This window comes from Myiozetetes cayanensis, unplaced genomic scaffold, assembly GCF_022539395.1.
Source record: "Myiozetetes cayanensis isolate MyiCay16 unplaced genomic scaffold, myiCay2020 scf3, whole genome shotgun sequence".
Lineage (NCBI taxonomy): Eukaryota > Metazoa > Chordata > Aves > Passeriformes > Tyrannidae > Myiozetetes > Myiozetetes cayanensis.
This window is the reverse complement of record NW_026087521.1, coordinates 40,534,474-40,678,652: the sequence shown is the minus strand read 5'-3', so window position 1 is coordinate 40,678,652 and position 144,179 is coordinate 40,534,474. Positions and strand designations below refer to the sequence as shown.

The 144,179-nt window shown below is 37.8% G+C and overlaps 2 protein-coding genes across 6 annotated transcripts; one reads left to right on the top strand and one right to left on the bottom strand.

The window, feature by feature from the left end:
• Window positions 1–51,421: 51,421 nt before the first annotated feature.
• METTL25 (methyltransferase like 25) lies at window positions 51,422–131,999 on the bottom strand. Of its 5 annotated transcripts, none has more exons than XM_050324743.1 (12): window positions 131,821–131,999; window positions 93,811–93,975; window positions 89,381–89,481; window positions 82,996–83,628; window positions 80,584–80,728; window positions 71,902–71,996; window positions 69,415–69,444; window positions 68,270–68,343; window positions 65,792–65,885; window positions 54,645–54,719; window positions 53,956–54,027; window positions 51,422–52,419 (listed from the first exon to the last, which is right to left on the bottom strand). In XM_050324743.1, the coding sequence occupies exons 2-12, from the start codon at window positions 93,965–93,967 to the stop codon at window positions 52,321–52,323; spliced, it is 1,575 nt and encodes a 524-aa protein (XP_050180700.1). In that variant the 5' UTR covers window positions 93,968–93,975; window positions 131,821–131,999; the 3' UTR covers window positions 51,422–52,320. The 5 variants fall into 5 exon arrangements, with proteins under 5 accessions (XP_050180700.1, XP_050180696.1, XP_050180697.1 ...); XM_050324739.1 differs by lacking the exon at window positions 131,821–131,999 and adding an exon at window positions 100,054–100,306; XM_050324740.1 differs by lacking the exon at window positions 131,821–131,999 and adding an exon at window positions 99,379–99,928.
• On the top strand, window positions 100,362–106,796 carry CCDC59 (coiled-coil domain containing 59). The gene is made up of 4 exons (XM_050324747.1): window positions 100,362–100,497; window positions 101,652–101,877; window positions 103,178–103,277; window positions 105,328–106,796. Exons 1-4 carry the CDS (start codon window positions 100,377–100,379, stop codon window positions 105,487–105,489), a joined length of 609 nt encoding a protein of 202 aa, XP_050180704.1. The 5' UTR covers window positions 100,362–100,376; the 3' UTR covers window positions 105,490–106,796.
• Window positions 132,000–144,179: the final 12,180 nt, after the last annotated feature.

Genomic DNA, 144,179 nt, shown 5'->3' with positions numbered 1-144,179 from the left:
ATTGATTGCTCTTAGGTAAGTGCCAGATGCCTTCTTATTGTTCTCAAGCTTCAGTTCACCAAAACACATAAGTGCATGCATAAACACTTTTCTGAATAACAATGGTCTTTGCATATAATTAAAATTCAAAACACACTTAAATTCATTGCTGAATCAGGGCCTTCATGCTCAATATGAGTGATTAAAGGATCATAATCTAATCAATTTTTGCTGACAATGTGACATAATTTTTCACTGTACCTCTGTAAAATTGGGATATAAGCTCAAAATGAAATTAAGGAGTACCTTTAAACTAGCTAAACATTATGGTACTGAAAAAAAACCCTTGAAGTCCAGGTTCAGGTCTCTGCTGGAAGCAAGAGAATTTAATTACCCCATTAATCACACTTTTACACTTCATCACATTTAAGTGTAAAATATTGATCAGTGGTACTTTCCATGTTAGCTGGGGCATTTTACATATCTTCTGCAGATTTTGTGACCTCTCCACTGTGTCCAACTGTTAAGAAGCAGACAGTACTGGGCACTCTCATTTTGACTGGCATTTACGGGCTGTCAAGGCCATTTTCACAACCACCACTTAATTTATTTATTTAAAATATCTGAGTAGTGTAGTAGGGATGGTAGGGCAGCAAATCCTAGAAACAATACGACAATTAAGAAAAAGCTGCCCCTTGGTGGTCACTCCGTCCTTATCACTGCATAATGACACAGGACTGTGTACCAGTGCCTGTTTCCACCCCATTTCTTCAGCCAAATCCAGCCAGCTTCCATCACTTTTCAATGTCAGTCTCCTCTCTGACTTGCATACAAATTTTGCTTTGCCTCCATGGTGCTTTGGATACATTGTAGAGGTATGCGTGAAACACAAAAAGAGTCAAATCCTACCAAGCAGTTTGAGTATAACATCCATTCCTTTTCTCTTTGGCAAAATACCAAATGCTTCTGGTGCACATGTCTTCAGGCAACGCTAGGTTGCCAGTAGCAATGAAGAAAGGCAATGCTTTTCTGTAGGGATGTTCTAACAGATCCCACACTGCGGCCTTCCAGCCACTCAGCCCACTCAGTGAAGACAACTAGAAGGTATACCATTAGATTGCCTGCATGTACTGGGAACAGCAGGGTTACACGTTTCATGTTTTCCTATATTTTGCAGTATGTTAGGTTTTATCAAAAAAGCCTGTGACACTCATGCTGTAAGTTTATATTGTGCTAATCCACTTAGTGATCCTTCCATTCAGTCCTATGTTAGACCACTCCAGTCCACTGACATCTCAGTAAGGGTTACTTTTTCCTCAGGTAATAGGTTGTTAGGCTCCCCCTGTAGTCCTGTGCTGTTGGACCACTATAGCTTATGGCCAGTGTGACCCTTAGATTTCCTTATTCATCACTGGGTGAAGGTGCTCCAGGTGTGAGCATGTACAGACACCAATAAATTTCTGAAATAATCACAAGGAATTTTGTTTTCCTTAAATGACAGAATGCACTTCACCAGCTGCTCTCCTTCATAAGGTCATTTGCAGGACAAGTTGTTTTCAGCCTCCAGCTGATCTTACAGACCACTTTGTGTGATGTGATGGGCAGCTGTGGAATGGGTAATTTCTGTCTAGCTCCAACTTTCCTTCCTCCTTCTCTGGTTTTCCATCCCTGCATACACTCCCCCAGAGTCACTGCTTTCACTACTGGCATCTTTTCTGATCCATCCTTGAGCACACAGAGCCAGAGTCACCCACACAATTCCTGGTCCTATGTGAGGAAGTGTCTGGGTGCCTCCTGGACATTACTGGGCCATCACAGCGATTTTCCACTCTCAGGCACTTCTTCCTCTCTGCCAGCAAGCACACTTTGTGGTTTCCTGTATTTGGCCATCCGTCTGCATTACATGAACTCTTGCTATTGTTTTGTTGCCTGCTTTAAGACCTTCTGCTAGGATGCACTTTTACCACACCCAGATTTTGCTGACACTCTTTCAAGACTACTCATATGATCCTAAACCATAACAAATCGTCCCCCCAGGCTTTGTTCGTGGTTCTTACCTCATACCTCATGCTTCCTGCTCTTGTATTGCTCTCCCTCCATCAGGAAGCTAAAATGACCAGCCGTGAAACTCTTTAATTCTATTACTTGCATCCAGCTTTTTTACCCCCCAGCTCTGCACCAGCTAGAGGGTAGGCTGAGGGTACCACAGGCACGGACCAGACTGTCTCTGTGCGATAGCTATCCCAACTGACAGAATTTCTTTTTTCAGGTTAAAATTAATCTCACTGTTCCATGGTTTTCCCAAGCAGAACCATATGACTTGTGGTTCTTTCCAGCATAGTTCAGAGAATATTCGTAGTCTTAGCCAGTCCAGTGAAACTAGGTCCTTCCTAACTGACATGTCCTGTCTGACTTGCAGGCTAAATGGCTTCTTCAGCTACATTACACGGAGGTATCTTATCTTCTTGAAATCACTCTAAGAACTGATAGGCAGAGGTATTCCAGATTCCATTCTTCACGTTTGGGACGGGTTAATCATGCAGGCTTCTTACTCCTCGACCCTGTACAGTGGATTTTTCTCTGACACTCAGAGCATCACAGAAAACACACATATTAAAAAATATATTAAAACTCATAAAAATATGTATGAAAATATGTATTTTCTGATATTGTGACACCTCACCTGCCATTGCACACTGATCTTGTTCTACCCAGTTTGGGATGTCCTTTCACAGCAAGAACTATTCTCAGACCATTACACCAGTGCTATAAAATGGTTAGAGGAAGTACGGAAGCAAATGATGGTGATGTAGACAGAGAAAAATTGCATACTCCAGTGCCAAAGGTAAACTGTCACAGGTCAGTGCTTCCACTAGGATATGCCTAGGCATCCTTGCTGCTCAGAACAGTGCAGCATTGTTCCCTTTTATCTCCTTCCTTTAGCTGATTCATCAAAATATCAGTATCTTCCTAAGTGAGCTGGTCTTGTAAAGTTGTAGTCCCTCTAATATTAATCTAGTCACAGATGCTCACAAAAAAAGCATCTTTCCTGGACTGTATTCCCTAAACATTCTTCATTCCCTCATAAACGGTAATGCTGAAAAAGAAAATATGTATTTTTTAGAATGATTTTACTTGAGTTCAGCTTAAGGTGATTTTTTTATAGCAAAAAAAAGCAAACACCAGGTCCCAGGTCTGCTGCTCCTCAGGAAAGTCTGACAGACAGCAGCACTTTTGAGTTTTAGCCACCAAGTTCTTCAGCTGTCAGTTAGAGGAAAGAAGTTTGACATGGATCTGTTTCTCTCTATCTTCAGCTTTCAACTGCAGAAGTGTAAGTACAGGCACAATGGCTAAAGAAAAGTGGCTCTTGCAAGGTAATGGACATTATGAGGACTGGGCTCTCCTTTTTATTTTGGGAAGGGACATTAATTATTTTCTGATTATGGCACGTGCACATCCCCCTTACACCTAAAACACCACAGACATAATATCTGTGCATTTAATATGTGAGGATTGACAAAAAACAACCAAACCAACTGTCTTGGGTTGTGCTTTTCATGATGATTATCAAGGCAAGAACCAAGAAAGGAATTGAACATTGAAGTATGGGTTTAAGAAGCTTCATGGTTCTCTGGAGCATGGCAGAAGTATGTGACCAGTTCTGCATTGCCTGGGGTTAGTCTATATTACTTGATTACTATATAATCAAAACCTTACTGATAAGTGTCCAGCCTGGTAACTCACTTTCTCTGTTAAAAAGCAAATAACTGGAGTACCTTTTCTTGTACACCCAGATCTACTAGCAGTAAAGAAAGACACCATGTTTTCCAAGGATTGTTGTGTATTGCATTATTATTATTACTATTAGTTATTTTTAATTAACATGTAAGGTCCATATTATAGTTTATATATATTAGACATAATTACTTGTACTTACATATCAGTTTTCATCTACTATCTTCAAGCTTTTTATAACTCTAAGTCCATTTTATTGCATTGGTTCAAAGTCAGTTGTCAGTAATACGCTATTATATAGACTGACAAGCAGAGAAACAAAGTTAAATGACTTGTTCAAAAATTCTCAGAATTCCTCAGTCTCAGCTCTAATATTGATTTAACTTAATAGAACAAACCATACATTATGTAGTTTTAAAATCTTTTAAACTTTGTTGCACTGTAAGAGGGCAAGACATTTTCTAAAAGTATAAATCCTGCCTGGAGCCCCTGGTGGTCTAGTGGTTAGGGCCACTCCTGGGCAGATGGAGCTCGTTAGCCCTTAAAGGCAACCCAAGCTCGCTTGGCCCCGGCAGATGAACCTTAGGATTAAAGGGTGGGCTCAGTTCCGCGCACACTGTGTCTCACCTAAAAAATCCAATGCGCAGGCTGGAAGGTGGAAAGACCTTCCCCGGATCTTCACTCGCGAAGACTGGCCATTATATATATATATATATAAATCCTGCCTGTTTTGCACAACTTATTCCTATTAGAAAGATCAAATGCCTACATTTCCAAAGATAGTAAAATGCACATCATGGCCCTCTCTTCTGCATTTACCAGAAAATCCACAGCTTTATAATTTAGACAAAAATAAAACACACAGTTTATTAAGTTATAATATCTGTAGTATCATTTAAATTCATATATACTTTATCTCAATTGTTTTCTCATGGGGTACTTACACGGACAGAGAAAGTATAGCCTATTCTAACAGAAGATTGAATGTAACTCTTTGGACATCATTCTGAAAGTGATGAGGAAATGTAAGAATATGGTGATTTACCAAATTTATGTAACATAAATTCCAGATGCTTGTCATATGAACAGTCTTTTATGTCAAACACACACATATGACATTTTCCCTGATTCAAACAGATTCCACACTCTAGCTTGCATTTTTGGTTTTAAAACCAAAGGAACAATTTGATGTGACCACAAATATTTTGTATGATGGATCAAATTAATAATTATTAAGAGACCTTTTAAATGAGCAATTGTGTTAATAAATCTGCTGTACACAAACGCATGTAATTTTCTCAGATACTGTAAAAGTTATTTATGGTAAAATGAAAGACAATTCCTGCTAAAAGATTTGACAAGTTTAAGTGTGCACAAAAGTGCAGAAGCAGTTCTCTACTGTGTATTTCCCAATAGAAAAGTTAACTTTCCTTTGGACTTGTCTGTTAGTTATACTTTCCCACCAGTTTTGTTCTGTCCTAGGAAACTCATCTCCATCCACTGTACTAGGAACAACTCTATTCTTATGCTACAGAATCCCATTTTTATGATCATGGAGTCAAATTTTAACTTGGTGTTAATGGAAGTTTTGACTAAGCAGGATGTCAGTGAGGACAGGACTTTGGATATGGTTTGGATACAGTTTCTTTCAGTAATTAATAAGTACTATAGCTACAGTCCTTATTTACAAAAGTCAGCAGGCGTCAGGAGGCAGCTGTGTGGAAAAGAGGATGGGGGAGAATCAGTACTGGCAATGCTCATTTTCCATCTCTCTGGCCCTGATTCAGCAAAGCACTTAACCACATGTTTAATTTTAGGCACATGAGTAATCCCATCTCTGCCGAGCAAAGTGTGTGTTTCATTCTCATTGACTTTAATGGGGTTCCACACAGACCCGTCAAACCTTGCGTGCTGTGCGTGACACTTTCACCATAGCTTCCACCTCGCCCACCCTGCAGCATGGCCTCTGGTCTGAATCTTTGGGAAATGCCAGAGTCTCTTGTGCTCTGCAACCCCATGAGCCTTAGACCCTCTTCCACCTAATTGTGTCCTCGTAGCTGTATCTGGCCTCTGGGAAAAGGGATGGGGAGTAACTTTATTCAGAGCATTCCCAGACCAAAACCAACCAACCTCATTTTATTAGCCAGCTTGTGCAGTCATGCTCAAATACTCTGCTGAGTCATGCTCTATTGTCCTAATCGGCTGAGAAGATTTCTAGTAAGGATATTCCTTAATCTGTTACCTATTCCAAGGCTGGATAAATATCTACTGCTGATAGATAGTACACCCTCTACTCAGGACATATGAGTCGAGGAAAATATGTGAACAACTAAGGCCCAGATCCACAGTTCTGCAAGTCCTATTTAGGAGTCTAATTCCACAGTCATGGAAGTCAGTGGATGTTTCTAATAAAATGGTATCAAGGTAGTAGATCCTCATTCAACTAAATATTTAAGCAGATGCTTACTTTAAGGACAAGATCAAGTCTCTTCGAACTCACTGGGAATCAAATACATGCTTAAGTACTTCAGTGAACCAGGGACCTATTCCATCTTTGGATCCACAGCACTGGAAGGTATCAACAGAGGCAGTCCAGCAATTTCCTATTGCTGCCTACATCTCTGGCTGCAGCTATGCTCTGCTTATTTTGATAAATAAAGTATTCTTCTCACTTCAGTAATTTTTTTTCTTTAATATGCAGGATATAATAAGTATGTAATTGTTGCTGGACTAATCACTTTTGAAGTGATTGTATACATGGAACCTGACAATGTTTTATTCCACTGCAGCCTGTCTTTAGATTTTTGCTCTGGCCCATTGACTGAATCATGACAAATGATTTCCTGAGCATGCTGACTGCATTCAGCCCTGCTGGCATTTCCAAAAGCCAGCTTGAGATGGCTGATTTCATTTTCAAAACTTGCAGGTGTTATTTATGGGAAAACAAAAGCCCTTTGACAGATACCTAACAATGGATTTGGCTAGTTAGTTCATTTACTGAGCAAAAGGGGAAAACAGCAGATCTTTCTGTGTATGTTCTCTTATGAAATACTACATTTGGTTTTCAGTCATCAGCTTATCAATCTTTTGTGCCAAACTAGCTTTAGAGGTAAAGACTAAAATCTTTACCACAGCTATTATGCAGTGCCAGTCAGGAAAGAGCCAGCATGGGCTGCATAATTTGGCAGTCTGCTGCTATAGAAGGAAACTCTCTTCTCCCATTAGAATCAAAAATAGACTTTTTGACTAGAGATCCTGGGGGGCTCTTGAACTGTCCAGGATCAACAGACACAAAAGCCACTCTCTGTTGGATCACGCCCAGTGCGTATTATTCTACTGTCAGATGTATAGGAGTGCAAAACTGTACCACAGTACACTGAAAAACTTTTCCTTCACTTTAGCCCAGTTTGAGAATAGCTTGACACTGAAATTAGATCTTTTGATCAACATCAGAAACACTTAATATTTTGTTTGGAAGGCTATTGTATATGGACATATACAAGAGGCACTTCCTTAAAGTAAATAAAAGTGACTTAAAGTCAATACATGGCATTTTCAAGGCTGACAAGCCTCAAGTTTTATAAAAGTAAAGCTGTCTACTAAGCATAGAAAAGGCACTAAAAATTAGAGATGTATGAGATCATTCTGTTTCATTTCAAGCACTGCATTTTTGGTTTGAAAGCTCCAGCTTTCACAGGATTTCTTTTTCAGTTTATTAAAGTTTGTGGGTATAAAAGGAGCAGGGACTGGGAGAGATTAGGAAAATTACCAAAAAAAGTACATTGTATGCTGTATGTGAAGGCATACTCCCCTTCATGCCAGCCTAGTCAGGGTACATGGCCTCCTTTGAACAAAACAGAAGTACATTTTATATAAAGAAAGGGAGTTTTTTAGCAGAAGCTTCTTTTCCCTTCGAAGAATTTTTCAGCTATGAGAGAAAAGATTTATAAATGCAAAAAAATTCTGCAAGCCTAATAATCCCTCTGTGAGATTAGTTACACTGAGGGCAAACACAACTATTCAAAGTGCTTAAATATTTAAAAAAAAAAAACACCAACAAGCAGTGGACAATTTTTTGGTAAAGAGAGGGAGTCTATGAATAAAACTTTGCAATAAAACCACAAACCAAAGTTCTGTTTTCAGTGCTTTTCAGTCTTTATATGTATTTGAGACCTTATATATATATATTGCAAAGATATTTCTGTGCCTTATCTCTGATATTAAAGGAATATTAAAGGAAATTAGGCACCTGAATGCTTCTAAAATATTGTACAAGATTCAAAGAGGTATTAATATTTAAATGGCATTCAAATTATATGGACACTTCAAAATAAGAATTTCAGGTTCCTCTGTTATTGATTTAGTCACTTTTTAAAACAGTGTCTGATTAGTCATTTTTTCCAAGGCATGTATTCTGGTATGGATTTTATTCACATTAACTGACTCATATATTAAATGAAGAGAGATTATAGCCATTCTAAAGGTGCAAGAATGCCATATTTGTCCTTATCATGCTCAGGGCCAGCTTTGGGTGTTTCCTGCATTGAAACCCTTACTGTACCTTTACTAGAGGGCATGCATTGGCTGTTCCAGAGGCAAATGCAGCTCAAACCATCACCTCATGGAGAATAAATTTCTGCTTTTGCCTCCTCACCTCATTTCTCTGTGGCAGCCTGAAGAATAGGAAACCTTGCTGTCCAGGTGTTGTGTTTCAGTGCTTTATTTGGGGTCTGTGAAGGCTGATGGTCTGAGGGTGAAAATGCATTATTGAAATGAATGAAAATGAAGGTCCCGAAGGAAGTCTAGTGAGAGGTCCACAATTCTCCCCGAAGTGTCCTAGGATATCCCAAATTATCCTAACTGCCCCTCTCCCATTGGCATGTCCATGCCAATACACATCATGCATATACTGAGCTCATTCTCAACTCACAGGCTTTGTTTAGAGAAAGCAAGAAAGCTGGCAGGACTGGAAATATCTTATTTTAAATTGTCTTGTGGTGGAGGATGATATAGTGTGAATACCATAGGAGACAGCTTTCCAAAAGTGCACTGAGTCAAGAGACACAGACATTGTCAAATGCAAAGTTTTTTACTGTCTCCTCACAAAAAAAAAAAAAAAAAAAAAAAAAAGCTGTTGGCAATATGCAGGCTCTGAAAGCTTGACCAAAAATAACAATAATACATAGACCCTCTGGCCACAGAGTGAGTACTTTGTGAAATATAGAGGATATAAATACTAGCATTCCTTCTTGGGCTAGGCAAATTGCTGAAAGATGTACAGGGAACATAAAGACAGCCCCTTTCGTCTTACTCTTTACAGTAATACGACAAAAAAAAAAGTATGCTTTAAGTTCTAAGATTTGTTTGGAAACTAAACAAGACTTAGTAAGTGGCTTTCATCCACTGTGTCCTCTGGGGCAGGAATGAAGATTCAAGAACGAAGGTTGCATACCCTCTAAAATTTAACCTCCAAAATCCAATTTGAGATTTTCAAGCAATGGATACTTTGGCACTCTGTAACCATGGTGTGGCCTCCCTTTGTTTGGACACACTTGCAGCAGTGTGCTATGTAGGGCTGTTCACTTACAGTCTGTAGGTGAGGGATGGTGAGAATTTAGGGAGACAGCTGAGATGTACCACATCAGCACACGGAGGAAGTATTGCAGGCACTGTAGGAAGGACAGGAAAATGTGGTTGCAAAGACACAAACATTTTCACAGTTTTAGTTAATCATTAACCTCTTGTGCCAGGAACACCTAAACAAACTCAGTGAAATATACAGTACACCAAACTAGCACTTTTCATGACAAAGAGAGATGACGTGTCACTATGAAAGTTCTCAGATTCCTCCCTCATTGCAGAACCTGGTGTTTTCTATCACAGAGATAGGTACAGAGCAGACCTAAGAGGGAATCCCATGGGGAACAGATTCTGAGCAGAAAATAAATAACACAAGTCTACATTTGTAGACTCTTTGAACCTCCTTGTCGACATAGAATTTAGTCTGCTTAGTCATTTCCCTTAAAGTCCATTCTCTGGACAAGACCTGTGAACTGTTCTCCCTATTCTGAACACATTTATCCAGGAAGCAGCATCTGAAAGAACCATTTGATTTTCATGCTGATGTGTGCACATATTGACTGGACAACAAAAGGAGAGTGATCAGTTCAAATAAGACAGTGTATGGACTCGGATCACAGTGAATGACCTGCAGACTTCAGTGGCTCATCTGCGGAAGGTGGTGGTGCTGATTTGATGGAAGGGGGAGAACAAAGAAACCTTGGGCTTTGTGCATAAGAAGGAGACAGACAGGCTGTCTCTTTGACATGCTACTGCCTAGTTATGTCCTCCATCATACTTCTCTCTCTTCAGAGAGAGTGTGCAGCCAAACGGGGCTTCAGAAGACTTCTTAACTTGTAGTGCCAGAATGATTTTCCTGGTTTTCAAGACCAGGCTTGGTGTACCCTCCTCATTCACAGTGACGCTAATCTGGTATTTTATGCCCTCACTTCAGCTCCCATGATGTGAGAGCTGGCTGTGTTTTAATGAGCCTCAGCCTCATTAAAAGCTTTCAGAAATGTGCAGAAACTGCTGAAGTTCCTGCTACACGAAACATTTTCCTATATCACTGCCCAGGAGTGGGCGAACATCTGGAGAATGAGAGGCAGTCTGTTCAATTAGGGTGTTGGGCTCTTGGGTCCTGTAATGGAGGGTGGAGAAAAAGGACCTTTCCAGCTTTGGTTTGTAACAGTGATGGGAACTAACACTTCAGGGTATTTGTATACTCAATAAAGGCTCTCCATGTCTGTTTTAGAGAGCTCCTTGTCAGAACTTTGGCCTCAGCTGGGCTATGAGCTTCTCACAGGAGGTTCTAGACTCTGTATACCATGTCCCATGGGAACAACCTTCCTGTGCACTAAGAGACGTGGAAGAAGCCAGTTAAGGATAAGTTCTGTGAGGGAACTAAGAAGGCAGACAGGTATAAGAGTGTTCTGGGGCTTGAGGATGGACATCTGCAGGTCCAAATACTAGTTAGTACTGTTAGCACAGAACTGCTATCAATGTTGAGGGTTGCCAAACCCTCAACCAAATGGACCAAAAGTAGGTGAGCAGGTGCCTCAACACATCCCTTCTGCTTTGCCACTGCAGCCTTTCTGACTTGGCACCAATACAGACAAGGAAGGATGAACTAGAGCTTCGGAGAAAAAGACCCCAATGGGGGTTTGGTCAGAGATTTTTCTAAAACTATACTTTAAAATTAAATCTACAATAAATTAAAAACCTTACCAAGTATTCCCATACTGACAAGTCTGACTGTTGAGACAAGAGTGTTACTGGTTCTTCCAGTGGGATTCTCACAGAGCTGGGAAAGAGGATGAATCCGGTAGCCCTGACAGAGAGAATGGCTGTAGGTGATGATGGATAATGATCTAATGGGTCTGGGACCTTCCAGGTAAGTCTGAAAGTGATTACTAGGCAGATATTTTGCATCCAATAAATAAAAATGATTCTCAGAATGTGAATCCACCTCAGGGGCTTACAGAAAAAGGGGACGAGATTATGTGATTGAGCAAAAATTAGGCTAAGGCCTAATCACTGCAAGGCACTCTGGTTTGTGACCTTGCCTAAAGAGGTTCTAAACGAAGACTCCACAGTAGAAATCCCTGTAAAATTAATGGAGGGTATCAGGGGTAGGAGCAATGAATTAGTCAGAAGTATTTTATTGCCACATTAAGCCTTTATATGATGCCAACATGACAGTTGTTTATTAAATAACAATGTTATTAATTTATTATATTTCATTATATAATGCATTGGTTGTCATTAGTGTGACTTCAGAAAGCTGCAAGTACAAAAATGTAGGCTAAAGCCACTAATGTGCAAACAACGGTGTATAAAGGAATACATTCAAAATGCTAATCATAGGGCTTTGGGAACTGGGGACAAGGAAGAAAAGACAAATGGAAAAGAGTTAGGATAATCCTCTGCAATCTTATGGTGTGCCCTAGAGACCAGTTACAAGAAACAAAAATGCATCAGAGAGAGAGATGTACCAAGGCTAAGGTGTACGTGCCAGGTACAGAAACAGCAAAGTATTGCAAGTCATCTAGAAGAGAGCTATACAAAATTATCTACCCTCCTAGAGTGAAACTGGCTGAAACAGCTCCCCACTAACCTGCACAGGTCCTACAGTAGTCACAGGCGGTCATATAATGATTTTTGCCCAAGCTGATTTTGAGCCCATTTTGATGGCAGCGCCTTAGAAGTCAGCCTGAGGGCATGGTCAGAGTAGTATGTCTGGCACAGGCAGCTCTATTTGCAAGCTGCAGATTGAGATGCAGATTGAGCTCTGTGTGGGAGTCCAAGACAAGAGGCTGTGAACTGCCAACCCTTCGGATAAGAAAGCACACAATGGGAGTGGTGCCAGCCAGGTGCACCGGCACTGAGACACAGCAGGAGCAAGGGCATCCAGGAGGAAGAGTGAGACTGGTGCTCTGGTAGACATAAAGGGTATGAGAGCCCAGGGGTTCCTTTGTTGGGATCCCTCCTCGGAGGCACCAGCTTGGACTGTTTCTGTGCTACAATGCCACAAGTAAATAGCTCTAAGGAATGAGACACCTGAAACTCTGCTGTGGGAAACTTGGGGTCAAAGCAGTCAGGAAACCTGGTCTGACTGTGTGAGTAGGGTGTGCAGGGAGTCAAGTGGGGCTCCCATCAGGTTACTGGAACTACTGAGAAGGGGTTTCAGTCCTAGCAATGAAAGTCTTTGCGTTGGGATTGTGAGTGCCAGAGAGTCTCATGAATAGTCAGGCTGGAAAGTTTCCCTGAACAGGTCTACAAATTCCTGCTAATCTTTTAGCACCCAATTGCTTTCCTGATGATCATGCCCCTAGTTGGTCAAAGTCAGCAGATGCACAAAGACAGTGCTTAACAATAGTGCAGTGGGACACCTGTCCTCTCCTTCCTCAGCCCAAAGATATTCAAGTCAAAGGAAGGAGGACAGAAGTTCTACAAGAGCAAAAAGACTTTAACATGGAGCAGAAGCAGAGCTACAGCTACTAATATGGCTAGAAAATGTGCAGGTAATGGATCCTGATATGCTTAAATCCATTCTCAGATTCTGAGGTTTCAGTACAGATATAATTTTGGGCCTGTGTCCTTCCTGAATAACCTGGATAAGTACTCTGAGAGCAATAGGTATGTTTCCTCGCAGAGGTGTAACTGACTTTGCAAAACCTGGCTAATAGGGAGTTTTGCAATGCCTTTGTGCAGCACTGTCTTTCTGATGCTCTGATGTTACAGAGCTCTCCAATACCTCTCACTGTAAATCATTTCTCAATAGAATAGTATTATTCTGCACTGTGTAAATTGCCTGAGGCTATGCAGACTGAAAATACAAGAGTGCGCTCTGTGCAGAAAAAAACAGAAATGAAAGAAGAAATTTTTAAGACAGTTCTTTCACTGTGAATTCTTTTATAACAATTTCTTGACAAACCATAAGTGACCTAAATGTTGGAGATCTGAGATATATACATCTACACTGGCATCACAGATGAGACTGCAATATAGTGTTGAGATAGGTGAACTAACTTTAAATTAAATAGCTCAGATACTGAAGCAGCATTGAGAGTGAGGCATCACCAGCCTACAAACAAACCCTTAGTCAAGAACCACCAGACTCAGAGTAGGTTAGAATAACATTAGCAATGGACCAGTTTTGCATCTCAGTTGCTTTTCTTTATTATTTCTTCACGTTACAGCCTTATGTATATAAAACAACATACTCACTTTTCTTCAAAAACTCCAAATAAATTATAATACTAATTTGCATTCCTTGGAGATGCAACCTAGTTTTCTAACCTTTATATTTCAACAGTCAGAAGCTACTTCAGTGTAGCTGAAGGACTGAAGGGGGTTCAGTGGGGCTATCTTCCCTGTTGTTGTTCAAAATACCTGTACTGTGTTCTGCTCCTCAGCTGGAAAAGGCTTGTCTTAGGAAATGTCTGAATACAGCCAAATAGAAATAAAAATGGGGCTGGAAATCAGGTCTGTGTCAAGGAACTTTCCAATTATCTTTCCTGTAGCTCATCAGCCTAACAACCAAAAATTTAGAATAAGGACTCAGATAATTACAGAAACTTTGTAACATCTATTAAGAGAGCAGCTCTGTCCGGTGTTTTGATGTGAAACAGCTGAAAGTGCTGAAGCTGTTAATAAATGGACTCTTCTGATGAGATTTACAAGAACTCTTGATCTGTCATCGTCCTGTTTGTATCTGTCACTTGCACCTGGTATGAATATCTTAGTTAGATATCATATATCACTTTCATGTGGTCCAGCAAGACAGCTGGAATTACTTCACCTTTGTGTCAAGACCTTTAATAGTTAAATGTATTTTCTAAAAGTCATTTGTGCCATTGCTAGCATTTTTTAGGGCTGGACTCTCCTAAAATCACAGTAGGACTACAGTGGTCTCATCTATTGATGATGCTGCTGCTCAGCTCTCACAATTAGGATTGTAAAATTATCTGTGTTTCTTTTCTCTCTTTTACAGGCTGTCATGTACAGAGTTGCTTTGAGGAAAGGGGATCCTCTGGGGACCTATTTCAGCCATTATCTGAAGCTTGTATTTTGATTTAAGCACTTTATATGTGCCTCTTTGTGGACCAACTGCATTTCACAGAAGATTATTCCTTCCCAGATGTTAGAATAGATGAAAATATGACCTGAGCTTTCCATTTCCATTATATGTTATTTCTTTCTTTATTCTGATATTACTGTCAATACAAATACATGATTGCTAAGGTGCTTTTATTATCTATCAACACCCTTAAGCAATAAAACCTCTGTTTCAAAATCATAGCTCAGGCTTGGTCCCCCTTGTCAGCTTGGTCCCCTTCCTCAGTGACAGCTCTGTCTCCTAATGGTTCTCCATGTCCATGTGGAAGTCAGGACACTGATTAAGTGCCTCCACTTAGATATGAATCAGAGGAGAGCTGTACAGACAGCAGCAGTTGCATAACTTAATCAAGACTAGTAATTATCACTACGGAGGCAACTTTCTTCAAATGAAACAGAACACAATTGTCAACATGGCCCAAGATTTGGACTTCTCTGTTCCAGAGGTTCTCAACAGTCAAACTGCCCAGTTTATTATATGGAAAAATGCTGTGAACTGCCCACTTAAATTTAAGCAGATTTAAAATGAAAGAATTGTAGTTTTCACACCTAAAAATAATGGTATTCGCCTCTAAATCTAATTCCTTGCTGAAGTTATATTCTGCAAGATACGATACACCTGTTTTTAATACTCCATGCAGATCCTCAAAAAACAACTTTTACAAGTTTCTATCAAGTGTCTCAGTCTATGATTTTGGTAGAGTGTCATTACCGTGATTCATTCACTAGATTTATAGAGTTTAACATAAAAAAAATTTCCAGGCATGTCATTTACAATCAAGTAATCAATATCATTATCTATAAAGTACAAATGGTGGATGTAAGTCACCTGCACATTTTCCCACTTTCCTTTGGAAGTTATATTTCAGCTATAATATTTACATCCCTTCAAAAAATTGATTCAAAAAATTGAATCTCTTTATCTAGAAATAAGACAAATATTTTTTCTGTAATGTGTTACATACTAGGTCAGAGGCCAATAGCAAAAGATTAAAGACATAATTTTTCCAGGAAAATAATGATCTCATCACGTTCCCTTTTTCCCATATTCATAGGTCCTTAATAATATTCCTTTAAATTTATGTTTCTTCATAATCAGGAACATAAATTCCTGATTCAGTTCCTCCATGTAGTATTATAAACCAGGCTGTGACAATGAAGTGCTGAATTTTTCCACTCATATGAAGGTTTTTCTCCTATTGTTTCCCAGTTTGAATTATTTCCATGTTTCCTGTCTTCCTGCACACTAGCTTAGTGAAGTCAGACAAAGGATTTAGTGGGTACCCTTGCTTCTAGCAGGCCTTGTTCTAGCTTTACTTGTTCTTTACTTGTCTTTTTATCCTCTCACTGTCCCTCATGGACATGCATTCAGGTATAATTTTTATTCACACAGTGAATCCTTTATTTTGCCAGGGGAAAGAAGCGTTTGTGTCAATGAGAATGAAGTCTCGGGTGAAAAAAAAGTGCAGGGTGAACAGAATGAGAGGAAGGGGTAACTGAGGAAAGGCGCAGCTTGAAGCACAGGGTGAGCTGTGAAGGGCTCAGTGCTCCACAGAGGTGATGGTGCATGTGAGCCAAGGCACAGCGAACTTGACCAGAAGGGGCAAATACGAGTAAGGTTTCCCGGCTTCTGCTGCTCCAGAAAAAAAGTGGCAGTGGTTGAAAAGAGTTCAAGGAAAAAAGCAGGATAGCTGGAGGAGGTGGGGAGAGGGAAGAGTGATGACAGTGGGTGCGAAAATCTCTTAAAGCTCTTGGCTGTGGAAGGGCCTGACTAACCCCTTCCATCTTCCCACTCACATGGGCTGATCCTGGCTCTCTCTTCCAGCTGGCCTTTTGCATTGGCCAGAACTTATTACTGAGATGAGCAGTCTGCAGCTTAAGCGTTTTCAGGAGTAATTTAAATTTAATTTTCAAGATGTCTCTCCCTCATTTCTCTCCAAAGAACACCCGTGAAAGAGTGAAAACTCTTTGAAGTATGTTTCATTAGGAAATCTACTCACCTCACAGTCAACATCAAAGGGAAGCATCCATAAAAATACAAATTTCAGTGTAATGAGGCCCAACAGAAGTGCTCAAATAAGACAGCTTGGGCCACAGGTGAACTAAAGGAGGAAAAAGAGAGGGAGATGTGATAAAGAACTCAAGCATCCATAGAAAACATCCAGTTTGAGAACCTGCATGCAATAAGTCTTCAAAAACAGAATATTGTGCAGCTTTACTGAGTGCTTCCAAAGCATTTGGAAATGATACATGATGAAATACAAAGGAGGAAGAGGCATCCATGCACAGTATGGTTATAAAGCTGACAGATCACTACAGTGTTGAGAACAGGAAAAGAAGTCAAAGACAGAATAATTTTTTTCAAAGATATACTGACTTCTCTGAAACTGTCCATTCCTGGTTTGCAAAATGGGAAAAAAATATTGCATTAGGACTATTTTCATGTTCAGGATATTGTGGTAACCTTTAAGTTTATCTATTGATCAACACATGTAGTAGGAAAAGAGAAACCACATGATCCCAGAAGACCTACTGAAGAGATATTAAAAACTAAATGAAATTAGCATAACAACATGCTTCATTTGAATTAAATAAGAGATATTCACATACTGGACACACTAATGAAATATTACTAAAGAAAAAAAGAGCTGTGAGGCTATTCTTTCCAGTCACCTGTCCTTTTGACATGTCACACTGAACTTCTCCACAGTGTACATACAGGAACTTTTATATGTTTTTATTTAAAAAAAAAAAAAAAAAAAAGAAAAATTATTAGCAGGATCATTTTTAAAATGCAGCTATATGAGATAAGTTTGTGGGGATCAAACAAATGAAACAGAAGCCTAGTTACCGACAAACTGAAAATATTTTGCATAAGGCTGTATTTGAAAAATATGCAAAAACTGTTATTACATGAGCAAATTATCCCTTAAATTGTATCGACTGAGTAAAGTAGAGTGTTTCAGCCTCTTTTCCTTTGACCATTCTTGCATGTCACAACTCTTCTAGCTCTTCATCACTCAAGGTATTGTAGGTGTCTCAACTGACAGAAGTATTTCACACTATAAATCTCAATAGTGTAAAAGTCCTCTATGTAGCCACTATAAAAACAGTCACAACATGCAAGAGTAATAATAATAATTATTATTATTATTATAAATAATTAATCTTTTAAACTTGGATAGGATTTTGCATTTGTCAGAGAAGAGATAAATGGAGAAATAATAACTTTCTTTTTAACTGAGTTGAGTAGAAGTGTTCGCTTTTTAAAGCAATACGTTCAACAGCTCTTATTGAACAAGTAAGCCTGGCAATCTTTAAGAAAAAGTGTATTTTCCCAGTTACAAATTTGTTAAAATTGTTAAAAATTTTACAAAACTTACATTTCCTTATCGAAATTACTTCAAAGGAGTGCATTCTCCAGAGCTTTCCTCAATACCTAAGTAGAAAAATACTTATAGTCTAAGAGATTCCAACCCAAGCCCCTTTATCCATGATTTCAGCTAGAGCATAAGAGCTCTTCTGTATGCAGTTTTCCTGCCATAGAAACTCAGTCATGAAATGGGATGGCAGGGAAGATGTGTCTGTTGTGTCAGAAAAGATTAAAATGGAAAAGGCATAACTATCCTGAATTCTTTTGAAATCTGGGTCTCTCTTACATTTCTTTTATGCTATTTTGCTATTTCCAGGAGATTGCCTCACTGAGTAGCTGGTTTTGACATGGGATTCTTATGATACTTTGGCTTGTGCTTTTTAGGGCTCACACTAAATGCAGTGTACCTTCTCTTAGAGTGATACTAATGGGAATTAGTGTAAAAATATGACTTCTGGAAAGGATTGCATTCCAGCATTAGAACACTGCTAGCAGGTTCATTCACTGTCTACAAGGAAAATGTTTTTTACCAAATGCAGGCCCTTTGGATAGCCATGCTTCTTGTGGTGGAATCACTTTTTTCCAGCCATACCCATACGGGTTGCTAAAAGGGAGAAGGTACCTTCTGAGCCCAGTGAAGAGGTTTCTTCTATTTAATGGCCTGTCTCCAAAGTGCCATGAAGGGACTTGGATTCATAGGATTTCAGGTCAAAGGGGAAACTCCAGAAAAATATAGTCTAGAACAATATAGTCAAGTCTCCTTTGGATCTTACATTTCATGTGTTTATCCCTGGGTCAAATGAAGTAACTGATGTTTAACATAAGTCTAACACACCAATTTCTCTTGTGTTTACTACTTCCATTTTCCTTGGTTTATTTCAGACCAAAAGAACAAACAAGTAGGACTAGATTTCCATAGGACTCTTGCCTCCTTTTTCTAACTAGAAGAAAAACCATAGAGTGACAGCTGTATTTAAAACCACAGGTGAAGATATGATAATCTTTTCAGCATGCTTTTAAGGAAGTATCTCTCTTCTAATTCTTCTCACAGAATTGCCTAGCACTAAACCTACCCATGTGAATCTGAATTAAAACAGACTAACTCTAGGGACTTCATGGAGTTGTCCCATAATTCAAGGAATTTGTTTTTTATTTCATGTTTTATAGTACCAATCCAAAAGTACGTTCCATATAAATGAATATGGAAGAAATATCTAACAAAACCAAGACCAGTTGACAAGGGTGTAATTAAAAGACACAACCAAGAAGTACTTAAAAAAATAACCACTGTTTTTAAACAAGTGAACACATAGATAACTAAGTCCCATTCTTGTTTGATGCACATATTTAGTGTTGTCAAGATTCCAGATTATTTTTTTCCAATATCTAATGAACTGTAAGGGTTACAAGACTAGGTTATTCTGCTTGCTTTGAGTAGCTAGACACTACAGAGGCTTCTTTGGGATCTTTTCAGTGGGAAAAAAACCTCATGCTGGATTGAGATTTTTCTTTATAAGCGATAGCCACTAGCAAGGAATATGCTATCACCTAGTGTTGCTCAGAAGGTGTTTTTCTCTCATCTTCCAGTATTCCCTCTGAGCTCTGAATTTGAGGTTATTGCATCTTCAGATTTGACTTTTTAATGATTCTTTGGTATTTCTAATGCTTATTTCCTCCCTCTTTCCTCTCTCTCACCACCAAGACATGGGAAGACAAACATATGAGAAACATATATGCAAAGTTGTAGTGTTTTTCCTTTTTCTCCCTTGCCTTCCCACACTTCTTAAATTCAGGCTCTTCTGGACATGCCCTAAATAGTTTTCCATTGCTCCTTCTTTTATTAGAGCTGTTGGGCCTCTCATTTACTCAGAAGAGGATGTAGTTTTTTTTCTTGAAGGTCTCAGCACAGTAATGTGCTGCCCAGTACCCCTCAGTGCTAAATGCATTGTTTCACTTCTGCAAGTTAGCTGCAACTTCAGGAATCTTAACTGCACTGCAGATTTTGTCTAATGCTAATTTATTAACATTGTGAAGAAAATGGGTTATTAAAATAAGCCTTGCTATGGATTTGAAACAAATACATTTAATCTTACAGTAGAAGCTGGCTTAAGATAAAAATAATGTGATAATAGTAAGATGAAGGTATTTTAGTTAAAAAGAACCAGAAACCACCATGTCCTTATCTTATGTAAATGCTACATTTCAAAAAGCCTCTCAGGCTTAATGTGACTTAGCCTGTGTAACATTTCAGCTGTTAGATTTCAACTGTAACAACAAGCAAAATGTAATCTTAACAGATCTTATCAAATCACCACAATCCTTCCACAATTCAAGGACAAAATAACTTCTCATGCTATGCACTCTATATGTAGAGGTTCTTCTGGAGTTCGGGACTTCTGTCTTCCCTTTCCTTCCCTTTCTGAAGGAACAACAAAAGTATTTGCTAAGAAATAGCCCAGTCTATGCTCCTGGGAGCTTAAGAATGCTGTCTCCTTGTGGATTACAGCTGACAGCTGTAAGGTGTAAAGTGTTACAATTTAGAGTGCTGGAATTTCTTCTTCTTTTTAATCTCCACTACTCAAAAACCTTTCATTTTCTTGGCGAGCTGTGAAACCTTAGATTGCTCATTAAATAGAATGTTCTACCTGCAAATATTATAATGTATATATGGACTAGAGGGAATGTATAGTAAATGAATGCAGAATACATTAATATTGTCTAGTTTGGGGAGAAAGGGTGAAACTACAGGAAATTTTAAGCAGCTACAAGAACTGTCATAAAGACGAAGGATCATTTAAGATGTGAATTAATCTTTCTTCTCTACTTACAGAAAGATCTTGCTACAGTCAGTATAGAACTAGCATACACTTTTAACAGAATGGACATATTTCTCCATTAAGTTATGTAGATTGATTTTAGGTATCTTTAGAAATGAGTTCTATAATATTTTACAATACTATTTTTATCAGATAGAGTAATTTAATTTCTGTGGCATTCCACTGCATTTGTCCCATTAGATTCATCATCATTATGGTTTTGAATTATGGTCTACAACAGCTGGACCACATCATCCACTTCAGTGTTACAATCCTCAAAAGAGAGTTCTAGAAGAAGACTACTTGATGAGGACCTCTTTGGAGGGAGATGCAGGCTCTTCCACTGGAGAGCCTAGGTTTTCTTTAGACAAAAAAGGGCACTGTACTATTAATTTGTTCAAATTCTTAAGCAGATGATTATGTCTATTCCTGCTTGCTTCAGCCTCAGGCAAGCCTTCTGGCTTATTGCAACATTGCTGTATTTTACCTGCCCTGTAGGGGATTTCCTGTGGCTCAGCCTGACCCTAATAAAAACCCAAAGAGTTAGAGAAGAAATAATAATATCAGAACCCAAAAGCAATTGTGGCTAGAATGTATGCTTGCCTTTTCCCTAAGTCCCAACCCATTCACTTCTCCTTTAGCCTGTCCTGTCTTTCTTTAATCCCCATCTAGGAACTATGTCTCCTCCTGTCAGTCCTGTCAACAAATGGGTGTGGAGGACAAACTATCACTTAAGGAAGAAAACCTCTGTGTGGAGATCACATGTGCATACAGTAGGTATGCAGTCAGGGTTTTCTAGTGGAAAAACAGACACACGTGCATGTCCTTCTTATTTTAGGAGAGAGATCCCACCAGCTAATTTCTGCAAGTCTAAACTGATTGTTAACAGACTTTGTGCTGAACCCAGCCTTACCTTCATTTAAAGGAAAGTTTCAGGAATTATGCAACCTGGGGTCACTGAAATGGTCAAACAAAAGCCACTGAAAACAAGAGTTCAAAGAGGGTGGAACAAAACTGGTTACAAGTTATTAGGTTTTGCATCCTTCTGATCTCAGCCACAAAATAGCAGCCACTATATTTGACAAAATAGTTCTCTCACAAATAATTTTTAAAATAACTTTCATAAATTAACTGTGGTTATACATCTCAAATTTAATCTGTGTCTCTGCAACAATTCCCTCAGGGCTCCTCACTGACATGTACTTGGTCTCTCCCTCTTCTTCAGCCTCATTGCTGTGCCTCTGCTCCAGTCTCCAAACACAACATAACCTATGGACAGAATTTCAGCTGCAGTTGCAATTTCTTTATCTTTACGAGATGAAGCCACACCTTGACCGGTTTAAAACTTGTTCTTCTTTCATCTTATACTTATTTAAAAAACAAATGGAGAAGCATCTTCAATCAAAGAATCAGAAGAGACTACATACAAAATGCTTCAGTATTTTCAGAAAACATAACACTTATTTAGACAACTTTGTGTTAGCAATATTTTCATGGTTATTGCATTTAAATAATTGAGTTCCCCCCTTTAAAAAAAGCACAGTGAAAACAGTATATTGGACATTATACCTTGACAGCTGAATTGTTATGAAAATGAGAAATTTTAATGTAACATAAGACTAAACAAAATAAACCACAGCCATAGTGATTTAGCCTTCCTTTTCTACTCACTATTGCTTAAAATTGCCAAACTCATTACACCTAATTTTAGGGGTTAAACTTGCTCAATGTTGCTCAAAACTGCTGAGTGTGTATTTCAGTCCATTTTCATGGTACCACAAAAAATGTTCTGATGTTTAAGTAACAACTCTGAAAGAAAAATTAAATAAAGGTTTAATATAAACACATCACCCATACAAAGAATAAGGTTTAAATTGCAGTTCTGTTAAGTCCATGTAGATTCTCTTGACTTCAGAGGAGGTCAAGATGCCATCCTAATAATTTTATGAATAAACCTACATGCTTTTGCTATTGTTATGGATGTGACAGCATCAAAGCACAATTTGCAATGGAAAGCATGAGGGCATGAGTTTGCCCTATAATTTGTAGATATAATAAAGTCTTATGGTTATTGTTGTCCTTAGCCTGAGAACATTCTTCCTACAGACTATCCATGAAAATATCCAAATGCAGCTGAGTACATTGTGGTATGACCAAGAAGTTGTACACTGTTCAGAAGGCAAGCTACAATAAGAAAAGTCATCCATTTTCAACTCTGTAAGCATATGTGCTAGCAAACATAGCTCACTCTCTTCTTCACCAGTTGGACATCTGCAGTTAACATCATAGTAGTTCATACATTATTTGTAACGGTGCTCAGCATGGAGCTTGAGCTTTACTTCAGAGCTAAAATGAACACATTTGGATTTCACTTTATTATTAATGTACTTTAAAGGGCATGGATCAGTCATTTTGCAATTTCTTTCAGAGACACCGGACAAATACAGGGACTAGTATAGGATGATTAGTTAAGCAGGGTAGTTTGCAAAAAAGTTTCCAATCCATGGCAAGCATCTTGAAATGATTATTAATTACAGACACTTTAATGTTTGTATTCTTTTCCCAGAAGTCAATTATTGCTGCAGTATTTACAGTGTTCCTCCCACCATATGTGGCCATTTGCTGACTAGAACTCTCTCAGAGTTTCATATCAATTTGAGCCAATGTTATGTGAATTGGTGCCCAGCCCAGCTCTCAGCTGAAGTTTAGAGGCTGGTGGAGCTTGGTGCGTGGTGACCTCTGCTGCTTGTGCATTGCTATAGTCATAGAAGGCTCAACAAAAGCATAGCACTGCAACAATTGTAAGCATTTCATCGAGAAAACAGAGACAGAATATTTTTCCTGCCATGCTAGCTTGGACTTAGGGAAAATTTCAGATAGCCAGGTGCACAATAAGCCACTTGAGTCTGGGAAAAACAGGCGTAAATCAAAGGGAGTGTCTCTCTTTCACAGATTTATGATAGTATTGTAACATTGCAGCTGAAGTGCTGTGCAGTGTAACTCCAGGTGTTTGGCTGCATCTGTTGTTTAACAGGATGAAAAGTTATGCATATTGAATATACTATCTGTAATTTAATTTTGTGAAAAAAGTTAAACTTATTATTAATTTCTGAATTAATGCCAAGATTTAGCATGCAGTAAGATATAGAAGCATGCTAGAAAGTATTTTCTCTGTGCAAAATGCTATCAACACCTTAACAGCAACACACAGATCCTCCATACAACTCTCACTCTCACTTCACAGTATCATCATGTAAAGAAAACTGCATTAGTACGAAATTAGGACACCAAGGACTAATACAAGATCCATGAACTGCACTCACATATGTTTTGTTGCAACTTCTGGACTCTTTTTCTAAAACCTGAAAAGAGAGTGGGTTTAGAAGACGGGAGTACCTCAGTCAGTATAAACAGTGCTAACATTTTCACTCTCTTTCTGGAACAAAAGTTTTTCCACCTTTCTTTTTTTGTCTTATCCAGCCAGTAAGGTTATTTATATCCTTTCCCAGAAGATATGATACCACCCATTGTTGAGTGAGATTCAGTAGCTGCAACTGTGACATTTATCTAGAGCCCTTTGATAGATTAAAAATTAAGAACATCTTCTGACATGCTGCATGTCTTCCGGGTACATTTTATGTCATGCAAGGCCTGCACAATGTCATTTGGTGTTGGTAGAGCCCAAGGAATAAAAGGAATTTAATAAAATTTAGTTCAGATCAAAATACTTTAAAGATTTGATGTTGCCTTTAGATTAGTTTTTTGCAGCTTTATTCTTCTATGTTTTCCTTCCCCCTTTTTTAAGTGATAAAACCAAAAATCAAGGGAGCCAGAGAAAGAAGGGGGAAAACTCAAGATTGTTTCTAAATCCTGAAACTTCCAGCCTAAGAGATTGAGGTGCATGAATGATTCCACAACTTGATTGTAGGATAGCCTGTGCTTTAACTCTACCCTGTTTCATTCAGCACAAAATTATCCTCAAAGATTTAAAGGGCACCTCAAGATTCTTGTAAGACTCCAGAGGATATTTCAAATATCCAACACCTCTAAAGAGCTAATAAATGATGTCTGGAGTGAAACTGAATCCCACAGATGATTCCATGCTGCACCAGCTGAGAGACCCAGGGTTGAGAGAACATAAAGTTTCAAGGTATGGACTGTACTCAGAGTATGCTTGTGGATTCATCAGTTTATTTGGGTTTGGTTTTGTTTTCTTAAAAAAGTAAATGTTCAGAGTAGGGGAGAGACAAATAATATTTCCTTTAAAGAAACTGCAAGGAGGCTTTAGTTAAAAAAGGATTGGTTTTGTATCACTCCCTTCTGCCATCAGATTGGGCATGCACAGGGCATATCACATCGTGAGAGGTACAGGGGAAAAAGGCACAATTGAACTGATAGAGAGGTGTAACTGGGAAGTAACTGCCCAAATAAAGATACCCTCTGAGCAAAAACTGAAAATCAGAGGTGATCAAAAAAACTTGTTTTAGTCAAATCTACTTCAAACATGCAGTATCTTTACTAGAGGATAGATAGCTCAATCAGATATTAAGCAAAATTATGTATGATCCTTTTTGCCTCTCTCTTTCAGAATGTGAGTCAAAGTTCTTCAGGGCTTTACATGAAACATTGCATAAGTGAGTGCAGAAGCACTGCTATAAGACACTACAGTTACTTTTGATTAATAGTCTGCACTCAGGTCAAGAAAATTCCCAGTAATACCCAATAATAAAATACCCCATAACAGGTGTTCATAGTTAAAGTCATCGAAGAAATTTTTTGAAGAGAATTTTAAGTTACTTTTTAAATGAAATCACTTTAAAAATAATAAATAAATAAAGGAAGACTGTTCCTGTTAAGTTTCCCATTCAGACTTTCTCATGCCTGCTACTGTTTAGGCAATGAATATTCATGAATATAAACATGATTTGTAACATCTGTATACCAGTTAGAATGTCAGCAAGACATTTACACTCCTTTGTTTGGGATACATTGCTTTGTTTGGGATACATACATATATACAAAAAGAGAAACTTTCCCTTTCAATCTTCTCCAGAGATGATTTCACAGTCTAAAGTCTGGCCTTAAAAAATCCTAATGTCTATCATATGATTCTGCAGGAGCAGAAATGGAAGCAGAGAATTTCTCAGCCCACAGTCAAACCCTTCTACCTTGCCAGAAAACAAGAAATAAAAGTTTAGTTTGTGAAACTTTTCAAAGCCTTCACTTCTCTTACAAAAAACAAAAAGAAAGTAGACTGTATCTGGCTTTTTCAGTACATACAAAGTCCACCTTCTAAGTTAAAATTCCTCTTCTCCATGGCATTTCTTTATCACAGTTATCCCACCTAAGTCAGATAAGGTGACAGGGCTTGTCACATAAGAAAGTCCAACTAATCTACTCTACCATCCTGCCTTTAACAATCTCCTGCAAACCATGTGAAGTCTATTATTTCAGCTTCCCACTCTTTGTTTTTGTTCTTCTTAAATTAACTCAAAATTGTGAACTTAATTTACTGTTTTAAATGAACGCCTACCCTTTTGTGACAGATCCCACAGGTATAAACTTGTATGTTTAGTTAAACTTAACTAAATGGAAAGTTCCTCGAGGTATAAATCTAATCTAAACCAATTAGTTAACAACAGGTAGGAAGGGTGGTTTAACATTTCAGGGTGTGAGGTGTGCTCAGTGATGAACACTAATAAAGACTAAGAAAACAACCATCTATAACCTGTTGACACTATCTTTCTGAGCATCTGGGTCCCATCTAAACCTCTTTAAAAGTTTTATCAGCTAGATAATGTCAATACCAAGCATGGGTGTGCATGCACATATCTGAACATCTCATCTCCTGATGAATAATCTAAAGCTACCTGTCCACAACAGCAGAACAGAATCTTGCTCAGTAGCTTCAACAACTTTCTTACCTTCTGGTCACTTTGTTTCTCTGTTTGTGTGTAAGAGCATAAATAATTTTGATATTTTCCTCCAGCTAACCACTTCCAATTTTTCTGTTCTGGGTTATAATAGAAGGCAAAGAATTGCATATTTGTGCACCACCCAAGTTTCATAACTGGAAGTTAAACTGGTCCTGAGTGAATTGCATGTCCCAGGTTCCTAATTTGCCTATTGACTTTTAGCACTTCAATTGCCAATGTGAAGTGAGTCAGCAATTAAAGGTCAGCTCACCCAGCTGGCAGTCCTTCCTGACTCACAGGTGAAAGAGAACTCACAAATTTAGCATTTGTGGAAACTGAAACGAACAAAGTTCTAAAACACTGATGACAGCAGGCACAGGATTACAGAGAAGTGAACCCATTTTGATCATTTGCTGGCGTAGAATGAAATACAGTCTGTGATGCACCAAGAGGCTTCCATAAGATATTTGAAGTTTTACTGCAAATATATATGTCCGTAAAATGAAAAGCAGTCTTCCTGTAACTGTTTTGATTGATTTTTTTAAACCAAACTGAGCTCTGTGTTATTATGGGCCAATGTGATTCTGCAGTCAGCACATCCAACATTAAATCCAGTGCCTTTGGAAAGAGAATTCTTTAGTAAGTACTAATCTTCAATTAGATCTGAAGCATTCCTCTTCTGGGATGAGAGATGTTGCCAGGGTGCTGAAAAATGACATTAAAATTTTCATCCGTCATATTCCTAAATCTTAATCTGAATAACTGTCACATTCAGACTTCTCAATCAGCATGAAAACAGACCATCTCAGCCTTTGTATAGATAAGATATGAGGCTTGAGTGGAATATTACATATTTTTCTGGTCCTTAAGTGTTGCTACATACAGAATACAGATTCTTTGCTATAACTACATGGTATGAACAGTCAAATGGCTCCAGTTATCCTACTATGTCCACACTTCAAATTGACTCAAACCTTCTGGAAAGCCTGTAAAAGAAAGATTAATGGCAAATAGGAAGCTTTAGAAAACACAGACATCTGGAAGTAAAGATATCATAGTGGTGTAAGCCACAGTGGAATACAACATTTGTTTAATTCAACATTTAGTCTCTAAAGCCAGTCAATAGGAAAGCAAAGCCAACAACTTAATGGCACACAGTTGTTTACGTAAGGTCTGCTGCGCAAAAGAGTCATCCAATTTTTTGTAAAACCAGCAGGTGCTGGATGTGCTGAACTGTCAGAGCATCCAGTTGCTGGGCTTAAATACACAGCATCACTCACATAATCCCTGAACCTCTTATGGCTGGTTGACAACCTTTGTCACCTTCATGAGCCCCTTCCTGCTCAACCTCTTGCAGCAATGCAGGGTCAGAAAGGTACAGTGAAGAAACCAGTAGCACTGATTCCATAGAGATGGCCCACATCTACCCCCTACTCCTAGCAACACAAGTCCTAGGGCATGTCTCATATGTGCAGCTGGCACAAATTCAAGTGTGGATACGCAATAGTGTTATTATAAAAAGTTACTAGTTTGGAATATTATGAGCTATTTTCCTGGTGAAGTTTACATTGTCTTGATTTTAATTTCCCACTCAGCAGGTTGAAATATTTTCTTCTAGACTGTCTTTTTCCATAATCATATAAGTCTGTTTCTATTTGAAGCTGGCATTAAAATTAAGTGATTTTTTTTCCTTAATGTAATTTCATGCAGTGCATCAGTATTCTCAAACATCTTTTCTTGTACAGTAGCATTGTCAATAGGTAACAGAACAATATAACTACAGTATTTCTTAGCATCCTGTTTTGCAACCAGCATTGCATGATGAGAAAATCTCCAAAATCATTCGCACTATGTGATCCTTCAGTGAAGAACAGAGGTTCAGTTTAGTAATTTGTACTTTCTAAAAATGAAAAAGACTTTATCTAGTAGATTACTTGGTAATAGAAAGTACATTAGAAATCGGTAAATTACACTGATGAATCTTGTCAGCTACTGAATTTAACTTCTGCTAAAGTTGAATCCAATTTAACTGAGTATAGGCAAAGTTTGAAAGCTTAACTCTGAATTACCAAATCTTGGTCACAATTTGGTAATGCAGTGAGTCACCTCCATTGTATTCAAGTCAATATAAGTCAAGACTATTTACCTCTTTGCAGAATTAAATGATAAAATGAAGGATTATTCTATGAGGAAAGAAAATTAACTGTTCCATAAAAACCATCCAGAAGTTTTTAAGAAGACTCAAGACTACCTTGCATCTTCACTATAACCTCTTTGATTAGGGTAGATTCCTAGTAAAAAACCTATTTACTGTCAGGGAAATCAAAACATCCCTTTCCTAAATCCAAATCAAGGGTGAGGAACAGAAACTCTTTTAGCCATTGTTACTGAGTTCTATAAGATTACGGATCAAAAGACATTCTGACATCCTTATGTAAAGAAATAGACAAGCAACCGCAGAGCAACTATGGAGCATAGTGTAATAAATAAGCCAAAAAAACCTCTTTGCAAGGCATCTTTAGCATGTGAAAGGACTAGAGGAGGGTCTATTTCTTTTTTAGATGAAGACTGGAATTGTCCAAGCTTTCCTCTTGCAGAAGATGTCTGTCAGTTGGAGTACATCAGTCTCATAAAGCCAATTGCAAGCTTATGTTTAATTAAGCTAAACTGTAACATGAATATTCAGGTTGGAAAGGAGAAAGGGTACAAATCTGCAAAAAGAGGAAGGATGCACCAAAATTGCCTGGGAGAAATACTGGACAGGTAGCAATTTTCTAATCTGAAGTTTTGAAATAGAAGTTAGCAAATTCGCAATGCAAGCATAAGAGTGCAATGTAGACATACAAACTCATTTCCTTTGTTCAAAATCTTCCCAGCTGATTGGACACATTCCCTCTTATTAATTTAATTAGAAGGGGGAAAAATAGACTACCAGTAGCATAGTTCAGCATCTAATCAAGTTCTACTTGAGGTTTTGTGAGGTTTTTTTGAGAATAATATTTCATTCTGGGATAGAACAAAAGAAGCAATTGGGAAAAAAAAAAGCAAAAAACAAAACAAAACATAAAAACCTCCACCACCACTAAACACCAAAAACCCACGGTTCACAGTGCATTAGGACAGACTGTGAAAGACTTATTATTTTACATTGAGCAGTGACAGGTTTCTCAAAAGCAATGAGAAATTCCCGGCAAATGACACCCAGTTATCTTGCACACTGAAAGGAATGTATCGTAACTTAACACCTCTTGGTCACTATGTTTCAAACCATTCACGGACCCAATTTAGCAGGATTTCTGAAAGACCAATGCAGCTTCTTCCTAAGACTTCATGTACACTGCACATTTCTAGGGTAGACCATGTTTAAATTATAAAATGTCTTGGTGTTATCCATTGCTTTGAGAAACAGTGCTAGAAAGAATGTGATACATTTCCATTTTAAAGGCTCAAGAATCTTTTGGGTCCTTACTTCGAAGAAAGGACAGTCCTCACTCTAACAGAAAGTCTGTGAGACTCTCTTCTGGTGTTAAGCAGTGAAAAGTCCTCTCCTGGAAGGAAGTCAAAAGTGCAATTGATAAATCAGATAATTTCACGATATAAACAGCATCTCAGAAGGAATGTTATTGCCCGTCTTCTCTGCTGAGTAAAAAGTCCGGTTTTATCTCCTCAAACAGACATAGTAAGTAGATTCTCAGCCTAAAAAACACATTTCTCATAGAAGATCGGCTGAGACTGAGATTTTATTTTTAAACTTTCTCTTCCTTCATTCCCCTTCCCTTCCTTTCCGTAACGTTTCTATCTGCATGAAAGTCTTCCACAGCCTCTTGAGAGCTATTCTTGGGCTTTATCTTTCCAGAAGTGCTTATATCACATGCTAATTGGCTTAATTAACTACAAGTCATAGCTCCAACAAAAGCATTTCCTATCTAGTCAATGTGACCATTAAAAAGTGATTTGCATTACATTTGCAGCAGCAGACGCTTAGCTTGTGAAAGGGGCTAATGAAGCATGTGTTCGGGGCACACAAATCAGGTGCTAGACGTATAGAAAGCAGTACACAGTTCCTTTGCAGAAGCAATTTAAAAGATTTTAACTAGTGGTTTTCAATAAAGACTGACTTTTTTTTTTTTTCCTTGCAATGATAAAATAATTAAGGGAAACGAAGAACATCATCCTCAAGCAATTTGACAATTACAGGAAAAAAATGCAGTCTTTTTCTGTAGTCATTCATAGAAGTGATTCCATATGTACTAGGTCAGAAACTTATTTTCTGAGTTGTAATTTGAAAACAGAATTTCGAAGGGCAAGTGCAGCAATCAAGTGTTGCTCATGACCTGCAGACAAACCTGCATAAACACTGGGCTGTGCTCTTACATTCAGTAACAATGTGGCACTGCAGGCACCAGAAAAGGGCACTTTTTCAGGTGAAATTTAGGTCACATATACGTGCCAATATACAAAAATATGATCCTGTAAATCTCTGCAAAGCTGCTAACAGACCTTGGATTTACTTAAACTCTATTTTTACTTAAACTCTATTTTCAACACAGACTTTCCAGAGATATCTACAGCTCCAATTCTTGGCATATGCACACGTATTCCTTGTTGGCAGGGCTGAGCAGTGCTGTCTGCTTTAGGATTAGAGGGATGGGATTCGAAGCCCCTGCCGAGGGTGCTGCACTCGTCTGGGAAACATTCTTGGAGTACATTTGAAATGCCTGCACTCCACACAGCACACAGGTGAAGCAAGCAATCCCTTCAGAATACGACCAGGAGGAACAAGCCTTTAATTTTTTCCCTTTTCTCCTTTTGCCATTGCTTAGTAATCGACACAGCCCCAAAGATGTGAGGAAGACTTGAGTAAATCCCCACCAACTGCTGTGTTCTGGTCACTCAGGATAAATGGAGACTTCTCCTTCTTCTGGAGATTGCTGCATCTTCAACATAGCTTTTGTCTAACTTTAGAGTTAGTCCTGCTTTGGGGGCTGACCTCCAGAGGTCCTCTCCAGCTTAAGTTATTATGTACTTATAATACCTGCTACTCACATTTGAGAAGATGTCAGCAGTTCTTGTTAGTTTTCTGCATGAAAACCTGTAGACCTGTTATGAGGATTCCACAGTGAATAAGGGATAAGTATAAACAGAGAATAAAAAATCCCGTCTGAGGAGTTTTTTGCATTGGTGAGATGCAGATGGTTTACTTTGCATATGGATGCTTGATTCTGCCATCCTTTAACCTTCTCAGGTACTACTTAGGCACTCAGATCTCTTGAGTGCCTAAAATTTCAGTTCCTAAAATTCAGATGTGACACAAACAGGATTGCATGTGTGGAAAGGAAACTCCAATTCCAGCCATCCAGATACCAGCTAAAATGCAATTTGGTTTCTCACAGAGATCCTTTATTCAGCAAATCCTTTCTTGATTTTGCAGTGGAGGAGCCTGGTAGAAAACTATTTCACTCCTGCCCCATTTCAAGCTAAGAAGCAAGGCATGAACCAAGTCCTCGTGCTCAGAGGTTATGGCTCTGGTTATAAAAATGCTTCTTGAGCTTTTCATTCTTCACCACTCTTTTTCTCCAACTGAAATGTAAACTGAAAATCAACAACTGAAAATCATGTTAATGTAGCAGAAAATTTCAAAATATTGTCCTATTTGTCTGTAAGCTACCAGCAGAGCACAACTAGACTAGAGACCATGTCTCTATTCATAGGCAGAATTTAGAAGACACAGGTTCAAGCTAAACTCCTAATGAAGCAGTGCTAGAGTGGCACTGGACTGTGTCACCTGTCGTGGTTTTGGATGCTATTTGGGGTGCTGGGGTGCAGTGGGGGACCAGGACTCCTGGGTGTAGCAGGGAAGGGCCTGGGTCCATCTGTCTCCATCCCACTGTCCCAGCCAGGGACAGCCCAGCCCCGGGCACTGGGCACTCTCTGGGAATGGGGCTGAGGCTGAGACATGGGCCCACAGGTGGGCCCTGCTCAGTGGGATCCCATGGCTGGACAGGGCAGGGCTCTGGGGAGCTGGAGGCTGATGCTGCTGCAGTGTTGCTGAGGCAAAGGCTGATGGTTCTGGGGTCTGACATGGGGCCCTGTGTCCTGAACGTGGTGAGGGAAGCCCTGAGGGTCTGACAGTGCATCCTGGACTGTGGGCAAGTTGGGGACAGCCCTGGAGAGGGGATCAGGACCCTAAGAACCATGGTGCCATCAGGTCCCTGAGACAAGGCCATGGAACATCCCAAATGGGAAAGGATGGATGAGGCCATCTCTTTTGGAAAAGTAACCCTGTGGCTACGGGCTTTGCAAACCTTTTTTTTCCTCAGGCCTGAGCTCTCCCTTTTCACTAGAATGGACAATAAACAGACATAGTTTAAGATATCCTGTGGACATGTCCCATGACAGCAGCTGTTGCCCATTTTAAGTTTATCCTCTCATACATATGAATGAATGATCTTCTCCTAATCATCTATGTGCAATGCAAAAGATTTTGTCCTTAAGCTCATGACAGCTTAGACCTGGGTAAGTTTTTCTAACTCATTACTCAGCTGTGTCTCCTGCACAGCCACCTCAAACACCACACTTTTAATCTTTGCTGCTGTGCAATACCACACTTGCATTTGGCCATTGGGTGGTGGGGCGAAGTGGAACCCTCTGGCTGTGGCTCTGGGTGGCTGATAGGTATAGGCTCTTCCCTGATCCCCATGGACTGCTCTGATCTACACATTCCTCTTGGAATTAAAGGAGATGCTGCTTTGCAAGAAGCTACCTGTATGCTTTACCATGTTCATTCCTTGTTTCTGTTCCTTATACTCAATTCAAATAGTGAGGTTTTAGATCTCTACCTTTGTTACTGTCTGGAACAACACAAAGTTTCTGGTGTTGCTCACATGCTTATTTCTGCCAGCTAATATGTCTTGTGTGGATCCCTAACAGCGAGCAGAACTTTGCTGGAAGTGTGAACTGTCAGCTCTGTCAGACCTGGCATGTACTCCTTTGAGAAATATATTATCTACTGGAAAGCATCTTACTCATTATTTTGTTTCTTTTAACAATGCATCTTCTCAAGATGATAATTCACAAAAATTAATGCCTATGTTTCTTTGTTTTTCAGTAATTGTGAAGTTTCCAAGTTATTTTTCCCCACATAGTTTTCTTCCTTTCTTAATAGGTGAAAGATCACTCTGAATCTAACCATCTACCTTCTACTAACTGTGGCTTTTCTTTCAGAGATAATATCATGGGTTTCTGGCAGCTCAGAAACAGGTGCACCTGTGTCTAACTTAAAATGAATTAATGTTTCATTTGTTTTTGGACTGGTGGTTAATCATCTTCTGGTGCAATGATTTCCAAAAACTCCTGTTTCTTCCTTCAGACTCTCCTGGCACCAGTAAACTCTTATAATATGGTGTAATTACTTCCAGCATCTGCATTTTCTACTGAAGGCCAGGCACTGGCTGTTCATTGAGATGCACAGAACTGTTTCATGCATGCTGATTTTCATTTTCACATGTTTTATTTTGTCCCATATCATCTTTTGCATCTTCTGTGTCAAAATTGCTTTCAAAGTAAAAATCTAAGTAAATTTTTGAAGAGTTGAAACTACATGCCCTATTAATGACTGTCTTTTGTTTCAGATTTCCAATGTGATTTGCTATACAGAAACCTAGCCTCCAAAATTTGAGGTGTTTCAGCCCGCTGTAAGTCAGAAAGTCCTGTATCCTCCATTCTGTGATTAAGAACACCTCTCTCTCCTTTCGTAGACTTTTCTGTCGTGGTGTTCGTGAACAGTGAAGTTCTGCTCAATGTACTCTACATCCCTCTAAAATTTCATATATTTTAAAACTAAATATATTTATTATAAAAGTTTTTGTTTGTTTGTTTTCGTTTGTTTCCCTTTTGGCATTCTGCATCAATTAGGAAACTTAAGTATCAAAGTGCTTGATAAATGTCTGGTTTAGATTGTAATATCCCAATCATTAACTCTTGATTGATGCATTTCCAGATCCCCCAGTAATTTATTTTTGATCCAGATCAGGTGTGGTTATACAAACACCGGTTCATAACATTAAAAGTATGCAACATGGTATTAATGCTGTCTTTACTCTGTGTGATTTTTGATCTTACACTGTAGATTCCAAGCCTGACTCTAATGTGCAGTCAGACCATGACCTTAGTGCCCAAGTTGTAAGCTGACAGCACTGTGTAATGTGAGCCTCAACAGAGTACAGTGCATTCATTCCCTGCAGCTTTTGCAAGGGTATGTGAAATCTGTAACTCCCCACTAGTTTAAGGAACTTACACAAAGGAACCATGGTCAAAGCTGAAGATGTGTAACACTGTATTTTTCTTCATACAAAATGATATAGGACTTCTGCATGCTTAATATAAACTTTTACAGGTTTTTTTGCACTTCCTAATAAGTTTCTCCTTAATCTGTAAATCTTTTCCCTGCTTATGTATTTCAGAGTCCAGAATTGCATCATCACAATAGCTTTGTATTTGAATGCCAACTTAACTATACATTTAATGAATGTCAGTATATATTTAAATTGACTTTCAAACTCAAGTATTAAAATGCTCTTTAATATTATTGATTTTTTTCCTGTGAGGTATGCCTTTAACTTATATTGTAGTTTAATCTATAAATCTTCCTAGTTTAGACAGGAAGAAGTTGTGAGTTAACCAAGGAATATTTTACTTCAGGAATCTTGTCGTGAAAGGGGGGACACAATTGTCCTCAAAGAGAGCACGCTGGCATATAGGAGGAGAGCACCTATTTCCACACTGTCTCTTCTGCAGAACACAGTTTATTATATTTGTGTTCATTCTCTCATTTACAAAGCAGGTGTGGAAATGTATTTCAATATGCTTAGAGTCACAATTAGGAAGAAACACCCGCAAATGTATTCTTTATGTCACTCCAAGTGCCAATACTAACCTTATTTCATAATTTACAAAAGGTCTCAGTGGCTAACTAGAGGATTGGGAAGATTTGAAACCTGATGCTGTGTAAATTGCTGTTTCCAGCTTTGATAAGGAAAGTAAAACATTTGGAAGATGATACACTGGGATAAAGACAAAAAGATATGAGCCTAGAAAGGCTCTCAAGGGATCATGTAGCTCTTTTGATTCTAGTGGGTGAAGGTCACCTATTAGTTAGATTGGATATCAAGCTTCCCCAGAGTTGAGTTGGCTCTGTGCTGACTTATCACCTTCTGTGCCATCATTTTTGCATAAAAGCATCCTAATGCAGTGAAGCCTGAGTGCCCTTGGATGCATAAGCAATGGATCCAGTGAGAGATGAGGATGAAGAGGATGGGAGTCTCATGAGTGGAGGTGAAGTGGCAAGCAAGATACAGAGAAAATGCTGAACTGGAGTAGGCTGAAGCGAGCATTCATCCCATATTAATGCTCACCTTGCTGCCAGCTTTGTGCTCATTACTGTGTTCACTGAAAGGCTGTATGCTGTGAGTTACTGTGGACAGGGCTAGAAGATAACCTTAGAGAAGACGGGATGGGAGGTATGGAATCCTATGCCTTTGGGGCCAGACTGTATATAGAGACGTGGGAGGCCTGGGGTGATAGCATAGAAAAACCAATTATCTGCGACAGTCAATGATTTACTGCACACATCAGTATAAAAATCATTCTTTCCATCCCTTTTTAGATGGCCCTGTAGCATCTCCCTTCCCTACTCTCAGAGGAGAGTTCTGCAGATTTTCTCTGAACCTTCACAACAAGTATTCTGCCTAGATTTGGAGGAAAAATAATTGTGCATTTTGAATAGGAAACATTCAGTTGTGAACTAAATCCATGTGTGAATACTGAAATTTATATTCTGTGGGGAGCTAAATGGATTTCTGAGGTCTGCAAGCTTACAAGACTGGAGAATTGCCAGAAACCTGGCAAGGTGACATTGTCATCATTCTACAATTACTGTGGTATAAAATAACCTAAGTTTTCTTGAGAGGAAAACAGTCCATACTGAGCTTGTACAATAAGCCTCTGTCAAGCACTTCCATTTTCAGGAAGCTACAGTGTAGACAGTGCTTTGAACTGGAGTAAGCCATGAGGTTAACAGAGGGCTCCATGGAACCTGAGACCATACTTGAACAAATTCCAGTCAACCAAGAGCAACCTATAGTTCAACACTTTGAATTCACAGTTTTCTTTTCCAGTAAGACTTTAAAAATATGTAAGACTATATAAGAATATATATAATATATATATAAGAATATATATAACATATAGAAGAATATATAAGAATACCACACATATTTATGCGTACACGGACACAGACATGAAATCTGAAAGAAGGGAAACCTAGTAGACAGAATCTAAGCTTATTTTCTTGGCAAATGTAAGGATTTTACTTTTCAGTTAACTGTAACGTTCCCTAGTTTATGTGGGGTGGTGGCTTTAAAAGTTAATACCTTGAAGGCTTGATACTGACATTCAAAATTTGGTTTATATGGTGAAAAAGGTATTGTGCCAATTGGTTGACTTTCCCCCCCTGCTTATTACTACAATAAAAGGAGCATTTTTACTAAAACAAAATCCTTAATATAACTTCCTGGGAAAAAAAGATATGAGAACTAATCTAGACTGTTTTACTCACTTGTAACAGAAAATGTACTAGTGTCCTTGCTACATGGCATATATAAGGTATTAAGATAAGGAAAATTCCTTATGTTTTTCACTGACTAGAGGCAGTTTTGATTATAGGTCACACAGAGAAGAACTGTCATCATCAATTCACTTTTTCATTTTGCATAGACTGTACAAGAAATCCTGGACTGGTAGGAATAAAGGTAGGAATGCTGATTATTTGGCTGGTGATTAATACTAACAAGGAATATCTAAAAATATTTCTAGAAAAATCTAGTAAATTCTTAAAGAGCATACACATAGAACAGCATGGAATGAACATCTTTCATAAGGTTCAGAAAGTCTCATTTCAGTAGCTACATAAGAGCAGGAAGGATATGAACTGAGGAATTTAACTACTTATCTCTTACATCCCAAAAAATTACAAAAATCTTTGTAACTGATAAAAACTTATATCCTTCATTCACCCTTGGTAGAAGTCATTATAAAATATTACCACAACCATCCTTGTCTACAACTTGCTAACATGGAACACTTCATATATCAGAAAGGTAAGGTTGATTTTCCTGGTACATGGAAGTTGCTTTAACACAGGACAAGATCAAGCCATAGACCTTGTGAACTCCAACCCTTTCTTCCTCTTTGTCAGTATTTTCTGCATTAAGGTACAGCACTACGAAATCACATTGGGCAGTTTTCCTTGAACTGATTGGACTCAAGTGGCTACAAGAGAATCTCCAATTTAACAAGTATTACCCTACTCAAACAGTGATGGAGGTGAACCATGCAGTTAAGAAAGAAGGAAATACATTAAAATAAACAAATAAGTAAATAACACCTTTTGTTCTCACCATTAATAATATTGACTACTGATTGAATGCCTGATAGAGAGGATAAGGTACAGCAGTCTTTGCTTGGATTTGAGTGGGGACAGCTCCTCCTTAGGTATTTTACACTGTTAGTGGAGGAGAGCAATGGAAAAGGACTGACTCATGCCTAATAAATACAAAAAAGCATGCTCAGGTACGAACCCTGGATTTGTCACAGGAATGATTAGGAAAAAAGCAGGCAGAAAATACATTCTAAGAAAAGCCAACAAGGATTTTCATCACTACTTCTTTTCTGAGAACTCCAACATTAAAATAGGCTTGCATAAGGAAATGGGAAATGGGAAAAAAAGGCTCCTGGGGTTACTAGGTAATGTTTAGTTTGACATAAGAGATTGAGATTTAGTAGATATTCCTTGTATGGCAGTATTACCTCATCTCATATTTGACAGAGAGCAGTGGGAATATTTACTAAAACTGCAAAAAGGCAAGGTGACTTTCTTGTCCAGAACTGAAAAAATGAAATTGAAAATGAAAATAGAGAAACAAGATAAAACTTAATGGAAGCATCATTATGGCTTTGTCTAAATTGCAACTTCCATCAAATCCTGACATATTTGTAAAAACTTTGAAATATAAATCCAGACACAGTAGAATCAATAACAATAACAGAAATTCATCACTCTGTGCTGTTCAAAGTACCGTGCTGCAAGGTGTGTATTTATACACTGTGACAGTAGACACACAATAATTTTTGTAAATCAAATAGTTATATTCAAGCATATTTGATTCAAACACGTCATCTCATATCTTTAATGCTCACCAAGTTGACTTAAGAGTTTTGCTGTTAGAGAAAATGATTTATAAAACCACGTGTGTGTTGAGCATACAATGTGTAAAAATAGATACAATAACTGGAAACAATTCTAATTTACATTCTGTTCAATTATTTTGGTTTACATTTATTGTGTTCCAAATGGTCAACATTTTTTTCATTAATTAATTCGATCGGTCTTGCTTTTGTTTTCTGTTTTAGCTAAACAAAGGCTAAAATGTTTCCATTGTTGCTGTTGCTGTGTTTCCAAAACATCCCGTGGTATGTCCGATTCACTACATATTTGGCTATTTTTCATGTGCTTTCTTTCAATGTTCAGTCTGCATATCATGCAATGTTCTTTCTGGCATCAACTCTCTGAATTTCCTTCCTAGTCTCCTTGTTATTGGTTCATGGCATACTTAATTTGATCATGATACAAATATAAATATTAAATGTGTATATTACGCATACCAGATTAATCTTGCAGAAAAGTCTGGGGTAAATATGTTTCAGAAATGTTTACTTTCTTCAGCTGATTGATTTAAAAACATGTTTCTTTGGTTTTGTTTGTGCCTATTTGGTGTACATGTTCCATAAATAGTTTTGTAAATGCTCTTCATTAGGTGAGTAGTTACAACTGCTAATTTTTATCATATGCTCTTATAGTTGCCAGAAATATAAGTCATAATTCATATTCCATCAGTAATCCTGCCCTTCATTATGCCATTCTTGCTGTTCTAGTCCATGATCCCCTAAGACACCACTCACTTATTTGTACTACAAGGAAATGCCTTGTAGACCTAGACAGGACTAAAGTAGTGAGGCTAAGCAAATGAACCAATGTCTGCAGAAATAGATCTTGCTTTACTGCAAAAGTTATCCAGTCAGAAAACAAAGCAGTGGAAAATGTAAATAAGCATTCCACACCATTTGTGAACCATCTGCAGGCCAATTTCTTCAGTTATTTACTGAAGAAATTAATATATCCTTCTAGGACCACAATTCACATAAACTAAGTAAAAAGTTAAATTAATTAATCAGTCTGTTGCAATGTTTTCCCATTCTTCTATGTAGGACATTGACACTCGATGAAAAATAATCCTTTTACAAGGAAAGATGATATTAAGTTCAGAAAATGAAAATGCTTTGTGGTGTTCTTCTGATAGTGTTTACTGAAGCATCTGCGTTTTGGATGGTAAGTAATTTATTACCTGTCTGGTTTTTTAGGGCAACTTAGCAACAAAGTGCAGATATAAAAAAACCTGGCCAACAAACAAATACACAATTTTTCAGGAACTACATGTAAACACTTGTAAGGTCACTTTCAACAGAAGATACATTGATTAGACACAAAAAAGGAATGATAAAGAACTTTCAAATATTAAGAGGTCTGTAGCTAGCTTTCATAACAAACATTAGGCATTTCAGGGTTCCATTGTTATATAAAACTGCCTGCCTAGAATAATTTACCTATGTTTTTGGGAGAGCAGACTGCTGGAATTCCTGTTGCTCAGTACATCATTGTTTTGTTTTCCAAAAATCATACAAACCAAAAGAAATAACTGCATATATTGACATTAGAACATTTTAAGTTTAAAACTCAGCATCTACAAACCAAAAGAGATTTCTTGTCTACATGAAAGCTTATTGAAATTATGCAAAAACATATGTTGTAAACTTTTACTTCAACTGGAAAATGATACTTCTCTCCAACACTCCATTATCCCACAACTGAAGAAAATAAACCAAAAAAAAAAAAAAAAACAGGTGAAAAGTCCATGGATATTAAATATTAAAGACAAAAATACATTTCTAATACAAAAATATAGTTGCCCTGAGGAGATGTTTCAAGAGTGAAAGTCAGTTTTTGAAAAGCACTTTGAAGAACATTATGTTGTGAAGAGGGTTGTCAGAATGCAAATGTAGTGATAATTCAGGTAGTCTACTTGCTCTTCTGCCAACAAAGGGGGATATTTATGATTTATCACACATAAAAATACCTGTCTGAAAGAAATTGGGGTTTTTTTGTTGTTGTTGTCTCTTTTTAATAATGTCCTCTAGGCAACCTGGGAATGATAACGTATTGCAATGTTCAATGGCAAGCCTGTGATTTCACTGTTCAAGGGTAGCACTCTGGTTCAATAAAAATTGCTTAGAACAACCTGGGACATCACACCCCACTGTACTGCAAAGCACACTGTCACTTCTCCTAGAAGAGAAAGTAAATCCTGCAACAGTTTCCTGTAGAAAAGAACAGTTCCCTAAATGACCACAACATTGCATTAATAAGGCTACTCGCTGCGAGGGCTGCACATAACAGGTACTAATCAGGCTGACTTCCACAAAGGGAATTATCCAGCACTTCATGGCAGCACATCCCAGGCACCAATTACATGAAAGAGATATGCAGGAGCAATGCTTGACCCTCAAGCACTGTGCGAGCTGTTCACTGCTACCCTTATACAGTAAGAGAAAACTCAGCCCAAAGTGCTTGAAGGCTTAACACAAGTGGTGGGTGGGAGAACAGAAGCGATAAGGTTCTTTCTTCTTCCTCCTTTATCCTGTCTCAACCACTCCGACTTGATGCTCAGAGCATACACCTGCTCCTCCCCTGGACTGTACAGGAGTGGAGACATCAGGGTAGCACTTCACTACAGTCAGCTAGTGATGCTGCAGAGCATAGAGTTAATTTGGGGTAATCCTATACTAACAGCTTATATGGCCTCTGGGACCCGAAGTAATAATAATGCAGTTTTATATGGTGTAAAGTGGATCTATCTTTGCTCTCCTGAGACGGAGAACCAGAATGTAAAACCAGTCTCAAACCTTAGAACTGACTAAAAAGCAGCTAATTAGGTTGACATTAACTTCTGATGACAAACCAGTAAAGAAATTAAGTGCCTACTGTGAACTGTAATCATCTCTTGCATGTATTCAGATTTGTTATGGCAACTTTTTAATTTTAGAAACACTGCATTTTTCACCATATCATACACTTATATTTCCTTCAGTAGAACTGTAAAATATTAATGTGTAAAAAAAAAGAACATTCCTAGATTTGTTCTTCCAAAATGTTAGGTGCAATTTGCCATGGAAAAGTAAATTAGCAACATATGAAGTTGCAATATTTCAATAATAAACTAGAAGTGAATGAATAATTGTGATACATTTTACATTTAATTGATTTGTATTGTCTTAAAAGCTAAATGCTAAATCATAAACAGGAAATTTAAAAAAAATTATCCCCACTGACAACTTGAAATGTTCTTTTAATTCTTCACTGAGATCCTATCTGCAGTTACATAATTTTCAAGTCCGGTTGTAAAACATTTTCAACAAAATCACATTTAAAAATATTTTCTATAGAAATCCATTCTTAAAATACATCTTAGATGGAATTATAAAAATCAATCAAAATTTTTGTCTCACAGTCTACATTTACAGGTTCTATATTGAATTAATGGTCTGTGCAGAAAGAGTTATTAATTAACTTCCCTTTCTTTAACGCATATCTCATGAATAAGGGATGTGCTGCCTACAAAGTGCTGATAGAGGTGGCTAATTGGGGAAACATACCACTTACATAAATTCAATTCTTTGTTTTAAAATGTTCTATAAAATTTCTGTACAGAGGAAAGGAAGGAAGTGAAATACAAGTGGAAATTATAAGTTAATACAAATACAAAGTGAAATCTTGCTATGAAAATATTCTTTTAAAATACTGTAACAAGTGTTGCTTTTTTTAAGAATTAGGGCTAAATCTTACTTTACTTATTCATAAAATCAGTTATAATGGTGTTCATGGGAATTCAACCATTGGATTCAATGAAAGTACAGGCTGTGACACTTCTGTTATTCTTAGGAACAAAAGTGCCATTTAACTCTGCACTACTGTAGTCAGTGCCCTCATTGTTAAAGGACTAGTGAGAGGAGAAGAGAAAATCCTGAGAGTTTTGATGCATTAAAAACATATTATCTGAAACAAAAAAAAATGAACAAAAAGCCATCTGAACCTTCTCCTACTATATGTCAGGAAGATTTGAATGATGAACCACTGTTCACAGTAATTTCTATACTTTTCAACTTCAATATGTATAGATAAAGGAAGTGTACACAATCTCTTTCCCCCCAGAAATGTAAATTTGGAACTGTCCTTGTACAAAGGATATTTGATCATCCACACTGTTTGTCTTCAGCAGATGCTTTTGTACCCAAGCCTGCTCCCATAGAAATCAACAGAAATTAGGCAGTGACTCAAATGAACATGACATGGGTCTTCACTACATTGTTGGACAGACACTTTTTAATTAAATCAAGAATCTGTCTAGGGTAATCTTAGTGATATGCATTTTTATTACATGACTTTACCAATATTCCTATTCTGAAAGTAAAACTAAAATTTCTGTGAAAGGGAGGGTTTGCATTTTTTTTTTGCTTTTGTGTACAATTTTTAATCATTAACAGCACAGCAACAATTTTGCTAAAATCAACCTTATAACCCCTACTAGCTAATTATAGTCTGCCAATAAATGCCAGTGTCCCCAGTAAATAAATACTGAAGAGCTTAAAACAGATGAAACTTGGTTTATATGCTGCTCATTGAGTATTTTGTGAGTTGTGTTCTTTGAATGGATACCCACACCTTAAGGTATAAAAAGGTTAACAAATGGCACATTAGTCATGTAGAGGTCTTTCTGCACTTTTTAACATTTGTGTGTCCTCTTGATGACTTCAGCCTTTTTAAGACTAACAAGTGAATTCAGGATTTATAGTTGAGAAACAGCATGGTTGCTTCTGCTGTCAGTCTTTATTCATTACTCTAATAATAGGAGGTGTAATAAACAACATAGATTTACAACTGTACATTTTAATTATTGTTTCTGAAGGTTTGTGTATCAGGAGAGGTGATCACTGCTCCTTTCTGATTTGGAATTTTCTCCTTCAGTGCCAGACACTACCAAGTTATTCAGTAAGCAGACAGCTTTGCTCTTTTCATCAGTGATTCATGAAAGAGTTGACAGTGTGTTAAGGCCATCTGAGCTTCAGTCTAACAGTCTGATTTGTTGGTTCAGTAGATTTACTGCATCTTGATTTTCTTGATAAATTCCATGTGAAACCCAATACCAGCTGCCCTGACAACATCTTTATCTACACAAAAAAGTTCATATTGGTCCAGGTGCAAAGAGAAAAAGACTTATATAGACCTGAGAATTTTGTAATGAAAACTTAAAAGTTTCACAGGTTTCACATATAGAATTTTTTAATCCACAGATTAACTGTAGTTACATTTAGAAGTGATATTTTGCTTTTGGATAGTCTTTGTTAATATTACACAAAGATATGAAATAATTGTATCTTGTTAGCACGTGTTACATACAAGAAGAAATGGAAACTCCCTGCTTATTATACATAACCACTATGACTGTAATTGCAAAAGACTGAAAAGAGATAATTTAATGATAAACTAGTAAAAAATAAAAAGCATGCACAGACTTGGATTATACAACAGGTACAAAATAAATGTTGTGTAGAAAACAGCTTGATTTCCTGAAGTGAACAGTGTATTCAGATTGTTGCCCTAAAAAAATTTATTACTTTTGCTGCTAATTACTAAATTTAAAATGTGAATCTCCTGTTTGTTTACTGAAAGTTCATGCTTTCCTGTACTCTGATTGAATACAGGATTATAATTGCATTTCTTTCTACACTTTATAAAGAACAATAATATACTGTACAGTAGCTGCAAATCTTTGAGATATTTTGTCCATATAATCTTGTCTACGTTTTGTATTTATGATTTTACCAAATCCTGGACAACAACATGCCTCATGATGCGTACATATACTGTACTTTCCTACACAGGAACATATGCAGCACAATTTTACATTTAATTGGGAATCTAGGAACCATTTTCTGATTTACTTCAAAAGCACATTTCTGAGGAAATTATGGTACATAGCAAGATTTCACTTGGATAAATGTCGTGGTTTTGCCCAACCGGCCAGCCCCTGGAGCTGAGGATGGTTTTGTCCAGGTGGATTTCCGGACAAAAAGCCAATCAAAACTCTCAGTAACGCCTTTGCTAATTACGTATTTAAGAAAACAGAAGAGAAGGTGGGTGGAGCAGTTGAAATTACGAGTAACAGCCATGTAGGAGAGGTGGCGGCAGGCCCTAAGAAGGGCCAGGCCCCCTCCTCCCCTGGCTTGGGCCGGGGGTAGGTGTGGCACAGAAGCCCCCCTTCTCTCTTGTAAGAGAGTGAAAGAAAAAAAACTTTAAAGAACTGACTGCTTGGACGAAGAACCACTGCAGAAGAATTCTGGCAAAGAGATAAGGGACCTCCAAGGTCAAAGCTGGCAGCTGTAGGAGAGAGAAGAAAAGTTTGAAGGAGGGGTGTTGTTTCTCCCCCCTTTCGCTCTCCTCCTTCAGCAGGGAAAAGACTGAAAAAATAAATCCCTGTTACCTTTGGAAGATTGTTGGAGTGAAGAGACCTCCATGAGGCTCACAGAGGAGCTTGTGGATGTACCAGGAAGCCGAGACTTCATGAAAGGGACTGAAATGAGGCAGAGTCCTGTTGAAGATTTATGACCCTGAGAGCTTAAGCCGGAGCAAAAACGGCTCGGATAAGCTTGGGATCTCAGTGAGAGATCCATGCTGCTGGTGCTGAAGATTTGTGACCCTGCGAGAACAAAATGCTGGAGCAAAAAATGGCTCGGGTAGGGATGTTGGGATCCATGTGTGGGATCCATGCTAGACCCACGTCGGAGAGGTCTATCAAGGACTGTTCTCCCATGAGGAGGGACCTCCACAGGAAAACAGGGTGGACTCATAAGCCATTATCCCCTCTAACCCTGTGGAAGAAGATCCATGGTAGGCAAGTGTCTCCTTGCAAGCCCATGGAAGAAAAAACCTTCAGGGCCTGGGTAACCCCCCAGACTCTGGTCTTAGCCCCAAGAGGGGAGTAGGCCCAGCCCTGGAGGCCAACACAGAGCAAGAGAGAAAGAGAAAGAGAGCAATGAGAGTGCTGTAGAGTTATTGAAGAGACCTGGAGCTCCGAGAATGGAGAAAGAAACTGATTCTCCTCCTTGGACAGATATAAAGGGGGGAGAAATATTTCTGTAAATACATAGTACTTTTACTTAAGTAAAATTGTTGTAGATATAGTTCTTTAGTTTTAGCTTGTTAGCAATAAATGTTAATACTATTTTCCCAAATTCAAGTCTCTTTTGTCTGCATAAACCTTCTCTCGACTTAGAGTAATTCTGTGGGGGGTGTGAGAGCAAATTGACCCAGAGCAAAACCATGACAATAAAACAACATAAACTTACTGTAAAATCAATCAATCAATCAATAAATAGAAAGTAGTTACCACTCCCAGCAATTAGTTTAAGTCATTTGCTGTTTGGATGAGTGTATCAAGGGAAGGGTCCACCTGTGGAATATAAACCACAGGACAAAATTTTGTAGATAGACCTATTAATGGTAACCAGAAGTGACTGAGGTAACTAATAGACTGAACTGACTGAAGAAATCTGCTAAATGGATTTCAATAATGATATCAGAAGAAATCTTCGAATGCTGGGCATACCCATTCTAAGAATTCTGTTGCCTTGCAACATATAGCAGAGAGTGGAATGTCATTGCTGATTTCATGAACAGCATTGCTGTGATGGTGAGACAAATGTCTCTTTCTTTCCAGTTTCATACAAACATTGCAGACATCCTTGAAGAGGATGCAGGTTTATACTGGGAAGATTGGTGTACAACTTTGAGGCCAATCTTCACTATATTGGTGGGTTTTCTTGGATGTATAAGTTTAATGATAAGGTGCTCTGGAACTCCTGTGAAGAAAATGCCTCAGAGCTCTTGAATTGAAAAAGACTCATGAAGAGAAGATATTGTACATAGTAATTTTTAATAACCTATGCCTCTCAGGATGTCTGATGCTTGCTAATCTTTTTTGATCATCAGGAATTAATTTCAAGGCTTTCAGGGAGAAAGTAGCAAGAAGTGATATAACTTCTCTGAGGCATCCTAAATCTCAGAAGGATTTTACTCTTTTTCTTATAGTACACTGAAATACAACATTGACAGAGATAACAAGCGGGGATAAGCAAATTCAAAGAAACCAATTTATTCAACAGTTGTCTGGTGATACAGAATACAGACCGACCAATCTGAGTTGGTTATTTCAGATGGTGAGGAAACTGCAGCTGGATTCCCAGAAAATTAGGCCACGTTCCCATACGGCAGGAAGTATGGGAATTTTGGAAACTGTTAAATTTGAACAGATTTCAGAAACTAAGGGAGTTAAAGTCACAGTTCTAAGGGTCAGATGGCCAGTTTAAATGGGCAACTATGCCTCAGTTCTGATTTGGTTATAAACACTGAAATTTTTCATGGCCCCAGCCTAGCATGGATTAGCCTCCTTTTTAGAGCTCTAGAATATGTATCAGTAAGAAGGACATATATCAGTAAGAATGATAAGATGCATGGGATAAAGAGATTTAAAGATGCTAACAAAGACGGTATTCAGTTATTTCCTAGGGAAAAGGAAGTTTGAAGCACCATGCTACAACAGTTGGCTACTTCACACGTAAGCAGGGAAGATTTTCTTGGTGCTGGTCCTATCTTACCACCTGCCCTCAGTATCAGTGATCTCTGAACAATATAATAAAGACCATATAATTCCAAGCCCCCTGCCACAGGCAGGGACACCTGTAAGACCTCAAGTCTTGAGCTATGAGTCCACCAAGGGAGTTTTACTTGTCCTTTAAAAATATACAAGGTTCCAAAAATTTGCCTGCTGAATTATTAGAAGAGCCTTTGGTTCTTTTAACATCTTAAGAGAGAGTGCAAAGGAGAAGACGCAGCACACGTTTTCTCAGGAGGTACTTTACTGCAGAAAAAATAAGAGTACTTGGCAAAAGTTTAAAGGGTAGCATACAACCAAAACAAAGCATTCCACAAAGCATTGACTTAGCACATGCTAACACATACAACTTAGCAAAACCCAACCCATCTGGTATCCAGCTACCCAAAATATTAAGAAAGGAGATTGGCAGAAGAAAAAGAAGGAAAGAAAGAGAGATAAAAGGAGATATATAGTTACCATTCCTAGATCCAGTGTAGGTCCAGCTACAGGAGTCTAGTAAACAGTGGGTTCAAACATGTGGAGATCACATGTCTTTGGTTTTATCTTCTTTGGCTCCTGTGGCCACCCCTTCCAGGTGGGACTTCTGGCTCACTGGCCACTCTGGGGCTCCAGGATGAGGGATGGTGCTCCTGCTGTGCCAGACAATCCAAGGTTGGGCCAGAGGCTCCCAAGGCTGCTATAGGATGTGCTCCTGGGACACCTTTGGCTGACAGCTGCTCCAGGTTGCCCCATGGGTCTCTCAGGGGCTGTTGTGTGTGTTGGACACCAGGTCAGTAATTATTGGGTCAGAACCACCTGTGTGTGTGTGTGGAGAGGGAAGAGATGGGTTGAACCTCATGGGGGTGAGGTGATGTCATATCCCTGGAGCCCACATGGGGAAGTCCTGGAGTGACTGTCAGTCACAAGCAGCCTAGGAAAACTGCAACACATGACACCTCCTGCAGCCCCTCACCCAGCTCAGATTGGCAGGGACAGTGAGGACACTGCCCTTCACACCAACCTGGAACCCCAGAGTGGCTGGTGGGTCAAAGACCCTGCCAGGAGGGGTTGGCCATAGGGACCAGAGCAGATAAAAACAAGGGCATGTGTTTGCCTCGTATCACAGCCTGCCACTGGACTTCTGAAAGCCAGTCTTCTATAAGGCTTCAGTGGTAGCTATCTCTCCCTCTTTCTCCTTCTCTCTTCTTGCTCCCTCTGCCTCTCTTTCTTTGCTCCTTTCTTAATGCTTAGAGTGGTTTGGAGCTGGAGGGATTGAATCTTGATTTAAGTGTTGTAGAATTGATTGGATTTTGACTTAAGTGTTGTGGGTTAATAAGTGTTGTATGCTGAGGCAGTAATGTGGTGGAACATTTTTGACTAGCTTGTGTGGTGTCCTTTTGAACTTTGGCCAAGTTCCCTTATTTGCTCCCCTAAATTAATAAAGAAATTCCTTGGGAACAAGCCTGTGACTTTATTCTCTTGACACCATCCTGAGGTATTAAAGAACCCTATATTTATATACTAAAGTAAAATTCCCAGCCAAGCTGGTGAGCTAGCAGCTCCTGGAGTGTGGGACAAGGCATGACCTCACCTCCGTGAGATTCACCTTGTCCCTTCCCCCCCTCACACAAACACACACACACGCACTTGAGTTGCTCCGAGCCAATATAATAATCCAGTGTGTCACATCACCTTTCACTAGACCAGATTACTCAGATCCTCATCCAGCCTGGCCTTGACCACCCCTGGGATGGAGAGTACACAACTTTTCTGGGCAACCTGTTCCAGTGTCTTACTGTTTCTTCCCAATAGCTAATCTAAACCTACCCTTCTTCAGCTTAAGACCATTCCTCTTTGTCCTTCTCCCCAGTGTTCTTCTTGTTCCATTCTCTGCTTAGACTGTAGATGAGCTTGGGATTGCCACAAAACAGGCAAAGGACCTTGAACTTGCCTTGTTGAGTTTCATGAGGATTGTACAGGCCCACTTCTCAAGCCTGTCCAGGTCCCTCTGGATGGCATCCCTTCCCTCCAATGTGCTGACTGCACCACACAGCTTGGTGTCATCAACAAACTTGCTGAGGGTGCACTCCACCCCACTGTCCATGTCACTGACAAAGATGTTAAACAGTGCCAGTCTCAATACTGACCCCTGAGGAACACCACTAGACCTGCAGAATAAAGTTTGTTGTCAAAAAAGCAGGCTTGGAGATCTTGAACACACACCTTGCATATACTCTTGTTCCTCCATCTAAGAACAGGTTTCAGACCTAAGAAAAATAAATAAAATATTCCAAATCTGCTACAGAATGCATAGGTGTGCCACAAACAGAATCAGGCAAACACCTGATGGGAATCAGGTATATCCTCTGTTCCTTGGGCAGTGTATCACCACAGATTACCCTGAAAGAAAAGGGAGATTCTTTCCTACCAAAAGACGTCATCATATTTAGGATACAGTTTAAATTATGGAAGAACTTCTGGCAATAACCATGAAGAAAAATGTTTTTATTCATCCTGATTACTGTCAGGGATTTTTCCATTGTGTAAACAATAACCCATAGGTATTCAGGCATCCAAAGCTTTGAAACAGCTTTGAGAGCAGACAGCAACTGACTGCTTGAATGCAAACTCATCATATAAACCTCTTGATAGTTATTATTCTAAGAAGCACATTGCCTCTGCCTGCATAGACTACAAAGTGCATGAAAAGTACTGAAAGAGCCTGAGAAGTTGATGGGGGAGGGAATGCAAATTTATTCAGAACTTTTTGAATCAGCAGAAAAGCACTTGCGCTAATCCTAGAGATGTGCTTGTTTTTCTAAACTGTTGCAAATTTCCTCTTAAGATAGGAATAAAAATTTAACTTTGATTTTATCTACCATTACACACAAAATTAGCAATAGTCTGTATACCCTTTGCAATTTTGACTGTGTTCAGATTAAACCAGATGGGGCTTGCTGAAATGAATATATTTGGGCCATAATAGGGTACTTTTTAAGCCCTTGCTTTCAGTGAGAAACTGTGCTTTCTTTGTTTGGACATCATATATGCCCAGTTTTTGTATTTGGTCTGAAAAAGCAGAAGAACCAATTCATTCAGAAAAAAGGCAATGTCTTCCCCAAGTACGTTTTTCCAACAGCACATAAGACAGGGATGGCAACACTAACATTTCACTAATAATTAGTCATCATGTTTTAGCAGAACATAATGTAATAAACCCTATTTTTCTAAGATTTTTGTTCATCTTTTTTCTTTTTACCATCATGTACTTTAGATTGCCCTTTTATTTCCAATATTCTTTTCAGATATTTTATTTCAGATATTCTTTTCCTTCCAGATGCCTAGAGGTTAGGAAAGGATTTTCTTTCTTTTGATTCCTCTCCCAGGAAAAGAATTCAGCAGCTTGTTAGTTTCCTCAGTACTCTCTATATAACAAGAGGTGGCATATATGGAAGGCCTCATTTTTCTATTAGCTCTACTCCAAAAGTGCTGGGAGCACCTGCAACTTCTGCTAATTTCCTTGGGTACTGAAGGTGTTCAGTAGCTCTAAGGATTGAATGTATTGGGACAAAACAAATGTGAGAAGCTCATACTGGAACCATGGAACTGATAAGGACTGGGAGTTAGAAAATAGATAACAGAGAACTTACACACACAAAAAAGAAGCGTTTCTTCCAAGTGAATACATCAATAAAGATGTGACTTGTTAGAAAAATACCTTACATCTCTTTTCTTCAATGGCCATGTTCACAAAGTTCTCATTATATTTTGCAAACTGCAACACAGAAAGATTCATTCCTACTCACATCTCTATCTCATTCTGACTCCCGTGACTATTACTGTTGCTAAACAATTAATAAAAAAATATTTTCTGTTATTCTCATCTTCTAGGTGTATTCTCCCCTTTTCTTCTTCAATGCTGTATTTTATTATTTACTTGTCCTTTTTTTTTCTTCTGTGCACTAGTAGTTAATTATATTTTATATATGCTGGAATATTCTAATAAAAGCACTAGGACTTAAAATAGAAACTTTTCTCTTTTTTATTTGATGGAAAATCTGCAAGTTTAATTAGGCAACCCATTGAGATAAACACATCAACAGATAAATTTCCCACTCATGAATGCAGCACAGACAACAAGAAACTAGGAAGTTTCAATTCACCTGGGTACCAAAGTATTTATACCCAACAGATTTTGGCTAAATAATACCTTTGCAATAGAACCCAGGATTACAGAGTGAACCCCAGCAGGACAGCTGATTCTTTAGCACTGGGAAATCTCCCACTGGATTAGAGCACACACATTTTTTCTTCAGAGTGGCAGGGAAACAAGTGCATGCCAGGAAAATGCCTAAAGGAGGAAAGGATTAATACAAAACTGTCCTTTGCAGGTAGTCACTATCTAGGCTCTTTTACACTGGTCCTGATAACCTGCAGAACAGGAAGTACAAAGATTCTATTTAGTCTACAAGTTTTTGTTTACAGTGCAGGTTATTTTTCTGTTTATATTCTGCAGCATCTGAACCCAGAAAAGCAAAAAGGGTGAGCCTTGTCTGAGACTGCTGATACAAGCCACTGGTAAAAATTGAGAAGGTATAATTTTGAGATTAGAAATATCAAGAGAAGGGGTATTGATACATAAGCATAGTACCTTAAAAAGAAGAAATATAAAAACTATTTTAAATAGTAATCACACAGTATAGGTCATAACTTTTTCAGTAAAGTCAGATGTTCAACATTGTTTAATAAATGACATAAGGAAGCCATCATATTTATAAAGGAGATATTTATTTCTGAAGATTCAGAGACATTGCAGTTTTTTCTTTTGCAGCTGAAAAGCAAACAGTGTACTTGAGGAATCAATTAAAAATAACAGATTAAAAGAGAGGAAACAACAGTATCAGCTCAGAATTTTCAACCTCTCTGAAATTTGCTTCCACTTAAGAACATGAGTCTTCCTTCAGAGCAATAACTGCATAGCATCTGGGGGATTTCACAGGATCAAATAACTTCACAAGTCCAGACCAGGCAATGTTTTCCTGTAAAATGATGTATGATTGAAGTACTAAAAATGTGTTCAACTTAAAAGCTAAGATATGATAATAGGTCCACATTTTGAAATACAACATTGAAAATAAAAATAATTATCCTTAATGCAAAGCAGGAAAACCACTTATCTAACAAGAAAATCAGACAAAGTTTGTTGTGAAAAAAACAGACACCCATAACAGGATGCATTTTCAAGTCATTTAGTTATTTCTGGCACTATCTTCTTCAATAAGGATTTGTTCTTTGATTGAACTAGAACAAAGAAATTAAGGATCAAGACATACTCATTTTAGGTAGCACATTCTACTCCTGAAGCTAATTAACTGACTTTTCAAATGAATCAGGCCAGCTGGATCTGGTCATCATGTTGCATATGGCTTTTATAATTTCTATTTTAAATCCTAAACACATTTTATGAATCAAACAGTACAAGATTAAATTAATGCATATATTATATTTAGAAAAGGTAAATTAGTGCTAAATGCAGCAAGTTTTGATCTCCCATTTTGGAAATCATAGAGATCTCTATGCAAATTTTTACTGGTTGGCACTTGGGAAAATACATCGTTATTGAAATATTTCAAATTGCCTCTCTGTAAAAATACCAGTTAGAACAAAAGCATACATTTACTACGACTCAGAAGTTGGCAGAGAATAAAGTGAGTTTTCACTTATTATAAAATGGAGCTGTTAAAATGTAAAGTTTACAGTGGGAAAACATAGCTATTCATATGAATGAGATTAAATTTCATTAAAAAAATTTATTTTGACCATGGCTCAGAGCAGAAGCTGGAAGATTCTACCATTTTCTCCTAGCAAATTATTATTTGTGTGAAAATTGTTTATTGGTGCAGAAAAAGTATTACTGCTGCTTCTGAGTTAATCAGGCCAAACTCAAAATTAGTGTTAGAAGAAACAGTGTAATATAAATCATCGTGGAGTAAATGTAGTAGCATTTGCTTGTTATATCCCAGGTCTGTACTTGTAAAATATATTCAGGTTGTGTGTTAGACAAATGTACCTCAGTTGAGCCATACAGTTGGAAAAAGTGCACCTTCTCTCATCATTGATCTTAATTAAGAAACAGTAAAAGGAAATAACAAACATTTTGCATTTAATTCAAAATTTCTTGAATTGTATGTTCTAAAGTATACTAATTGGAAGTTCTAGCATGAACAGCAAAATGTTTGTTAAGCATTTCTAACGCTATTTTTAATTAATAAATATCTCAATGTTGTATGAGATTTGTTGCATATTTAATTAATTTATTTTTTACTGCCTATTGACTAGTAATTACCATACAATTAAAAGAGCATAAACTTTACTGTTGCTGCTTTGCTGAAAATAAAAACATCTGCTGGGCATATGTTTATACTAAATGGAATGAATGCTTATACTTTTGCAAATATGATGAGAATAATAATTCTGCAACAGAGACTTTTGGTCTGCACCATAATAAATAGACTGAAATAGCCTCATTTCACTGATGTAGCCTTTAGGTACCATAAAACATAATGCAAAAATACCTGCTCCTTGAGATAGCAAAGACGATCCAGAAGTATCAAAACTTCTATGCAAGGAGCCAGAACAACCTTCAACTGAAAGAAAGATTAGATATTATAATCCCTTTGGGAAAGACAGGCAATACACTTCCAAATGGCTACACTTCCTCAGAACAAGTCTAGGAAGGTCAATCATTTTTTAGGGGTTCTGTTGTACAAATGTCAGTTTGCTAATTTTCTTTATGGGATGGACATCTTCAAAACAGATTATATTAAAGACAAAAATACATGGAATGCCCTAAAGTCAGGGAACTATGTTATTTAGTTGGTTTTCAGACACTGTCCAATAAGAAAATTATACTATATGTAGCAGAACATTTTTAAAGAGGGAAATAATGAATTTTAATAAAAAGAATTTTTATGAAATAACTTCATGGAGACCAGTCTAGGTTCAAAAGGAGACTGACATTCCATTTTCCAGTGTAATAGTCCCTCTTGAAAAAGAATCTTCCACGTATTCGCTTTATTATTTTACTTACACCTAATATAGTTTTGGAATAGGATATGTTCCAAAGTTTGGAAGGGCGGGCTGCTTTGTTTTTTGAGATTGCATACCAATGTAAGACAGTCCACCTCCACATAAAACTTAACAGGGCTTTGTTCCAGACTAGCACATATATACAAGGTAATAGTATTAATCCTATAACTTTTACCATATTAAATGCTTCTAGCTCATTCATTCTGTGCTTGTATTTTTCATAGTAATCCATTATACAGCTGTCTGGGAGCTGGAAGAGATTTAAGAAAAAAGATAACAGAGTTATTCTAGTTACTTTTTTTGAGAGAGAACTTTCCAATTAAATATTTTTTCCTGATTGAAACTCACACTACAAAATGAAATCCGTGTTTTGTTTTTAAAATTAGCCCTTTTCTAAGGTTTATAATTACTTTCCAATAGCAGTTTCTCAGTTCTAATTTACAATAACTGTTCTTCAGACAGCATTTTGCACTGACATGAAATACTGAGATACATTCAATATTCAGAAAGCTCCAGTCATTCCTAAATGACAATTACACAGTAACTGGAGATAATATTCTCATTTCCTTTCCCACATATCTTATCCCCTCCTCAACAGCAGTATATCTATTCTTTTGTGGCTATGGAATGAGCTAGACCACAACTGAGCAGAAAAGTAACGGCACTAACAGACATGTAGGGACGAGGGACAAGGTTCACTGACGGACATGGCAGTGCTGAGTTAACACTGCTGCTCTTAAAAGTCTTTTCCAACCTAAACGATTCTATGACTCTGTGACAAAAGACCATGAAAGCTGAAGTATTTAATACATTTTTGAACATTTTATTAGAAGAATCATCTGAGGGCATGTGGCTAATCCAGCTGCAAAGATGTAAAATCTCTGCCTAAAATAGGAAAACAAACTCGGGAACATTTAAAAAATTGAAAGTTTTCAAATGAGGTATTATGAACTTCAGCCTAAGACAGCCAAGCAGAGACTAAAGGGATCTCAGAACTATTACTCATTGTCACTGAGAAGTTCTCAAAGAGGGTATGTCAGAGGGTATCTCTTTTGGTATAGAACACACAGTTCAAATTAAATGCATTGAAAAAATGGAACAAATAAAGAATTTAAAAACACTGCAAGATAAGAAGATGAATTCATCCACATGAATTAGTCAAGAACAAATCACAAGTTACTCTAAGGAGGGTAAAAGAATTCACAACAGAGAAAAACAGCTGGTTATCATATATTTCAATTTCAGAAAGATTTTTGACAACATTTCACATAATAATTTTATAAGCAAATTTAAGAAACAAGTTTAAGATTTAAGTACTATACAGTGACTGAAAATTGTTTGAATGACCATAGTTACTAATGCCAATAATTACTAATGAGTCTTTGAACAGCTGAAAGACCTGCTGACTGGGGGTCCATTACAGAATGCATTATTTTCATTAAGAACTCAGACAACAGAATAGAAACCACATTAATTAGGTCTGCTAATGTGCAACAGGAAGGCATTGCCAGAACTTAAAATCATTTTCAGAAATTGGAGTATTGCTTAGAAAAGAAGTTTGAAATGCTGTACAGAAAAGCAGAAGGGATTAGGCTCAGGCAGAAATAATCAGCTGTTCAGGATGGGGAACACCAAGTGACAGGCTGGGAGATATAGCAGATCATAAGCTGAGCGAGAGTCACAGTTGTGCTACTGCAAAAAACCAGCAATCACCATTCTGTGACGTGTATGGGAGAGCAGCCTGCAAAGTGCAGGAAGTAATCCTTCAACTCTGGCAGTGGAAAAGCTCTAGCTGGAATACTGCATCCATTTTTGGGCATCAGATTTCAAAGAAAGAAATGAACTGTCTGAAAAAGCCCTGAGAGAGAAAAAAGATCAGAAATTTAGAAAACATGATCTAAGGAAAAAGACTCAGAGAACTGGAACTGATCAGGCTAAATTAGACAAAACTGAGAGTGGGCATAATAAAAGTGTTTACAAGACTATCACCAAGAGGCAGAGAACAGTTTGTTCACTGTGTCTACAGTGGATGGGGCTTGTATAGCAGCAAAAAAAAAGTTAGCCAAAACCTTGAAGAAACTTCTTTTCTTAGAGGTTAATTAAGGACTGGCAACAGTCTCATTACTGGAAGCTTTCAGAAGATCTGACAAATATTTTTCAGGGATGATGCAAAATTCTAACTCTGCCTTAAAACAAGAGGGGTTAGAAAACTTCTGTAGTATTTCAGTCATATTTTTTCAATTTAGAAAGTACTTTTTCCCAAGCAGATGCAAGGTTGAGTAGCTGATCTGGCAGTACTAATGTGGACTAACAGGAATTTTTTTAATCTTGTTGTTTTTCTGTAGAGCCGTACAAATATTTTAGAGGTTCTTTTTTTTTCTCTTCCCCTCTAAAGAGTCAAAGCAACTAAAATATATCAGTCATGATATAAACAAAATAGTTTATTTAACCTCTGCCCTATAAGCTTTCCATTTCAACTGACTATTAATAGGGTTTTAGTATAATGGATTTTTTAAATTACAGGCTATTTGGAATTAAAATACAAAGATCTATATTTGGAAAAATGTGACCATGAAACCTTTCTGCTTTTGCTTCCTTTATGTTCTACATTTTTCAAGATGAAGCACTGAAATTTAAAGAAAACAAGCTGTGAAATGTTTGACAAACAAAAATGGGATCAAAAATGTCTCCTGGACATTGCCATACTCAAGTATGTCCTTTTCCATTCCCTCCTTGTTTATTACACATTCTGACTAATTGCATCCTGCTGTCATGGATAGATTAGGTAGTATTCCAAACTACATCTCAGATGAAAGTTTGGTGAGCTGGAAAACAGAAAAGTTAGCCATGAAAAGGGTAATTGGTAGTTAGCCATGTGGCCAATTTCTTGGAAGAAGACTAAAACCCAGATAACACTGGCTTTGGCTGAAACTGCAACAGCTTGCTACTTGCCTTCGGTTCCTAAAAGGTACCCAACGCAACCATCAGCTATCCTTCCAAGGTGAAGTAGGAGTAGATTACAGTTTGCATTTTCAGGAGAAGAACTGTACTTCCACATGCAAAGCAAGCCTCATTCATTTACACAAAATGGCCATGCAACTGTCCTCTGGGTTACCACACATTTCTGTAGCCAAAAGAAATTTTCCAAATACATGCACTGAACTTTTTTCTTTCATTATGATGTTGATACTACAAACGTGAGAAAACTCAAATACATCTATCATCTATTTGTCTTAAGATTGATTCTGCACTCAAAGATCTAGCTTATGTTACTGACACTCAAATAACCTTCATTTCATACAGAGAATTTTTTGTCAGTATTTCTTCCCTTACATAGCTACAATGTCTTCGGGTGTTCATCAGGTTGTGAACAAAAGCACTAAAACTGTGCCATAGGACTGACTCATCTATGAGACTGCCAACAGAGCCCTGAGAGCACATGAGACACCATGTGCCTGAGCACACCCAGCTTGGACTGCACTCCCACAGACATGCTGACTGAGCTGAAAAGAAAGCATTCAGGCACAAGGTATGGGACAATTACTCATACCACACTTAACATCTCTTCAGAAAGCATTTTTTTCAGAGCTCTGCCTTTCCCTAGACTGAACATTTTGACTGAATGAAAGTCTTTTTTACTGTCCAATGCTGTACATGCCCTACAGAGGAGAGACAGCCTAAGGATGCTCTTCCACAGTCTGTTTAAACAGATGCAATTCCTCTGCTACCTCAAAGGGACTGCTTTCCCCTGCACTGACTGCACAATTCTGTGTTTCCTCTCTTCTTGTACAAGCATTATCAGGAACACTAACAAGAGTACATGAAAGCAGTAAGGCAACCCTATTAGCAGAGCAGTGTCTTAGATTAGTTCAAAACACTTGGGAGACCATACCTTACAGAAGATTTTACAACTTTTCCATGACTAAGGTAGTTAAAAATAATGTAATGTAATATAATATAGTGTAAAATAACATAAAACAGATAAAGAAATTACAAAATCAAAGAATCAAGTAGGTTGGAAAAGACCTCTGAGATCATCAAGTCCAACCTTTGACCTAACACTGCCTTGTCTACTAGACCACGGCACTAAGTGCCACATTCAATCTCTTCTGAAATACCTCTAGAGATGGTGAATCCACCACCTCTGTGGGCAGCCCATTCCAATGCTGACCACTCTGTAAAGAATTTCTTCCTAATGTCTAACCTAAACCTTTCCTAGCACAGCCTAAGACTGTGCCCTCTTATCCTACTGCTGGTTGCCTGGGAGAAGAGGCCGATACCCACCTCATTACAACCTCCTTTCAGGCAGCTCTAGAGAGCGATAAGGTCTCCCCTGAGCCTCCTCTTCTCCAGGCTGAACAACTACAGCTCCCTCAGCCCCTCCTCATAGGACTTGTGCTCCAGATCCTTCCCCAGACTCGCTGCCCTTCTTTGGACACTCTCCAGCACCTCAATGTCCTTCCTAAATTGAGGGGCCCAGAACTGGACACAGCACTTGAGGTGCAGCCTCACCAGTGCCAAGTACAGAGGGAAGGATCACTTCCCTGGTCCTGCTGGCCACACTATTCTTGATACAGGCCAGGATGCCATTGGCCTTCTTGTCCACTTGGGCACACTGCTGGTTCATGTTCAGCCTGCTGTCAATCATACCTCCAGGTCCTTTTCTGCCTGGCTGCTGTCCTGCAGCTTGGGATTGCTGTGGCCAAAGTGCAGGACCTGGCACTTGGTCTTGTTAAACATCATACCACTGGATTCAGCCCATTTATCCAGTCTGTCCAGGTCCCTCAGCAGAGCCTTCCTACCCTCCAGCAGACTGACACTCCCCCCCGTTCTTGGTGTCATCTGCAAATTTGCTAATGGTACACTCAATCCCCTTATCCAGATCATCAATAAAGATGTTAAACAGGACTAGGCCCAGCACTGATCCTTGGGGGACACCACTGGTGACCGGCCGCCAGCTGGATGCAGCCCCGTTCACCAGCACTCTCTGGGCCCGGCCTTCCAGCCAGTTCTTAACCCAGCACAGAGTGCCCCTGTCCAACCCATGGGCTGCCAGCTTTTCCAGGAGAATGCTGTGGGAGACAGTATCAAAGGCTTTCCTGAAGTCCAGGTAGACCACATCCATAGCTGTATATATTCAGGTTAGTTCATATCTTAATGTACTATACAATTTCACTACTGACAGTTCCCCAGTCTTAGGTACGTAGCTTTTAAATACTTTTTTAAACAACAGTAAAGTTAAACCACACAGTAAGATTCTTTATCATATGTCCCTTCCTTTGTAAACTGCATTTTTTGATATTCCAGTAGTCACTGCTAAGGAAAACTTACAACTCAAGGACAGTTAATGGTAAACTAAGAGACGTAAATATCCATTTACCCAGTGTAAAAAAAACAACTTAGTCTGACAAAAAATAACCAATTAGTGAAAAAAAAAATTGTACTTTTGCATAAATTCTGATTTCAGGATTGTCTACCATCTTTAAAACTCAAAATAAACTAGTCTGCAAAAGCACAAAGCCAGTGTAGTAAAGAGAAGTAATTTAGGAATTTCAGTACAATTGATCTAGTAATCACAATGTATATCAAGTATCTTTGGATTTATTTAACAGCACCTGTCAACCAAGGGAGATGGAAGTACTCCGTGATAAATCCCTGAAGGGAAGAGACGCCCAAGAAAGCTGGTTAATATTCAAGGGTCATCTTCTCCAAGCTCAAAGCAGCCAAGCAAAACCACCAGGGATCTCCTGGACAAATTCAAAAACAAAAAGGAAGACTATCAAAAGTGGAAGCAAGGACAGGTAGTCTGGGAGGAATACAGACATATTGTCCAAGCATCCAGGGATCAAGTTAGAAAAGCTAAAGCCCTCTTAGAATTAAAACTGGCTGACACCAAGAGCAACAAGAAAGGCTTCTATAGGTACACTGGTGATAACAGGAAGACTAGGGGAAATGTGGGCCCTCTCCAGAAGAAAGCAGGAGACCTGGTTACATGGGTTGTGGAGAATGTTGAGATACTCAACAACTTTTTTGCCTCAGTCCTCACCAGCAAGTGTTCCAGCCACACCACCCAAGTTGCAGAAGGGGGCAGGGACTGACTGAATGAAGAATCACTCACTGTAGGAGAAGATCAGGCTCAGGAACATCTTAGGAGCCTAAAGATGCACAATGCCACGGGACCTGATGAGATGCATCTGCAGGTCCTGAGGGAACTCGCAGATTAAGTTGCTAAGCCACTGTCCAGCATATTTGAGAAGTTATGTCAGCCTGGTGAAGTTCCCAGGGACTGGAAAAGGGGATACATAACCCATTTTCAAAAACAAGAAAAGGGAAGACTCAGGGAACTACAGGTTAGTCTCACCTCGGTGCCTGACAAGATCATGGAGGAGATTCTCCTGGAAACTATGCTAAGGCACGTGGAAAATAAGGAGGTGATAGGTGACAGACAACATGGCTTCACTAACAGCAGATTGTGCTTTCAAATCTGGCAGCCTTCTACAGCGAGGTTACAGCAGTGGTAGATAAGGGTAGAGTAAATGACATCATCTACCCGGATTTGTGCCAACCCTTTGACACTGTCCCGCATGTTTGGAGGCATTCTTGTCTCTAAAGTGGAGACCACTCGGTGGATAAGGAATTGTCTAGATGGTTGCACTCAGAGTTTTGGTCAACAGGCTAAGAGCATTGGGGCTGTTCAGTCTGGAGAAGAGAAGGCTCCAGGGAGACTTCCAGTATCTAAAGGGGGCCTTACCAGAGAGCTGGAGAGGGACTATTTACAAGGGAATGTAGTCATAGGACAAGGGGGAATGACTTTAAACTGAACGAGGACAAGCTTAAATTACATATAGGGAAGAAATTCTCCACTGTGAGGTGGCAAGACACTGGAACAGGTTGCCCAGAGAAGCTATGGATGCCCTATCCTTGGAAATGTTCAAGGTAGGCTGGATAAAGCTTTGTGTAACCTAGTTTAATAAGAGGTGTCCCTGCCCACAGCAAGGGGGTTGAAACTAGATGATCTTTAAGGTCCTTTCTATGATTTTATGATCCATGGTCCATAAAGCAATTCCATTAATTCTGAAGACATAAGCAATATAACCATACCTGTGAAGCATCACGCTCACACTAAAAGACCTCTCTCTGCCCTCACAAAATGAGAATACTTTGTCAGACATGCAGAAGTCATGTTGTATATCTCATTTTTATTACTGAGGTGGAAAGATGTGTGAAGGGAATGGCCCTGTACCAAAAGGCAGAAAAATTATTTCATTTGCATATAAGTGTTTAATCTGGACTTGACAGGCTCTTCCACACTGAAAAGAAACACCATAGATGGAGGACATTATTTTGGCTCAGTTAATAGGAAACTTCAGTCCCTGAACACTAACTCGTAACAATGGCCCTCAGTTATTGATAAATGCTTATTTTCTTTTGTAGAAAAACTATTTTACTATATTGCCTAATTTTAACTCATTTCTGATTGAGACTCTTTTCATCAAGGGTCTGCTTCTTGTTTCACATAAGCAAAGAACTTCATATCCATTTCACAAATTTTTACTGAAGATTTCACTTTACTGAAAACCAATAGCAAAAATAAACTTACTATTTGGATAACTATATTTGACAAGAGTCAGTTTAATATTTAGCAAAACGCATACATTTACAAAAAACTGTTATCAAGGCAGGCTTGGTGTTTTATATACTTGTACTCTTTATCCTGCCTCCACAGTTGTCCAGACTGGAAAATGATTGGATTGCACCATGGCTACATTTTGATCAGGAAGAGAGGCACTGGTGCATATTAAGGAAAGAGCTGTGATGCTTATCATGGGTCATAAGTTTGGAAGAATGTTTACATCCCACAGTCCACATTCAGCCACAGTGATCAAAACCATCCAAGATACTACCATCCATGACAAACTACCAAACCCTGGCAGTGATTCCTAAAAACTTAGTGCCACTACCTTGACAAATTAGAGGACTGGGCAATATCCAACCATATGAAGTTCAACAAGGGAAAGTGCCGGATTCTGCACCTGTGATGGGGTGACCCTGAATGTACAGACAGGGAATGAGATGCTGGAAAGCACTGCTGTGGAAAGGGACTGGGGGATTTTGATCAATGGTAAATTGAATATGAGTCAGCAGTGCCCTGGCAGCCAGGAGGGCCAACTGTGTCCTCTGGAGAATCAGGCAAAGCATCACCATCTGGTCAAATGAGGGGATTGTCCCGCTCTGCTCTGCACTGGTGTGGTCTCACCTTAAATATTGTGTGCAGTTTTGGGCACCACATTATAAAAAAAGATATTGAGATACTAGAGAGCATCCAGGGGAGAGCAACGAAGATGGTGAGGGATCTTGAGCGGAAGCTGTATGAGGAGCGACTGAGGTCACTTGGTCTGTTCAACGTGAAGAAGAGGAGCCTGAGGGGAGACCTCATTGCAGTTGATGCCTTCCTTGTGAGGGGAAGAGGAGGGGCAGACACTGATCTCTTCTCTGTGGTGATCAGAGACTGGACCCAAGGGAATTTCCAGAAGCTGTGTCAGTGGAGGTTTAGGCTGGATAGTAGGAAAAGGTTCTTCACCCAGAGGGTGGTTGGGCATTCGAACAGGCTCTCCAGGAAGTGGAGGCACCAAGCCTGACAGAGTTCAAGAAGGGTTTAGATGATACTCTCAGGCACATGGTGTGACACTTGGGGATGGTCCTGCACAGGGCTAAAGGTTGAACTCAATGATCCTTTTGGGTCCCTTCCAACTCAGGATATTCTGTGATTCTTTGATACCCCTCTACTTTCCAGTATTTTTATTATCATACAGAGATGAAATTATCTTTAATTTTCTGATAAGCCTAGTAAAATACTGTAGGCTTGCAGTTTCCTGACTTCTGGTTTTTAGAAAATATTTTTGCACATGTAAAACAGAGACTCATACGGAAACAATTTTTTCTCATAGTTCTCTGTTTGTATTACAAAGTCTCACCAAGTTTTAGCTGCTTTTAAATATAACCTAAATAAATTTATGTATTAAAACAGTGATTGCCCTTTTTTTTTTTTTTTTTTTGGTGAATGACAAGGACATTTTGTATTATCCTGGAAATAAGCTTCATACATGCTTACTCCCACCATACATTCTTCTCAAGGCATCAGTTTTTAGCCACTGCCAGAGACAAAGTAGACTTCTGGTCTATGCAGAACAGCTGCTCTTTTGTTCATTTCTAAACAGAGTTAGAAAACAAATTCTGCATAAATTTCTCTGATTTTTGTTGTCTTTGAGAGCAAATGTTTAGGCTTCACATTTTTAGATATGTGGGTTTTTTTCTGAAGAGAGGAATTTAACACATTCTCCAGTATTGGGTAGATACAGTGCTGACTCCACCATGAAAACTGCAGGGTCGGAACCACGGCTGAGGGAGCAGTTACAACTTTCCTCTCAGTAGTATCAAAATAGCACTGTTTTTGTGCTGCTGCAGATTTCAACATAGTTGGGAAATAAAAAATAATATTGTTTACATCAGCATAAAATCCAGTCTTCAGTATGCAGCCAGCTGCACATAAAATGAGGAGAAACATAAGCAAAAGTGAGCATTGACTTGAAGCAGGTCTTTAGCAATCACACAAATGTGCAGTTTGAAGTAGTGTTGACAGACATCTTTCTCTCAGGGCAACTTGCACTTGTCCAGACCCTTTCTAGCAAAAGGCAGCATGTCTAAAATCAGACCTCTTGACATAAAGTTTCTATGCTTATTGGTTTTAAAGAAAACAGTGAATAAATCTCCACCAGCAGAGTTTAATCAATGATTTTGTAAACTGATTATTGCACAAAAATTCCACTATTGCTTTTGGGTAACTGTACACACAGTGGGAAAGACACATTTTACTTTCAGTTAGGGTGAATGCATGATGTTGGTGCCTATTTATACAGAAAAGCAAACAAGTAACTGCGTTTGCAAACAGAATTAAATATAACCCTTTTAAAATTCTGCAAACTTCAGGCATAAGTCTTTTACTTAATGTTGTAAGCATGACTCCAATGTAATTTGAATTTATTTGCTTGTTTGGTTTTGCCTTTTTCTCATAGTTCATGCTTGATGTGCCTGGCAAATTTTAAGTGATTTGATGTTTTGACTACAGGTTTTAAACACTAATTTAAGAAAGACTACAACAACATTTACCTTAAATATTTTACTTACTTGCCACTCCTACTTTTTCTTTGTCTAATACTCTCTAGTGTCTCTATGGCTCGACTTGTTCTCACAGCACAGTTGTGATCTTTACACGCTCAAATTCCATGCCTAATGTTATGTTGCCATCTGTTGACCAATTGAGCAGTTGTAATACTAAGACATGACACTCAACAACATAAATAAGATGTCCAAAAGATTTTGTAAGTTTAAAACTCAATTTTGAATTTACTTATTTTTCTCTGTCTAGGAAAGTTACTTTAATATTTCTCCTTAACATTTATTAATTTAAAGGCCTTCAAAGGCAGCTTAGGAAGACTGTCTAAAGGCTAAACTAAACTGGAAATACATTGGAAATTAAGTTGTAAGAAAAACATATTGCACAGACTGAAATGCCTGTCTTGCTATAATGTTACATTTTCAGTTTGAAAAGGTGTCCAAAAGGATCACAATAATATTGGGGGAAAAAAAAAAGAGAAAATTAAAAGGGGTCAAAGTATCTACTACATGATTCATGGTTCATAACTTTTTGGATCTCTTTCAGTTTAAACTTAAATACAGATAAAAACGCATAGGATAAATATATAGGATAGTATTTCAGCTGGTTTAAAAGGATGCATGAGTTACTTTTACTGGGATGTAAAGTATCAGCACAGGCAAGAAGTTCTTCATGCCTGCTTTACTCGGCATCTGAAAAGTACATTTGCCTCTAAATGACAACATGTATAAAATACAGTATTATATTTTTAGCCTTAACGGAGATTTGTAAGATTTACTTCAGAAATAACAGAAAGCCTTAAAAATTCATGATTATAAGCACCACATAGAAAAAATTGATTGTTTTTATATAAAGGCATTATAATAAAGTAATTTTAAATCCGAATATTTTAAAGAATTTAAACATGGAAGTCTGTTTCCAAAAAAAGAAAACAAAACCCCCAACTTTGATGTTGTGGGTTTTTTTGAATACATATAAACAAGTACAGAATTGCGCCATTAATATTAATAAAAACAATAATGCTTTATATTCATACAGCAATATAGGAAGTAAATCAACTCAGTGGCCTAAACAATTCCTTTGTGGTGCTGACTTCAAGAACTTACAGGGATATAAGAATTTCATTTAGTCTCTATTTAGTAACTCACCTTCGAATCATCCAGTTCAAGCTTTTTCAGAGACCTTCTGACATAATCTATGAAGGAGGATGATTTGGAGAAAGTTTTTCCAACATGTCGATCACTGAAAATTCAGCATGGAGACGTAGGCTTTTATACATCCAACAATGGAAACTCATATATTTTTAACTAATTTTTAATTCGGGAGCAATAAATCAGTTGGATGATTACTACTACCAAGTTAGTAACAACTGTCTTTTTATCTCCTTCCACTTAAAACAATCTAGCTAATACTTGAAGTAATTTCTAGACACAGCAATTGTATAATTGTATTATAGCTATTGTAAGGTTATTATTTTATGTAAAAATTTGAAAGTTATTTGAAGCTTGTTTTTAATTTCTTCACTGATATTTTTATTTCCCTATATGAATGACAAAATTCTTATTTCTGCTAACAGATATTTCCTTCTATACTTCTATAACTTACTATAATGCTGCTGTAATTTTTTGATCATTAACCAGTGGACTGAGCAAATGCCACTTTTGCTTGTTGCCTTGTGTTCTTATCCCTGCAGTTTTTATTTTATTAAATGATGCCAGAATTTTCTCCTGCTTACAACTCAACAGCCTGCTTTTGTAGGCAGCCCAAAATATGTGGTGTTTTGTTTTGTTTTGTTTTTTTTTTTCCAGAAAACATGTTAAAATAATGCATAAAAACTGGGGGAAAAAAAAAATATGGGAAGAATCCCAACAGGCCACTCAAGTTTCTTTCTCTTCTCTGTGTTTAAAATATCTTGGAGAAACAACAAACAAAATTTTTGTTAGTCGGAATTCATTTTCTTGACTGTGTCCTAACATAATTCCTCTTCCAGTTGTGCAGTGTAGGAGTTAAATTTTCAGATACAGAATTTTCAGATACTGAATTATTTAACAATACACTCCCTCCTCCCACCCCACCCCCCCAGTGGAATACTGGATAGAAATATCTTACTTTAAAACCTTTCCCCTTCTTTATTCTTAGTAAACCCCTACCTCCTTATCTAAAAACCAGAACTAACATCTGCTGAGATCAACAGAAAGACTTCACTCAGTGGCAGCTCTAATGTGTTTAGCTGACAAGGACCCCCACTCACTGAGAATCATTTCTGTTGTTCTATTTAATATTGAGATACACCTAAACATTTGGGTTGATGCACTCTGGAAATCTGTTAATGATTATGCTGTTATGTCATTCTTAGGAAGACGGGCATCTGCCTCTTAGAACAAGCTACTGGGGAAGAGATGTCTTCTGGGTCTGTCCGGGACAGAACTTACTTCACAGTAGCCCATACAGTGCTGTGCTTTGGATTTGTGATTAAAACAGTGCTGGTAACACACCAATGCTCCAGCTACTGCCAAACAGTGATTATATAGTATCAAGGCCTTCTCTGTTTCTCTCTCTGCCTCTCAGTGCATAGGCTGAAGGTGCACAAGGAGTGCAGGGGGAACACAACCAGGACGGCTAAACAGAATGGACCATAGTGATATTCCATGCCATATAACATCATGCTCAGAAATGGGAGAGGTCTTTCCAAGGTAGCCATTGCTTTAATTTCAAAAGTATAATCTTAATTGCTTCCTTTAACAAATAAACATCTCTCTCATACTTTTTATTTTCTTTACAATTTAGCAATCACGATTTTTTGTGCGATATTTTATGTTATATTATTATTATATGTAATTTTAAAATAAAGAAGCATTTCTTCTTTCAGGAATTCGACCTTCTGAAGGGTAAGCTGTCTGACTCTATATCTAGCGTAAGTTTTGGGGGTATAAACATTAGCATTTATTTTAGATCTGGAGTATATTGCTGAAGTGAATTTTCTGGTTTTCCCCACCTCTCATGCCTTGGTTCACACTGTGGAATAGTATCAGAGCTCAAAAAATGGGTTATTTTCAAACTAAATTAAACTGAAAGGTGTGCTTCTGGACATGCCCCAAGTGTTAACAGGTGTGCATCCCCCAGAATTAGATAAAATCTAATCCAACCGCAGCCACAAGAAAGAGCATAATGTAGATGTCAGGTCCTCAGCAGTAGATTTCCAAATCCCATTGTACAAGGAGGTAGCACTTGCCAGGCGCAGGTAATGAGTAGCTCATTACAGCCATCATGGTCACTGAGCTTTCAGCAGTTTTCCTCAGGACAAATGGAAATGCCTTTTCCCTTCTGCAGTATTAAAGCCTCCAGGACCTCTGCATGACAGGTTAGCCCAGGATTGCACTGACTTTTTAGTAAATTTGCTGAGTGTTCTCTGATGAAGATATGTTTCACCCATGTACCCAGTACCAAGAGGACCTACTTCAGCTACACATAAGGAAGGGCAATACATTTCTGATATAGATTTAGGACGAGTAAATCTTTCCTGCACTTTAATACTAATGTCTATATACAAAATACTTTCTCTACAGAATAGAGGTGGAAGAGAATCAAATCTGTGGTTGGTATTCTGTGAATTCAGAGCTTCCTACCTTTTGGTAACACCATACATTTCTTCTATAATAACCTGAAGAACAGCTCGATAAAACAATGATTCTGTAGGCAGCTGCAAAAAATTTGACAACAGCAAGGATTTGAAACTGGCAGTGGAATTAACATCAGAGTAACAAAACCAGTATTGGCTTCCTTAACGACATACCGACTTGAGTTCTGTACAATCAGTCACAACAGATTTAGGAGGACAATTTACTAACATTCTTGCATTGAGTAAAAATTATGCTTTTGGGTCAGATTCTAACATAACCATAAATGCAAGAAAAAAAAAAGAATTCAAACTCTGAAGATCAAAGGAAAGCATACTGATCATGATCTGAATTCTAATATGCAAAATAAATAATTATTTAGCTAAGCTGTTTTGAATACAAAAGGCATAATTCTCTAGCTGACTCATCATACACTGTAGTCTGAACCATGCAGAAAGTACTATACTAAAAAAAAAGAACATACTGGAAATTTCATCTCTTTGTGTATGGAAGATCTGTTTGCACAAACATAGTTAATGATTGTCAAATAAAAAGTCATATGAAAAAACTTCTGGAGTCAGTGGGCTTACATTTGGAAAGAAGTCTTTCAGCCTTGCCTTTTAAATACTTGCACAGTTGGTGTCCACCATCCCCTAAAGGATAACTTGCACAAAAATAATTCGAAATATTCCCGGGAAAAAAATATACAGGGATTAAAAATGAGAACGATGATGTTTCTAATAGGTTCAAACTTCTGTCATAACAATGTCTGTTTTTACATTAGTTGATAAAACATTGGGATAGAGTGATCCAAACCAGGGATATCAGAAGGACATTTGCACTGAATTTATGTACTAGCCAAAAGATAGTGAAGGAAGTTAGAAAGGATATTTTAATGCCTTAAATTTTAACCTGTGCTTTTTTTCCTCAGACTCTTAATTGTCAAAAGAAAACAGATTCACTAAGTATAACCACAGCACTAAAAATGTGATTTCATGATGACACATGCTATCTATCAGGATTTGATGTGGTACATGCCAGTATTTTAGATTCCAGATACGCAGGGGTTCAATAAAAGGCCATGGATTAAGAACATTCAAAGGGAGAAAACACATTTTATCTTAGAAATGGCTAAAATAAACAGTATTACTTACCATTTGGCCAACTGCAACTCGTTCCAAAGCCTTTAAGAGTCAAGGAATTAAATTGCTGATATGTTTATTCTTTATCATAACATTTTATAAACACATTATATAAAAGTCAGAGGAGATGACACGTTAAAAGATTAATGGTGTGACATAACACAAGCTTGCACACTTTAAAGTGTTAATACCTTTAGGTACTCTTAATCAGCTACTTCTGTTATTTTGGTTTATTTACAAGAGAAGTAATGACATCTGACCGTGTGGAACTAGATACATGCAAAATTTGTTTGTTTTTCTTTGTCTTGTACGAGAATTTCAGAGGATTACTTTCAGTGAAAACACTACAAAGAAATGCATTTTTCTTGAGTCTGTTCCTACTGAAATATAGTTAATTCACTTTGCATATTTGACTATTTAAAAGTAAATACTCTTTCAATGTAAAATATTAGTTTTAATCCCTAGTACTCAGATAAATTGAACTGTTGTATATAAAGTTAAATCAAATAAAACTTCAGAGAGACTGAAGTTTAAAATATTGTGCATTATTTTCCACTAGATTCTTCATACTATAAATGCTGATGTAGGTGCTAAAGACTACTTGATTTTTATGATCCATAGTGACAAAGAATGACAAATAATTAGAAGCATGGAATATCCTTTCACAGTTGAAAAGATACTGTACTTGTAAAATTTTAAATGAGTTTTAAAGATTGTAGTAGAAATGAAGACAAAAACTCAGTAAATTATTTGATACTACATCAAATTAGATAGCAAACCAGAAATGCCTCACCACTTATGGGTCATTTTCCTTTAGTTCCCAAGCTTCACTACACTAAATAAGACTGCTTGTTACTCAGTCATCCACTCCTCCTTCTCCTAGTTATAGAACTAACCTTGTATTTCAGACTGTTCTTTAAATGCAGTCCAAGTAGATGCAGTTCATTCATGACTGTGGCCAACTATGAGGTTTGTCTTTCGCTGTGTAAGCTACAGTTCTCATACCAGCATGAATCTGCTGCTGCTTAGGACATGGATGTGGGCTCTAACATGTATTGTATGGCTCTGAAACTGAAACTCTCACCCAACACCTTTGACCCTTGGCACATCAACCAATTTGAATGCTGAGTGTCACTGCTCAGCAGACTGAGTCTCTCCTAGCCAGGCTTTACCCCTAGAAAGATGGTGCCTAGTGGCCCTGTGTTGGTTCTCTTGCATCTCCTAGAAGGCAAGGAAAATCCTAGTCATGAAAAATGCGTATACAGAATGACAAACTTAACAGTATAAGTATCTAGTGACACAAGAGAACTCTTTTCCTTTTGTGAATGTTTAAACAAAAAAAGTTTTTAACTGCCAAATTTCCGTGATTTCTGAGAAATCTAAAATAGATATATATGACATGAACAGTACTGTCTCCTGGGGGTCATTTGGTTACAAAATTTATCTTTCTAACGTTGTTGAAAAACAGCCCAAACTTTTTCCAAAAGAAATGGAATAGGAGACGAAATAGCTAATGTGTCAGCTGAGGAAGGATTGGTATTGTATGACACAAGAAAAAGAGAAAAGGCAAATCTCTTTAGAAAGCATTTTTGTGATGTTTTATAGCAACATCTCTAAAATGAACAATTCTTTTCTTTTACTTTCCAAGGGTAACACATTTAAGCCTTATGAATACTAAACAACTGTCCTCCTATACTTTCTTCTGATAGCATTTAATGATCATGCTAGTTCAAGTTTCTGTAACCACAATACATTACTGAATACTGAGTCTTTACACTGGTCTCTGTAACAGAGGTACAGAGCTGGCAGCAGAGGCTAGCCATGACCTGATGTGATTCACTATGATACCAGAAATTAAAAATTAATAGAGGGAAGGAATAGTGATCTTCTAACTAAAAGTGGTTGAAATTTTCAGTTCCCATCTGTTTCTACAAATTAGACAACAGCTCATCAACCTATCTTGATGATGCTAGGTCTTTAAAAGTACTTCATCTCTTGGTGCAGTGTTAAAAAAAATGTTTCCAGATTCGTAAGTCTCATGGATTTTAGAGCTCTTCTAGTTTTTGGAATGGGCAGGTTTTTTCAAGTTTTAAACAGTCAGAACATTCAGTATTATGAATCATGAAGGCATTGGGGGAGTTACTGATTGCAATCCTTTGACAATTACCTTGTTTCCCCCTAAGTCCTTGGCCAGGAACTATTACCCTGAGGGGTTACCTTGTTTAAGTTTCAGCAAAGGTTTGGCCTTTCTGTATAGTCTTAAAATACACTTCTGTCACTACTCATTTTTTCATGCCTTTAGCAAGTATAAAATATATAAAGCTGAAAGGTCAATACCATTTTTTTAGATATAATTTATCATGCTTACAACATTAATGATGTTATTCTGTATAGTCTTGGATTAAAGTCATGGTTTTAGGGTTACAAGCCAAAAACAATGAATTCTAGAACATCTGGACAAAGCTCTCAATAGGAAAAAGAAAAGAAGGGAAATCATACCAAGCATGCTGACATTCTAGCATTGCGACCACAACACCAGCCTTTGTCCTTCAAGTACTGACACATGGGAAATCCCCACACTTTGTCGCAGCATTCTGCAAAATGGAAAGAAGAAAACCACTTTTTCTCTTATTTACACAATGCACAATGGATTGGGCAAGATGAATGGTAGTTAATGGTAGCAGAAACACTTAACTGTTCTCATCCAGTTACCAAAACCTGTGGTGGTGCTGTAGAAAAACATGCTTCGCCTGTAACACACGTTTTTGGTTTATGCTAAATTTCTGATAATTTCACATTTTCAAAAACAATTTTAAGTGAATGTAATGTCCTTTAAAAAAATCCACTGAAAAAAACCAAAGGGACAAGAGAGAAGTTTGCAAATCCTCCAGGCACCCCATGCTATGGCATGAGTCACAAGATACAGGGCCAGGCAGTCATTCCATGCAGCAGGACTTCAGTACCACTTCTCATCGTGTTCTTATTCTGTCATAAACATCTTTTAAGTATCACACAGAACAATGTGTATTTGTTTATTCCAATTCTGAAAAACTGTTCTGCTTAGAGGCAGAATGTTTGTTTTCCAGAAAAGAGCAGCTGCAAAGGCTCTTGCTGTTTCTTCAAAACATCAAGAAGCATTTGCATTACAATCTGTGCTCAGTTTGTTTCAGTATCATTTATATTTTGAATAACAACACAATTCTTCATGTTTAACACTAATGCAAATGTGGTGAAACTAAAGTACAGAGATTACTTTATAGATGTTCTTAATATCCAGTTTTAAATGTAGTCAAACTCTAAATGTTTAGAGTTTTCATTAGCACATTTGTCAGCTGATTTTTTAGAATGCTGATCTTAAAAAAACCCACACAAATTGGCTGGGATCCTGGCTTTTTAGCACAGAAAGGTGACTGGGGTATATTTAAGAATAAATCATGTAATGGGGTTAAGAAGAGGACAGCAGAAATACAACTTCAAATTTACCAACAGTCTGAGATACATTTAAATATAATTCATTTAATGAAAGTAAAGAAAAAGAGAAAAAAATATAAAGAACCCTCCCCCCTACAAGCCCTTGATTTTCTATCAGTAGTGCCCAGTCTCAGATCATCTCTAGAGAGTAACAGCAAACGGGTTATCTTCTGCAGGCAACCTCATACTTTGCTCCCTTTTTAGCCCTGAGGAATGTCAGAGGTTCATAGCAGGTGAATATTGATTTAAGTACCATGATTTAAGAGTAGGATTTTAATTCTGAACGATTAGCAGAAGCTGAAAGAAAATTCTTTAGAAATAAAGATGAAATTTGACAAAACAGCTTGCAATTGATTTCAGCCCTAGGAAGGTACTAAGATTTGTAAGTGCCTCATGACAAGCTCTGAAACATTAACTAACTTCAAGTCTAATTATGAGTACATGGAGTACATGGGTATTTCTGTTGCAGGGATGGCAATAGGAATTTATTAAGCATATTATTTTTTTCAAAGAAAACAATGACTGCCGTGGTTGCTATTGTATGATTCACACTAATAAGCCTTTCTAAAACATATGTTAAAATATTTCAAAATAAAAATTTGTAAACTGAGTTAGAAAGATGAAATCATTGATCTTTTCAAGCAAATCCCTTCTAATTTATACCCTGTCCTCCAGGCAAATTAATCACCCATGCAAGTTGAAGTTACTACCCTCTCAGCTACAGTCGCAATATGCATAATACTGAGGAATTTATGACAACTTTGAAAAACATAATCAGGCAAAGCACCATCTTCATTTAAATTACTGAAACTGTAAAGTAGGAGAAAAAGTGAGGAAAACCCATGCTTTAAGTTAGAAAGAATTTTTTGTGTATATCCAAAGTTGACCACACATCTACAATATTGCCTTAAGTTCTATTTATTTTTCATATCCAATCCACTCTCAAGAACAGACGAAAACTGCAGCATTAATATATCGCTATAAAGTTCATATATTTATAAGCTACATTTTAAAAACCTGGACATTCTTTTAATGCCTTCAATTACTTTCAGATATACTTAATATTATATAGCTCACTAAATACCTTATTGTGCTTCCATCTGAGAACACAACAGCTGTTCTATACTGTATAAATCTCCAAAACCACTCAAGAGACACTTTAAGTACAGGTATTCCATGGAAGATTTCACAGTAAACAGCTCGACTGTTCAACAGCGCATGATGCAATCATGTTATAATTCAGTACAGAATTAGACAGAATTCCTTCCATGAACAGTTAACAAAATGGAGAATTTTAGGTAATCATTTAATGAGCTGAACTGAAACTATGCTGGGGTATAATCCTAGAACATATTAGTTAAATTGCTATAAATTTACCTCCAAGCTAAAAATTCTAAAAAAGACTAAATCACACATCTAATAAAATAAATTGCTGCAAATATTGTAATAAAACATCAGTAATTTTATATTGATGTTTCTATTTTTAATAGTTACAGAAAAAATATATGGTAGTAGAAGTAAGATGAAGGTAAAATCCTTTCAACAGCTAATAATTCTGTATCTGTTCACAGATGATTACAAGAAAATCCAAGAGAATGGGACAAGCTTCTATAACACCTTTAACACGAGGCCATCCATAGATTTTCATCTAAGAATAATACTACAATTTCTAGGGTGTTAACATTTAAATTTTACTTCACAAAGCTTTACAGTAAAATATGGTCTTTATAACACAATAGACCAATAGTTTTACTGTTACTAGAAAAATAAGCATGGGATGACCCAGATTAGAAAAGTGTGGAGGCAGTGATGTTGGTGCAGTGTCATGTTCCCCTTGGCATGCCTTTTCCAGCCCTGGTGTCCCTAGAGGCTTTGTGGGTCTCTGAATCCCAACCCTAAACCTAACTGCTTTTGACTGATGATGTAATTCATGGATTGAAAAGCCATTTTTAATTCTGAGACTTTTCAGTGGAAATTATTCTTTGTTACCCTCCTCAAATTTGTTCACATATATCCTACTTTGTCTCTTTGTATACACTGAGAAACTTCATCAAGCTAGTACTAAAACACAAATAACCTTTTTCAGGTCCTCTATAGCATATCTTCCATGACATCATAGATTCTCAGTCTACTTCTGTTATTCCAAACAAAGTAGATAAACTACTTAATTGCCTTTTTCCCTTATCTCTAATAAATAGTAAAATCCTTACCACTTTGATGTAATTGACTATCCAATGCAGTAACAGGGAAAAAAAAACCCCAAAGGAATAAATTTACTAATGGCTATGTATATTTTATCCCTAGAAGAATCTCTATATAAACTGACAATTCTCCTCAGAGAGAGCCAAAGTAAAACTACTTAGAATTTTCCAAGAGCTTATTAACTGAAACTTAGAATTTGGTACTCCTTATAAGAGCAGTGAAATTTAAAGGCAGGCGTTAAAAGCCACTGGCTTCAGCTTTTTTAAATTGAGTTGAAATTTGGCATTACACAGCACCTCTTGGTTGTTGTAGCTACTAACAAATCAAAGCAAAAACTTTCATTATAGTAAGAGTTCAAAATTATTCCCAGCATAATTGGAAACGTGGTCCCTTAACAAAAATTTCCAGATGAATTTCGTTTATTTATAGACATAGAAGGACACTGTATACTTCTTGTATTACTGCTGGCACTACTTTCATCAGAAATGCTCCCAAAGTACTCACGGTAAGTCCAATGGCAAACTGAATCAGGCAACCTTGCAACATCTTTATTATCTTTAGAATATATGAGAAACGTAATGCATTATTCCCCGTAGTAAGCTCATAGACAAAAAAAATCCCCCAAAATTGAGATAACCAAGCTGATTCAGCAGCCCAAGAACACCATAGCAACATTTTGTTGATATTTTGTCAACTCACTGCCTCAGATATAAACATTATGTTAGGCATCAAAACAGGTAGATTTTCTCCCTATGAATATCAGTTAACTCCAATTAATATGAAGTGAAAAAGTAATTTTTCACTGGCCTCAAACAAGACTGATCTTAGTATTAAATCTTAATTGCCAAACAACACACTGTCCAGCCATCTCAGGTTATGTGGCAACCAACAGTCTAGAGCAGCTCTTTTGTGAGCTGGCTCATGTGCTTAAACTACGCTCATGAGAACAACCATCCGAGTTTACATTAAAGAAGCAGTAAAGATGGAAAATGTGCTACTTAGCGGGAAAGAGCTTTGAGCTGGACTTGCCACAACCTTGACTTTAAGGGTGCACACCTCAACAAAAAAACTTTGAAGGAGGCAAAAAAAAATACAAATATAAAATAGAGCAATGACATCTTTAAGATAGAGTTTTTAAAACTTTGAAGCCATTAAGTCAAGACAAAATAACTATAAAATGCTAGAACTATAAAAACTAGAACTTCCCACTGTGTCCTTGCAGACAAAACCTTGCATACTGGACTGATTTCAAACAAATAAGTGTTTTCCTGTGTTGCAGCAAATTCTGCCCAATCCTCTTTGCTTTTTAGGGACATCTCCTATCCATCACTGCATCCTAATAATAGTCTCTCCATGTAAAGTTTCTACAGGTCTCTGCAATCTCTAATTGATGCCTAGATCATCCAGTAACTTCCCTGAGCTCAGTGTCACAGCCCGGGCAAGTGAAGTACTACCTACAGTAGAGATTATATTGGCCCAAGGACCACACAAGCAAACTGGAAATACACAACTGCATGTGACCAGAAGGGATGTATTTCAGGATGAGACAAATGACAGGTGTCACATGAACACCACACTCTATCACCTTTGACAGGTCATGTCCATCAAGGGAAGTTCCTGATTACATGAAAAAGGCAAACACCACACCCACCTTCAGTCTGAGCTAAATAAGCTCTGTAAGTCTCAATAAGCTTATGGAGAAAATTTTCCTGGAAACCATGCCCAGGCCAATGAAGAACAAGGAGATTGAGAACAGCAGGCAGGAATTTACAAGGGACTGATAAACTACTGCCTTCTGTGATGCAGTGATGGGTTCCATGAACTAGGGAAAGACACATTCACAGTTTACCTTGATTTTAGCAAGTCTTTCAGTAAGTGTCTTTACATAAAAAATGGAAAGATAAGACTCAGACAGGTGGACTCTAAGGTAGGTAGAAAACTGATAGTACTCTGAATCCATACAGTGAAACCTGCAGGTTAAGGGATGTGATTATTTCCCCTTTTTAGCACCTGTGAGAGTATCTAGAGTGCTTCTTTGGGCTATCCAGCCCACCACTATGACTTACTGAAATGAGTTTATTGGTGGCAAGAGGACTAAAGGGCTGCAGAAAAGGTCAAGGAGGGATCTAACTGCTGTTTTTGTTCCCCTAAAGGAAAGGGGACAGAAAAGATTAAGCTGGACTTTTCTTGGTGGTGAAAAACAAAAAAGACAATAGATAATGCACAAGAGCTGCAAATTCTGAATAGATATGAGGAAAAGATCTTCATGGTGAGGACAAACATTGAAATGGGTTGCTGAATCACTGCCCTTGGAGATATACAAAACATTAATGGACAAGGCCCTGAACAACATGCTCTAAGTTGGCCATGCCTTGGAAAGATCATCTGGTCCAGATAACCTCCAGCAGCCACTTGCTAATTAAATGCTATGATTTCGTGCATTTTGGAAGCAGTACCAAAATTCACTTGCATTAGACAGCTGCAGTAGAAGTTAGTTTACTGTTTGTACAAGTGAATTGCTGGATCAATACGATCTGATTAATTACAGAGTCCTCTAGCATCACCCAGAAAGCTTTGCCAGTTTGAAATCCATGCACAGGTAGAGGGGATACATGGCATAGTCCAAACTCTTTCTCATTTTTCCTTTGAAGAAATCTTAGATATTGTCAGTCCTTGCACTCTTAGCTCTCCACTACACATTTATGAACAAGCCACATGACTTAGTAGGGGAATACAATAGTATTATAGATCTTAGAATATGCACCCTCATAGTAACAATAAATAAATAAAAAAAACAATGTTTTTTTTTTTTTGCATGCATCACTGGCATGATGTGCTCTATTCCAAGAAAAAAACCCCGTAATTTATATAGAATCATAGAATTAACTGGGTTGGAAGAGACCTCTGAGATCATCAAGTCCAACCCTTGATCCAACCCCATTGGGATTACCAGATCATGGCACTCAGTGCCACATCCAGCCTCATCTTAAAAACCTCCAGGGATGGTGAATCCACCACCTCTCTGGGCAGGCCATTCCAATGCCTCATCACTCTCTCTGTAAAGAACTTCTTTCTAATACCCAACCTAAACCTCCCCTGATAGAGCTTAAGCCTGTGCCCTCTTGTCCTGCTGCTGATTGCCTGGGAGAAGAGATGGACACCCACCTGGCTACAACCTCCTTTCAGGTAGTTGTAGAGAGTGATGAGGTCACCCCTGAGCCTCCTCTTCTCCAGACTAAACAACCCCAACCCCCTCAGTTGCTCCTCATAGGACTTGTGCTCAAGTTCCTTCACCAGCCTGCTTGCTCTTCTCTGGACCTGCTCCAGCACCTCAATATCCTTCCTGTAGTGAAGGGCCCAGAACTGAACATGGTACTCGAGGTGTGGCCTCACCAGTGCTGGGTGCAGAGGGACAATCAATTCCCTGGTCTTGCTGGGCACTGTTCCTGATCCAGGCCAGGATGCCATTGGCCTTCTTGGCCACCTGGGCACACTCTGGCTCATGTTCAGCTTCCTGTCAATCAGCACCCCCAGGTCCCTTTCCACCTGGCTGCTCTCCAGCCACTCTGTGCCCAGCCTGTAGCGCTGCAGGGGTTGTTGTGGCCAAAGTGCAGGACCTGGCACTTGGCCTTGTTGAACCTCATCCCGCTGGAATCAGCCCAACTCTCCAGCCTATCCAAGTCCCTCTGCAGAGCCCTCCTGCCTTCCAGCAGGTCAACATTCCCTCCCAACTTCATGTCGTCTGCAAATTTGCTGATGATGGACTCAATCCCCTCATCTAAATCATCGATAAAGATGTTAAACAGGACTGGGCCCAGCACTGATCCCTGGGGAACACCACTGGTGACCGGCCGCCAGCTGGATGCAGCCCCGTTCACCAGCACTCTCTGGGCCCGGCCCTCCAGCCAGTTCTTAACCCAGCACAGAGTGCCCCTGTCCAAGCAGTGGGTTGCCAACTTTTCCAGGAGTATATTATGGGAGACAGTGTCAAAGGCATTGCTGAAGTCCAGATAGACCACATCCACAGCCTTCCCCTCATCCACCAGGTGGGTCACCTGGTCATAAAAGGAGATCATTTTCTTTTATTCTGTCCAAATTTTTATCCTTCAAGCTGAGAAAAATCAAACAGCTAGAAATTCCAACATGCAATTTGGCTTCATTTCCATACTGCTATGAAACTGCAGTTTCTCTTATAACCATGCATGTATATCTGTTTGTTTGAACTTAGAACACCTGATTCTTTGGTGGTGTCTGAGTAACAACAACCTCGTACAGCTTTATGCACTGGTCTGGAAAATGTAACGCTACAGCTACAAAAGGAAGACGTCCTCTTTGCAATAATAAGAAACGACCAAATGTTTCAGACATTCAGACTTAAAGACAAGTACGCGGAAAGTTCTTAATTTCTTAAAACTCTGGTGTAAAAGGAATTGTATGTTTTTTCACTAATTACATTTCTATGACTTAGGGATTTCAATTGTATTTCAATTTTTTTGGTTTTGGAGTGAGCTAAAGTATTGTGAAATAACTGAGACTAATACATTGCAAAAACACTAAAATTGTTGCAGAGCAAAACAAAAACAACATGAAAAGATTATTAAAGTAAGCAAGGACATGTCACAGTCAGTCTGGAACTGTGCCTTAGCTGCCTGAGCACCTAACTGTTAAAGAGTGACAGATGGGTTTCACCTGTCTTTCTGTGTCTGCGAAGTTCTCTGAAAGAGCTGAAATAAAATTTGACAATCCACCCCTTTCTCAGCTTTGGTTGATATGACGATCAGGTTCTAGGAATTTGGCATCTGGTCATTTAGACAGCTCAGCTATGTATCACTTGCCTCAGGAAAGCCAGCTACTTAAATGTTTATCATTATGCAGAACTTCAGGTAAAAGAACATCTAAGTAAAAATACCAACTTTCTACCAAAATGAAAAACTCTCCATTTGAAGGAAAATTTGCCTATAGTGTGAATCCCAAAATAATTTTCAGGGTATGTCCCCAAGAACTGTTACGTATGTACTGTTCCATGATGGTCTAAACTGGCAATGACCCAGATCACAGCACCAAAATGAATGGTTTTTTGAGTATTACCTTACATTACAAGAACTTAGTTCTGCTCATAGTTGTATATGTTCAGCTCAATATAATAGGATGTTGCATGTAAGCAGCCATGGACAAAGTCTGGTAAAAAATATTTTGAAAGGATGGAAACATACTGGACTAAAAAAGACTCCACATTTATAAGTGAAGCAATGGAATAAAACCAGATGTATGCATAACCACATAAAAACATTATGCATTAATGTCCCTAATCTCAGTAAGAATATTAAGAATACTGGCATAACAGAAAAGCTCCAGGGCATCCGGGAGTGAATGACCCACATAATGTTATTAAAACCAGTTCTAAATAAGCCATTGGAAAGGAAAGAAACACAAGGAGGTTATTAATTAAAAGGTATAATACTCTCAACATGCAAACTTGCAGCCACAAGTTAAGCTCTGAAGAATTACCTTCTTGGTTTTCAAACTGTTCTGATAACAGATGGTAGCAGCAGCCCACACTGCAAACTGCTTTGATTTCAGGCTTGGCAGCAAAAATTCGTAGTGTATTTGCAGCCAGATCTCCACATGTATGTAGACCCACCATCACACAGTCCTAGAAAGAAAAATTAAAAAAAAAGGCAATAATAAAGCATCTCCCTCATCAACTGAAAGAGCATGACTAACAACAAACTCCAAAACCCAAATATGCTGCAAATGAGTGAGCTGTAGGGCAGAAGTACACAACTCCATGAAGACTCCTGCTGTTCTGCCCTAGAATTTTTCAATATTTGTAAAAGGTTTTCAGTGTTAGAAAAACACAGTGAAAACCAGCCCTGAGGCACAAGAGGTTCAAGACTATGAATAACAGCTGCATGGAAGGGAACATCTACATGTTGACTGGACACAGACCATTTTCTCTTGTCTTTCCTAGCTTTGCTGTTCTTGTTATTAGTATCACTGCTAGTTCCTTTTCTTACTTAAGATTTACTGCTGTAAATCTGGATGAACATATCTATGGAATTTCTGCACCTTTATATTGCTGAAAATAAAACCACTTGCTAAATAAAGATGGAAGCTGAAGAGTAGGCTTTGTTATTTCCAAAACTGTAGTACTGGCACAGTTTCTCAGTATGCCTGCTCCTATTCAACAAAAAATGGCCATTCTGTTCCAAGGCACAAAGGAAGAACTTCAGTTTCAGATGCTCTGTTCTTCTGGCCATTCTATTTCCTACTTTCTTTTTTCTGCAATTTCCCTTTTCCCTCCATTTCTCCATCAAAATTTTCCCTCTTCTCACCATTCATAACAAGGTATTTCCCTTCTGGCATTATTGGTTGGAATCTGCATGGTAAACATGGTGCTGCTTTGAATTTCAGCCATATTTATTAATCACAGAATGACAGAATCATGGAACAGTTTGGGTTGGAAGGGACCTTAAAAGATCATGTACTTTCAACCCCCCTGTCATGGGGAGGGACACCTTCCAGTGGACCAGGTTGCTCAAAGCCTCATCTAACCTGGCCTTAGCCATTTCCAAGGATGGGGCATCCACAGCTTCTCTAAGTAACCCACTGCAGTGTCTCGCCACCCTACAGTAAAGAATTTCTTCCTAATACCGAATCTAAACCTACCCTCCCTCATTGCCCCTTGTCCTATCACTCCATGCCTTGTAAAAATTCCATCTCCAGTCTTCTTGCAGGCCCCTTCATGTATAGGAAGGTGCTATAAGGTCTCCCCAGAGCCTTCTCTTCTCCAGGTTATCAACATGAAATTAGCCCAGGGTCACTCACTTGGGATACCTGTCTATAATCATTCTAATTTTATCTGATTTTCTCACCCATCTGTATTACATAGTACATGCATGTGTAAAACAGTAAAATCTCCCCTTTACTCTTTCACCATAAAGAAAGGCAGTGTTATAGGATTTTTTTCTACCTTTTACATCACACATATTACATGCTGAGTGGATACAAATGTAAAGGCGTGTGCTTCATCAACAAACCCTGCTGCTCAGGGTATCTTTTGCATACAGACATGAGTTTGCTCCACACATTCTCAGATACTCCGTAGCATTTATTTCCTCAAGTTACAGGACCATCAGCACAAACCTATGGTTTTGAATGAGAGATGAATTACACCCTGGAATACAATAGTTTGGTTACTACTGCACATAGGCATTTTTTAATCATTCCATAAAAGACAGAATGCACCTAACTCAATCAATGTACATTAGTTCAGGCATAGGAGCTAAACATACAACCACAGAGCTTTTAGGCTTGTGTCACTGTCTTTGGGCAGGTGAATTTGGGCTTGTTTGTGTAGACACAAACCCTGCCAGCCAGTAAATTACTAAATTAAATTACTCTGGAAAGTCAAAATAATAACACTGTTTACAAACTCTTCATCTTGAGTGCTATAAACAATAAATTCTCCTATGCCTTCCCAGTTTGATTGAAATTACAAAAATCTGTAACTTAAAAAATTTGAAAATTCAGGAAAATTGAACTCTGGTACTTAATATATTCATCTACTTGATAAATATACCCCCTTCCATAATAATTAGACTTTATCTATAATGACAGTTGTAAAATAATTAAATGTGCTAATATGTATGCTGTTAATTCTGACTGCTGATTATTATCTACCTCATAAATTCTAGAAGCTGTTTCAAAATAGTCCCATCACATATATTAAAATAGAAAAACAATCTGTATCTCCTAGACATACTTCTGCTACCTGGTTGAAAACCACTATTGTGCCAGAATATTCATTTACACCACAGACAGCACTCCATGTACACCCAACAAACATTACGTAAATATGGAAATGGCAATATAGACAATGTACAATCTAAATATGGTAAATATTTATAGTAAAATAACCTCCAGATCTGTTATGATATCACTGAGTTCTGTTTCTGCAGTGATGCAAGACGTTAAGGGTAAATAGAGGTTCGATTCACTCGACTTTGTTGCTTTAGTCTTGAGAGATGTCATTTTTCTTTGCACTTTTTCTTCTTCAGAGAGTTCCCCCCAGTTACAATGAGATGAAGAAAAAACTTCTACAGCATCAGCAGGCAGAACATTTAGAATAGCAAGAACCTCTTCAGAAAGTTTGCCCTCATGAGATTTTGTCTGAGCCACCAAATCAGCTTCAGTTTCTGTCCTGGTTTCAAATATACCTATTTCTGTGAAACCACGAGAAGGAACTAAATCTTGCATAATCTCATGGTCCCGACTTTGAAGACTTTTGGTGTTATTTAAGAACTCTTCATTGATTGTTTTATATTTCATTTCACTTTCCACTGGTCTGTCATTTGTCTTTTCCAAACTCTGGGTTTTGAGGTTTGCTCTTCCTCGACTCTGATATGCTCTCCAGTGTTTCTTCAATTTTCTGTTCCTTTCATGAGCACCATTTGTGTTGGAGTTGGAGGAGTCAATTCCATAAACTTTTAAGTTGTATTGCATGGACAAAAATGAACTCAGGTAGCCTTTTCCAGAACCTATATCAATCACCTAAATAACAGAGGGGTGGAAAAAAAAGAAGATAAAATTTGCTATAATTATGAGCAACAAGGTACACTTCATATGCAAAATAATTTCCTAAAAAATTAAGCATGGATTGAACAGCTACATTATCAGTACCATCCTTCCCAACTCACTTAGCTCTTTTGCTTTGTTGGTCCACCTCCTGACTTTAAAACACAGAATTAAGTCTTAACTGATTAGCAAATTTTCAGATGACAGTAAGTTGGGGGGGAGTGTTTATCAGCTCGAAGGCAGGAGGGCTCTGCAGAGGGACCTGGACAGACTGGAGAGTTGGGCTGATTCCAATGGGATGAAGTTCAACAAGGTCAGGTCCTGCACTTTGGCCACAACAACCCCCAGCAGCGCTAAAGGCTGGGGACAGAGTGGCTGGAGAGCAGCCAGGCAGAAAGGGATTTGGGGTGCTGATCGACAGGAAGCTGAACATGAGCCAGCAGTGTGCCCAGGTGGCCAAGAAGGCCAATGGCATCCTGGCCTGGATCAGGAACAGTGTGCCCAGCAAGGGAAGTGGTTGTCCCTCTGCACCCAGCACTGGTGAGGTCACACCTCGAGTACCATGTTCAGTTCTGGGCCCTATCACTACAGGAAGGACATTGAGGTGCTGGAGCAGGTCCAGAGAAGAGCAAGCAGGCTGGTGAAGGAACTTGAGCACAAGTCCTCTGAGGAGCAACTGAGGGGGTTGGGGTTGTTTAGTCTGGAGAAGAGGAGGCTCAGTGGGAGACCTCATCACACTCTACAACTACCTGAAAGGAGATTGTAGCCAGGTGGGCGTCGGTCTCTTCTCCCAGGCAATCAACAATAGGGCATGGTCTTAAGCTGTGCCAGGGGAGGTTTAGGTTCGTTATTAGGAAGAAATTTTTTAGAGAGAGTAATCAGACATTGGAATGGGCTGCCCAGGGAGGTGGTGGATTCACCGACCCTGGAGATCTTTAAGATCAGAGTGGACGTGGCAGTTGGTGCCATGGTCTAGTAACCATGGTGGTGTTGGATCAAGGGTTGGGCCTTTTCCAACCCACCTGATTATATGATTCGATGATCTTAAAGTCAACTGTGTAGGTTTTTGCCAGGCAAGAATACTCAATACAGCAATAGTGTCACGGAATGAGAAAGTAAGATTTATTCTTATTACTCTAATAATATTCTTATTACTCTAGTTATTACTCTAATAAAAAAGATTTGGCCAGTCATGGAATTAAAAAGAAAAATTTGAACCAGTGTCACCAGCAACTACATAGAATAGTGGTGAATACATGCTATTTGGTAAAATTGTTTACCCAGGCTGCCCATGGCTTTCTCATCTGCAGTTATCATGTGACATTGCTGTGTATTTGTAATATAGGTATGCTACATCCATCAAATTTCTTGAAATAAATCTGTACAGGAGTGGATTTAGTGAAAGAGAATTTACATAATCTAAGCATACTGCTGAAAATTACATTTATTTGTCACATCTATCACCAATACTCTCCTCTGCTCAAAGCTGGTGAGACTGCATCTGGAGTGCTCTGTCCAGTTCTGGGCTCCTCAGTACAAGAGAGACATGGAGCCCCTGAAGCAGGTCCAGTGAAGGGCTACAAAGATGACTAAGGTACTGGAGCATCTCTCTTACGAGGAAGGGCTGAGGGAGCTGGCCCTGTTCAACCTCAGAAAGAGACATCTGAGAGGGGACCTCATCAATGTCTATAAGTATCTCAAGGGAGGGTGCCAAGAGGATCCAGGCTCTGCTCGTGATGCCAAGCAATAGGACATGAGGCAACAGGCAGATACTGATGTAGAGGAAGTTCCACATGAATTCGAGGAAGAACTTTACTGTGCAGGTGACCACACACAGAACAGATTGCCCAGAGAGGTTTTGCAGTATCTCTCACTGGAGATATTCAAGAGCCGTCTGGATGCATTCCTGTGCAACGTACTCTAGGATGACCCTGCCTGAACAGTGGTCGGATCAGACGATCCCTTTCCAACCTTACTCATTCTGTGATTCTGTCATTTAAAAAGGAAAGAAAATTGTTCAAGGAAATGATTTTACCTACTCTTTTATGTAAAATATATAATATCTAATTATGCAGAACATGTACACCTCCACTTCTCGAAGTTTTTAATTATTTCTGTGAAAAGCAGCATTAGACACAAGAGACAGCTAGTGAATTATTCCTAACTCCTAAGTGTGACCTCTAGTGGCTGTAGATACAAACTGCAGTTTGGGGAAAGTTTGTTTAGTTGTTTCCAGGCAAAACCAAAACACTATTACATTGTTAAATTAGTACTGGGAGAACAGTTTTTAAACGAAAGAAAAAATGGACTAATAATAAGCAGACAATGATCTTGTACTAAACAAATAGACTGCATTACATTATTCCCTGTTCTATCTTCCCTTGATTACATAGGGAAAGGTAATCAGCGATCTGTAGCATATCTGTCAAGCATGAACTTTTAAAATGAAATTTCCATGATATAATAAACTCCAAAGCTCTCGTCCACAGTGAGTTGGGTACTATGTTTAAACACAGCTTTTGGCATAGTGCAATCAAGAACTTTGTCTCCAGAAGCATTCCAACGTTTCCCAGCATGAAATCACAAATGTAATGGATGCTGAATGTAGAACTACATCATCCTTACATTACACATAGCAAGTCTTGCTGCACATGTTGCAATTTCCAAGGAAAACTTTGACAAATACATTAAAGAAATGAAATGCACTTAAGCAAAGAGGAATCAACATTGGCTTCTTTTCAGAGTTTAATCAAGTACTTCTTTAAAAAATAAAGTTCCACGTGTATGAGAGGAACAATGCTTAAAAGGGGCAGTAAACAACTGAAAAAAACCCCTTTAGTTATTTTGTTTTCATTCAAATCATTAAGCTAGAAGTGATTACAGTGGTATTAAAATTTTTGCTTTTATTCTTATTTTACTATTTATTATACTACATTATAAAATACCAACAGAGAGCAATATCCTTTACCACCCGTGATACATCACGGCTATGGAGGTGAAATGGAGGGCATTTTTCAAGCTGTCAGTGATCTGTAATATCAGAAAGAAAGACCCTGAGGACACGGGCTGTTGTAAAATGTGTTTTCATGGCTCTAGATTTTTTAATTAAATGCCGCATATATTTTGTTTTGTGAGAAGGATAGAAAAAAGTCAGTAAGGAAAAACTCTCCAAAAACTTTATAATTGCTATATTCGTTTTAAGTTGAAAGGAAACCAAAACAAAAGGAGTTGCTTTTTCAAAGACCGAGAAGGAGGCTTTTCTTTTTTTTCCTCATAGTAATAGGAAAGTTCTTTTCATATATTAGGGATTTGTAACTTTGAGCAAATAAATGTTGTTACAGGGTATGACTAAAATGGAAAAAAGTTAATATAGAGCAGTAGGCATTTCATATTCAGTGATATACTGAAATAATATTTTTTATTAAATGTTACAATTTTTTCAAAAAATAATCCTATGTAAAAAGATACTCCAAGCCATCTGATAAAAGTGCATAATGCCTGTAAAAAATTGCAGCATATTGACATACTGAAATTATACTTAATAACGATTGGTTTGAGATTTTATTAGTAACCAGCTACATCGAAACTCCAGTTAAGTTATTAAGATGGCTTTACTTTTTTGCTTTCTGAACATGGGTTTTTCTTTCCTTTCCTCCTGAATCTCATAGGAACTATTTAAATCTAAATGAAAATGCTATATGAAACACCACCTTACAGCAAATGCAGAGAACATTTAATATTGCATTATAAGCAAAGTATACTCTCCTACAGCTTTTTCAGCATGTGAAAGTCTTCAATTCTTGAACAACTAATACTTGCCCGAAACAAAAGGTTGGCAAGTCAAAAAACATGCTTATGATAGAATAAAAGACTTTCACAAATCTGCTGCTACTCTGTTTCTGTTCTTTACAGAGCACATCCACTTTAGGAGGGCACCCACACCTGTCACTGCGGCTAGTCCTTAAAGAGCTGCTGGAGAGACTGCCTTCTATCACTGTAAGCAATCACAGATGCTCACACATTGATTGTGTCTCAACCAGTAATATTTGGCCCTAATTTTAAGGTTTTTAATTTTTAAGCTCTCTATTTACTTGGTAATCCCAGTTACAAGAAGACCACCTAAAACTTTGCCTTCGTCAGTCGTACCTCACAAAACAAATGGCCAGGACTGAGAATTCTGATCTCTGTATCCAAGGATGCCACAGGCCTGACCCAAACCTATCAAGAGTACTGCATCATTTGCTTATTTAAATTAAACTCAGTTTGAGCCAAATAACGTCCTAACCAAAGTTCAGCTTTAGCAATTCAGAGCTTAATCCAAGTTTCGGGGCCTTCCCTACGGTGGTACCTACAGCAACTCAGGATGCTACAGGTACATTAATTTTAAACTTAGACGTATTTACTTAGGAAAAAGTGTTAAGAGAAAATATGCTCAGCATAAAATCCAGGCAGATACCTGATTAATCTTTGGTTTTAAACAAATATAGTTTGTTCTCCACAAATCTTTGTGGAAATGAATATTAGCCTGAAGGAAATTAGTCTCCATTTACACTTAACGGCTCCTTGCACAGAAAGGAATTGCAGCTCAGATGTAGAAAGGAATCAAATGCAAGTCCAGAGCCATTAGTTGTCTCTACTTGAAAGCAAGGATGAAGATACATCGTCCAGTTACTAGCATTATAGAGATTAAATGAATAAATGAACTCAGCTCACCCAGATAGTGAAAAATGTAGCCTTACCACAACATAAGTCTAAGGCATGGAATCTAACAGAAAGTTTAACATGGTAAAAACTTATAAAAAACCTATACGCATGTAAACTGAGGAAATGGTATTGGTGTACCTTTGTCTAATAGAATGTGAAATACACTACTCAAAAAAGTCATTGTTGGGGTATTTGTGTTTTGTCAACAGATCCACAAGCAAAACTCTACACAGTTTTAATGAAACAGCAATGTAGTGCACTGTGCAATCATAATTACATGTTAAAAAAATAAAAGGTTAAGTTACAATCGATATTTGAGAAAGGAATCCTGCAATTCTTTACCATTGACGGAAGAGTTTGCCATCTGATGTATGAAATGGCCAGCTCATACACTAATTGCTGGGTGATAACGGTGTTGGGTGTCCAGTTGTCACTGATCTTTTACCAAACGTATTTCATATATACTCTGCTACATAAATCTCTGCTTAACTTCATCTATCTTCCAACTAAAAGGGTCATAACTAAATTCCAAATTAATAGATCTGAATCCATGTTAAATAAAGGTGAACAGTATTAAGCAATGGGAAATAATTTAAATCTTGTGCCAGAATAAGATAAGCTTTCCAAATTTCTCAAGAAACTCTGCTTTGGTCTCTATGTGGCACTGCTGTGTGCCTGACATAAGGCAGCTCTCCTACTGACGTTTATGGAAAATTGCCAGCAATATCATAGTGATAAACAAGGCAGTACTTGTCCATAGCAAAAAGCAGTACAGTTTTTAGCTGTTCAACATAATTTCTTAAAATTACTCATGAGTGATTATGAGCCACTTGAAAGGCAGCTCCTTCGGAATCACACATGAACAAAATTGTCTCTCATCTTGGCCCTAATTGCTCTTCTTTAGCTACAATGATGTACAGAAAAAATCAAATCAGCGGTGACAGAATATCAAAATGATGCATTTGCATACAACAAAGAGAATAATTTGGAAGGTACCTGGAAACAGTAAGAAATGTTTTCATACCTGCTTTATTCCACAATAATTTGCTATGCTGTCTACCAGCTCTGACATCACCTGCACTTCATGTGACTTCTTATTGTTCATAAACTCATCCAGTTTGATACCTGTACCAGATTAAAAAAATAAATACACATTAACACAACTCATAATAACAAAGACTTGTGACCAACCAGGAAGAAAATCCCACCTAACATATGCTACAGTGTTTCTATTTTCAGGATAGTAATTTTTAATTAAAAATTCACTAAATTATTACAAGATTAAACTTCTAAATTATGGATGAATTAGTAAAATGCTACACACTGTAAAACTCAGGGTTTTTTAAGATGTAGCATATCTACCAGATATTAGACAATATCTGACCAGATATTAGACAATAGCTCCTACTATAAAATTGTGCTATTTCTCCCTGATCATTATAAAATATTTATTTTTGTCTCATTTATCACATTTACCTTGACATAAATGAAATATAAGGGCAGGTACAATTAATAATCACAGCTTGTTAATACTGCGGATTTGCTCACACTACCAAGTAGGAGATATTACTAATAAAAGTTATGAGTGATACTGGGAAAAGTCAAAGGAAGGCGAACTTTCCTTTACTTTATTTACCCTATGGATGGGTTATAGAACTGTTATGCCTTTATGGTAGAAAATCACTCATTTCAGTGTTGCTGGAGAATGTGTTAATGAGATGGAGTCAATATTTATCAGGGTTTGTTTCTTGTGGACAACACCAAGTACCCACTTGCTAATCTCTACGCCATCCAGCTAAAGCAGGAGCTCAGAAGTCACTCCATTGGAAGAAACCCACACATTTCTCTTAGGGGACTAATGCTACAGTATACTTGGATATAGTTAAATTGATGGAAATTTTTCTGAGTGATGGTAGAAGAAATGGGATCATTACTGATGGACATGCTCATAGAAAACAGGACTTTTCTACACGACTAGGTGAATTAATATACTTTCCCATTTGCTGCTTTTTGCGCAGTATGTGTTCATCTGTCCAGAAACTGATCATTAGGCAAAAACTATATTCATTCCTTGATCAGATCATGCTGGGAATACAGCCAAGTGTGTTACTTCTTTAGAAGAGAGCAGGGAATTGAACTGAGCTCATAAGAAGTCCAGTGTTTTCTCCATTTCTCCCAAACCCCACAGGATCTCTCTATTTCTTAAACATCTGGGGTTTTTATAATAAACTGTTATGACAGTACTTAAAATCTAATATAGACTCTATGAACTGACAAAAGAAAAAATAGACTTAAATGCAACAAAGAGCAGAAACAAGTGTTTGTCATTTCACTGAAGATTCTCCCGAACTTTGAAATTGTGAAGATCTACATAGCATCCTAAAAAGCTTTTAATTTGTAAGCATATCAAATTAAATAAAAACAGATAGGAAAAAAATTAAAAAGAAAAAAGGTCTCTCTGTTTATATTTGAAGATTTTTGTGTCTGGATAGGCTCATCAGGAGAAGTAGCAGAATCAGAACAGGAAGAAACAGACATTTAACTTCTTGACAGAAATAAAAGTTGTTTGACTGGTTTCCAAAGCAGCACTGTCACTTTGAATGATGACCACATATTGCACCTTTACTCTTTTCTATATTATGAACTCAAATGACTGAATGGGGTAATGCTAGGTGAAGTATTATTTCAGAGAGTACTTAATCCAAATTAAGTATTTCAGTAATGATAGAAACCTGGAAACATGACCCAGCTTATATAAGCTGAGGTTCCAGATGGAAAAAGCATAATTTGTTGATATCTACATATATAGATTATTTATCACCTTAGTTACTAAAGTTTCTTAAACACTGTTCGACTTCTTTTCCTGCTTTCTGCAGGATGAACACACTACTATCAGCTCACGGAAAATGATACTGTTTGCAGAAAACTGTGGATTTTAAAATAAATTTTATTGTTGTTGCATTTTCTGTTAAAATTTGGATAGATTTCTACACTATTTTGAAAATCAAGCAGACATATTACAAACTAATACAAAAAATATATCTGAGGACTGTTTTATATTGCCCAGACAACTGAAAATTTGAATTAAATAGAAGTATACTAGTTTTACACACACTGGGTAAATTCCTTCTACTATCATGAAATTACTTTATTGAAAAAAAACACTATACACATAGATTTCCTTATTATGCGCACAACTGATGTAGGCAGAACAAATACTAATTTCAAAAAAATTAAAAATTTAGAGAACCATCTCCTTTTGTGATGAAAAAAATAAAGTGGGGTTCAAATATTTTACAGAAGTACCTTGGATATGATAAAATGACAGAAAGCTTAATGTTAGTAGTTTTAGTTGGTATTGAAATGTTGCTCATTTCCACTGTTAACCCCTAGCACAGGTACCTGTAGAGAGAGTACTCTTAATCCAACCCTCACTTCTTATATCAGATACAAACCCTGTAACAAACCAAGTTTTCTCTGCTGGCTTCCTCCCCTTGGGCTGGGCTCTCCTGGACCCCGTGTGCTCAGTGTGAGCAAACTGATCGTGCAGTCAGGACTACAACAATTCCCATTAGGAAGCAACAGAGAACACCCTTTAGACTCAGAACTCCATTCTGAGTAGTTGTGTCCACAACATGCTGAAAATGTTCATGCTTACCAATTATTCCAAGGAAGAACAGCAACATATCTATATTAAGGTTGTTAAGAAGTTAGAGAACTATGTAAGTATGAAACTGTGGGAATAGGTTCAAAAGCCTGTTTGTCTTAGAACAAGAAAACATATTAAAAACATCTGAAACATAAATGGAATTATCCTTAATATAAGCAAGGCTATCATAAAGTTGCCAATTTTCTGAAACTTACATTTCTCTTGACTTGCAAGTGTTAGTGTGTCAGGAAAAAATCATATCTTCTAAAATGCAGAATTAAGTCCAAAATACCTAAAATAGCTTAAAGATCACAGCTTCCATTTGGCAATTTGCATGTTATGAATCCATAACTTGGTCTTTTGCTTCGGTCAAATGAGTACCAAGAACTTCAATTAAGTTAACTTAACTGATACTTACTGCCAATTCAGCGCAAAGGTTTTGAATTATAATCCTATTGTATACATTTGGAACACGCTTTATTTTTCCTATGAATTACAACTTAGAAGTACTGCAAAAGCACAAGCCCCAGTCCCAGTTATGCAACCAAGCACCACTCCTGCAACGGAGAACAAAATATTCAGCAGTTGTCTTATTCCTGATGCTCCATTTTGCATGCCAAGAAGATGAAAGAATCCTTGAAGTTTTGTCCAAGAAAGTTAATCCAGTTATGAACTTAAGTATGAGAACAAAGTAGAACTACAGAGTTACAAAAAATTCAGAGGAACATGGTGAATGAGATCATAATAAAAATGAAAACAACTAAAAAGCAATTGAGAAAAAAAAAGCAGCATACAGTTGTCAAATAAGAAAAACGGGCTTCAGATGAACTGAGAGCACAAGGAAAGAAGCCACAAAGTAAGATGAATGCACAACAAATCATTAAGACTATCTTAGCCCTGGCATTCTAGTACTTCTAGAAAAACCATGGAGCTAATCATGGAAAATGACAAAATTGGAAAGAGATCACTGTAGAAAATGGGAGAGATGCACAACATTTATATAATGGTGCTATCACTTAGGATAAGAAATGTCAAGAGTTTTAACATATTATAGAGATAAAACACACTAGAAGGCAAAGGCAGAGAGCTGCTCAGCCTGCCTCTTAAAAACTAATGAGAAATCTCAAAGACAGTGACAAGTCTAGAGAGACTGAGGACTCCATGCATAGCACATTTGCATAAAAATTACAGTAGTCCAAGTAAGGATAAATGACAGTTTATCATCTGATTCAATAAAAATAATCAGGGATAAGACTCCTGGTGTCCAACTTGATGCCAACTTGGGAGTGTTTTAATTCAATTTTTTTAACTACAGAAAATTAAATTAATCTAGTTTTATCACATATAATCAGTATTAGTCCAAAACATAAACAATTAAGAAAATCTTTTTTCTTTTAAAACATCACACATTTTTCATATTTTAGGGTGATACTTATAAAAAATGTGAGAGTAGCAACTCTGATTCTTGCTACTCAGGGAGAAGACAAAAAAAGGGAATTAACAAGGTATCTCAAATAGTGATGTGCCCACTTCTCTGTCCCATCCCCTTTAAAACTGAATCTCAGGATGGGTCTATAGATATTGAATGCTCAAATTTTAGCAAGAGAATCCATTTTCTCAATAAAGGTAGTGAAGAAACTATCTAGGAACAAATGAAAATGGAAGTGAGAAGCATGTAGGGAGAAAAATACAGACAAGAAACCACCTTTAAAAAACATAACTCACAGGACTAGAGAGAATAATTAAACATTAAAATACAAATGTAAATATACCAGCTGCTCATTAAAATACAAATGTAAACATACCTGTTGCTCCCTGGCTGTTTCCTTTCAGTGCTTCAAGTACATCTTCTAATGGGGTACACACTCCGAGGTTGGACAAAGAATAATACTTAGCAGCCAGGGCAAACAAATGTACATCAATAAGCTTCTCAGAGTTTTCACAAAATGCACTGGAAAACATGTCATCATCTGCAAATAAAAGAAAAGGAAACAGTGCTTAACAGCTCTCTAATAGTGCTGACAGAGAACTACAGGTAATTCTTAGTACACTAGACATTTATTTTGCTTCTGTAAGTGGTAAAACTCATTATTTTTCTCCATCTGTATTCATCCTTCAGAACTGAGGTCAAATTTTGCTCTTAGCTGAACTAGTGTAAATGTGGAAAAATCTATTGTTTTAGCAGAGCTACTTTAGTATAACTGACAAGCTCATTCAGTCAACATTATCACTTCTTTTGTTTACAAACTTGCTCATTATACATTTCTTAGTAAGCCCCATCTGCCAATGTATGCTACTAGGTTTTTTTAAAACAATGCAGATGTTTAATATATGAAATATTTTGATTTACTCTCTATTCATGTAGTTTCCAAGCTGCTTTGTAATTGGTGAATCTACTGGGAGAATTAAATTAATTTTATTTCCAATCAGATGTGGGCCAAAGTTAGATTTCAATGTGTATTTTGTTAGATTGATGATGAAGTACTTCAGTTTGGTATTACTTAGTTCTTAGCTTCAAAAATGTGCATTTATTTTTAAGTGAAACATATTAGTATGATTAATTTTTTAATTCTGAGATTGTTTTGTATTGACTAATTCCTCTTTATTTTAACTATTTGTGAATTCTACTAAGTATTTCAAATTTTTTAATATATTTGTAATTATTTTAAATATCTAAATGTAACCAGCCCAGTAAAAAAACTTTTATAAAGATTTGGAAATCTCCTGCTTTGTCTTTTGTGTCATGAGTAGATGTTGAGCAAGTACATACCTAGCACAGCAGCTTTCCTGAATCTGGTATGACAACAGATACAGTTGTTTGTATAGACGTCAGTTCTAATGCTCTTAACTGTCTTGCATATGTTACAATTCACTGAAAACATTCCCAACAGCGTCGACATGTTAATTTTCATGGTATGACACTACAAAGGCATGAGTGAAGCAAACAAATTTTGGATCTAAGGATGAATAAATACTGTCTAAGCTGTAACCAAAATTAACAAAGTTTCAGTATCTGCATGGCACTTCTTATTCTACTTCTCTCCACTAGAAAATAAAAAGAGAAAGCCACCTCTCTCTCTAAATGACTGCCTTATTTGAACCTCTGAACATCCAGTAAATTTTAGTTAGTGAAGTCTTCATGAAGGATAAGGGTGTAACAGGATATTAGAGACCAGAAATAAAGACTGCAGTTTTTTAGGGAGAAGGGGGAATTTTGATTTCTAATGTCTCTTCTCTAAGATATATTACAGAAAGACAATAAATTAGATGTGTGCATTTTGAAATGACTGAAGAAAAATAAATTTGGTTTCCAACAATACTTTCAAGTCGAGCAAATAATGGAAGAGGCCAGCATAGTGGGATAAGACAGTCAAACACTTCTGAACAATGGAGAGAATTGGTTTTTTTGTTTTCTTTAAAAAAAAAAAAAAGTTTCAACAGAAGTGAATATCTACACCCAGAGATTATTTTTGCTTTCTGCTGGGTAAGTGTTATGCAAGGAGTTCTTACAAGAAATTATCACAGCCTGAGTTATTGCTGAAGAAGAAAATTTCAGTTTATTTTTAAGGGAGCTTCACTCATTTAACTTATTTTAGATTTTCTGGAAATGAACAGTGTTCCAGAAAATTCACAGGCATTCACAAATTGCATTAGTCTGAATAAGTAAAAAATGCATATAAATCTGTAGGTCATGCAATGGAAAGAAATCACTGATCTGCCAAGAAAGAGAACAAGGTTTAAAAGACTCATCAAGCAATAAATTCTATGTCAACAATTACTGAAAGAGCAACAGACATGAGAAATTAAGTCAAAATGTGCAGAGCCATTCAGCAGCTTTGTCAGGTGAAGGAGAAATCTAATTTCCTTGATGAGAAGTGGGTGTTCCGTTTTGTTTCATGCATATTATGACCACTTTAAATTGGTCTAGTATTTAGTATAACACACTAGAGAAAAGTTTGGCACATTCTACTATACATTTATGTTGTTCTTTATCTCCAATTTTTATTTTCTCAGTGACTGGTTTGGTCTCACTAGCCCTCCAATGCATGGTTCAGATATATGTATGACATAGATGCTGGCAAAGGTTTGTGTCAAAGCCCCAGACTTGCTTAATATCTCAACCCAGAATGGCATCTCACTCCCAACAGAAGTTTCAACGATGTTTAGGTCAACATATATATCCCTTCATCTAGAAAAGTCATTCTGAGCAGATATGAGCTCATTAAAAAATGGGCCCAAATACTGATTACATATTAAAATATTACGGTAATTACATCAATACTGTACTAAAGCTATACCTGGAGTGAAAGCTAGGGCTATCTCACCAATTTCTACTGCAAGGTTTAAAGTCTCCTTTCTTCAGACTGAATCAACATCAGCTCCTTGGGTACCATGATGACCATGTCCTTAACATCTACCAAAAGACTAAATGCAACAGTGACATTGACCTAAGACACCTCACTTCTACAACACCAGACATCGTGCAAAACACAGCAAAACCTGTATCTCTCCTGTCCTCTGTAAAGAATACAAGTTATATACCTCATTGGGAACTTTCAGCAAGCAATCATTGTGGAAATAAACATCATGTGAATTACATATACAAACTTGTTACAGCACAAAGAGAAACACTACCCCGACCCCCGTAAGAAAACCATTAAACCGATAACCTTGAAGAAATTTACCCTCATTTTTCCCATCTAACCTTCAAATAGCTCACCAAAATCAACAGTATAGGCAAATATTCTGCAAACTAGAGTTCACGATATTTAGCAACCCAGTCTTCCTTTCACCTTACTTCCTGCTGATTCCACTATATCACACAAATAAAACTTATCTTGAAACTTAATAACTTTCCTAGATTGAAGTCTGATTATTGAAATTGGGAGTTTTCTGCTTCTTTTGTCAGAACTCATGAAAAGCTTATAAACCCACTGCTTGCCTATTTTCACTTTTTCAGCAGCTGATATTAAATATATTTACTATCCTTACAAACCCACTTAGCTGAAAGTAAATGCAGCAATACCCATCTTCTATGACTTCCTTGAACTTGGTTATCTGTTGGAAGAACATGAACAGAACTAGCAGGATATCATACAAGATCACTTTTAATACTCCTGCTAAAGTTAAATTGTTGTCCCAGCTTGCCAGCTAAAAATCTAGTATGTCTTTTAAACAGTCAGTCTGTACATTTGCAAACAAATCTTCAGAGGAAAGAAAAATATGGCCAAAAATTTGAATTACAGTACAAACAGTAATTTACAGTAAAATATGAAAATACTTAAACACACATTTGTCTGTGCCTGTGTCCAATTTACAGCAATGACGCGATAAACAAAATGCAATATGGCAAATGTCAGCTTTTCGATGTACAGAAACATAAACCAGTTTTCTGAATCTAAAAAGGGACCATTAATTTTCCTGCAGGGTACAACTGAAAATAAGGGTTACATCTTTTATATGATCATTATGATGAAATGTCATCTTATGAGTGTTTGAAAATATTATTTGAAATTGATTTACAGAACATGTGATGTAATGTTCTGTAACATGATTATCTTTTTGCTTATAATACTGTACCCGGAATTGTAATTTCTTGCTTGCTAGCTTCTAGAACTACAATTCTGCATATGTTTGTCAAAACCCCTTCAGTAATATAAAATACTGACCAGAATAACAACTTTTGTGCCAATCTGCAACGATGTAACTTTGAGTTTACAGAGCTGTGTGGCTATGAACTGACAAATTCACATTTTCAGATCAATTCTGTCAAATGTAGCTTATGCTTCCCTATAATTTAACTTGGGATCCCTATTAGAACAGATCCTTGAAAACTTTTCATAATAGTTTAGGATTGCAAATGTGTAAATGCAAAACTTCTCAAACTCTTAAGAAGCAAAGGTTTTACCATGTGAAATAAAAATGTAATTTTCACCTATTTTGAGTAAGGTATTGGGGGTGATGACCACAAATTCATTTGAGCATGCAAAACAAATCTATCCTTACAGATATACTCTAAAAAAGGTTGCTCTATGGATAGCAGCATGTTATGACAGCCCTTTAATACCCTTTCAAAGGTAAATATAAATAACTAAAATTTAAATACCTGATAATTTTGAATACAGAAGAGTAATTTATGTTTATGTTGGGTTTCAAAATCTCTAATTGTTGGTTTCTGATCTCTAACGTTATTGAGTTACACTAGTCCACTCAAGCTATGATACTAAGCTTCTCAATCTTAATTTTAATACAGGTTAGAAGTGCATTAATTTTCAAATATAAGTAATGTTTGCAGGTATCTTCACTGAGAAACTCATATTCTACTATTAAGTCTTTTCATCTTATGACTGGATGGACAGATACCATGCAGTCAAATGAGTAAGGCATGAACAACCAAATCAGCAACAACATGCCCATTCCATTACAGTGCCTTCTGTTAAATAGCATATTTTAAAGATAGAAAAAGGAGCAATCTTTTTTTTTTTTTTAATTAGCAGAAATAATCCCTGCAGGAATCATGGAGGAAATTCTGTATTTTAGCCACAGCGTGAAGGCTTCATATCCTTTTAAAAGATGTGTTTCATCTTAGCCATAAATTGCCTCTTTTGTTTCAGTAATTGCTGTAACATCCCTTTTGAATATAAACCATTATTTTCTGATTTTAAAATCTATACAATACTCTGCCTTCTGATTCTCATTCTACTCTACAGCCACCACATTAGAGTTTGAATAATTTCATGTGCTTTTCCATAGAAATGGGTAAGATCAGAGTAATTTTCAGTTAGTGTTCTCTTTTTGATGATTTCATATAATAATGAGTTTTGTTCCAGCCTCTATTTACATTCAATTTTATGTTCTGTCTCTCTGAATCAGTTCTGACTCTGACACTACCTGTCAAGAACATTAAGTTTGCCCTTGCTGCTTCCCAATACTTGCTTGCTGCCTGAACCACTGTCTTGTTTCCATCTGGCTCTTGAAGTTAATTTATAATCCAGTGTCTTTTTCATGCACAAATAAACTCCGTGAGTTTTCTTCCCAGATACCTCAATCCTTTAAAAATGAGGCTTACAGTTAATATTTTGAGAGGTCTTTAGATCCAACAGTGAAATGCTGCAAGCGATGTAGCAATTCACAGTTCTTCAATCTCCTTCCAAGTCCAAATCATTATCTTAGCCTGTCTTGTATGCCAAAAAGTACACAGCTCCACATGCTACTGTCGGTGGACCCTTCTATTATACTCCACATGCTTTCCTGTCTCCCGTGCCATTTAAGGCAGCGTTTCAGTGCTAACACAATGTGACAGCTATCTACACTCCATAAGCTTTGGCACAAAGCAGGTTTTTCTCGGCTAAGTGCTTTGTCAGAGATTTTACCTTGGTTTTGAAACTGATCTCTTTGCTTGGGCTCAGTCCTCCCAAATACCACATCTTTCAGATCCTTTATCTTCATTTCTGCGCTCTGCCTGAAAGACTATTACTGGTATGTTTCCCTTCTAGTCGGACTGCAGTAAATTCAGAAACACAGTTCCGTAACTGTCTTCCTCTTGAGGTACGTGAAAATTACTAAAAATATGAAGTGCCTCTTAAACAGATCCTGTCTGGAATAAAACAGCTGTCTTCCTCTGCCAGACGCTCATTATTGCAGATATGTAGGAAAGCGGTGTTTAAGCCTTTTCCAGCTGTCCTCCACATCTCCCGTTTCAACATCTGACTGTTACACCTTTCCACTCATGCGGAGAGTTTTTGTTTGGTTTGGTGGTGGGTTTTTTGGTTGGTTTGTTTGGTTTTGTGTGGGTTTTTTTCCTTTCATTTTACTTCTTCAGAAATTAGCGTGAAGGACTCTGACGGCTGGGAGTTTCCCTTCGTTTCTAAATGAACAGAATGAAATGTATAGAATGATAATGACAGAATGAGACCACGGCCACAACTGCCACTTCTGAGAGGCTGCAGTGCAATTCCCACGCGGTTGCGCTTCCCCTGGACCGCGATGTGCCCTCGCACCGCCGTTTCGAGGAGCCGAGCGCCCTCCCCGCGCCCCGCCCCACTCACCGTGCGGCGCCGCCGCGGGGCCGGAGGGCTCCGCCAGGGGGCGCGCGAGCGGCCCGGCCGCGCGCAGCGCCTCGAGCACGGCGCGGGGGGGCGGCGCCACGAGGCGCTCCCAGAGCCCGCGCGTGAAGAACTCCACGGTGTGCGCGCGGCACAGCGGGAGCGCGCGCCGCACGAACCGCGCCGTGCCCCGCAGCGCGCGCGCCGCCTCCGCCGCGGGCAGCTGGGCCGGGAGCGCGCGGCCCGACCCCGACATGGCCCCGCGCGCGCGGCGGGCGGTGGCGCAGCCCCGTGATGTCATCGGCGTGCGCCGCACCGGCAGCGCGATGGCGGCGGCGAGGCGGGGCGGGCGCGGAGCGGAGGCGGGCACGGCTGCCCCAGCGCCGGGCCGAAAGCGCCGGTGGAGGCCCGTCCTGCTGCGCACCGTCGTGGGCAGCGTCCAGGAGGGTGAGCCGGGGCCGAAGGCGGCGCCGAAGGAGGCCCGACTGCGTGGGCCAGCTCCGAGCTGGGCCTTAGCCACGGCCTTAGCGAGGGTTACGCCTTGCGGAGCGGAGGGCCCGCCTTGCCCGCTCCCCATCGGCTCGGGGCCGGGGACTGCAGGGCTGGTGGGGGGCGGCCGGTGTGAGTCGAGCTCGGCAGTGCTGACCCTGTGGAAAGCTGTATATTTAAACATACTTGAAAACAGGTTCGGACTACTGATAGGTGCTTATGCAGATGTAAAAATGAATAAGAAAAAGAGCATCGGCCTCAGCAGCACTTTTCTGAACTTGTAACTTTGGAGAAAGAATTAACGAAAAAGTTATGACTAGTTTGAGTTTGACCGTTTTGTTAGTGAATATTATGAAAGCCAGTAGCTCTTAAGACTAATGCAATAAAAAAATAACGTATTAGGAAAAAAAAACATGTTTAGCTTAAACTTTGGTAAGTTGTTCCATAATGACTGAGACGAAAATAACCATTATTTGTTGCTTCCTTTACGGCTAAACGATTCTCTGATGTAGCATACCTTTGGAGCAGTAGAAAAACTCTTTCTGAACATGTGTAGAAAGAAAGTAGTAGCAATAAAATATCGTTTAAATGCAGAGGTGTAATGAATTATTAATACAGCACAATACAGTGATTTAGTGACTTTTTCCTGTGTCACAGCAGCTGCTGCTGACAGTATTATTATCAGTGTCTTAGTGTCTTCCTAAGGCTTCCTTAAGGAGCTTATATTGGGATCTATTTTGACGTTTCTTACGAAGCTGTCAAAAGTAGGAGAGAAGTGAAACGTTACCACATCTTTTCACTGTATTCAGAAAGCATTGGCGAAGGTGTGTAATGCTGAGCAGGCATTAAAGAGCGATGTCTGCAGCCTTTTCTCCGGGGTTTAGGCAATAATTTTCAGTAAATCTCTACAAGCTTCAATGCTACAGTAGGGAATTATAATTAAAACAGTTGTTGTTTCCTTGAATTTATTACTGGTCCTTATTAAAATTGACACACATAATGGCTTTTTCCATTTTTTAAAGAAAACAGATTGAAATTGTCCTGACAACAGTGGAATGGTTTGGCGCATTTGAGTGCAGGTGTATTTAACTCCCTTTTTCTTATGTTTTCAGGACGAGGATTTGCGTTTCGGAGGAAACAAAAGATTGAAAGACAGTACAGGAGATTATTGAGAAGGGGAAGAAAGGTCCATTCCCAACAGGATGATCAGTTTACTGATACCTATCCAGAGCACTTGAAACATCTTTACCTGGCAGAGGAAGAAAGGCTTAAGAAGCGGAGGCACAGGACACCAGAGGATTCAGTGTTACCAGAAGAAAAGCCTAATAAAGCAGAAGAGTAAGTTTTTAAAATATGTCTTTAAAAACAAGTAATTGTTTTTAATCATTTAATCGTTACTTCAGATCTTACACTTTACATGGATTTTGGTAGGGTGATGTGCTTTACTAAAAATGCCATTAGGTCTTAATTATTTTTCCTGATTGTAAGGAAAATAAATTGCAGTGCTAGTAGTTTTGAGATGATGAGGCGTCATTGTATTGCCACAAGGTGGAGATAAGAATAAAGCAAAAAGTTTTCCATTTTTCTCCAGAAGAGAGTGGTATTTTCAAATGAAATTATGAGCAAATATGTTCTCTTTGTTTTTCATCTCAATCTCCTTGATGCTGATGGGTACTTTTCAGCTTTTTGTAGTGGAAGTGATAGAGTAATCAAAAACTTTATTTGGGAACAGCCACTAAATATCTGGCAAGGCTTATATTTTTTAAATGTGAAATGTCTTTGCTACCACACTGTTTATGTAATGGTTTTGTTGTAAATCAGAAAAAAATAATTGGAACTAAATAACCCGAAAAATCCACTAAAAATAGTGTGACTGTAAATGTCAGACAAATGGCACTGGTTTTCTTCTTCTGTTTTCTTTGACATAAGCAGTCTTTTATATTACAATCTGGAAGGAACAGAGTTGCAGTTCCTTATTTCACAGCATTAAGGACAATACTGTACCTTTCCAGTATCTAATTTCCCATCTAATTACTGTGCCATCTCATTCAAGAAGAAACTTTTAGGGAGGGGTTGTTACTACTGTCCTTTTTCACTTTGCCATGTCAACCTGACTTCTCTGGCAGGCAGTCTGCCAGCACTGGCTGTCCTCACGTCTCTGCAGCTGCATCTATGTGTTGGAACTAGAAATAGGTAATACAGCTCCAAGCTAGTGCATTCAGTTTTTCTAGCTCTCAAGAGCTGCCATGATGGGGAAAACTCTTTTAGGCACTCTTTAAACTTCACGAAATATCATCCATGTGAGGATCCAGCAGATAAGGTATACGTGTTACCAAAGTTGTGTACAGTTCAGTCTTTGGTACATTTTGCATTGAAGGAGTTTAGTTTGTTGTGTTTTTGTGGTGATTGCTCACTGCATGGCATGGAATGGTGTTCGGGATCAGGGAGAAGTGGTGCAAACAGTTCTACATTCAGTGTGGAAGGATGAGTCTTCTAAAGTCTGTATTTGTAATTGACTTCCCTAAATGTGCAAAAACCATTGGAAGACATTGCTGTGATTCTGCAGTGACTGTGGGATATATGGTTATGCCTCCTTGATGATAATCAGTGTCTGAAGTACATGTACCTTTTCTTACAGGTCAGTTGTGACTCAAGGGAAGTTTAAGAAGAAAACATCCAATCAGAAGGCAAAGGAAGAGTATGAGAAAATAAAGGCTGAGCGTGCTAGGAAGAAAGAGGTAAATCTTAAACAAAGTTCCTGCTTGATTGTAGACAAAGACTAGATTAATACCATTTCTACCTGTCAGTCTCCCAGAGAGGACCGTAGGAGAAGAATACAGGTACTAGCACCCTTTCAGTGTTTTTCAACTTGACAGTTGTTACCAGCCATGCAGGCATTCAGAATATCATTCTCTTTGTTCTTACTATTTTTGTCTTGCAGTTGCCGTTAGCAGGATTTTATTATGTCAGTTGGTAGATCAAGAAAAGCTTAGAGCTCAATCTACATATCCCAGTGGATTATATTAGACCACTTAAATATTGTAGAAGGGGAAGCAATAACAATACCATCATCTTGTGATGAAAAATTAAATATCCATCCTCCTTCTTATGGCATTACCATAATGCAGTCTTCATGTTACCTTTTGATGTACTTTGACCAGCAGTGAAACAATTAAGTATAATAGTATCTGTGGTCAAAATTTTTAGTAATTCCCCTCATTCTAATTTATTGGGAATTATTTTTATAGGACATATCTTAATATTATCCTTGTTGAATGACTCACTTGAGTTATTGATTTGAGACATCCTTATTTAACTGGTTTTATTCTCTCCCAGTACATTGTTTGTTGCACGGTAAAGTGGCACACAGTGCAACTTGCAGAAGTTGTGTGACTTGCTGGTGGCATACTAAATTTCAGTAACCATTGTATAAGTATATAGCTGGGTAAAACACTCTATTTCTTTAGTTTAGCTGTATTTAGTTTTATGCAAGCTGATCCTTTTGTGAGTCTGGGTGAGTTACATGGTTATTAGCTGATAGCTGCTTTTTTGAATGTTAGCTATAGATCATGCCAAAAGAAATGAATGTTATGAGCAGCTTATTTAGAGGGAATAGGAACAAGTAAAACCCCAGCAAGGCTGCGAGGATTTTCCTTTGAGCAGCTCATAGGAGTTGCCTGAGGAGAACTGTTGGCATTTTTAGTCTTATTCAAGATATTTAGGCAAAACAGGGTGGCTAAGTGCCACAATAATAATAATAATGTATGTGGAGTACTGGCATGATTATCACATACTTTACCCTTATGTATGTTAGCAAACACTGGATTTGCTGTTATTTATCTGGGGAAGAGAAATAAGCTTAAAAACATAGTTTTGGCCTCCACAAAGGCATTTTTTGACCTAAAAAAGCTAGGATTTAGTAAACATCAGAAAAACATAATGTAAGTAGCAACTGTCTAAGATGAATGTTCTTGCTTTGAGAAAGCATTTGGTTGGTAGCTTAAATGGGTGTTGTTTAGAACACTATGCTGAATTTAGTGGTAGAATTATTAGATAGGAAGTGAATTACAGGTAAGTTAAAATAGATGCTACTCTGCTTTTTTAAAAAAAGAATAAATTGTATTATATATATTATAAATTATATTTGCCAAATGTTTTGGCAAAATATCTGAAGGATTTTGAATGGAGAGAAATTATCTTTGCATGTTTTTGGGGGGCACCGCATTTCAAAGTATAAACCTTATGAGAAAAAAATCCTCCAAAAGAACTAAAGTGGTCCTTCAGTCTGATTTGTGTGTATTGCACATTTGCGTTCTGTCTGTCCCATGTGGATGTGTCCAGTATTGTTTTTACACTTGTTTTAGCACATCTGCACTGCCAAGACATTTAATGTCAGGGAGCTCCTGTATTGCAGTCTTTCTGTCTTGCACTCAAGAGGAGAAAGTGGGGAATTTTTTGCAGCTTTGTCATTTAAAGAGAATAGTCAAGGAGAACATTTTGGAGAAAGGAAGTAGTATGCATTGTAGCAACAAACCTTATTGTAGGATGTTCTGCTGAAGAAAACTTGACTATTTTCTTGAAGCTTTAGGCTATATAATATGTTTTGATTGCAGTATGTGCTGAAAGAGCATCCTGATTATGCTTTTAAGAGTAATGGTGTTTCTACTGTTAGTACAGTACTTAATTGCCAATATCTATAGAAAAATTAATTTTATTGCTTTTAGGTAGCTTCACAGTCATAGAAGGTATGTAATTATTTTATAATCATATATTTTTATTTAATTTCAGGAAGCAGAAAAAAGAAAACAACAAAGAGAAGAAGCTCAACGATTGTACAAGCAAAAGAAAATGGAAGCTTATAAAATATTGAGTAAGAAGACCAAAAAAGGACAACCAAATCTAAACTTACAAGTAGAGTTTCTTCTTCAGAAAATACAGCAAAATACCTGAACCTCTGCATATATTTGAGTTATGTGTGGACATTTTATTAAATTACTTTTAATAAATAATGTTATTTTGCTTCTACATTACTTTTGGTTTTTGTTTGATTTATCTCATAAGTCCTGTAGTGATACATATTTATCCTGAAAATATTCTATGCTGTGAGTAAGAGAGATCTGGTACCTTGAAAATAAATGGTCTGTATTTCTAAAGTTAAATTCTATTAGCTACCTGACATCTTGGATTCAAAATCAATAGGGCCCGGTACCATCTGAACATGAGTCTAACACTTCCTGCAATTGTGACTACTGAATTACACTTGCTTGAGAAGACTCAAGTGATACATGGGACATATTTGATGTCTCATGAACTACCAGTTCTGAGAGCTTGTTTTATGTGTGTTTGGATAGGGTTTGGCACATGAAAACAGAGAACATACACTATACTTGGATGGCTATTATTCATCATTCTGCACAAAGAAGAAAACTTACAAAAGGTCCAAAAATGTTTTGAATGTAAAGATCTCATGGACTTGATACATACTTTGTGCTTGGTGATTTTTACTGGCTATGCTGGATCAGGTAGATGGGTTTTGGTATACTGAGCATATCAAGTTTAAATCTTTGCTCTTTGGAACATCTTTAGAAAAAGAATTCTTTTAAACTTTGATTTGTAGATGCAATTAGTGATCTTTGACCTAACAAAGTGAAAGCATTCTTTGTAACTGTAATAAGTTTCCAATACAACAAGTAAACTATTTTCCTTAAGTTTATACAGGAGAGTACTATTATACTTTTTCCTTTATTTCAGTCTACTTTGGCAACCAAGAAATAATACTGAGGTTTTTCCACATATAATAAAGATTAGGTAGACATTAAAGGAATATGTTGGAAGAAATTTCTTAGGATGCACTTCATAATATTTGCAGTACATTTACAGTATTGCAGTATTATTTGTAGTATTACATTATCTCATTTAGAAGTTGATGTCAACTGCAAAGAAGTCCTTATTTAAAATGCGTAGGAAAACCAGTTTTGAATTGTATGACAAGCGCTGTTAAATAAGGAATAGTTTAGGAGTTTGAGTAGGCTGAAATGGTACTTGTGTCAGTATCCCAAGGCTTTTCCACCTCATTTTGTTATACTTCTTGCAAGGCTTTAAATCCTCATGCTGTAATGTCATCTGGAAAACCTGTACACAAGCCGTAAGTTACTGCACCAACATAAAGTGTGGGAGCTTTTCCTGAAATGGGCGTGTCCATTCTATGAGAAAAAGGGTGTGTAAATTTAACATGCTTATTCTGTTTAAAACTCTTCTCTCTCTGGTTTTGGTCTGGGTTTTTTATCTTTTTCCTGATAATTGCTGTAATTGCCAGTTTTGAATGGTTCTGAGCTGAAATATTAAAGAGCAGAAATCTGCAAAGTACCCAGAAAATGGGAAAGGCAAGTTTTGGTATAGAGAGTCTGTTTTGATTCTTGTCATTCTAGGCTGTCAGCTTTTACTTTAAAAAAACAAAACAAGTGTTTGCCATTATTAGTTTTGGGGATTTTTTTATCAGGAGGGCTAAAGACTTAAAATGTTAGCTTTGTGTTCCTTCTGAATAACATGAAACATCTTCCATGTGAATTCATGCTGCTGCCATTTTTTGGTCATGTGTGTCTCTTATCCTATATGATGTCTATCATGTTGAAATATGAAAAAGGAGTGTAAGTCATGTTGCTGTTCCTTTTTTTTTTTTTTTTTTAAAGTCACACACTCTGCGCTCTTCTCTAGCAGTTTATTTTCTGTTCTCTGAAAGCCTGCAGATCTCAAGTACTGATGTCTTTCCAGCACATTATCTGAATTAGATGGAAGTGGAAGGGATAGAGCTGCACAGTTTGAAATTTTATTCTTGTATATATAAGTTGTGTAGTCAGTGAATGCAGGCAACTTTCCGCATCTCTCTCTTCTTTTTTTCCCTTTCATTATAGACCAGTGAAGTAGTGAATCAGAAATAAGGGAGGGAAGAAAGAACAATACATTCATATTTTCTTTTTGGTTCTGAGGAACAGAATCTGAAGCTTTCCTTGCTCCTTTTGCAAGTAACTTCTTGGGAAATTCTAATAGTAACTGAAATAGATCATCTCATTAAGCTAACTTTGATAGCCCAAGGACTTTCTTAACCTATACCCATCTCAAAAAAATTTTTTTCCATGCCACTAATAGCAAAAATAAAACAAAACTTTTGATACATGAAGTTACTAGGGCTTTGGAAATGTGGGACAAGGTAGGCTTTGGATTTTTTTAATCTATAATCTGATAAATTATGTCTACATTAGGAACTGGGTAAAGAACATGAAGTTAAACACTTGATTAGTCTTAGTGTCTGTTTCTGCTTTCACAAAGTAATGTTTTGAACCATTAATCCAAGAATTTAGAAGCAATTCTAAATGGATTAATGGACAGAAATTTTGTGAGCATAAGGAAAATGGAAGGGCACCTCACTTTAAATAAAAGTCTGTGAGGACAGGACAAACCTCTGAAATACCAACTTTCCACAGAATTCTTATTAACTCGTGCATGCCTTCTGGAAATTGCTGAGTGGATAATGAACTGAGCACCATGCAATAGCTTGCTGACTCTAAAGAAAACCTTTATGGGATATGAAAAAGAAAAAAAAAAAGAAAGTCTAAGGTAGTTCAGTCTGAACTTTTGGTAAAATAGTTGTTTGTCCATTCATAAAGCTGCTGTGTACCTCGACCTACAATGTGCAAATTGCTCTACCTTTTAGGTATAGCTTTGTCATTAACTTTGTTTTCTTCTGTATAGCTTTTAAATAATAGCAATTAGGATCATTATTTTCAAGTCTGGATTTATGTATTTTCCCCAAAAGATCATCTCCACATTTGTATCTAATTTTATCTAATAATCTTGCTATCAACCTGGTTGAGGAAATGCAACGTTTGTTGAGAAACTATGTTTTAGGATCTCACTTTTGCAGATTAAAAAGGAAAAAAAGTAAGCTAATTTATTCAATCCACACTTGCTCACTAGAAAATGTGTGTGCTGGCTTTGGCTGGACTAGAGTTGATTTTCTTCACAGTGGCTAGTGGATGACTATGTTTTGGATTTGTGCTGAGCACAGGATTGATAATATAGAGATGTTTTTGCTATTGCTGAGCAGGGCTTACACAGGGCCAAGACCCTTGTACTGCCACGCTGTCAAGGAGACTGGGAGTGCATGGGAGGTTGGGAGGAGACACAGCCAGGACAGGTGACCCCAACTGACCAAAGGAATATGACCATGTAGTGAAAGCTATTCTGAGACACAAAAATTAGTAAGTAAAAACAACAACCAGGGAATTCCAGAATTTTTTTTTTTTTTTACTAACTGAGGGTAATTTTGTTTGTCCTGTTTTAAGAATAAATGTAACATTCTAATTCTAGTGTTCTTAACGTTTTCTATAGTCAGTGAGGATGCTGTCAAGGGGCAAATAATCTCATTTGAACATAAATCACAGGTATCACTCCTAGAGACACATACCTACCCATACAAGTTTATGGTAGCTTGTTCTAACACCTAGACTTGTAGAAATGTCATTTGACAACAAGGCTTAAAGTTTGTGAATCACAGTGCAGTTCTTTTAAAATTTAGACAGAGTGAAAAACAATAAACAGTGCTGAACGTATCACACACAGCAGACCAGGACAGGGCAGCAGAGTACTGTGCTCTGCAGCCACTGTTGAGCAGGGAGATGTTAATTTTGTTGCAGTGATTTCTTTCTTTCTCCTTTGAATTTTTTTTCTTTTTTAGTTCAACAGTAATGATTTGCTACAAGGCATGTTATTTTTTTCTTTTTTCTTTTTTTCTTTTTTTCCTTTTTTTTTTTCCCCTTCTGTGATATAATGAAGTACAAGGAGTTAACTGCCAATGGCAGATGGAAAGTGTATGACCTACAGTTGCTGTCGTGTCACTTTAATCTAAAAGTCAAAGATTTGCTGGCATACAGCTAGAAATAATTCTCCTATTTAACACTGACAAAAATTAAAACTCAACTGTAATACGTCGTATGTTTTTGGTCAATGCCTGACAAAAATCAGTTACACATTGCTTAGATTGCTTTAAGAAGACCCACGTGGTAAAACATGTATGGTAGCAATGTTATGCTAGTTTATGGAAAGACCTTAATTTTGTACTATTCAGTTGTTAATATTTGCATTCAATTTATTTTATTGTCCAGTTAAGTTAGATCAAATGTAATGTAAAGTAAATGAGTACGCTTATTTTCAAAATAGAATCCTAAATTGAATACTTAACAATGAGTTTTTTGATTTGTTCTTAGTTTCAAGGACAAGCTGTAGATCTGTATGTAGAAGTATCTACCAGATTGGTCAGGCTGTTAAGTGCTTATTTCCCCAAGAGCTGCATATGCTAATTGAGTGTTTATATTAAACAGTCTTCAGGCTGATATATTTTATGCTTCCTACCTACACCAGTTTTGGGTTTTTCCCTGATGACTGGACTGCTCTGTTTTTGTGGAGGATTTTCCAGAGAGGAGTGGAAGAAGCTGCCCTCCACAGATGGCCATCTCCTTGGCAGGAAATTCATCTGGTCTCAGCATGTAGGATTTACTGTGCACATATGAAACTCTGCATTCGATGTGCACACAGTACATCTGATCTGGCCCAGACTCACCAGATTTATGGCAGGAAGCTTTACAGCTGATCCTCACTGATACTGAGCATTTGAAGCTTCCAGAAATTTTACTGCGTGTTTCCATACCCGGCACAAAATTAGTTTTCTCAGCATCCCTGAAAGTTGGCAACACAGCATTCAATTCTGCATCCACACTACTGGGTATTTAACAGATATTTGAAATTGTTAGGTTATCAAACTTCATCAGACAACATTATTGGATACAAAAAGTCCACTAAGACCAAATATTTCATAAGTTAAGAAATATGTTAAGAAATTAAAGCCAAACTTATTTTTCATAAATTAAGTTCCTTTTGCTTCAATGTCCTCTTTCACTATGCATCTTATTTCCTGATGATACTTAAATTTTCCCAAACATTCTGCACTTAGAATCATGGAACATATATCGGCTGGAGGTAGAATGTCTCCTCTCAGATATAAAATCGTACTATGTCATATTTTGTATTCCACTGTAATAAAGAGTGTGAGATTTTGTCAACTGAGAGAAATATAACTTCTGTTTGTGAATACAGCACATATATTTAATTCTCCAAAGACAATGCAGTGAAGCTTTTTTTAATGCTGTTTTAATTTCTCCAGATAATAGTCCATCCATAGAAATTATAGGTATAAAAAGCATGAGTTCATTCTGTGTCACAATTTTTACTGATATTCATGATTTCTTTTTCTTCTACTTATTTAGTTTTGGTGGAGTTTTGCATTTTTTTTCCTTATAGATAAGATAAAGAAAGCTGATATCTTCAGTGGAAAATGATATTTGGGTTTAATGAGGTAGACTGGGTTCCTTTTAAAGGAACCTGGTATGCATTAAAATACATTTGGTAGTTGATAAACTGACACACATTAAAATAGCAACTTATTTGTGGTGTCTTTTTTATAATTGTTGTATAGGTGTCAATACATTGAATTGCACTGCAGATCTGAAAACAGAACACTACTAAATATGCAGTATGCTCAAGATTAAAACAAAGGGGATATAATTTACATACCCACATTAACACCTGTAAACATTGGTCTGATGTTCAGGCAATTCCTTAAGGTAGTTGTTTTATATTTTAAAACTATGTCGTCTTGTTCAAGTGATAGTGGTTACTGTTGTCAATGTTATTTAAAAATCAATTATATACATAATTTTGTGGTAATTTCAGTTTCTGAACTTGTGAGTGTATGAGCTGTTGCTCCTCAATCCTTACAGTGTTATGCTCTGAAGGCAGAGGAGGCATGCTGATAAATTGCCCTTGCACTAAGAGCAATGAATCATGCCAAAAATTACATTTTGTATTTTAAAAATATTTTCTTTGGGAGTGCAGAAAGGGAACAAAACACAGTTACAACATACACAGGAACACCTTCCACTTCTGCACTGTACTTTGTAGTAGAGCAAGTCATCCAATTTTCAGCTGCATATGTAGGCCCAGGGCAGCTCTTCCAGACCATGTCCTCATTTCCTGTCCCTGTTCAGAAGCAGCACACTTAGGAATGGGCTTCATCTTCAGTCAGTGGGGCTTAAGCACATGCTTGAAGTTAAATATATAAAGTGGGAGAAATAAAAAGAGAAAACAAAAAGCTACCTCATCCTTCCTTTGACCTCTTATCCTGTTTGGCTGCTTTTTTCTTTAAGTTGTAGCCTAAGTCTTAGGATTTTTATTTGTTTCTGTCAGAGTAGTTTTTTGGCTGTTTTTTTGTTTTGTTTTGTTTTGTTTTTCACTTGCAGGAAGAACCAGAAGAGGATCTGGGGAACTACAGGTTTATCAGTTTGACCTTGATGCCAGGGAAGGTCATGGTGCAAATCATCCGGAGTGCCATCCCCATCAGGTGCAGGACAACCAGGGGATCAGGTCCAGCCAGTGCAGGAGCATGAGAGGCAGGTCCTGCTTGACTAATCTGATCTCACTCTATATCAAGGTGATGCGCTTAGCAGATAAGGGAAAAGCTGTGGATGTTACCAACCTGGACTTTAGCAAAGATTTTGTCATAGTCTCCCACAGCATTCTCCTGAAAAAATTGTATTCCCATAGCTTGTATGGGTGCACTATTCCCTGGGTAAAATAACTGGCTGGATGGCTGGGCCCAGAGAGTGGTGGCGAATGGAGTTACATCCAGCTGATGGCCAGTCGCTGGTGGTGTTCCCCAGAGCTCAAGATTGGAGCCAGTTCTGTTTTAATATCTTCATCAGCGACCTCGATGAGGAGATTGAGGGCACCCTCAGTTTGCAAATGACACTTAATTGAACAGGAGTGTTGGTCTGCTGGAGCTTAGGAAGGCTCTACAGGAAGATTTGGACAAGCTGGATCAGTAGGCTGGCACCAACAATATGAGATTTAATAAGGCAAAGTGCAGAGTCCTGCACTTGGGTCACAACAACCCCCTGCAGAGCTACAGGTTGATGGAAGAGTGGCAGGAAAGCAGCCCAGCAGTCTGGAAAAGGATCTGGGGTTGCTGGTCGACAGCCAGCTGAACATGAGTCTGCAGTGTGCCCAGGTGGCCAAGAAGGCCAATGGCATCCTGGTCTGTATCAGGAACAATGCGGCCAGCAGGACCAGGGAAGTGATTGTCCCTCTGCACCCAGCACTGGTGAGGCCACACCTCAAGTACCATGTTCAGTTCTGGGCCCTCACTACAGGAAGGACATTGAGGTGTTGGAGTGTGTCCAGAGAAGGGCAACAGAGCTGGTGAAGGGTGTGGAGCACAAGTCCTATGAGGAGCGACTGAGGGGCTGGGGTTGTTTAGCCTGGAGAAAAGGAGACTCAGGGGAGACCTTATTGCTTTCTATAACTACCTGAAAGAAGGTTGTAGCCAGGCTCTGCTCCCAATTAACAACTGATAGGACAAGAAGAAATGGCCTCAAGTTGCACTAGGTAAGGTTAAGATTGGATATTAGGAAAAGTTTCTTCACTGAAAGGAATTTTTCATGGAAGCTTTAAATCTGAAGTAAATTCTGCATATTGTTTGTACCTTCAACATTCACAACTGATGAAATGCTAAGGTTCTTTGACTATAAATTAGATGTTTAATAAGCAGCATATAATGAAAATGAAAACTGTTTGCCAAATTCCTTGGTTCTGAAAGGTCCAGATATTCTACAAAACTAGTATATAGTCATAACTTTCATGATAAGACCCTTAATTTTTTATGTTTTTAACTTTTTGAAGATTCTTGGGTTGTACTGGAAACTCTTTTACAATAGGTCATCACCTTCCTTGGATTTGGATTCACAAACCAAAACCATGATTTTGGTGACATTTGGATATTTACTATTCCAGGAAAAACTTGTAACTGAAAAGCAAATAAAAGGGGGGAAAAAAGGAATCAGAAATGATCTTAACCTGAAACTGTAATGTGTAGGTAAGGCTGTCATAATTTTTTATTTCCTCAGAATGTCATTTGGCAAATGTGAAGTTAAGCTACCTCAGACCTTTAGCAGCTGTAAAAAAGCCACACTACCATGAAACAAAACAATAAAAAAACCCCCAAAGTAGAAATAGCTAGAAACATTTCTGTCTGTCAGTTTGCATTGAGTGCCTCTCAGAAGAGAGCAGTCTCCTAAAAACTTAGGAAATTTATACAAAAATTCTGTGGTATAAGAAATGTAAGAACAGATGTTTGGTGTATGACTTGTTTGCAGTTTGAATTATTATCTAATATGTTTGGGCTATTATTCCTACTCCACCAAAATCTAATTTGTACTGAAGACTGCAGACTCTTGCATCTGTTACCAGTTGCAGATTAATTACAGCCTGAAAAGCTTTTCATTATCCTTTAATTTCATTGTCTTTTAGTTTCAGTTCTATGGTAGTATAAATAAATTGTAAACAGTTTTTTGCAGAGAGTAGTAGGGCTACTCTGGAGTGGTTTTGGTATTAGATATATCCTTAAAGTAGTGGGGAATCAAAGAAGTGTATTTTCTACTTCTCTAACAAGCATGGAGAAAGGGACCTTGTTCTTCTTCCTGGCTTGGGACAAAAGTGTTTCCCTAAACTGTGTTTTCTTATTTGATGTATTAAATGTTCACTTCCTTGTAAACTTATATTTTTTAGTGGATAGTGACACCTCACAGAAAAGTTGGAGGACTGGTAGAAAAGATGAGGATGGAAAGCACAGACAGTTGGAGAACTGGTAGCAATTGTGTGTTTCTTAATGTAAACAATATTCAGCATATATGAATATTCAGCACAAAGGTGAATTTATATGAAATGACTCATGTAATTTAACAGAGAAGTTCACATCTACAGAATTAATTTTGTTATAAGTTTTTAGGATATTATATCTAGGATAGTTATTTCAGCTTAAAGCAGGGATGCCATTGCAAGTAGCTAAATAATGTCAGCTGGAAAAAGAAAAAAGTAGAATATACTCTTCCTTAGTTTAAGTATGGAAAATAAGTACTACAGAGTAAAGGGTTATTTACTACCAAAAATCAGTGTTGTAATCTGCTTTGCATTTATTTTAAAAATTAAGCTAATATCAGGTTTTTAAATTAAAATAACAAAAAACAACCTGAAATTTAAGGTTTTTTCCCCCTAGGCTAGCTAGATTTGGATGCTTCCCAATTGTTGTCACAGAGTCACAGAATATTCTGACTTGGAAGGGACGCACAAGGATCATCAAGACTGACTCTTAAGTGAATGGCCTGTACAGGGATTGTACCCATGACCTCGGCATTATTAGCACCATGCTCTAACCAACTGAGATAATCTCAGGGTTTCTATAGCAACAGCAAACATATTGTAAAAACAATGTTAAAACCATTTTCAAACATCTCATTTTTGTGGTTATCTAGTTGCAGAAGGTGATATCAAATACCTGTCTCTGTTTCAGCTGAGCCTTTCTGCAAAAAAGATGGAAAAGAAACAATTTGCAGCACCCTCACTTCCACTAGTACTATGTGTATGCATGCACTTTTCAGGGGCTTTTCTTGATTAAAAAAAAGCCCACTGGGTGGAGGCATGGAGCTAAATTTCTTCAGGAGGCAGCAATTCATAGATTAATAAATGTAAAAAAGGAAGGTACATAAAGATCAAAACCTGGTAGCCGTGTTTAATGAAGCCTTTAAGACTTGCTTGGTATTTGAAGTTGCACACATCTTCCTTAAAACCTACTGATTATACTTTGGGATTATTTTTGCATTAGAGAATCAATGGAAAACTTTTGTGAACTGCTCAGATATACCCCTTAATTTTTCCTCTGTCCAGTTACAATTTCCACCATATCCTGCTGGTTACACAATCAATAATGTAACAAGATTGCATATGTATTTATTCTTCCTAAGGTACGTAGAAGGAAATCTGAAGACTTGCAGTATAGTGTCTGCTTTAGTAATTTTTTGGCTCTTCTGAGAGATAATTGCTATTTTATCAATATTTTTCACTTAATAGAGGTACCAAAGCTGAGCAAGGCTAACTGTTCTACAAGCCATTGCGCATTGCAAAACACCCTGTTTTCTACTACGTTACACACTTATCCAATGCTAAACAAGTGTCTTGGCCACCACCCCTCAATTTGTTATCTTAACTTGCTGTTTGGCTATTAGAATCAGTGAACAATCCTTCTTGCAACAGAGCCTAATCACAGATCCACAACTTCCCTGGGCTTGGCTTTCTCCTGCAGGTGTTGCCAATTGCAGCTGAGCATTCTGGTGGCCCTAGTGTCACAGGCAGTTCAAATGCTTTTAGCCATGTGAGCCCCTACTCCAGGGAACCAATCTGAAACGCCACAGGGGATGTTCCTGCATCCCCCTGCAGTGGTTCAGGTGGAGGAGTTGCTTCAACAGGGCTGGTGACCTAGCAGACAGAACTGGGAGTGAAGGGCCAAAAAATGGCATCCATTACATACACATATGGGGATTTTTAATGGAACATTGTGAGGTGTTGGGATTTGATAGTCTCTGCCTAATCTGCTTTTCTGGGTCTTGGACACAGATGAAACTGCCAGTCACCTGTAATGGTACTGACATCTGCCAGTGACTGTTCCTCTGTTTATGTATCGCAAAGGTCTTCTCTGTATAACTGTGTGGGAAGAAAAACAAAGTCAAATGAGACCCAATTAGAGGCTTGACAAATATCTTCCTGGTCAGCTCTAGTCAGTAGAGGCACAAACCAGACTTGTAATTTTGTCTATAGATGCCTGTTCTGTGCTCCTTGTTCCTGGGAAATGATTGTAGAAGGTCTCCAGAGGAATTGCAATTACTAAGTGGAGTCTTGGCAAATATTGACCCATTTGAGAGACAAGTCAGTGCCCTAAGGTCAGCCCATGTGACTACTGTGCTGCTGCAGTGCTGTTATGTTCCGTTTCAGGCTGGTTCACTCAGGCATCTTCAGACAGGCACAAAGAAAGTCTGTAGTCAGAATAGATGCACTTTTAAAGTACAAAAGGGAAAACTTATTGGTTAACATAAAAGAGATAGCTAGGAGTTAATGAGCTCTTAGTCTAAATAACAGTGAGCCCACCACTTCTGGTTTGAAGAATCATTGCTGAGAAGCTGAAATCTGTCAGAAGGAGGAAAGGTTGGACACCACCACATATCCTCCCTACTTCAGTGTGCTGTCTGCCACCAGCTACGTAACACTGGCAACACTGCTACTTCAACCCAGTGCTTCACAACTAGCTCCAAACTGAAAAGACCAGCCCAACTAATCTTCCTGCTGTTTTCCCATTAGACCTCAAAATATTTCCATGCCGTCGTTGTCTCCTGTATCTTTGGGCTACTAGTGATAGCCTCAATACTACTACCCATCAGTGTGACTTTTGTCTTTTCTGTCACTTTACAGACCTTCTCACAGCACTTCCATAGCAGTCTGAACCCAGGTTACTCTGCTGTGTCACATGAGATCCAAGTCTTGGATGACCACTCCACTGGGAAGAGACAGGCAGCCTTACAGAGGGAGGGTTTCAACCTGTGCACTGACCCAGGGAAAGGTGGGCAGGAGTTCCTTCCTCTGGAGAACTAAATTAATGTAACTTGTTCTGTTGCTTTTCACAACCCAGTGTGAATTAAAAAAACACAGAATTTCTTCATGCTTGAAGTCACTCTGGGTTGTGGAAGTAGTGTTTTCATCCTGGTCAAGGTGCCCTTTCATTCATGAGCGGATCATATGGTGTGGTGCCTGGTTATTCTAAGCCATGTCTGGTATTCCCATTTGTCTTTGCCCCTAGCTTTCCTATTTGCCTGTTACTCTGGCCTACCTAGGTCTGAATTGAAGTCCTGCCTTTGAGCATGTCTGTTGGTATCCCCAGTTTGGTTTCCGGGTCACTAATAAATATGTCAGATATGACAGGACCCAAGACAGACTCTTGCGTTACTCCACTTGTCACCAGCTCCAAGTAGCATCCCATGATGTTCTGAGTGCAGTCATCCAACAACTTCTTACCCATCTAATAACCTGTTTAGGAATAGTTTTTTAAAAAATTGTAAATAAGCAATGTGTATTTCATTTTGCTTTTTTTCCCAAGTAGTGAGTTAAATTATTTATTGAAAAATTGGGCCATTTATAATTCTTTTTTAATCATTCTTTTCCTGAAATAGCATTGATAGGATTCCTTTTTACTAAATAGATCTTAAATTAGTTTTATTTTCCTTACTGTCAGCTATAAAGCTTCCTTGTTATCCTTTAATTTTTGCTATTGATTTTCTACAATTTCTTATTGATATTCATTTCACTATCCTTCCTCATTTCTGCTCTCTTGAACATAAAATGTTTTTTTATTAATCTGTACAACTCTATGATGTATGCATGTAATAAAAATGAAAATGTACAAGTACTAATTCCTATGCATAAATTAAGCTCATTCAGTATAACTGAAAAAATGAGTGTAATAAAAGAGGCATGATACTCCATATAGAAGTCAAAATAGCTATTATACTTGTAACACCTAATCAAAACTGAAGTATGAGAATATTTTCACAAGTATTTTTTCCTGTTTTCTAAATTCCACTATGTCACCCTGGGATCTCTAAATGAATACCATCTATGGGGAAAAGGAAGTTAAAATCTTTCCACTGAAGATTTTAAACTCAATGTTATCAGCTGTACTAAGATTATTCTAAAAATCTTATATAATTATTTCAAAAATAACTTAATTCAGCCCACTAATATTAGGTCTTATCCTTCATCCTGGCAGATGATGAGTTATCTCACAGAATTACAAATTTTTTCAGCTCAGTTCCAGTGTCCATGTCTTGATTATATTTGTTATGTGCAAATTACATACTGGGAAATCAGTAAGCTTATAAGGCTTAAAAAAATACAGTATTACCCTGGAATATACTTTCTATACAGGGATCACTTAATTCTAGCAAAATAATATAAGGTTATTACAAGGTGAGGTCATAAAATAGTTAGATTGTTTGTTTATGACTTCAGATACTTTTATCTTGTAGATAAGCAAATTCAAAAATTTACAAAAAAAAGTACCCTTGTGCATTTATGCAGATTTTCTCCTGACTGTTATTCTTCTGAGACAAAATGTGTAGTGTATATATGAGATGCGGCAACTTACAAATTTGACTTTTCTCATGGGTTTTATGGGTAAATGGATGTTTTCCAAGTGAAATAATCACTGGGAGCTTGTTTACATAATTTGATTGACAAACACAGTACAATTACTTACAGACCGTGAAAAAATTCCTGGGGAAAAGTATAACTGAAGGGATTACTTTGTTTGCTGGAGCTCTAGCAGTATTCTAACAAAAACAGTGTATGTACATCAGGGGATGTTTCATGTAAAGGTGAGTGTTTGTTAAATCTCAGGTTTTGTTCCAGATGGCTTTCAAAAATACAATCCTGATAGACCACTGAATTTGAATTCTACGGATTGAGACTTCTTTGATACCCACTCAGGATAACTGTGCTTGTTTGTGGTTGAATTTGTAGGCTAGAGCCATACCAGAGGAAGTAAAGCAGCAATTAATTCATGCACAGCTGGAGTGAAGCAGAGGGAGGAGGGCACACCCATCCTGTCGGTATAATGTCTGTCATGTGAAGCTTGAAGGGTCATCTCAGTTTAAACAGGGGAGTGGGTAAGGTAGTTGCCATCTCAGCTCCTTTCTGTAAACACCTTCCTGAAATGTTACCCACTTGCTAACATGAAGTTGTGAATGATGCTGGACTGGCACCACTCTCTCCTGTGTGGTGCAGATAGTCCATTTTTCTTTGAACAGTATTCAGCAGAACCAGACCATTAGTGGGCAGCAGGAGAGGGTGAGGCACGAGTGACTCTCCAGTTTTCTCTTATACCATTTATTCATCAGTGTTAGCACAATGCTTTATGGAAGCACAATTCAACCTGCACTTTATGCACATCTTCTTCCACTCATGGAACAATTGAATCTGATATATATAATATATATATTTATATTCTGATTGTTCTAGCAAAACTTTTTAAATAGTAGAATGATTGATAAGTAGTACGTGGCAATGATTTTTATTTCCTTCATGCTGTACCATCGTAAAAAGGATATGAATATTTTAGGATTATCTGTAGCATTCAGACTTGTTTCACAGTCTTTAACACCTCTGCAGTTTTGACCTGCAGAGAGAGACTAAAAAGATACTGCATGTGTGTGCCTGTGCCCATGCTCATCTATGTACGTGTGTATGTGCATGTATGTGTGTGTGTACATATTTGAAATGTGAAGATGTTACATACTCAGCATTGCTACATGTTTTTAACTTTCTGATTTTTACCTTGGATCCATAAAACAATTAACTTTTTTTAAGAAAAATCAGTTCCAGGAAAGTAATCACATTTTTACAACAAATAATTAAGAAACCATTGCACAGTTGAAAATATCTCTGAAGTACTTGATATTCTTCTTTGTCCACCTATTTTGAAGGCTGTTGTTATTTTTCTTGCAGTACTCAATGACAATAATGTTCAGATACTTTTTCTTTTCCTCTAATACTACGCTGTTTATATTGTTTCACTGCCTGAAAATTGGAGGTACAATTTTTTCAGTTGGACTTGTCAGAGCCTGCAACTGTTCTGCTGAAAACCAGGAAAACTGATGTTCCAATCTGAAAATGCTACTTTTCCACTCTGACCACCATATGAGGAACTCTTCTTAGCCTGTTTCAGAGTAAAAGTATCTGGCAAATGAAGTCTAGTTCCTCAGAAACAGAAAAAAAATTTATTTTATGGGATGTTTCTGGTACCTGGTCAATTTTCTTGAGTGAATAGAGTGTACATTACAAATCAATATCTTGATCATGCTTGTTTTGGGGTTTTACACTCTTCCAAAGTAAAAGAGAAGAACATGAACTTTCTTTTCCACTTTTCCTATTATTAGGCCTTTCCCACAGAGCTTCACAACAGTATTTTCCCCAGAGAGCCTTAAATCAATGAATCTTTTACAGATTGAACAGCTTACTTCTTGGTTCCTCATCAAGTCAGAAAAGCCTGCTTTCTTGGCCTCTGCCTTTTTTCAGTGTGGAACAAAGTGGAATGAAGCGAACACATTCGAAGTCAATCCCTATTACAATTTTAGGTTTGCAATTTACTGGTGTATAGCCTGAGCCTTGGGGAAAAAAACCGAAGCAAATAAAAACCAAACCAACAAAAAATAAATAAATAAAAATAATACAAAAAACCCGAGCACAACCCCTCCCCCCCCGCCCCCAGCCGCTGAATTCATTCTCCACTTCTGGATCTGACAGAGTTCCTTGTAGTTACATGGATCAAGAGAAGAGTCTGTAAGGCAAATCCCGCTGCAAGATGAGGCCATTACTCATAAAGACTAGATTTCAAACAGGGTAAAAGTCATACGAGGTAGTAATGCCCTGTGGGTTACCATCATGTTGTGTGTTAGCACAGTATAGCAATTATGATATCTCCCTGAAAATAAAGCAACAACAAATGATTTTATTATTTTTAAACTCACTAGAACTATTGTAGTGCAAAAATATTGTATATTTTAAAAGTTTGTTTCTCTAAAAGAGAATTAAATTTCTCTCACAAAAGCATAGTGGTAGTAACAGTAACAGTACTAGTAAAAGTATCCAGATACTTTAGTATTTGTAAAGTAGGCATATGTTTAAGTGTGATGATTAGTCGTAAATGAAGCAGTTTGTATTAGCTTCATTTTATTTAATTGATTCTTGAAGTAAAATTTTGGTCTATTGAAGGCAATCAGATTTTCACCTTTTTTGTTCAACATGCCCAATATCCTCCCCTCTGTTTCTTTTGTTAACCTTTTTCACTCCCATTCCAGTGTTTCATTTCTTCAAGTGATAGAGTTCAAAGATCTGATTGCAAGACCTGATAAATCTTGCAGACCATAGCCCTCTCTTTGATGTGTCAGTAGTTTTTAACCTGTAAAAGCAAGCTTACTAGATCTCCAGACAAACATATTTTACTTCTTCTTGCCAGTGTGTGAGGATGGTAACACCAACACAGTGCTGCAAGACCTATCTGTCTCTGTGGCAGGGAACACACAGATTTTTATGACCTTAAAGAAAAGTGCAGTGTTGAACAACTGGTATCTCATTACACCCCCTCCTTTTAAAATAGTTACAGCTAGAGATTTCTTCCTTTGCTTGGAAACACCATGTATCAGTAGGCATTATCCTGTAACAAGCATAAGTCACCTTCCCTCTGGTGTGGAGAAACAAATGCATCACCTCAGATGTGCACCCAGGGCCATCTGAACAGCAAATCTGTTTGGTGGTGGTGCAACGGTTCAGGAAAACATTCTTTAGAACCTTTTGTTTTCACGCAGCACACAGAGTGTGTGAAATTAATTCCAATAACCCCTAACTTTGATGCCCTCAGTTCACTTTAGAGGCAGATGAGTGAAGCTTTCTTGTATCCTTTACAGAAAAAAATGAAGAAAAGACTTAAGAGAAGTCATATCATTCAAGATTTCCTTTGGGCATCCCAGACAATGTTTTCTTCAGAGAAAACAAATATGTCATTTCAAAGCACAGTTTACAAATGTGTAGTCTGAAGAAATGTGTTTTTCCGTTCAACCACTAAGTCAATAAAACATTTACAAAACTCAGTTCTAAAAACAAACTCTGAATTTCAACAAAAGGAGCTCAGTCCTCATATAGTTACTAATTTTACTGCTTCATGGATTTAAATTCAGCACTGGATTTCATGCTAGTGTAAAATTGAGTGTGTAAGTTCAGTGAAAAATAGTAATATGCCTAGTTTATATATATTCTATAATGTAATCAGTTTTTGTTTATCACAGTCCTGCTACAGCATACAGTTGCATTATTGTGGGGATGTGGGATGCATGTCCTAGTGTACAGTTGTGAACTACAGGATTTTTTCCAATGATGGCATAGAATACTTTAGGAAAAAACCAAACAAATCAACAACCCCCCCCCCCCCACACACACACAAACAAAACAAAACAAAACAAAAAACGAAAACAAAAAACAGACACACATATTGTTTCATGACAAGATATGGTCTTGGGGGTTTTTGAGTAATATTTTGTTCGTTCACTAGAAGTAGTTCATGGAGCCTTGTGAATGTATGAATCACAAGCTATAAAAACATCTTTACTGTTGGGCAATCCTATTTATAACTGGGATCTGGATGCTAAAGTCAAGCCAGAAACAGATGAGTTTTGGAAACCAGTAGCTACGAATCACATTCGGAAACAGGGGAAAATAATGAATCAAAGCAGTATATCAGACCTTTAGCTACGTCTTTTGACTAGAAGTTTTTCTTCCAGATGGATCCCTTTTAAATCAACTTTTTCTTAGTGTAGTGGTTTCATAAACAACATTTTGCCCTAATCCAGTGGGCAGGATTTTTCAAGGAGAGGCCATTCAGGTCACCTGGAGTAGGGGCAGTCACTTCCAGGTAAGAAGATTTAATTATGGGCATTCACGGGAGGATCAGATGAGGATGATAAGGAATAGTCTAAGGATGCAAACCTACAGTCCTTCACTACATCAGAAAATAATCAGGAAGTTTGGGATTGATTGAAAGCAAACACTATGGTTTTGGTTTTTTTGTGGTTTGTTTTTTTGGGGGTTTGTTGTTGTTGTTGTTGTTTTTGGGGTTTGTTTGTTTGTTGGTTTTGTTGTTTTGTTTTGTTTTGTTTTGTTTTCCTGAGGGGGAAGAGTCAGTTCCCTCATACATTCCTCCATCCCTGCATTACTTATGACCCTTCTGCCGTTTGCATGCACCATTTCTCTTTACTAAATTTTTGGAGGGGTTTTGGTTTGTTTATTTGTCTTGTTTTGGTTTTGCTGTTGTTGAAAGACCTTGCTGACCTATATGATACTTGAGACACTTCCTCTGTTTTAGTGAAGCTTTTGATCTCTTTTTTTCTATTGTCAAGTTAAAACTTCTAGGATCTGAGAACCTTGTACGGTATCAGGAAACACAACTTGTGGATGAATTCACATTTAACAGAGCTGAACTTCTATGCAGCTAATCTGGTTTTATTCTAAACTAGAAAATGCAGGCAGCATTGCAAGCAATATATTTACTGCTTAACAGCAGTGTCAGACTTTCAGCATTTCTAAAGTTGTCATCATAATGTTACCTTCATGCCATAAAAGGGACTGTTCAGTAATTCTATGCTAAGACTGGGAAGAATATAACAATTTCCTACAAGATCTGATTCCGTCAGGACTTCTATTGTGACCTTTTAAAACCAATGGAAGAATTTGTTTGGAATCAAATCCTGAAATTGCATATTCATGTATTTTACAGTATTGTATTTTAAATGAGGATAATTATAAGAAATGCTGCTTCTTAAAGGATTTTCTACTTGCATTTCAGGAGTCAAATGTTCTGTCACTTTCAGAAAGAAGGTCTTTTTCAGCTTCACTTTGCCTTTTATCATAGTTGTTCATCCTGATTCAAATCATGTTCAACTTTCATTCTGTCATTGAAACCTAAAGCCAGAATAACTTGAAGGACAAGTTTGAGTGCTTTCCCTAAATCACACCTTTCAAAATCTCCTGGTTTAATCACATTGTTTTTCCAGAACCATCTCCTGGATTTCTGTAGGTAAGTAAGAGTTCCAGAAGCAAGTTTTGTTTGTTTGTCTTCTTTATTAGGCATTCTGTCTTAAAGAAGTAGATAAAAACTAGAAAGTATGACTTTAAAAGCCTGTAAGGGCACACATTCCAGAAAACAAATAAAAATAACCTCAAAGGGTTCTCTTTATAGCTGTTTTTTGTGACCTGTACTCTTTATGGTCATATCTTCAGTGATATGGCATCAAATTCTCAAGACAAATGTAGCAAACAATGACATTTTTCAAGACAGACGTAATTTTGTTTCAGTAAAAGGAAAAAGAAATTCTTCTGGTCTTCATACGTATGAATGTGAGTTTTGTCTTTATAAAAGCAAGGAAACAAGATTTTTTTAACCCTAGGAAGAATGAAGACATGAGAAGTGTTAAGTTACATCCTTTATATAATTTTTCAGACTATTTATGAAGAAAGCAAATATTTAAAAGATATTCTTTTACCTTAGGCAATCTATTTATCCACAAATCAAAATGTGTTTCATATATGACTACACACATTTCTTTTTAACAGGATAATAATATCACTAATGTTGATAATTTAATAACCAAAAGTTACATGGCACGGAAATCTTATATTTTTTAGAGATAAAAAGAACAAGGGAATTTTTAAACATTGAGGTGTTTGTTAGAATAATTCTATGCATTGAACATTAAAATATAATCCTTACAAGGCCAAGTTTCTTTTACTTTCCCATATTTCTTCTTTCACTGACACGACTGTTTCCACTATTCTGGAGTGAAATTAAATTAAACATATATCAGTATATTTATACATAAATGCATCTTGGCAATCTCAGAATATCTCAGATAAGATGAGGAACATAACATTTAACCACTGGAATATTTTATAAAAGCTCATTCTCTACCACTGTAAGTTTCCAGGACGATCCCTAAAAGAATTTTTAGCCTCATATCTAATATATTTTTCAATATCTGCAATTCTGCTTAATCACTAATTAACATTTTAAATTCAGTTTTGTTTTTTGTTTTTTGTTATTTTTTCCCTAAAATGTGTGGTCTTTTTCCAGTACTACTATGAGATATGAAGGGAAAAACAAATTCTGTGGACTGTTGGTGCCATTCTGAAAACTGTAGGGGATTAATCTCATCCAACTTTCAATTTCTTAAGTTTAAGCACCTAATTTGAGTTAATTGTTTAGGATCCATCTATATCCCACAAAGAAAACAGATAGTGCTAGAGACAGAGTTCTCCTGCGTGTCCAAACCAGGACAGACAGTGTGGTGATAGCTCGATGATAAGCGTTAAGCAGATGATGCATTAGTTTTTATTTGTAAAATGAAGGACAATAATTCAAATTCTTTAAGGTATCTCTCTGCTGTATCCCAGCACCAGTACTGGCACTTTATCTAGCTCCATATCCCTTGTCTGTGGTGCTGATCCCACTATGCAGTGGCTTGTGGGGCCATGCCTGCCTCTGCCAGGTGCCAAGAGAGAAACTTGCTGACTCAGAGGAGCAACCTACTGCATATGGGGGTGAGATAACACAAATTCATCTTCGAAACAGGTAATTTTAGTCCATAAGGGGAGAGGAGAAGCTATGAAAAGGCCAAAAGAGAACTTGAAGAACAAAAAGACTGAAGGTAAATGAAGAAGCAGGAAAAGCATAACTGTAGCAGAGGAAACAAAATGTAGGACTCATTTGTATATGCATAAAACCAAGGTGATGTATGAAGAATCACAAAGGAAGAGGCCCCTGGAACAAAGGAAGAGGCGTAATTCAGATTTTATGCTGGACTTTAGTTGTCTTTGAACAGCCTGGCTCATGAATAGTTAAACTGAATCTCTTGAATAACCTGGAGAATGACATTTGTTTCCATAAATTATTCACTGAATACCTGAAAATAACAAACACATTCATCGTAACTGGCTTTCAAGAAAAAAAAAGGGTGAATTTTTCGATACATTATTCAAACAGCTGGAGTTCAGATATGTTTTTATGTATGCCAGCCGCAAATATGCTTGAGGTGTTATTAGATGGCAAGTGTGATAAACTGGGCATTTCCTCTGCATCAAATGCTATTGATTGTGAGCTCAGAGAGCCATTGTCTGCTGGAAACGTGAAGTATTTGAGTTTTTGCCAGTTTCTTGTTGCTGAGCAACGGCATTTGTCCCTTCCAGTTTCTTGCGTGTATGTAGCTTGTACATATGGATTAAATGGAATGTGGAATGAAAACTATCTTAACTATTTAATGACTATATAAAATATCTCCTCTGTTTAAAATATAAGAGCTGCCAAGAGGTAAATTTTCCTGGTTTTCCTATACAGTTTGTTTTAGGGAGAAGACATAACTGCTAGGGAGCAACCAGAGCAGAGTCAGGGAGAGGGGACCCAGGAATCCCTGTGTTGTACTGGCAGTGGTCCAGAGCCAGGGCCCGGCCCCACAGCCAAGAAGGGAGCGGGGTAGACCTAGGGGCTTTGGCCAGGTACAACTATGGCCCAAATGCGGGTGTCAGAGTGGGTCCAAGGTCCAACCACATCAGATACGGGGCAGACATGGCCCCAGGATGGCTGGGCAAGGTGTGGTGGGGCGAGACTAGGCCGGGACATGGGCCCACTGGTGACCTTGGCTCAACGGGACTCCTTGGCAGGGCAGGGCTGTATGAAGCTGGAGACCAGCTGTGCTGTGGAATCACTGGAGCATGGGCTGATGGCCCTGGGGGGGCTGACATGGGGTCCTGGGACTGTGGGCAGAGTGGGGGGAGCCCTGGGGACCTCATATTGGGTCCTGGACTACGAGTGGAATATTTTATAAAAGCTCATTCTCTACCACTGTATGTTTCCAGGACGATCCCTAAAAGAATTTTTAGCCTCATATCTAATATATTTTTCAATATCTGCAATTCTGCTTAATCACTAATTAACATTTTAAATTCAGTTTTGTTTTTTTGTTTTTTGTTATTTTTTTCCCTAAAATGTGTGGTCTTTTTCCAGTACTACTATGAGATATGAAGGGAAAAACAAATTCTGTGGACTGTTGGTGCCATTCTGAAAACTGTAGGGGATTAATCTCATCCAACTTTCAATTTCTTAAGTTTAAGCACCTAATTTGAGTTAATTGTTTAGGATCCATCTATATCCCACAAAGAAAACAGATAGTGCTAGAGACAGAGTTCTCCTGCGTGTCCAAACCAGGACAGACAGTGTGGTGATAGCTCGATGATAAGCGTTAAGCAGATGATGCATTAGTTTTTATTTGTAAAATGAAGGACAATAATTCAAATTCTTTAAGGTATCTCTCTGCTGTATCCCAGCACCAGTACTGGCACTTTACCTAGCTCCATATCCCTTGTCTGTGGTGCTGATCCCACTATGCAGTGGCTTGTGGGGCCATGCCTGCCTCTGCCAGGTGCCAAGAGAGAAACTTGCTGACTCAGAGGAGCAACCTACTGCATATGGGGGTGAGATAACACAAATTCATCTTCAAAGCAGGTAATTTTAGTCCATAAGGGGAGAGGAGAAGCTATGAAAAGGCCAAAAGAGAACTTGAAGAACAAAAAGACTGAAGGTAAATGAAGAAGCAGGAAAAGCATAGCTGTAGCAGAGGAAACAAAATGTAGGACTCATTTGTGTATGCATAAAAGCAAGGTGATGTATGAAGAACCACAAAGGAAGAGGCCCCTGGAACAAAAGAAGAGGTGTAATTCAGATTTTATGCTGGACTTCAGTTGTCTTTGAACAGCCTGGCTCATGAATAGTTAAACTGAATCTCTTGAATAACCTGGAGAATGACATTTGTTTCCATAAATTATTCACTGAATACCTGAAAATAACAAACACATTCATTGTAACTGGCTTTCAAGAAAAAAAAAGGGTGAATTTTTCGATACATTATTCAAACAGCTGGAGTTCAGATATGTTTTTATGTATGCCAGCCACAAATACGCTTGAGGTGTTATTAGATGGCAAGTGTGATAAACTGGGCATTTCCTCTGCATCAAATGCTATTGATTGTGAGCTCAGAGAGCCATTGTCTGCTGGAAACGTGAAGTATTTGAGTTTTTGCCAGTTTCTTGTTGCTGAGCAACGGCATTTGTCCCTTCCAGTTTCTTGCGTGTATGTAGCTTGTACATATGGATTAAATGGAATGTGGAATGAAAACTATCTTAACTATTTAATGACTATATAAAATATCTCCTCTGTTTAAAATATAAGAGCTGCCAAGAGGTAAATTTTCCTGGTTTTCCTATACAGTTTGTTTTAGGGAGAGGACATAACTGCTAGGGAGCAACCAGAGCAGAGTCAGGGAGCAGGGGACCCAGGAATCCCTGTGTTGTACTGGCAGTGGTCCAGAGCCAGGGCCCGGCCCCGCAGCCGAGAAGGGAGCGTGGCAGACCTAGGGGCTTTGGCCAGGTACAACTGTGGCCCAAATGCGGGTGTCAGAGTGGGTCCAAGGTCCAACCACATCAGATACGGGGCAGACATGGCCCCAGGATGGCTGGGCAAGTGTGGTGGTAGCAATGGGGCGAGACTAGGCCGGGACATGGGCCCACTGGTGACCTTGGCTCAACGGGACTCCTTGGCAGGGCAGGGCTGTATGAAGCTGGAGACCAGCTGTGCTGTGGAATCACTGGAGCATGGGCTGATGGCCCTGGGGGGGCTGACATGGGGTCCTGGGACTGTGGGCAGAGTGGGGGGAGCCCTGGGGACCTCATATTGGGTCCTGGACTACGAGCAAGTTTTGGGGAGCCCTGGTCCCCCCAAGACCCTGACAGTAATGTTGGCAAATGTCTTTAGAAGCACGTGTTCTCACCGCTGTGTCTAGATTACTTTATAATACTGAATTTCTGGACAAAAAGTAATGACCTTTTACTACATTTTATGCACTGTCTGTATTTTTTTTCATTTCATTATAACTGTGCAAACAAACAAACAAAATTAGTATTCATTAGCAATGAGCATGTTCTTCAAAGTTTGGACTGTCAGCATCATCTTGCCATCATGGAAAATGAGAGCGCTTTGTGAGATCCACACATAGGTAAAAGTGGGATTCACATAACAGTGCTAAAGAGATTACTTTGACCTTTTCATCAGTCACTTTGAAATGTCAGATATTTTCAACTGACTCCACAGAACACCTTTAGCTCCACTGAGCACCTGTTTTAAATTTTAATAATGAGTTCAAATAGCTGCATGTTAATTACAAAACAAAAAGTGATTTCCATTGCATTTCCAAATAAAAAATATATAGGTAAATTTGACTTCTTTTTAAGTATGAAGACATCACTGAACCCAGCTTTCAAATCTATTAGCTCTTATGAAGTCCACAGTGCTTAATTAGAGCATTTTTGGGGCTCATTAATGCAGGTCAACAGCTAATGTTTTAAGTGTGGTTTTAAGTCTGATAAGAAACAGTAATGCTGGATTGAATCACTCATAGCTGAAGGTGTTATGCTTAAACTCGTTCTTTCTTTCTAGAGGTTCTAACTAGAGCCTTACTGCTGTCAGCGGTGTAACTTTTACCTGTCAGCTGAAAAAGTAATTAGCAGTAGTTCAGTAGGTGGAGACTTTTCTAGAGTATATCCGATTTGATAACTGAAGTGAAACACTGGCTTAAACTGAAGTTTAAGTTAATATTTCCAGTCAGAGGTCAGGTCATCCCAGGACTGCTGGCCATCATTTTCTCTCTATATTGAGTGCTATCTGCATCAGTACCAAACTGGTGTCTTCTGTCTCCTTCAAGAACAGTGTTATGTGTACATGGATGTAATGTTAAAGGATGACTGTCACAATAAGTAAAGTAAGAGAATAAATTTAGTCAGGTTCAAAGTTTTTCTATGAAGATGCCTTTTTTCAGGATTGGAACAAGAATTTGTGAAGGATAGGTGGAAAACTATGTTTAAACAAATGATGAACACTTATGTTTTTAATTTCATGAAAGCTGCCAACATTCTGTTCTTCTGTACCTCCTTATTGAGTAACTTCAGAAAAGAGATAAGAAAGTTTTTCATATGTAGCTCAATCATGAAAATTATTTCTATAAGAGAAGTAACAGAAATTTACAACAAATAATTATTAATTATGTACCTCTGATTTGCTCAGACTCTCTCTAGACAAAAATATACTTTACTTGAATATATCAGAGCACCCCAACTATTTTAGCTGTTTCAGACTTCAGTCCTTTATTGTAAAACCTCCTTCCTCCTGTTCTAGCCTGGTGCCAAGATCAGGCAAGATTTAGGTCACATCTGTTATTATTTTCTCCAAGATGAAGAAAGCACACCCAGAGTATCTTCTCAATGAGACTGGTAACTAAAAGTAGAGATTCCAAACTACCCAGTAATGCCTGTGTTTTCCCCCAAGACACTGATCAACCTGTGTATGGAAAACCATTTTATGTTATTTTGAGAAATGTGATTGCTGTGTTTAAATGCATGCTACTTGAATTCCTAAACTTTAAAGAAACTGGATATTTTTGGTGAGGAGTATGAAAATAGATATGCTAAAATGACTCTTTAAAGATTCCAATTTATATTTCCCTAAAAAAATTATTGTGGTTTTACTTTTTTCCCCCTCTAACAGAGGTGGCATAATGTAGAATAAGTGCAGGTATATTATAAAACAAATTAGGAAATTAAGCTTTGTAAAACTCCCTACAGCAATACCAATTGGTTCTTTTATATTTCTATTATAGAAATATAACAAATATACATAGTGAAAGTAAAATATAGACATAAGGCTGACCCTAGATAATTCAGGTTACTGCCATAAAAAAAGATTTCTGAAGAAAAGGGGTAGGGCTACTGAATTAGTAAGAAGATTTCTTAAGATGATATGTTGGTCTCATCCTCTGATTTTTGCCAGTGATTTTGTGGGCAGTTATCTGCGTATTGAGTTTCTGTCTTCAACACCAACCACTGCAGAGCAAGAGAAAGATCTAGAGAAGTACAGAAGGTAACACGGATATCATACAAATAATGCAAATACTATAATTCAATTTTAATAACAACAAAACAAAAAATTTTAGCTGAAATCATCTCAAATCCTTGTTAAATCCTAAAAGCAGCAGCAACCTTTACCACAGCAACACTATTGCTACAGCACAAAACTAGTAGCTGCATTCAGTTCTGCAATGTGGCTGTACCAGACTTGCCAAAGCCAACTTTTGTGGAGACAGTGCTGGAGTTTAACCTTAATTGCAGATTTGTTCAAGCATGAATTTATGTATTGTGTAAGATCAAGGTTTCATATAGTTGAGTTTGAATTTACGTAAAAAATAATGGGATGTACATCTTCCCTCCAGTCCCTCATAGTCATAATTTTGCATCACACTGCAAATATTTCTTGATCATATGGCATAGAAACTCCTCTGAAGCACTACAGGATGTGCATTAAAAGTGGTTAACTTAGGACTGCATCACCAATTATGCAAGGAGAACCGCAATACTTACTTACAACCAAAGTAATTTTAGCTTGCCCCAGCTGCTCCCCAGCATTCATGCTAAAAAAATACACTATAAGAATTTCAAAGCTGTGTTAATGGTGTTATGAAACTAATATTTGTATGGCTTTGCAAAGGCAGCTTTTTCTGGCAGTATGAATGGAAGCAATGATCAGTGGTGAATATTTTGGTACAGAGCAGGCATCATTTCACTTAGATTTTGGAGACAATATGACAAAATTACCTTCATAAACAGAGAAAACTCCAAGTCTGAAAATCCTGAAGCTGTGTCACTCCAATTGCAGCCATGGGAAGGCTGTTCTGCAACTGTAGCTGAAGGTCATTAAATTCCAACCAAAATTTATTCATGGTCAGTTTGTTTCTACTTGGTTTTATGCCAACATCATCCCTTAGATTAATAGTTCCTATTCTTCTCCCTTGTTTATCCCCAAAGTGTAGACAGAGAGTGTATCCCTCTCAGCTTTTGTTTTGCTTGGCTAAACAAGGCAAGCTCTGTTGACAGATGGTTGGCCAGAACCCAGACAGGCAAAGCTCACACACCAGCTCCAGACAGCCAGGAGCAATCACTCTTTGGAAGGTACCTCCAGACTCTAATGCAAGTCATCAGAGATCTGAGAGCAAAACAAACATTCTCTTGGGCTGTAGCTGTCTCACTTCCTCCCATTCCCCAACTACTAATGCTCCATTAACTAACTTGCTTTTCTAAATAATTGTCAGTTAGAAACTCAAACCATTTGACAGATGTGGGAATTGTAAGTGTAGCCTGAGTTGACATAACTGGACTACTTTTGACCTAATTAATTTGCACACTAAAAGAAATAAATGATGAAGAGTCTGCAGATAGGACAATAAAAAGCCATCATGGATCTCAAGTCCTTATTTCACAGTTTGAGATGTGGTCAAGTCCTTGCTATCAGTGTTCTTGCTTCCTCTGTTCAGAGTGAGCTTTCCTACACATACATGTGTGGCAGTCATACTGGTGGCTGCTCTGTGTGTGTGCATATTTTCCCCTGATCCTGAAAAAGATCTCTCTGAGTACTTGTGAAAAAACAGAAAAGTAAAAATCATTGATAAATCCTGGATATTTTCCCCCTCATTTCTTTAATATGGAGCTGGCAACAACAATTAGTTTCTCCTTCCAAGCCACAAATGTCATGGCCAAAATTCAAACTAAGGTACCTATGTTCTGGAAATATAGGAAAGGAATTGTTTGTTTCAGGTTTAAAGTTATTCCCCTTTCCCATCTTAAAAAATATTTTGCAGTCATGAAGTGGCTTCTTACCAACAGTGCTGGCTGCTTGTCAACATGGGTGAGGTAATCCCTACATATAGTGCTCAATCTTAGGAACTGGCTAATCTCCAAACCGTAAAAATGAATAGGTTGGGCTGTTGAAACAGGCTTGGAAATCTTGCTCCTGTAAATCTTACACAGGAGAAATATGGACTGTCACCTATGGATAGTTTTATGGTTAAAAAATCTGGTCAGAAATTGCCCCATGCGCATGTTTTGCTTTTAAAGGAGACAAAATTAAAAGGGATATTTATCAGGACCAATGATCTCTAATTGACCGTTTCCTTCCCTCCAGCTGTAAGTTCCTCCCATCCTTTCTTCCTCCCACTTCTCTACTCCTTCCCTCTCTCCTCTCACTCACTCACTCCTTTCCCTCCTTTGTGTCCTCTTTCTACCACTCAGGTTTCACTATTTTGTCAGTCATTGTGGGATGATTTCTGCTTCTCAAATGTTTGCATCTTCCAGTGAATCAGGGGCATGTTTCTAAGTGCCAAATAAATCCAGAAGCACATTTTCTTGATTTATTAGGATGTATATAATCTGATTACTTTATGCTAAAATTTTCTGAGTTCAATCATCGAACTTGTTCTTTTTCAATACATTTTTTCCTTACTTCCTAGTTCTTCCTATTTTTATTCATTTTCTTGTTAAAACTGCATTTAAAGGAATTTGACAATTATGAGATTTGAGTAAATACATTCCATTTGAACTACGGACACTACTTATATGCTATGCCATTTTCCCATATTTCTTCCTTCATGTGAAGATGTGACCGTGATTAAATCTTTCAGCAGGAGCTGCAGCTTTGTTGTCTGTGGAAGGACTTCTGGCTTTTGAACGCTATCATAATAAAAATAATGTATTTATTTATTACACTATCCTCAACAGAGAATGCTGCTGCACAGAAAAAGAACTTTTACCTTACACAGGAGCCTGCTAACTGGGTTTTTGCAGCTGTACAGTGTTCCTTTTCAAAAAGAATAGCTGCAAGAACTGTACCTGAATACATACTACATATTATATCCAATATGTTAGTAAACATTCTTAATGCTATCAGTTTAAATGCTGCTATTTTCATCAATAAAATTAATATTCAAACGTATTCAAACAGCAGTCTTTGGTTGTGGAGACTTCAATATTTGCAGACATAATTATAAAATAAACTACACTTTTGTTTTTACAGTGATTGAGTAGGGAAGACCTGCAAAATATCTGACCAGTTCACTATGAAAGATGAAATTCTTTAAAATATAACTTTATAGTATATATTATATATATCTAGCATTATCACATGGACAAGATATTCATGAAAACATCTGCTTCAAACGCTTCAAGTGCACATGTGAATGTGGGGGTAGAGACTAGATAAAAGAGTAAGTCAAGAAAGGCAGCTGCTGCCAGTGGAGGGTAAGAGGGAGAGAACAAAGAGAGGAGATGGGATGGGAGAAAAGGAAGACAAAATATCCCAATCAAACAACTTGCCATCATGGTCTTCAGAGCAGTGATAATGAATGGGCACCACAAAACTGGGACTTGACAGATGTACAAAAAAAAATCTGTCTAATGTAAGAGCAGTGCTAACCTACTTGTGTACTTGTTGGCATGGACAGCAAGTGACTCAAAATGATTCCTTACAAACAGGTATTCACAGTGCCATCTTACACTTACTACTCCTTCTTTAATGTTTCTCTTTGCCTGACTGGATTTCCATATGTTGTACTCAGCCTTACTGCCATATGGTGCAACAAAGTGTAATAGCTTCTACATAAAGTTGTAAGCAAAGCATTCCTTAATAGATGAAGGATCATATTGCAGTCTTCTCATTGTGAGTAGCCCTGTCAGTTTCTGAATGGTCATCTCATGTGATTTTTTTATTCCATTTACTTTGGTAGCAAACAGGTATTGCATACTGACACTCATTCCATTTATAATTTGAGTGATTGCTTGAAAATATTTAGCTCTCAGAAGGATACTCCTGCTTTGATTTTCATTCTTGGTTGTTGCTGCTGGTGAGTTTTCTTACAGTTATTAAAACTATAAGAAATAATGGTTCTTTTAACGGTGGTTCTTCACAATTAAAAAGTTAAATATATACTAAGGTATTTCAGGGCTTAATATTCCCCAGTGATGACATTTTAGAATTTACTGACCAATTCTTTATTATTAGTTTTTATACAAACATGTTATTTATAAAATGAATGAAACCCCAGGAAAATAATGAATAAAGGACTGATGAAATGGAACCAATTATATGTTTTGTTTTGGTTCGGTTTGTTTTTCTTGCTTTAAAACTTGTTCACAGCTCTGTACACTTTTACTACACATTTTATCATGTATTTATATATGTCTTAGCACTGTAATTTCTTCAAATAGGAAGAGGAGACATGTTGTGACTGGAATGGTATACAGACAAGGGTGGATTACAGACACTCTTGAAGAGATAACTATCAGAGTCAGAATTCTTTCCAGGGGTTTCCTGAAGGTGATGTAAATCTGTTAAACACTGGGTTAGGAGTTTCTTTATTCAAGAAGACAAAGTCCTATTAGTTTGTGCTAAGCTGATTCTTGAATCTGACCATAGACAAAACTGACTCATTGACAGAAACACTTCACTTTCAAATGAATTCTGTTTTAATAGTTAAAAGCCAATATTGAAACACACAAATATACTTCACTTGTCGTGGCATGAGAAAAGGAATTATGTCTAGAGTAAGATGCACAGTAGCAGAATCATAGAACCTCTTGAGCTGGAAGGGCCCCACAAGGATGATCGAGTCCAACTCCTGGCTCTGCACAGGATCACCCCAAGACTCACACCATGTGCCTGAGATCATAGCACAAATGCTTCTTGAAGTCTACCAGGCTTGGTGCTGTGACCACTGCCCTGGGGAGCCTCTTCCAGTGCCCAACCACCCTCAGGGTGAAGAATCTTTTCCTAATATCCAAACTAAACCTCCCCTGACACAACTTCATGCCATTCCCTTGAATCCTATCATTGGTCACCACAGAGAAGAGACCAGTGTCTGCCCCCCTCCACTGCCCACCTTTTATGAAGTAGCTGTCGACTGAGGTCTTCCCTCAGTCTCCTCCAGGCTGAACAGACCGACTGACCTCAGCAACTCTTCATATGGCTTCCCTTCAATGCACTTCACTATTTTTGTTGCTCTTTCCACAGCACTGCTTTCCAGCCTCTCTTTCCCCAGTCTGTACAAACAGCCAGGGTTGCCCCACCTCAGGTGCAGAATCCAGCACTTGACTTTTTTAAACCTTTTAAGGTAAGTGATTGCCCAGCCCTCTAATTTGTCAAGGTCTCTCTGCAGGGCTTCTCTGCCTTTAAGGGGGTCAACAGCTCTTCCCAATTTAATGTCCTCTGCAAACTTACTTATTATTCCTTCTAGTGCTGCACCCAAGGTAGTTATGAAGACACTGAAGAGCACAGGAACGGAGCCCTGCAGAACCCCACTGGTGACTGGTCATCAGCCCGATGTTTCCCCATTCACTCTGACCCCCAGAAAATTTTAGCATAAAGTAATCAGATTATATACATCCTAATAAATCAAGAAAATGTGCTTCTGGATTTATTTGGCACTTAGAAACATGCCCCTGATTCACTGGAAGATGCAAACATTTGAGAAGCAGAAATCATCCCACAATGACTGACAAAATAGTGAAACCTGAGTGGTAGAAAGAGGACACAAAGGAGGGAAAGGAGTGAGTGAGTTTCTTGTCAATCCAAACTCCAAAGTCAAACTGAGCTCCAAGGTCAACTGAGGTCAAGCCTCAGCTCAAACTGAACTTGGGCTGCATGAATTTCCTCACTACAGTGTCAAACAGGATCTCTGTAGAATGTTTCTATGTTGTAGATAGATAGTCCTAAATTATTAAGTTTTATGCAGCCTTAAAATAGATTACTGCTATTAGTGGAAGTGAAAAAGGTAAAATGACAGGGTTCTCACACTTTTTTTTTGTTTTATTTTGCATTTATTATGTTTCAATTTTACTATAACCATGGTGTACAGTGTAGAAAAATAACAATTTCTTCTTCCAACTATTCTGAAGAGGAAAGAGAGTGTTTTGGTCCATCAGAAATGGTAGTTTTTTGTGTTTAGAACTGATAATTATAAATAGTAATTGATTTATTGTAATTGATATTGATTTTCTATACTACCAGATTTTTCATGCATCTCCCATTGCAAATTGGTTTGCTATACCTCTGTCAGTATTGGCTCTATATTAATATTTAAGCTTGTTTCTTTTACAAAATATACTCCTGTTATATTAGGATTACATGTTGAGTTTGACTGATCTGCTATCTCTTTATTGCTGATTTTTCTGAATTAGTGGGTAGCATATACAGGATGCAAAGGCTGTCTTGTTCTGTTTGAGAAGCTTTCTCAATGAAGAATTTGTAGCTTTTTCTTCATAGCACATAACTTTTCATTTGAAAGGTTCTCCCTTTAGCTAAATCATAGAAACTCAGGACATACTCAATGGGACTTATAAAGTAAAGGTGTATTCTCTTAACATTCAATCTACCAAGAAAATTCTTTCATCATTACTTGAAGTCATCTCTTAAAGTAGTTTCTTAATTAGTGTGTGACTTTTACAATATAATGTACACTTCAGATTTAAAAAGTAATGCAAATTTTTTTCCATGGCTTACTTAAGACAGAAAGGACTCATTGAACTTCTTTTGATCTAAAAATCCAGTTATCTCACAGATTAATTTTGCATCATTTAATTCTGCATATCCTCTGCTCCATGTTGCTTTATTTTTCTCAGGGTATTATTTTGTGTTACTTTCATAATTTGTTCTAAGTACTTTCATAATTTGTTCTAAGTTCTTTCATAAATCAGATATCAAACCACAGAGTATTGTCAATGACTGCCGTATCATTTTTCTTCCTTCTTTTTAACATTTTGTGCTTTCCAGTTTAACTCCAGTTTAATTCAGTAGACCTCACAGACCTTATTTTTTCGGAACTCTTTTAATTTTGATCTGCTTTGATTGAATCAGTCCTCTCAGTCAAGAACATTATACTAACAACCATCATACGGACATCATGCTTGGAAGGGTCACAGGAAAGAAGAACAGTCTCCTTAAGTCACAGATTGAACTTTGGTCTTTAGGTAGCTACCTCTTAGGCTATTAATTGCATCTTAAACACCTATTGAGAGATGACTAGGCTATGGTTAAATAAGACCAATCTCAGTGTTACATTAAAGATATACACTTAAATATACAGCACATATTTAGGAAATAAATGACCATTTTGGTTATAGTTCTTTGGATGTTAACAGTTATTTTTCACTAATTCCTAATTTATGAGGTATTAAGGTGCTAAATAACAGTGCCAAATACAGCTTGATTTGAGAATATTATAGCTCATGGCTTGTTTCTTTCCTTAATGTCCGCAGAGAAAGCGGATGTGCTGGAACACAATGCATATATAATAATGGCCAGTCTTCACGAGTGAAGATCCGGGGAAGGTCTTTCCACCTTCCAGCCTGCACATTGGATTTTTTTAGGTGAGACACAGTGTGCGCGGAACTGAGCCCACCCTTTAATCCTAAGGTTCATCTGCCGGGGCCAAGCGAGCTTGGACGGTGGCAGTGAGGTCCTTAGGACGTAGATGGATTGCCTATTAAGGGTTAACGAGCTCCACCTGCCCGGGAGTGGCCCTGACCGGGAATCGAACCTGGGTCTCGGCGGTGATAGCGCCGCGCCTTTACCACTAGACCACCAGGGGCTCCAATGCATATATAAATACATAGATATTGCAGTAAAACAAGTAGCTCTCCTATGTCACACGCAAGCTTATTTAACCGCTTTAATAATTCCGTAGATGACTGAAATTTTGAAAAACTTCGAAGTGTTTATTGTAAATGCCGAACCCAAACTAATGTGTTTTTTTTCCTGTCTAGGATTCTCAGTGTGTGGAGGAAAGTGTTTATTTGATGTTCAAAATCAATTACAAACAAATCTGTCTGGTAATAGTAAGCATGTGAAATCAGAATTCTCTTTCCTTCAATAAATGTGTGTATACCACAAAAAACTCCCTTGAGAACATTGGAATTAAACAAGTGGTGCATAGGAGAAAGGGAATGAGTTCTGAGGAGTAATTCTATACTGAACATTCAAGAAATGAGATACCAGCTATCTCTAAGGAATATGAAAGGGTGACTTTCACTACTGTAACTATGTTGAGGGCTGCTTAATATGCAAAAAAACCACAAAGAAGCCAAGGAACCAGACTAGTTTAATTCCACTGTTAGGGGTTTTGTTGTTGTTTTTGTTTGTTGGTTGGTTTTGGTTTTTGTTTGTTTGTTTGTTTTGTTTTTTTTTTTAATCTGGTTTTCTGTATTTTACAAGTTAATGATGTTTTCTAGGTACTAAAGACTTTCCACTAAGTTGCTAATACTTTGACATTCAATTTTGTATTTAGCAGTACTAGAACTTTAAATAAGTGTGCTTTAAGGTTCTTCCTGCTAAAATCTGTACTTGCAAATAATAGAGAAGTTGTATTTAGTAGTGTTTCCATTTCTATTATATTAGTCATGGTACTGTACAAAACATCCTCCAGTTACCTGTTTGCAATGATATTTTTAAATGTTTGTTTTGAGTGTAACAGTGATTGTGAAGATATTGGATGCATTTAACAGAACTGGACAAATCTATCTCCATGAAGAGAGGAAAAATATAAAGACAGCTTTGCAGCATATTCTTTAGCAGATGTTGCTATGTGATAGGCATTGGTCCACAGGGAAAGCCACAGAAATCTGTGCACTTAAACAATGCTTTATGAGAGACAGAAATGTTCCCACTGAGCCATAGATACAATCCAAATTATATGGTCTGGGTGGAAAACTGGTTCTCACAGATAAATATATAATTAACAAGAAATAAAAGGTTCCTCTGATGCCTTAACTTGAGAGCACATTGATCCAGAAATCAAAAATCAACATGTTCTCTAAGAGACAAAGCCCTGGTTACACTGCTGCTAAGCATATGCTCTCTGAAAGGAGCTGGTTGTTCTATTGATTACATCTGGCATTTGGTTTAAAGCCTTTTATGCTTTTTGAATTATATCGTTCCTAAAGTACACACACTGGCTGTTAAAAGTTATACTGACAAAGAGAAAGCTGATGAGCCACTTGAAGTACACAGCTCTGATAATATTTGCTAAAGCATCTTAACTGAGGAACTTGAAATACAAATAATAAAATATTGTAGTGAAATGTGCAAAAGAGCAAGAAAGGACTTTGGCTAAGTTTTCAAATAGGTGTCCAAGCAGCAACAGGTCTCAGAAGTCCCAATTAATTTTGAAAGTAATGCTTTCAATGAAATTTCACAAAGTAAGTAAAATAAACATTGTACTATTTGTTGCATTATTATTTTCTATCACCAGTTCTTTGGTATCCCTAATCTGCCACAGCAGTCACAATCAAATTATTTAAGATAACATTTCTTTAGTTTAATAGTGAAACAACCAAAAATTCCTGGGACCTTTTGCTGAGCACTCTCTTGTAGACAATAGCAACATTTAACTGAGAAATTCTTGTGGAAGTACTTTGAAGGAAGGAGAGATCTCGTTGTCTTGAGAGCCTTGGCTTTTTTTTTTCTAAACCCAGAAGGTGTAAAATTAGCTGTACACTTATATTTATGTAAGCTGAAGAAATTGCAAAGATACGTTTGTAGAAATTAAATATTCAAAAACATAAATATGATTTGAATATTAGTGTTTGTTATAATTCTTTAAATCTAGAGCAAAAACTAAAATGAAAATTGGCTTTTCAATAAGGATTTATATTCTCTTCAATGATTTGGTTTTCTACAACACTTAATATTCTTTTCAATTTTTTCCTTTTATTATTGCTGTAAAATGTCTATTGCTATGAATATCACCTACAGTTAGTAGGTAAGGTTCCTTCTGGTTTTGATTGCTGAGCACAGGTCTCAATTGATGTCTTATGTTTTCACATCTGATTTAGCCCTTGGAACCTGATTTTGGTAGCTCCTCATCACTAATCCACCTGGGACCCTTCCAGCCAGTTCCACCCTTCTGAAGAGAGGTCATATTGCTTTCTTCTTACTAGTGTAGCATGCTAAGTAAACCACTGAGACCATTACATTGGAACATAGTCCTACAAATTTTTATCCTCAGGTTTTTTTTTTTAATATCCTCAGTATTCAAAGATCTGTTTTAAAAAAACATTATTTACAACTGACAAAGAACAGCTTCAATGCATTATTTTAATTCTGCTTGGATGTGTTCAGTTCCCTGATTTAGTGATTTTAGAGTTCTGTTTACTTTGCACTGTCTACCGCTCAGATACTTAATGCTATTAATTAGCAATAATGCATATAACCATGCACATTAAAGCGAGCTAAATGCCTCCTACCATTTTAATGATCTTAAAAGAGACACAAAGGAAAGACAAACCTATTTATTTAATAGATGAAAGAGAAATCGTTTGTCTGATGGTTACATAGTTAAAAGAGGTTGTCAAAACCAAATATATGTAGTGAGAAGTTTTTGTACTAAAAGTGCAATGAAATATTTTTATTTATTTCGGTTTAGTTCATTAACCACAAATATTTTTCTCTTAATATGCAGCAAATTCAATTTTTCTTAAGTTGTTTGTTTTACGATGCTTCTATTATAGTAAAAGGAGGAACATCTTGATAACTCATTTCTTTGGAAAATTCTTCATAGTTATACAGAATATAGCCTATTTATTTCATCATTAAATCTCTGTTGTCCAGGCTTAAACCAATGACTTTCACTATAGGTCTGTTAAATTCTATAATATAATACCTGTCATAGTAGAACTCAATACTAATTTAACTAGGGATTTTGCTTAAAACAGTCCCTTCGTTCCAGATGGTATATGAGTTATGTGCATTATAGGTGTTATTTTAACTATTGCTAGTAAATATAAACAGTATCTCAACTTCATTTGGAATTTTTTCTGTCTAAATTTGTGCCAAAACTTGGCTTGCATTCCACTGCTAAACGGACATTCTCAGGGAAAGAAGAGGATTGGAAGGAGAAGATTTGTGATGCATACAGTCCTAAACACATATTTAAGCATATCTGAGCAGAGCAAGTGGAGCTGTGAGTAAGCTGATTGCTGTCTGTCTTGAGGCACTGTCATGTTATTGCTGTTTGAGACACAGGAAAGCATCAAGACCGTGCCTTGGGAACAGAACGGTTTATTGGGAGACTGAACTTAGACAGCTCTTGTACATTGGGGAGATATCACTCAACATGCACTACTTCCAGGAACTGAGTAAATTTACAGCATGCTCAGTAACAGTTTGATTCTCTGATGCCACAAACCTGATGGTAGTTACACTTGCACCACCAAGGCATGGTATCACATATACGAGATGGAAATTTAGTAAAGAATGAGCATGCTTCTCAGCCTGAAGGCTCTAGTGTAGTTGTATTGCTTACTGCTTAACAACTGAGCTGCTCAGCCAACAGAAAATTAATGAAGGCTAAACAAAAGCTATCGCTCTGTCTGGGTTACATCCAATGGTAATGAACTTGGACAGAAAAAAAAAAAAAGATAAAGAAAAGCCACAGTCACTATCACTTGACCCTTTTTACTGGGAAATGTTGCATCTATTAAGGCTGTTTTTCAAACCAGGATTCTTCTCAAAGGTCAAAGCCAGTTTTTGCACATCTTCCGAAATTAAAATAATTTCTGTTACAGCAAGTAGTAGAGCAGGGAGGGAAGGGAGGAACAGGTGGCAGAAGAAGGAAGGGTGTGATGCACAACTAGCAAAGCACAAGCATACCAACAGTCCTGGGATATCCAGCAGGCAGGATCACTCAACAGAGACAAGTATGGCTTGTTTCAGCAGACAGTGGAGCAGTGGCCCCCATCTCTGGAACAAATCATGGAGCTCAGAAATAGAGTGAGAGGAACAAGGCAAAATGTGGCCAAGGCAGCCAAAGAAGGAAGTGAGGAACCACTGCAGGAGTGGCAAAGAGAGAATGAGTTGGCATAAAGCCCAGGGCTGGAAGGAGTAGCTGTGCGGGGCAGCCACCCAAACAAGGAGCTAGGCAGAACCATTCCCCACACCTTATCTCTTTGAGTGCTACCAGGCTGCAATACTAAAAGATTACTTAACTACAGAAACCAGCAGACATTGTAGTTGCTTTACCAGGGGAAGAGGAGCAGTAATTTTTATAGCTACTTTTCAGAAGTTATAACTCTGCTTATTTATCTTGTTAAGAGTGCTATCACTGCAACAAAAAGATGAACATAAGTTATTCTACATAGTAGAATCATAGAATATGCCACGTTGGAAGGGACCCATTTGCATCATCGAGTCTAACTTCTGACCCTGTGCAGGAGACCCCAAGAATCACACAATGTGCCTGAGAGCATCAACTAAATGCTTATTGAACTCAGACAGGCTTGGTGCTATGACCATTTCCCTGGGGAGCCTGTTTCAGTACTCAATCACCCTTTGGGTGAAAAACCTTTTTCTGATATCCAACCTAATTCTCCCCTGACTCAGCTTCATCCTGTTTCCTCAAGTCCTGTCACTGGTCACGAAAGTGAAGAGATTGCTACCTTTCCCTCATGAGTATGCTGAAGACCACAAGGTCTCCCCTCAGTCTCCTCTCTCCAGGCTGAACAGACCAAGTGACCTGAGCTGCTCCACATACGGCTTCCCATCCAGACCCTTCACTGTCCTCATGGCCCTGCTTTGGACACTCTCTTAGAGCTTAACATCTTAACACCACTGCTGATGGGCGCGGGTTTGGTCAGTGGTGGGTCCATCTTGGAGCCAAATGGCATTGGCTCTGTTGGGCAGCTTAGGCAGTTTCTCACAGAAGCCACCTCTGTTGCCTTTATGCTACCAAAGTCTTGTCACACGAATCCAAGACAAAAATATGACACAGTATACTAATGAATTTTTTTTTTTCAAAACTAGATACTATTTCTCAGCCATGTTTTCCTAGTTGTTCCTTTTTTTTTTTTTTAATGTAAGTAATGTCTACCAAAGTTTTCCTTAAAAAAGAAAAGGATCAGCTATGGTTAAGTAAACCAACCTAACCTGATGCGTGAATTGACATGTGATGTTCAAAATGCTAGGTTACAGGAGCTGCCTGAATAAGAAATTCATAGACTGATGTTTTGATTCACCAAGCGTCCATTTATCAGTGCAGCCAATCTTTATACATTGAAATAGAATAGGCAAAAATCAGGCTATTAATATGCTAGACAATCATTCTAATCACATTCTATTGTTAAAAGCTAAACAGAAC

Coding starts and splice junctions, on each gene's coding strand:
- METTL25 (XM_050324739.1), bottom strand. CDS start 100,306: ATGTCGGGGTCGGGCCGCGCGCTCCCGGCCCAGCTGCCCGCGGCGGAG. Junction 89,482..93,810: donor AAACAGCCAGGGAGCAACAG/GTATGTTTACAT, acceptor AATCTGGTACAG/GTATCAAACTGGATGAGTTT. Junction 65,886..68,269: donor ATGTATGGTGTTACCAAAAG/GTAGGAAGCTCT, acceptor CTGAATTTTCAG/TGATCGACATGTTGGAAAAA.
- CCDC59 (XM_050324747.1), top strand. CDS start 100,377: ATGGCGGCGGCGAGGCGGGGCGGGCGCGGAGCGGAGGCGGGCACGGCT. Junction 101,878..103,177: donor AAGCCTAATAAAGCAGAAGA/GTAAGTTTTTAA, acceptor CTTTTCTTACAG/GTCAGTTGTGACTCAAGGGA. Junction 103,278..105,327: donor AGCGTGCTAGGAAGAAAGAG/GTAAATCTTAAA, acceptor ATTTAATTTCAG/GAAGCAGAAAAAAGAAAACA.